Raw genomic sequence first — 144,179 nt, 5'->3', positions numbered from 1 at the left:
AGCGAATGCAGCGCCGGAGACTCAGGTTCGATCCTGACTACGGGTGCTGTACTGTAAGGAGTTTGTACGTTCTCCCCGTGACCTGCGTGGGTTTTCTCCGAGATCTTCGGTTTCCTCCCACACTCCAAACACGTACAGGTATGTAGGTTAATTGACTGGGTAAATGTAAAAATTGTCCCTGGGTGTAGGATAGTGTTAATGTGCGGGGATCGCTGGGCGGTGCGGACTTGGTGGGCCGAAAAGGCCTGTTTCCGCGCTGTATCTGAAATATGAAAATATGAAAAAATATGTATAGCGCATCGGTGTTTTCGGTCCAGTCCAATTTATTATTGAGGTAGACACCCAGATACTTATAAGAGTCCACCTTCCCGATGTCCATTCCCTGGATGTTCACCGGTGTCGGGGGGACCTGGCTGTGCCTGCGGAAATCTACCAGCATCTCCCTGGTTTTCCCCGCGTTGATCCGGAGGCGGTTCCGCTGGCACCAGTCCACAAACTCTTTGATCAGTTCTCTATACGCCTGTAAGGGTGGTGGTATGCCTGGAATAGTCAGTAGACAAGAAGCCTTCTTCGAAATGTGATGACTGCATCGTGATTAGTGTTGCAACAGTTTAGTTTAGTTTAGTTTAGTTTAGTTTAGTTTAGTTTAGTTTAGTTTAGTTTAGTTTAGTTTAGTTTAGGTTAGGTTTGATTAGGTTAGTGAAGTGATACAGCATAGAAACAGGCCCTTCGGCTACCAAGTCCACGCCGATCATCGATCACCCATTCACACTAGTTCTATGTTATCCCACTTTCTCATCAACACTCCCTACACACCAGGAACAAATTAACAGCGGGTAATTAACCTACAAAGCCGCACGTCTTTGGGAATTGGGAGGAAATCGGAGCATCTCGAGGAAGCCCACGAGCTCACAGGGAGAACTTGCAAACTCCACACAGACAGCACCCGAGGTGAGGGTCGAACCAGGGTCTTTGGCGTCGTGATGCACCGGCTCTACAAGCTGCGCCACTGTGCCTCATTTGTAGGTTCACTCGTATTATGTGCTTCTGTGAAAACCATTATGTTACAGCTTGCCTTGACGAATCTTGACTATGAATACAACTGCCATCTCGTCCAAAGCCAAACTTTCTCTCAGACATCCAACCTTATGAAAGAAAATGAATGCCCCAGCGTAGAATATAAATGAGTCTGACGTAATCATAGACACCTTTATTACATTCTTGAATAATAAAATTAGAAATAGACATTAAAACACGGTACGATTGACTACAAATGACTTTCCCTTTTCTAATCTCAGTGCGATCAGAGTGAAAACCACATGTGTTTGCTATTTGGAAGGTCCCTTCCTCCATATTTAGTTTCCCTTCTCCATTTTGAAGACCACTCATTCTATTTTGAAGGTCCCCTCCTCCATTTTGAAGGTTCCCTCCTCCATTTTGAAGGTTCCCTTCCACCATTTTGAAGGTTCCCTTCTCCATTTTGAAGACCACTCACTCCATTTTGAAGGTTCCCTCCTCCATTTTGAAGGTTCCCTCCTCCATTTTGAAGGTTCCCTTCCACCATTTTGAAGGTTCCCTCCTCCATTTTGAAGGTTCCCTTCCATCATTTTGAGGGTTCCCTCCTCCAATTTGAAAGGTCCCTTCCACCATTTAAAAACTTCCCTCATCCATTTTGAAGGTTCACTCCTCCATTTTGAAGGTTCCCTCCTCCATTTTGAAGGTTCCCTCCTCCATTTTGAAGGTCCTTTCCTCCATCATTTTGAAAGGTTCCCTCTACCATTTTGAAAGGTCCCTTCCATCATTTTGAATGTTCCCTCCTCCATTTTGAAGGTCCCTTCCATCATTTTGATAGGTTCCCTCCACCATTTTGAAGGTCCCTTCCATCATTTTGATGGTTCCCTCCTCCATTTTGAAAGGTCCCTTCCATCATTTTGAAAGGTTCCCTCCTCCATTTTGAAAGGTCCCTTCCATCATTTTGAGGGTTCCCTCCTCCAATTTGAAAGGTCCCCTCCTCCATTTTGAAGGTTCCCTCCACCATTTTGAAGGTTCCCTCCACCATTTTGAAGGTTCCCTCCTCCATTTTGAAAGGTCCCTTCCATCATTTTGAGGGTTCCCTCCTCCAATTTGAAAGGTCCTCTCCTCCATTTGAAGGTTCCCCTCCACCATTTTGAAGGTTCCCTCCACCATTTTGAAGGTTCCTCCTCCATTTTGAAGGTTCCCTTCCATCATTTTGAGGGTTCCCTCCTCCAATTTGAAAGGTCCCTTCCACCATTTTAAAAGTTCCCTGATCCATTTTGAAGGTTCACTCCTCCATTTTGAAGGTTCCCTCCTCCATTTTGAAGGTCCCTTCCATCATTTTGAAGGTTCCCTCCTCCATTTTGAAAGTTCCCTCCTCCATTTTGAAGGTTCCCTCCTCCATTTTGAAGGTTCCCTCCTCTATTTTGAAGGTCCCTTCCATCATTTTGAAAGGTTCCCTCCTCCATTTTGAAAGGTCCCTTCCATCATTTTGAGGGTTCCCTCCTCCAATTTGAAAGGTCCCCTCCTCCATTTTGAAGGTTCCCTCCTCCATTTTGAAGGTTCCCTCCTCCGTTTTGAAGGTTCCCTCCTCCATTTTGAAGGTTCCCTTCCACCATTTTGAAGGTTCCCTCCTCCATTTTGAAGGTCCCCATTGCCTTGAAAACCCCTTCCACCATTTTGAAAACCCCTTCCACCATTTTGAAAACCCCTTCCACCATTTTGAAGACCCCTTCCACCATTTTGAAGACCCTTTCCACCATTTTGAAGACCCCGTCCTACATTTTGAAGAACCCCCTCTCCATTTTGGATGGTGCCCACCCCCCCCCCCCCCCCCCTCCCCGGCCAGATGGTGATTTTAAAGGGTGGAGCATTTCTACCGTTCTCTGTCTGCACTACAGCCCCGGGGTGCAACCGCAAGAAAACACCTGCACAAGGCTATGATAAAATGCATACCACACACATTAATCTAACGCTAGTCTCGGAGATTAAGTAAAAGCGCACTTCAGTTTCAAGCTCCACCGTGAGATGTTGTTGATCATTCGCATGCTAGCTTCCCGTCGAAGCTGGAGAGGGCGATGGCGAATGCTTGGACAGCACACATGGGGTAGCTATAATCCATGGTGAAAGCATCATCGGCCACACGTCCAAACTGCATTACCATGTAGTCGGCTGCGAGAGACACGGACAGAAGGGGCTTATTTCATATCACTCGATGTTTAATCCGACCCCCGCCCTTTCCCCCCGGTTTAGCACCACACGGCACGGTGGCGCAGCGGTAAAGTTTCTCCCTCACCGCGCCGGGGACCCGGGTTCGATCCCGACTGCGGGTGCTGCCTGTACGTAGTTTGCACGTTCTCCCCGCAACCCGCGTGGGTTTTCTCCGAGATCTTCGGTTTCCTCCCACACTCCAAGGACGTACAGGTTTGTAGGTTCATTGGCTCGGTGTCCCCAGTGCAAGTTGTCCCCAGTGTGTGTGGGACTAGTGTTAGTGTGCGGGGATGGCTGGTCGGACTCGGTGGGGCCGAAGGGCCTGTTTCCGCACTGTATCTCTAAACTGAACTAAACTAAACTAAAGCAATCTCCTGGTTGCTAAACACTTTAACTTTCCTTCCCATTCCCACTCCCACACTGACCTTTCTGTCCTCAGTCTCCTCCACTGTCAATGGAGCCAAACGCAAATTGGAGGAGCAGCACCTCATATTTCACTTGGCACAGCTTACAACCCAGCGGTGTGAATGTTGTTATCTCTAACTTCAAGTAACCCTTGCTTTCCCTCTCTCTCCGTCCCTCTCCCACCCTAGTTCTCCAACTAGTTTTTCTGTCCTCCTGTTAAATTTTACTGAACCATTCCACATTTCCTCGAACATTGTCTGCTTTGATCTGTCCTTTCCACACCTTACATTATCTTTGAAACCCTTCCATATCTCGTTTCCCTCTCCCCCGACTCTCGGTCCGACGAAAGGTCTCGACCCGAAACGTCATCCATTCCTTCTCTCCAGAGATGCTGGCTGTCCCGCTGAGTCGCTCCGGCATTTTGTGTCTATCTTTGGTGTGTAAACCAGCATCTGCAGTTCCTTCCGACACCCTTCTACAACCCAGCTTACAACTCAGCGCTATGAAAGTTGCTCTCTCTCATTCCAACTAACTCCAGCATTCCCTCGCCCCGCTCTCTCCCCTCCCCCATCCTAGTCATCCTACCAGTTCCACTGTTCGCATCCTTGTATCCCTCTCGTTAGCACACCTTCCCCAGCCAACAATGAACCATGATGGACTCCACCCTTCCTGAGCTCATCTGTTGCCAGCCTTGATTTGGTCTGGCCCTTCCTTCGCCTCCGATTTCCTTCCACCCTCTGAACCTGTCCTATCCATGTACCTGCCTAAATTTTACCTGCCTCAACTGCCTCCTCTGGCAGTTCTTTCCATATGCCCACCAGCCCCTGGGTGTAAAAAAAAATTACTCATCAGGTTCCTATTAAATCTTTCCCCCCTCACCTTAAACCCATGTCCTCTGGTTCTCGATTCCCCTACTCTGGGCAAGGGACTCTGTGCGTCTACCCGGTCTATTCCTCTCATGACTTCTACATTTCTGCAGCTAAGGATTATCAATGCAGTCAACTGATTTTGGAATGAAGGCTATTGTGATAGTTGCCATCGCAGAATTGTGGTGAACATTAATCTGCTGGTGCCTCTTTGGGAAGGAAATGTGCCGTTTCTACCTGGGTTGGCTGTGCATGATATAAGACTCGCAGATGGCTGCTAACTGCAGACCGGAACATCTTGGGAAACTATTCCCATCTAGCCTAATGAATGCCAGCTTTGTCATGGAGAACCATTCAATAACAATGAGATAAACAACTGTTTGAATGGCCCCGTGACTTTGTAAAATCTGTGCTGTTCAAGATTCAAGTGTTTTCAGACTCTAGACTTTCACTTTAGAGATACAGCTCGGAAACAGGCCCTTCGGCCCACCTCGTCCGTGCCGACTAGCCATCACTCCGTACATACTAACCATATTTTACACACACCAGGGACATTTTACAATTTTACCAAAGTCAATTAACCTACAAGCCTGTACGTGGGAGGAAACTGGAGCACCCAGAGAAAGCCCACGTGGTCGCAGGGCGGATTATAAGCTCCGTACAGACAGCACCCGTAGTCAGGATCGAACCTGGGGCTTTGGTGCTGTATGGCAGCAACTCTACCGCTGTGCCACTGTGTTGCCCGTAACAGTGTGAACTTGCTAACAACCATCATTAGACACAAAAAGCCGGCGTAACTCATCGGGTCAGGCAGCATCTCTGAAGAAAAGGAATAGGTGATGCTTCGGGTCGAGATCCTTCTGAGTCCGAAACGTCACCTATTCATTTTCTCCAGAGATGCTGCCTGACTCGCTGAGTTACTCCAGCGTTTTGTGTCCATCTTTGGTTTAAACCAGCATCTGCAGTTCCTTCCCGCACTTCCTAAACAACCATTAGTTCCTGACTGATCCATGTATGGGGAGAATCTAAACCCGTGTGGAGAACACAGGACTTTGGATCATCTGACTAATTTCTGAAATTAAAAAAGAGTGAAAGGGAAGTGGATGGAAGTGGGATGGGTCAGCGTGGTACGTTAGCACTGGAGAGTGATGGGATGGGTCAGCGTGGTACGTTAGCACTGTAGAGTGATGGGATGGGTCAACGTGACACGTTAGCACTGTAGAGTGATGTGAGATAGGATGGTACATGATACGTTAGCACTGGAGAGTGATGGGATGGGTCAGCGTGGTACGTTAGCACTGGAGAGTGATGGGATGGGTCAACGCGACACGTTAGCACTGGAGAGTGATGGGATGGGTCAACGTGATACGCTAGCACTGTAGAGTAATGTGAGATAGATGGGTCAACGTGGTACGTTAGCACTGTAGAGTGATGTGAGGTAGGATGGTCTCAAAATGCAAAAGGAGTTCAGTTAAAATGTTGGTGGTAGTGAAAATGGCCATGACGCTGCATAGTTGAGATAAGAAGTTCATTCTTGTCCCATTCTTAAGGTCCTGGCTTGGACTTTGTGTTTTCACACGTGCTGTTGGCTCTTAAACTGTCCTTTAAAATGCCTCAGCAAGCGTCTTGGTTACAATAAATCACGGCAGGTTTACGGCGGCACGGTGGCGTAGCGGTAGAGTTGCTGCCTTGCAGCACTTGCTGCATTCGGGCTCAGAGACCCGGGTACGATCCCGACTACGGGTGCTGTCCCTATGGAGTTTGTATCTTCTCCCCGTGACCGCATGGATTTTCTCTGAGATCCTCCGTTTCCTCCCGCACTCCAAAGATGTACAGGTTTGTAGGTTAATTGACTTGGTATGAGTGTAAATTGTCCCTGACATGTGTAGGATAGCGTTAATGTGCGGGGATTGCTGGTTGGCGTGGACTCGGTAGGCCGGAGAGCCTGTCTTCATGCTGTATCTCTAAACTAAACTAAACGAAACAAAACCACTTCAACCGCACCATCACCGTCTTAAGGGCAACTTTATTTATTTATTGTTTGATGGAAAGATACAGCATGGGAGCACCAAGTCCACACCAACCATCGATCATGCGATGGAGTGGTATAGTGTCACAGCAGTAGAGTTGCTGCCCTACAGTGCCAAAAACCCTAATTCGATCCCGACTACGGGTGCTGTCTGCATGGGGCTTGTACGTTCTCCCTGTGACCACGTGGGTTTGCTCCAGGTGCTCCGGTTTCCTCCCACACTCCAAAGGTGTACAAGGGAAAGGTTTAATAGGAACCCGAGGGGCAACTCTTTCACCCAAAGGATGCTGGATGTATGGAACAAGCTGACGGAGGAGGTAGTGAGGCAGGTACCATAGCAACATTTAAAAGACAATTGGACAGGTACATGTGTAGAAAAGGTTTCGAGGGATATGGGCCAAATGCGGGCAGGAGGGACAAATGTAGATGGGATGTCTTGGTCAGCATGGGGAAGTTGGGCTGAAGGGCCTGTTTCCATGCTGTATGAGTCTAAGACTGATTGCTTTCCAATCCATCCGAATCTCTCCATAATCTAGGGACTTCTGGAAGGTAAAATCCACCAACTCTTTAGCTGCTTTTCATAACCTCATAAGCATGTACTTAATCCCATTATTCTATCCAATGCTTCGTTTGAGGTATTAATTATTAAACGTAAGACAGTTTCAAAACTGGCTAAAGTAGATCGGGAAATTAGGCCCGAAGGCATGATATAAGGCAAGAAATAGCACATGGCACTTTAAAGAAAGGCTTCTTACTTTTCAACAAATATGCAATTAAAATGAAAAATAAAGGCTGCCACAGCCAACCAACAAAACATTTGTAACAAGACATTACACTGAAAGAAGAGGATTATAAGGTTGTGAAGGAAAGTGATCCTGAGGATTGCATGAATGTTCGAAACCAGCTAGAGGTGACTGAAGGGATGGGAGACTTGGAGGGCCGAAAAGGCCTGTTTCCGGCTGTATATATATATGATATGATGATATATATATATGATAAAACTAACAAGAAATACAGAAAGCACAAGTGAAGTGGGGACACAAGTGAAGTGGAGACACAATTTACACACAAATTCCTGGCAGAGGAAGGAACTGCAGATGTTGGTTTACACCAAAGGTATAAGGCCAAAGATGTTTTTTCCCTTCCCCACCTGATTATCCTGCTAGTTCCACTGTTCACATCCATATATCCCTCTGTTATCACCTCTTCCACAGCCAACAATGGACCATACAAACTCCATACAAAAAAATGCCACTATCGCAATGCCCCTCTCACTTCCCCCCCTCTAAGCTATTCTCTCCGACACACCCTGACTGCTCCTGCCATCTACCCAGACCATGGGTATTTACAATGGCGACAAACACACGGGCATGGCTTTGGGGTGTGGGAGGGGACCTGAGCACCTGGGGAAACCCAAGCAGTTGAAGGGTGGATGAGCAAACGTCACACATTCAGCACCAGAGGTCAGGATCAAACCCAAATGACTGAAGCTGGGCAGCAAATGGACCACCTGATGTTGCACTGTGGGCATGTCAGTGTGGGCAGAGAATTCATTAGCAGACGGAAGACAGCTAGAGATAAAAAGACACTTTTTAAACTTGGCAAGCAGTAATTGCCTGTGAACTTCATGTCTAGTTCCAGACAGTCACAATCCATATTAATGAATAGGATGAAGGATCTCAGTATATTGCATCCAAAGTTGTTCATGACACAGAGACAGTTTAGGACGCTAAGTTGTAGGGAGAATGTAAGATTAGCAAAGGATGTGGAAAGGTTAAACAGGTTGAGAAAGGTTAACCTGAAGTGTATTCAAGGCTGAATAGGATAGCATTTATTATAAAGGGATTGAGGGTTTGTGTTTAGGGCAGGGCAGTGGAAATAAGGTCAGCCGTGATCACCGGAGGAGGAGCCAGAAATGTACCTGGAGAGGGGAGATGGTTTACAGGGACTGATCCATGGATTAAGGGGAAGGACTTGGGGATTGGTGCATGGAGATAACACGCTGGGATGTGTGGAATGGTACATGGAGATGGGAGAGAGGAGGTGGGAGTGGTACATGGAGGCGAGGAGGGAATGTCTGGGGCAGTACAGGAAGATGAGGAAAGAGACAGGGGGAATGGTACACGGAGATGGGAAATGGTGGGGAATTACGCACGGAGATGGAAAGGGGATCTGGGAATGGTACTTGGAGAAGGGGAAAGGCTCATGGGAAGTTGCACATGCAGACAGGAATGGGATGCGGACAATTCCACCCAGAGATTGGGAAGAGGTTGCAGGCAATAGACAATAGACAATAGGTGCAGGAGGAGGCCATTTGGCCCTTTGAGCCAGCACCGCCATTCAATGGGATCATGGCTGATCATTCTCAATCAGTACCCCGTTCCTGCCTTCTCCCCATACCCCCTGACTCCGCTATCCTTAAGAGCTCTATCTAGCTCTCTCTTGAATGCATTCAGAGAATTGACCTCCACTGCCTTCTGAGGCAGAGAATTCCACAGATTTACAACTCTCTGACTGAAAAAGTTTTTCCTCATCTCAGTTCTAAATGGCCTACCCCTTATTCTTAAACTGTGGCCCCTTGTTCTGGACTCCCCCAACATTGGGAACATGTTTCCTGCCTCTAATGTGTCCAACCCCTTAATAATCTTATACGTCTCGATAAGATCTCCTCTCATCCTTCTAAATTCCAGTGTATACAAACCTAGTCGCTCCAGTCTTTCAACATATGACAGTCCCGCCATTCCGGGAATTAACCTAGTAAACCTACGCTGCACGCCCTCAATAGCAAGAATATCCTTCCAATGATACTTGGAGAAAGGGGAGGAGGAAGGCTATCTGGAGATGGTGGAAGTCTTGTAGATAATGGTGCTTGAAAATTGAGGAGGGAATTGGGGATTGTTCAAGGAGATGGAAAAAAAAGGACAAATTCAAACAAAGAGGGGAAAATACTGAAACCTTTGCAAGCGAGGCATTAGATTCACAAGTGCTCTCGATTGACAAAGGTCGAATGAATTCCAGCACTCAGTGTAATCTCCACAAAGCAAGGGATGCAACCCACCATCATTCTCGTGAACGATCTGGAAGTTCTTCACTGAGGCATGAGTGACTCTCCCGTGGAAGTTCAGCACGTAGGACTGCGTGTCATCATTCCACACCGGCGTCTTGTTGTGCAATTCGATTAAGTTCTCCGTGTTGTTGTTTTGCCATCTCACGAGCAGCCCGTCTTTGTCCTGAGGGGAAGCCCACATTTGTCCAGTCAGTGGAGGTCACGGTCACGTCTGCCTCTCCTCTACAATCTGGGCAGGACTGCATGGGACGTGAACCTTCTGCTGAGGCCCAGAGCTAGATGTGCTAGTAGGGCACGGTGGGAGAGTCGCTGCTTCGCAGCGCCAGAGGCCCGGATTTGATCCTGACTACGGGTGCTGTCTGTGCGGAGTTTGCATGTTCATCCCGTGACCTGCGTGGGTTTTTTTTCCGGGTTCTCTGGCTTCCTCCCACATTCCAAAGACATAGAGGGTTGCAGGTTAATTGGCTTGGTAAAAATTGTAAATTGTCCCTAGTGTGTGTAGGGTAGTGTTAGCATATGGGGATCGCTGGTTGGCACGGACTCGGTGGGCCGAAGGGCCTGTTTCTACCCTACATCTCTAAAGTCAAAGTCTACAGCCTAAAAACACTCTTGAATCTTGAACAGCACAGATTTTAAAAAGTCATCGGGCCATTAAAATAGTTGTACAGCTGAATCCCTGACAAAGCATTTATTCGGCTGGAAACTATTCAGTTTCTCTAAACTAAACTAAAATTAACGCTGTTTCAACCTCCAAGAACTTTCACTTCCATGTTAATAATTCCGTGTTAATAGTAATAATACATTAACAGTAACGTTAACTTAACATGTCAATAGTAATAACACTTCCATGTTAATAGTTTCTTCCATCACAACTCCCTTGGCGTGGTGGTAGAAGAAACTATTAACATCGATATCGATGGAGGATGGGGCAGCTTTAATGCACTGGTACACCTAGCTCTGGGCCTCAGCAGCAGGTTCCTTTAGTGTGGTTGTAGAGCGGGATGTGCTCTGGGACTGGGCAAAGTTCACTCCCTTAGCGTGGCGGTATCGACTCTGCCCGTGTGCGGGACATTGGTGGGAGGCGTTCACTTAGTCTAGAGATACAGCGCGGAAACTGGCCCTTCGGCCCACCACATCCACGCCGACCAGCGATCCCCACACACATAATACTATCCCACACGCTCCAGAGAGAAGTTACAATTTTACCAAGCCAATCAGTCTGCAAAAACCTGTACGTCTTTGGAGCGTGGGAGGAAACCGGAGCACCCGGAGGAAACCCACGCGGGTCTCTGGGAGAACGTAGAAACTCGGTACAGACAGCACCCGTAGTCAGGATCGAACCGGGTTCTCCGGCGCTGTAAGGTGGCAACTCTACCGCTGCGCCACCGTCCCACTTGCGTGTGAAGGGGATGATGCTCTGAATGGGCCAGGGTTGGGGTGGGGGAGAAATAACTAACTCTATTATGTCAAGGTTATGGGGATGGGTTAGGTCGGTTAATCAAGTCAGGGTGGGGTCACTAGCGATGGGGTAATTTACACCAGGGGGTGGGGAGAGGTCTTTACTCTGGGGTGGTTAAGGGAGTCCACACTGAGGGTGGGAGCCATTTACTGTGGGACTGTGGGATGGGGAGAGGTAGTGAGGGGTGGGGCATGGGTTACTCTGTGGCTAGGGTGGGTTACTGTGGATATTGGGCTGGGTCATTCACCCTGAGGTTACAGGGTGTTACTGTGTGGAGGTTAAGTGCTTAGTGTCGGTGGGCCGGTGTCCAGCAACACCTTAGATCAAAAGTAAATGAAAATGAAAAGGAAAATCTGCAAATGCTGGAAATCTACACCAAATACTGTGCAGAAAATGCTGGAAACACTCAACGGGACGGTGGCACAGCGGTAGAGTTGCTGCCTCTCAGCGCCAGAGACCCGGGTTCAATCCTGACTACGTGTGCTGTCTGGATGGAGTTTGTACGTTCTCCCCGTGACCTGCGTGGGTTTTCTCCAGGTGCTCCAGCTTCCTCCCACACTCCAAAGACGTCCAGGTTTGTAGGCTAATTGGCTTGGTATGAATGTAAATTGTCCCCAGTGTGTGTCGGATAGTGTTAGTGTAGGCCGGATCCACAGTGTGTGTCGGATAGTGTTAGTGTACGGGGTGATCACTTGTCGGCGTGGAAACGGTGGGCCGAAGAACTTGTTTCCGCGCTGTATCTCGAAACTAAACTATTCTATAAATGTATTCAAGAGAGAGTTAGATGTAACTCTTAGCATTAAAGGAATCAGGGGATATTGGGAGAAAACATGGACAGGGTACTGATTTGGGATGATCAGGCATGATCATATTGAATGGCGGTGCTGGCTTGAAGGGCCGAATGGCCTACTCCTGCACCTATTTTCTATGTTTCTGTGTTAAACTAAACTAAACTAAACTAAAGGACAGGCAGCGCCTGTAGAGAGAGAGAGAAACGGAGTTAAAGATTCAGGTCAAAGATCCTTGGTCTGTTCTGACCTTCTAGGAGTTGGCAGCATTTCCTGCCTTTGTTATCTCTCAGCGCAGTGTCGAACTGTGGGATGGAGGGGACCATTATGCCGGCGGACATTTTAAAAGCTTCGATCTGACTCACATTACGCGGACGGAAGGGGATGCGTTGCTGCTTCTCGTCCATCGCTGGGATAATCACCGACATCCTCCTGGGGCCTTTGAAACCAAGCACGTTGGTCCCCTGTAAAGAATTGACGTTTAACCACGTTACACGGTGCAGAAGATCGGGATGGAGCAGCTTCTCAATTAGGCCATTCGGCCCATCAAGTCTACTCCGCCATTCAATCATGGCTGATCTATCTCTCCCTCCTAACCCCATTCTCCTGCCTTCTCCCCATAACCCTTGACACCCGTACTAATCAAGAATCCATCTATCTCTGCCTTAAAAATATCCATTGACTTGGCCTCCACAACCTCCTGTGGCAATGAATTCCACGGATTCATTACCCTCTGACGAAAAAGATTCCTCCTCATCTCCTTCCTAAAGTAACGTCCTTTAATTCTGATCCTTTTCTCCAGAGAATAGTTTAGCCTGTCCCACTGAGTCACTCCAGCTTTTTGTGTGTGTCTTATGTGTATTCCTAGACCCTAATTCCCTGTGAAGATACTGCCCTGGTTTGACTTTGCAAATGCAACACCTTACACTTATCTGAAGTAAAGTCCAGTTGCTCTTCCTCGGCCCACTTGGCCATCAGATCAAGACCCTGCTGCATCTCATTGCCTCTTGGTCTCACCACCTGGGTATTTAATCTTCTCGGGCGCGGTGAATGGAATTGAACCTTGGGCTGTAATTTGTGAACATCTCTACTTCTGACCTTACAGGAGTGTCACTGGAGTAGCAGAAGCCAGACGGACCTCAAATATACCCTACACCTTCTCCTGGACTATCCACATTGAAGCAACGGCGGAGAAAGCACACCAACGCCTTTACCTGCATAGAAGGCTTAGGAAGTTCAGCATCTCCCCCAACAAATGGCACCAACTTCTACAGGTGCGACGCAGAAAGCATTCTATCAGGATGCATCACAGCGTGGTTTGGGAACAGCTCCATCCAAGACCGCAAGAAATTGCAGCCAATTTGTGGACGCAGCCCAGACCATCACACAAACCAACCTCCCTTCCATTGACTCCATCTACATCTCACGCTGCCCCGGCAAGGCCAGCAGCATAATCAAGGATGAGTCACACCCTGGCCACTCTCTCTTCTCACCTCTCCCATCGGGCAAAAGGTATAGAAGTGCCTTTTCCCTACTTCATAAGGAAAGACCATGCCAGAATCAGACAGCACAAAGGGCAGGGGAGAGTGAGCGTGCTCAGGAGATAAGACCAGAAGATATAGGAGCAGAATTAGGCCATTCGGCCCATTGGGCCTGCTCAGCCATTCGATTGTGGCTGATCTATTTTTCCCTCTCAACCCCATTGTCCTGTCTTCTCCCCATTACATTTGAAGCCCTCACTAACCAGGAACCAATCAATCTCTGCCTTACAAATACCCAATGACTTGGCCTCCACCGCCTTCTAGTGTGGGATAGTGTTGGTGTGTGGGGATCGTTGGTCGGCGCGGACCCAGTGGGCCGAAGGGCCTGCTTCCGTACTGTATCTCTAAACTAAACTAAACCACTGGAAATGTCTCCTCCACATCCATTCTGTCCAGGCCTTTCATTATTCATCCCTCTGCGGATAAAGGAACTGCTTAGTATTGGTGCTAATGTTCGAGACACCTTGCATTTAGATCCCAATGACTTAATTTGGACATCTTCATGTACCGTAGCAATGGTTAAGCTTCAAAGAGTCTTGACTTGTTTGTGATTTTGGATGTCCTGCAATTATTAAGGGCTCAGAACAAGTGCAATTCCTTCCTTCTTTCCAACATGACGTAAGCTGATGATTCTCTGAGACGAGCTTGTTGCTTGGTCACAGATACTCACGTAAGTGATGGCAGAGAGCTCCTGCCGGATGGATCGATCGGCCCTTGCCCGCTCAGGATTGAGTCCGTTGTCGAACACTGTGAACTTGGTGCCCATCAGGTTTGACCTTGGAAAGCCAAATAGGACAAAATAAAGTTGATGAGGAGGAAGTAAAGACGCTGGTTTAAACTGAAGATAGACACAGAATGCTGGAGTAACTCAGCGGGACAGACATCATCTCTGGAGAGAAGGTAGAGGTGACGTTTCAGACGTCTGAAGAACGGTGTCGACCCGAAATGTCGCCTATTCCTTTTCTCCAGAGATGCTGCCTGACCCGCTGAGTAACTCCAGCTTTTTGTGTCGATCTAAAATAAAGTTGATGTTTTCAAGAGGGAAATAATCATTAACAGCATCAGCAAAAGACCACGGAAGGATAAGAGTCCCAGGCGGCAGGAAGGCGCAGCAGTAGAATCGCTGCCTTACAGCACCAGAGGCCCGGGTTCGATCCTGACCATGGGTGCTTGTCTGTATGGAATGTGTACGTTCTCCCAGTGACACCTCAGGATTTCTCCGGGTTCTCCGGTTTCCTCCCACACGCCGAAGATGTACAGGTTCGTCGGCGAATTAGCTTTGGTAAACATTGTAAGTTGCCCCTAGTGTGTGGGATAGTGCTAGTGTACAGGGTGATGACTGGTCAGTGCGGACTCGGTGGGCCGAAGGGCCTGTTTCCGCGCTGTATGTCTGAAGCTTGAGTGTTGGGAGAATGACCAATCTTTTCATAAAATACCACAACGTGCAACCTTCCACCTCATCGCAGCCAGTTGATAAATGACTGAATGACTGGAGCGGCTAGGCTTGTATAACCATATAACAATTACAGCACGGAAACAGGCCCGTTCGGCCCTACCAGTCCACGCCGACCACTTTCTCTGACCTAGTCTCATCTACCTGCTCTCAGACCATAACCCTCCAATCCCCTCCCATCCATATACCTATCCAATTTACTCTTAAATAATAAAATCGAGCCAGCCTCCACCACTTCCACCGGAAGCTCATTCCACACAGCCACCACCCTCTGAGTAAAGAAGTTACCCCTCATGTTACCCCTAAACTTTTGTCCCTTAATTCTGAAGCTATGTCCCCTTGTTGGAATCTTCCCCACTCTCAAAGGGAAAAGCCTACCCACGTCAACTCTGTCCGTCCCTCTTAAAAATTTTAAAACCTCTATCGTCCCCCTCAACCTTCTACGCTCCAAAGAATAAAGACCCAACCTGTTCAACCTCTCTCTGTAGCTTAAGTGCTGAAACCCAGGCAACATTCTAGTAAATCTCCTCTGTACCCTCTCCATTTTGTCGACATCCTTCCTATAATTTGGCGACCAGAACTGCACACCATACTCCAGATTCGGCCTCACCAATGCCCTGTACAATTTCAACATTACATCCCAACTTCTATATTCGATGCTCTGATTTATAAAGGCAAGCATACCAAACACCTTCTTCACCACCCTATCCACATGAGATTCCACCTTCAGGGAACAATGTACAGTTATTCCCAGATCACTCTGTTCCACTGCATTCCTCAATTCCCTACCATTTACCCTGTACGTCCTATTTTGATTTGTCCTACCAAAATGCAGCACCTCACACTTATCAACATTAAACTCCATCTGCCATCTTTCAGCCCACCCTTCCAAAAGGCCCAAGTCTCTCTGTAGACTTTGAAAATCTACTTCATTATTAACTACACCACCTATCTTAGTATCATCTGCATACTTACTAATCCAATTTGCCACACCATCATCCAGATCATTAATGTAAATGACAAACAACAGTGGACCCAACACAGATCCTTGGGGTACTCCACTAGACACTGGCCTCCAACCTGACATACAGTTGTCAACCGTTACCCTCTGGTATCTCCCATTCAGCCATCCTTGCAACGTTGTATACACTGGAATTTAGAAGGATGAGAGGGGATCTTATCGAAACATATAAGATTATTAAGGGGTTGGACACGTTAGAGGCAGGAAACATGTTCCCAATGTTGGGGGAGTCCAGAACCAGGGGACACAGTTTAAGAATAAGGGGTAGGCCATTTAGAACTGAGATGAGGAAAAACTTTTTCAGTCAGAGAGTTGTGAATCTGTGGAATTCTCTGCCTCAGAAGGCAGTGGAGGCCAATTCTCTGAATGCATTCAAGAGAGAGCTAGATAGAGCTCTTAAGGATAGCGGAGTCAGGGGGTATGGGGAGAAGGCAGGAACGGGGTACTGATTGAGAATGATCAGCCATGATCACATTGAATGGCGGTGCTGGTTCGAAGGGCCGAATGGCCTCCTCCTGCACCTATTGTCTATTGTCTATTGCCTATAAATTGACAGTTAATAAGAGAATCAAGGTGTATGTGGTTAATACAAGATGGTGAAGCTGGCATGAAATATCAACAATTAACTTGAATGGCAGAGAAGGCATGAGGAGCTGTAAAGCCAATTCCAAATTCTACTTCTTACAAGATCAAAATCATAAAATAAAATAATCCTTGCAAAGTTTTGAAGGAAAAAGTATAGAAAAGTAAAATTGGGATGTTTGATAATCAATACTGACTCAGTGGGCTCTGGGGCCTGTAATCCATGTCGTATCTCTCTCTGACTGAAAAGGTCTTTGGTAAAATGGCATTGTGTACATGTCATTGTCAGTAAATAATGTGTTGAATATTATAACTTCTTTTTAATTTTGTAATAATCAGGATCGATCCTGACTCCGGGTGCTTGTTGTCTGTATGGAGTTTCCACGTTGTCTCCGTGACCTGCGTGGGGTTTCTCCGAGATCTCCAGTTTCCTGTCACACCCCAAATGTGTACAGGTTTGTCGGTTAATTGGTTTGGTTTCAGTGTAAATGATCCCTTAATGTGTGTAGGATAGTGTAAGTGCGTGGGGATCGCTGGTTGGCACGGACTCGGTGGGCCGAAGGGCCTGATACCACCGCGCTGTACCTCACAACTAAACTAAATCCAACGGCCAGAGACATCTTCACCTGTGGGAGCTGTGTGAGGGTTTGCCTGTCAAGGATAGGCCGAGATGGTGAGTGGGAGTCATAGTCATAGAGTCATAGAGTGATACAGTGTGGAAACAGGCCCTTCGGCCCAACTTGCCCACACCGGCCAATATGTCCCAGCTACACTAGTCCCACCTGGTCAATATCCCTCCAAACCTGTCCTATCCATGTACCTGTCTAACTGTTTCTTAAACTTTGGGATAGTTCCTGCCTCAACTACCTCCTCTGGCGGCTTGATCCATACACCCACCACCTTTTGTGTAACAAGGTTACCTCTCGGATTCCTATTAAATCTTTTCCCCTTCACCTCCAACCTATGTCCTCTTGTCCTCGATTCCCCTACTCTGGGCACGAGACTCTGTGCATCTACCCGATCTATTCCTGTGGGATCGACAGACTGTACGAGGCACAACCTGAGTTTTCCGATGAAGTTCTCTCCCCCTCTGGACAGGTCCGTTGGATCTATGGAAATGAGGTAATTGGAAGTTTTGCACCTTTTCCTCTTTCTTCCAGCGAGCAAGAAAACCTGGGAGGAAAGAACAAGATTTAGCTGGAAGCAGGGATAAACCCGGGATTAGCCAATGACGTAAAGTCTGAATTTAAATCCCAATCTGTTCATCACGACGGTTTTATTTTCTGCTGTGGCTTTCAGTAGCATAGCATCCGGTGGTTGAGGGCAAGTATCATGTGAGCATTGATGCAGTGTGCAGAGACCGACTGATTGACTGCGAAGTCATTCCCTCCGTAACATGTGAGGAATAGAAACATGGAAAATTGGTGCAGGAGGGGGCCATTTGGCCCTTTGAGCCAGCGCCGCCATTCATTGTGATCATGGCTGATCGTCCACAATCAGTAACCCATGCCTGCCTTCTCCCCATACCCCTTGATTCCACTAGCCCCTAGAGCTCTATCTAACTCTCTTTTAAATTCATCCAGTGAATTTGCCTCCACTGCCCTCTGTTGCAGAGAATTCCACAAATTCACAACTCTCTGGGTGAAAAAGTTTCTTCTCACCTCAGTTTTAAATGGCCTCCCCTTTATTCTTAGACTGTGTCCTCTGGTTCCGGACTCCCCCAACATTGGGAACAATTTTCCTGCATCTAGCTTGTCTAGTCCTTTTATGATTTTGTACGTCTCTATAAGATCCCCTCTCATCCTTCTAAACTCCAGTGAATACAAGCCTTGTCTTTCCAATCTTTCCTCGTATAACAGTCCTTATGAGAAACCTGCCACTCTGATCAATAATGCCACAGATCCAACACACATTGTGCCCAACCTCACTGGCAACTACTTAACCATTTCAAGATGGATTATGAGATAGAATTGCCCGGGAGCCAGCTCCGTCCAAGACCGCAAGAGAACTGCGGACGTAGCCCAGACCATCACGCAAACCAACCTCCCTTCCAATAACTCCATCTACACCTCGCGTTGCCTCGGCAAGGCCAGCAGCATAATCAAGGACCAGTCGCACCCAGGACAGTCCCTCTTCTCCCCTCTCCCATCAGGCAAGAGGTACAGAAGTGTGAAAACGCACACCTCCAGATTCAGTTTCTTCCCAGCTGTTATCAGACAACTGAACCATCCTACCGACAACTCGAGAGCGGTCCTGAGCAACTATCTATTTCTTTGATCGGACTTTACTGGCTTTATATTGCACGGTGTTTTTTTTAACGTTATTCCCTTTATAATGTATCTGTACACTGTGGACGGCTCGGTTATAAAATAATCATGTACTGTCTTTCCGCTGACTGGTTAGCACGCAACAAAAGCTTTTCACTGTACCTCGGCACATGTAACAAATAAACTAAACGAATCTCATACTCAGGAATTTTGTGAAGTCGCAAGATTTCTGCTATTTTAGTTTCTTGGAGGTATGAGGATTATTGAACCTTCGCTGCAGAAGCTTAAGACTGTAACACATGGGAGCAGAATCAGCCCAACAGGTCTACTCCGCCATTCAATCATTGCTACGCTACTTTTCCCTCTCCTGCCTTCACCCCGTAACCTTTGACGCCCTTCTTAAACAAGAACGTATCAATCTCCGCATTAAAAATACCCAACGTCTTGGACTCCACCGCCGTTTGTGGCAATGAATTCCACAGATTCACCTCCCTCTGGCGAAAGAAATTCCTCCTCATCTCCTTTGTAAAGCTTTGTCCTTTTATTCTGAGGCAGTGCCCTCTGGTCCTAAATTCCCCCACTATTGGAAAGATCCTCTCCACGTCCACTCTATCCAGGCCTTTCGTTATCCGAAGCACACCTAGTACACTGTACACTGTGTACTAGGTGTTGAGTCGAGTTGAGTATAGGAGCAAAGGAGTTGAGTATAGGAGCAAAGAGGTCCTTCTGCAGTTGTACAGGGCCTTAGTGAGACCGCACCTGGAGTACTGTGTGCAGTTTTGGTCTCCAAATTTGAGGAAGGATATTCTTGCTATTGAGGGCGTGCAGCGTAGGTTTACTAGGTTAATTCCAGGAATGGCGGGACTGTCATATGTTGAAAGACTGGAGCGGCTAGGCTTGTATACACTGGAATTTAGAAGGATGAGAGGAGATCTTATCGAAACGTATAAGATTATTAAGGGGTTGGACACGTTAGAGGCAGGAAACATGTTCCCAATGTTGGCGGACTCCAGAACAAGGAGCCACAGTTTAAGAATAAGAACAGAGATGAGGAAAAACTTTTTCAGTCAGAGAGTTGTGAATCTGTGGAATTCTCTGCCTCAGAAGGCAGTGGAGGCCAATTCTCTGAATGCATTCAAGAGAGAGCTAGATAGAGCTCTTAAGGATAGCGGAGTCAGGGGGTATGGGGAGAAGGCAGGAACGGGGTACTAATTGAGAATGATCAGCCATGATCACATTGAATGGCGGTGCTGGCTCGAAGGGCCGAATGGCCTCCTCCTGCACCTATTGTCTATTGTCTGTTGTCTAGTGTCGACCAGCGTTCACTGAAGAAAGGTCTCGACCTGAAACATCACCCATTCCTTCTCTCCGGAGATGCTGCCTGTCCCGCTGAGTTACTCCAGCATTTTGTGTCTAATGTCAACCTGTGATCCCTGTACACTAGCACCATCTTGCAGATGAGGAACAATTTACAATTTTTACCAAAGCCAATTAACCTACAAACCTGCACATCCTTCCTGTGTAATCGATCATTGAAATATATTTTCTGTCGCACTGAAAACCCATGTTAGGTTTATTAAACGCTCATGCTCGGCTGTAAATTGAAACTGGCCTTTTCCCACTGACGGAATAAACGAGCCCACTGCCAAATGTCACCTCTTGGGATTGAAAGCAATTTCTTCAGCAGCTGAAGAAAAGTTGACACCGTGGAAAGCCGAGGTTAACGGCCCCTAAGGATGGTGAAGGGTCAGACAGAGAGAGAGATGAGGTAAAATGTGTGGCATAAGCACAAACCATTCCTCAGGGAACTGGTAGAAGGGTCTCGGCCCGAAACGTCGTCTATCCACGTTCTCCAGAGGTGTTGCCTGGCCCACTGAGTTACTCCAGCACTTTGCTTGTTTGTTCATAAGTCATAGGAGCAGAATTAGGCCATTCGGCCCAGTGAGTCTCTCTCAGCCATTCGATCGTGGCACAGACCATGGCTGGGCCTTTCCCTCCCAACCCCATTCTTCTGCCTTCACCCCAAAACCTCTGACACCCATACTAATCACCAACCTGTCAATCTCTGCTTTAAACATACCCACTGACTTGGCCTCCACAGCCGCCCGTGGCAATGAATTCCACAGATTCACCACCCTCTGGATCCTAATCTGTCTTCTTCAGGCCAGTGGTTTCTATCTCCAAGCCTTGGTCTCTGATGAACCGTTCCAAACGGTTAACTTCCACGCGCTGGCATCTTACACGTATGTGACCCGGCATCTTACCCCTATGCGCGCCTGCATCTTACACACGTATGTGCACCGGCATCTTACAAGCATGTGCACCAGCACCTCACGTGTATGTGCACCGGCACCTCACGTGTATGTGCACCGGCATCTCACATGTATGTGCACCGGCATCTCACTTGTATGTGCACCGGCATCTCACGTGTATGTGCACCGGCATCTCACGTGTATGTGCACCGGCATCTCACATGTATGTGCACTGGCATCTCACATGTATGTGCACCGGCATCTCGCATGTATGTGCACCGGCATCTCACATGTATTGCACCGGCATCTCACTTGTATGTGCACCGGCATCTTACAAGCATGTGCACCAGCACCTCACGTGTATGTGCACCGGCATCTCACATGTATGTGCACCGGCATCTCACTTGTATGTGCACCGGCATCTCACATGTATGTGCACCGGCATCTTACAAGCATGTGCACCAGCACCTCACGTGTATGTGCACCGGCATCTCACATGTATGTGCACCGGCATCTCACATGTATGTGCACCGGCATCTCACATGTATGTGCACCGGCATCTCACATGTATGTGCACCGACATCTCACATGTATGTGCACCGGCATCTTACGCTGGGCCGAACGGCCTAATTCTGCTGAGTGACTCCAGCATTTTGTGATAGCTACAAGTTATTGAGTAAAATGACTGTTAAATAGCTTCCTCCATCGTGGCTATTGTTCCGACCCAAAATATCACACCTACCTTCTTGTTCTCGTCGGTGTCCAAGTGCAGGTAGTAGGTGGGGTACAGACCTCGATCCATGCCTTTATTGTCCCTGGTGACTTTGCATTTGATGGTGGAGCCCTGGGCCGCTGGCTGTAACACAAACGTCTCCAGGTCATCGATTTCCAGGATGGGAGACTCTGCCCTGGTGGTGATGCTGCCCTGGGAACAGAAGACGAGTGTTGGGCAGTCAGGGAGCGGTCTCTGACCGCTGCAACTCCAGCCCAGTGCCCCCCACCGGGCCAAACGACCGCCAAGACCCCGCAAGCCAAACACATTTGGAACACAGAACACGGAACGGTACAATATGCAGGACGCAAACTGCAGACGCCGGTTTAAATCGAAGGTAGACACAAAACGCTGGAGTAACTCAGCGGGTCAGGCAGCATCTCGGGAGGGAAGGAATGGGGTCCGAAACGGAAGATCTCGGAGAAAACCCACGCAGGTCACGGGGAGAACGTACAAACTGCGTACAGACGGCGCCCGTAGTCGGGATCGAACCCGGGTCCACGGCGCGGTAAGGCGGCAACTCTACCGCTGCGCCACCGTGTCGACCATTACGTGCTTATTATGGTGTTTCCAGTGTACTGTGTACATATCTGTGGTGCTGCTGCAAGTAAGAAGTTCAGTGTTCCGTCTTGTTCCGTCTTGGGACATATCGCAATAAAACACTTTCTCTCTCTATCTCTCTCTCTCTCAATCTTTCTCTCTCTCTATCTCAATCCATGTCCTTTCTCAATGCCTGACTCCTTGTCAGTGGCTTCTGAATAATACCCGCTGGGTCTAGTCTGATGCAGCACCTGTTCTACTCCTTTAGTACATAAAGCATGGGGGTACGGGGAGAAGGCAGGAACGGGGTACTGATTGAGAATGATCAGCCATGATCACATTGAATGGCGGTGCTGGCTCGAAGGGCCGAATGGCCTCCTCCTGTACCTATTGTCTATTGTCTATAGTGCAGCTCAAGTATAAGCCCTCGGCCCACAAGGTCTGTGCCAAACATGGTGCCAAGAACAACTCCAGCATCTCCGGAGAAAAGGAATAGGTGACGTTTCGGGTCGAGACCCTTCATCAGACCCGACCCGACACGAAACGTCACCCATCGCTTCTCTCCAGAGATGCTGCCCGACCCGCTGTGTTACTCCAGCATTATGTGTCTATTTTCATTGTAAAAACCAGCATCTGCAGTTCCTTCCCACACATGATTTGGCAACAATCCCATTCCCACGCACAATCGACGGCCTGTTATCATTCCAGTGTTTAGGAAGTTAATGAATAAGATCACCAAGTCATTGACTGAACTGCAGAAAATATAAACTTACACCGGTTGACTTTTTCTTTGCAGACTTTCCCTTTCTGTTGCTGTTCCTTTGTGCAGTTTTACTTTCCTCATCTTCAGATTCTGTCGGATCAGAGTCGAGAGTCAAGAACGTTTACAGAACACTCACAAGAAATATAATCGTATCGTGGACGCAGCTTTGCAGAGATTCGTGGACAGCACACAGACCACCGCACGAACCAACCTCCCTTCCACTGACTCCATCCACACCTCACGCTGCCTCGGCAAGGCCAGCAGCAAAATCAAGGACAGATCGCACCCTGGCTCCTCTCTTTACTTCCCTCTCCCTTCAGAAGTGTGAAAACGCACCCTTCCCAGATTTAGGGACAGTTTCTTCCCCGACTATTATCAGGCAACTGAACCATCCTACCAATGACCAGAGGAACCCTCCAGAGCTACTATCTACCTCATCTGAGACCCTCAGTCTATTTCTGATTGGACTTTCCTGGACTTTATCTTACACTAAACATTATGCACGTTATTCCTTTTATCATGTATCCGTCCGTACCCAGTGGACCCTTCTTGGTCATCTGTAGCCAGCCCTGATTTGTTCTGGCCCTTTCCTACCTACAGTTCCCTCCCCCCAACTCCCCCTCCCACCCCCCCCCCCCCCCCCCCACCCCCTTCTACTTTCAGCCTGAAGAAGGGTTCCGACAGAGGGCATAAACTCAGAATAAAGGATGTACCTTTGGAAAGGAGATGAGGAGGAATTTATTTCGTCAGAGCGTGGTGAATCTGTGGAATCCATTGCCACATGCGGCTGTGGAGGCCGAGTCAATGAATATTCTTACGGCGGTGATTGACAGATGCATGATTTGTACATGTGGCAGGGGTTATGGAGAGAAGGCATGAGAATGGGGTTGAGTGGGAAAGATGGATCAGCTATGATTGAATGGCAGAGTAGACTTGATGGGCTGGATGGCCTAATTCTGCTCCTAGAACTTATGAACGTACAAACTCCGGACAGACAGCACCCGTAGTCAGGATCAAACCCGGGTCTCTGGCGCTGTAAGGCAGCAACTCTACCACTGTGCCACCACGCTGCCCTTGAATGCTTCAATGATACCCCATGCGTCTTGATTTCAACGCATGACACACAATTGGGCCTGGTACTTGTCCGGGCTGTGAGTATTGACTGCATCTAGTGGCAGGACAGTCTGACCTACTGTGGGAGGTCATGGAGAGGCAGTGCTGAGGGAGGGAGGGAGAGAGGGAGAGAGGGAGAGAGGGAGAGAGGGAGAGAGGGAGAGAGGGAGAGAGGGAGAGAGGGAGAGAGGGAGAGAGGGAGAGAGGGAGAGAGGGAGAGAGGGAGAGAGGGGAGGGAGGGAGGGAGGGAGGGAGGGAGGGAGGGAGGGAGGGAGGGGAGGGAGGGAGGGAGGGGAGGGAGGGAGGGAGGGAGGGAGGGAGGGAGGGAGGGAGGGAGGGAGGGAGGGAGGGAGGGAGGGAGGGAGGGAGGGAGGGAGGGAGGGAGGGAGGGAGGGAGGGAGGGAGGGAGGGAGGGAGGGAGGGAGGGAGGGAGGGAGGGAGGGAGGGAGGGAGGGAGGGAGGGAGGGAGGGAGGGAGGGAGGGAGGGAGGGAGGGAGGGAGGGAGGGAGGGAGGGAGAGAGGGAGGGAGGGAGGGAGGGAGGGAGGGAGGGAGGGAGGGAGGGAGGGAGGGAGGGAGGAAGGAAGAGCCTGGCGGAAGGCCAGTGATACTTTACTAAGCAAAGGGCAGGAGCGACTGAAGCAGGTGTCACCTTTCTTCTTGGCCTTTTTCTCCTTGTTCGCTGCACCTCCAGCCTGGAGCAGGTTGGTCGCTCGCTTCTTCTGTTTGGTTTTTGTGGCCTTTGGGTTGGGTTCTGGGTCCTCACTCTCATCCTGCTCCGACTGTACCCCTGGGCAGTGGAGCGGCGGAAAGTGCAGGCACAAAGAAAAGAAAGACGAACAGAGTGAATCAGAAGATGGAGGGAAGAAAATAACTCAAAGTGTATTGAGAAGCGTCGAGCAATACTGACTCGGGTGGCTGGCTGTCTGTCAACTCTCCTGATTTTCATTCCCGTTCAAATCCATTGGGAATTTACTGACCACCCATTGATAGAATGGCCCCTCGGCCCACTATCAACCTCAGTACTTTCTGCTCTCGGCACTTCCATCTACACTTCACGCTGCCTCAGCGAGGCCACCAGCATAATCAAGGACCAGTCTTACCCTCTCCTCCCCTCTCCCATCAGGCAAGATTTACAGAAGTGTGAAAACACACACCTCCAGATTCAGGGATAATATCTCCCATCTTATCACCAACTAGAGAGCGGTCCTGATCTACCATCCACCTCATTGAGACCCTCGGGCTATCTTGATAAGAAAATAACTGCAGATGCTGGTACAAATCGAAGGTATTTATTCACAAAATGCTGGACTAACTCAGCAGGTCAGGCAGCATCTCGGGAGAGAAGGAATGGGTGACGTTTCGGGTCGAGACCCTTCTTCAGTCTGAAGAAGGGTCTCGACCCGAAACGTCACCCATTCCTTCTCTCCCGAGATACTGCCTGACCTGCTGAGTTACTCCATCATTTTGTGAATAAATACCTCGGACTATCTTTGATCAGATTTAACAGGACTTTATCTTGCACTAAATATCACTCCCTTTATCCTGTATCTGTCCACTGATTGTAATAATGTATAGTCTTTCAGCTGGTTATACAGCATGCAACAAAAAAATATTTTCGCTGTACCTTGGTTCATGTGATAATAGAGTAAACTAAAGTAAACTAAACTGAGCACTTATTCTAGTGGAGAGTTACTAGTCCTGACATACACCAGTGTTTAGAGCAGCTGGCAATCGGGATAGAATTTATCAGTTTCCTTTGCTGTTGGGTCAAGGACCGTTGACTGAATTTAGCCCAAGGCTTCTGTTGCCAATGGTTTTAAATCTCAAGCCCTAAGGATCCTGAATCTCTTGAGAGAGAGAGAGCTAGATAGAGCTCTTAAGGATAGCGGAGTCAGGGGAGAAGGCAGGAACGGGGTACTGATAGAGAATGATCAGCCATGATCACATTGAATGGCGGTGCTGGCTCGAAGGGCCGAATGGCCTCCTCCTGCACCTATTGTCTATTGTCTATTGACAATGGAAGCAGTTTTTCAATGTCAGTGCTTGTCGACCAAACACCTCCCCATTCTCTGCGAATGCAAGACTGCCTGTCATACCCTAGTGAATGTAACGCCAGTTGATGCATTGGGAATACCAGACAGCAGAATAAAGATGAGGACAGATCAGAATACAGATGTGGGAATTTTGAGCAATAAACAAACTGTGCAGGAATACAGCAGGTCAGGTAGGAAAATAGACAGTCTGAAGCAAAGATACTAGAGGAACAAGATAGACCGCTCGACCCTAAGACCCGTAGTACGTCACGGCGCCATTTTAGTAGGCAGAAACTTGCAGAAACATTTTAAAAGAAAAATAACAAAAATCTGTGAATTGATAGATGAGATATATTCTGCATTTTAATGGTACCATCACACATACTTTTCCCCCAAAGCACTGATTACACTGCGAGAGGCATAGTGAACGCCGGGTTTGGCTACTAAAATGGCGGACGCTACGCTCCTTTGCGTACCACACTTCAGTATAGGCGATTTCAACGGAGTGGTCCATCTTGTTACTCTGGTATCTTTGGTCTGAAGAAAGGTCCCGACCCAAAACGTCATATGTTAATTTCCATCCTTGGGACTTGGGAGTGCTGGTGCGGGACTCCCACAAGGTTAATCCGCATGTCGAATCAGTAGTAAGGAAATCAAACTCAATGCCAGCATTTATTCCAAGAGGGCTTGTATACAAAAACAGGGATGTAATGCTGAGGCTCTACAAGGCGCTGGGAAAGCCGCATTTGGAATATTGTGAGCAAATTTGGGTACCATATCTGAGGATGTGCTGGCTCTTGGAGAGGGTCCAGAGGAGGTTTACAAGAACGATCCCAGGAATGAGTAGGTTAACCTATGATGAGCATTTGGCGGCACAGGGCCTGTACACGCTGGAGTTTAGAAGAATGGGGGGGGACCTTGTTGAAACATAGAGAATAGTGAAAGGCTTGGATAGAGTGGATGTGGAGAGGATGTTTCTAGGACTAGAGGTCATAGCCTCAGAATTAAAGGGTGTTCTTTTAGGAAGGAGATGAGGAGCAATTTATTTAGTCAAAGGGTGGTGAACCTGTGGAATTCTTTGCCACAGAAGGCTGTGGAGGCCAAGTCAGTGGATATTTTTAAGGCAGAGATAGATAGATTCTTGATTAGTACGGGTGTCAGAGGTTGATAGGGAGAAGTCAGGAGAATGGGGTTGGGAGGGAAAGTTAGCTGGCCTAATTCTACTCCTATCACTTATGACCAGATGACCTTATGACCAGATGACCTTATGACCAGATGACCTTATGACCAGATGACCTTATGACCAGATGACCTTATGACCAGATGACCTTATGACCAGATGACCTTATGACCAGATGACCTTATGACCAGATGACCTTATGACCAGATGACCTTATGACCAGATGACCTTATGACCAGCCACCACTGATATCCTCCAGCATTTGGGTTTTGAGCAGAATAAAAAATGGTTTAGTGCAAAATGAAAAACGGAGGAGGTGACGTGTCGGGTCGAGACCCTTCTTCAGACTGAGAGTGGATAGACGGGGGAACGAGGCTAACCTTTCTTTCTGCTTCTGGCCTTTATCTCACCCCCGGCCTGAAAGGTTAAGGTGGTATCCTTTCTGGGGGTTTTGCTGGATTTCCCTCTGGTCTTGGACTCGGGCTCATCCTTGTCTGGTTCTGAACGGCAGCCGGTGACGGATGCAGGCGGTGAAAGCGTGAAGAGAAAAAGTCAGTCAGACCGGGAGATGGGAACACCAGGAGATCAGCAACAGAAGCAGGTCTAGGCTACTCGTGACAACGCAAGGCCGAGAAAGGGAGGATACAGGAACCAGAGATTAGTGGAAATGGATTTGCGGATCAGAGCAATGGAGAGAAGGAAAGGGTAATCAGAAGATCCTCCCTGTCCATTAGAAGGAGGTTAACTTAGAGCACCAAAGGCAGGGATGAAGGCCCAAAAAAATATATAAATATAGAACGTCAAGAAGATGAATGACCTTATATGTGTAGGAAGGAACTGCAGAAGCTGGTTTAAACCGAAGAGAGACACAAAAAGCTGGAGTAACTCAGCGGGACAGGCAGCATCTCAAAGCATCTGAAGGGTCTCGACCCGAAACGTCACTATTCCTTTTCTCCAGACTTGCTGCCTGACCCACTGAGTTACTCCAGCATTTTGAGTCCTTCTTTGATCTTATGTGTTTATTTGAAATATCATGAAATCCCACTCTCAACCACTAGAGACATTGCGTCATGCATCATGGAAACAGGTCCTTTGCCCCAACTCGTCCATGCCAACCAAGATGCCCCATCTAAGCTAGTCCCATTTGCCTGTGGTTGGTCCATAACTCTCTAAACCTTCCCTATCCATGTCCCAGTACTTTTTAAATGCTGTTATAGGACCTGCTTCAACCTCCATATACTTGTTCCTTATACCCACCACCCTCCATTTCCCCCTCATACTAAATCTAGGACGCAGCGGTAGAGTTGCTGCCTTACCATGCTTCCAGCGCCAGAGACTACGGGTGCTGTCTGTACGGAGTTTGTACGTTCTCCCCGTGACCTGCGTGGACTTTCTCCGAGATCAGTGAATAGCGATCCCAGCACATTAACGCTATCCTACATATTAGGGTCAATTTACACTTATACCAAGCCAAATAACCTACAAACCCGTACGTCTTTGGAGTTTGGGAGGAAACCGAAGATCTCGGTGCACACCCACGTGGTCACGGGGAGAACGTACAAACTCCATACAGACAGCGCCCGTAGTCAGGATCGAACCCGGGTCTCTGGTGCCGTAAGGCAGCAACTCTACCGCTGCGCCACCGTGCCGCCCGGTCCTGAGATCTACGGTTGTGTTCTGCAGGTCCTCATCTCTATCAGAGAGGCTTTGGAGAAACAACCTACAATGTACCAGTTTTGTAGCAGGAAATGGAACCGGCTGAGGGTGGAATGAAGGATGTGAGCTCGATCACTGCCAACAGTGTGAAGCTTGGGGAACGTGACCTCCCTTTAATGAATAACCAATGTTCTTTCCTGAACTCAACTCATTCACCATGGGAGCTGCAAATCATTGATTCCCTTCAGATGATGGAGGGAGCGGCCTCCTTTCTCATGTTAAATTCCGAGCCTGATTACTACATGTTGCATCACAGCGTGGTTTGGGAACAGCTCCATCCAAGAATGGTGCATACATATACATAAATATATACAATATAATATATATGTGTGTATATATATATATTATATACATGCACACACTCAAGAGCATACAGGCAATCATAAAGACATATCGTGTACACACACACGTACACTCTCACACATGTGAAACATGATGACCTACACAGTAAACACAAGGAACTGCAGACCTATGTACAAACACGGGTGATCTCATACGCACACCAAAGCACACACACGCATGCACACACCAATGTACACACATACACACAGGTGCTCACACATGCACAAACGCACACCCACATGCACAGACACGCCAAGGTGCACACACGGATACACACACACTGGCACGCAGACACACACGTGTGCACAAAGACACACCCATATGCACAGACACCCATGTGCACACACACTCACACACATACACTCACAGGAACACACACCCCACATGCACAGGCACACCCAGGTGCACACACGGATACATACACCGACGTGCACACACACACACACACACACACACACACAGACTTTAAACGTGATACCGGTTGAATGCCTGACCTTTGTGTTTAGATTTTCTCTCTCTTGGCACTTTCTTTTTCGCACGATTTGTGGCAGTCACCTCTAATTCCTCTTCCTCCTTGTTCTCGGCATCCTCACCCCTAGACTCCTCTGTGATGAAGTTTCGTTAAATGAAAGAACATAAAATGAAGGCATTCTTTGCGCGAGAACGCAATGTCAGCGATATCCGGGCAAGGCAATTAGTTGGTGAGCAAGCAGGTGATGTGAGTGCCTGTGGGAGTAACATAGAGTGGAAGCAGCTCCACTCTTGCAACGCTACAGGTGGGGGATGGCTGTGTACAGACTGAGGTCCAACGTTGCAGGGGGATTTCATCAGCATTAAGCTGGGAGGTTCTGAGATCAGGAAGAACTTTTTCAGTCAGAGAGTGGTGAAGGTGTGGAATTCTCTGCCTCAGAAGGCAGTGGAGGCCAGTTCGTTGGATGCTTTCAAGAGAGAGCTGGATAGAGCTCTTAAGGATAGCGGAGTGAGGGTGTATGGGGAGAAGGCAGGAACGGGGTACTGATTGAGAGTGATCAGCCATGATCGCATTGAATGGCGGTGCTGGCTCGAAGGGCTGAATGGCCTACTCCTGCACCTATTGTCTATTGTCTATCATGCGAGGTGCTACATGAATGGATGCTTGCTTTTCCCCCTCAAAGCTTGCCATTTTGGGCCATGGTGGAGTTGCTGCCTTACAGCACCACAGACCCGGGTTCCATCCTGACTGCGGGAGCTGTCTGTGCGGAGTTTGTACCTTCTCCCCGTGACCCGCGTGGGTTTTTCTCCGGGATCTCCGACTTCCTCCCACACTCCACAGACGCGCAGGGCTTGTAGGTGAATTGGCTCGGTGTCATTGTAAATTGTCCCCCGTGTGTGTGGGACAGTGTAAGTGTGCGGGGGATCGGACTCGGTGGGGTTTGTCTCTGCGCTGCATCTCTGAACTAAACTTAGGTGCCTCACAAAATGCTGGAGTAACTCAGCGGGTCAGGCAGCATCTCTGGAGAGGTATGTTTGAAGAACCCGAAACGTCGGCCGTTCCTTCTCTCCAGAGATGCTGCCTGTCCCGCTGAGCGACTGCGGCACTTTGTGTCTATGCATGTTTCAACGTTGCTTTGCGTGGTGGGATGCGCTGGGCTGTGCTGGGCACCATCGCCGGGCTGGGTCCACGTACCTTGCTTTTTGCACGCTTTGCCAACAGTGAAATAGGATGCTGGATTCTCCTTCTTCTTCTTGGGGTCTTTGATGAACTTGGCGTAGGGGTCTTTCTCCGGCTCGGGGTCCTCGGCCTCCGACTTTGGCTTCTTCTTCCTCGGCTTCTTGTCCGTGACTTGTGAGAGAACGCGGACGAGTAAGGTGGGGTGGGGTGGGAGGCGAGGATGGGGGGGCGGGTGGGTGGGTGGGTGGGGGGAAGGGGGGGAGCAAACAATGCCACTGATGAGAGGTGTCCCGAGTAACACACAAGGCACTGTTTGGCAAGTTGGCAGCAGTTCCGATCTGGAGGTTTACGGAGAGAACTCCACCAAAACCTAAAGCAGTGCGTTATGAACGGCTGGTCTGCCACAACGTCCAAGAGCCCAAAAGGGGTGGAGTTGCTGCCTTACAGCACCAGGGGCCCCAGTGCCACCCCGACTACGGGGAGATTGTACCTTCTCCCCGTGACCCGTGTGGGTTTTCTCCGGGTTCTCCGGTTTCCTCCCACACTCCAAAGACGTGCAGGTTTGTAGGTAAATTGGCTTGGTATAATTGTAAATTGTCCCTAGTGTGTGCAGGATAGTGTAAGTGTGCGGGGATCGCTGGTCGGTGCGGACTCGTGGGAGGTGGGAGTGGGAGGGGGGGGGGGGGTGGGGGTGGGTGGGGGGGGGGAGGGGAGCGCCGCAAGAAGATAAGGCTACATGGAGAACTTTGGGATGATTGTCGGCGCCAGAAACGTAGCGATTCTTTGCCGAATGCCTCGGTGAAGTCTGTTGTGTGATTTTACCGGGCTGTATGCAAAGACAAAGAATCTCACTCTACCTAGGTACACGTGACAATAAAGTATCATTGACCCATTGAATTGAATAAGACCTCGGACCTGTATGTCCACACACAGGGCTACATCACAGACGTCCACACAAAGAGGACGTATACAATTATAAAAGGACTGGACAAGCTAGATGCAGGAAAAATGTTCCCAATGTTGGGGGAGTCCAGAACCAGGGGACACACACAGTCTTAGAATGAAGGGGAGGCCATTTAAAACTGAGATGAGAAGGAACTTTTTCACCCAGAGAGTTGTGAATTTGTGGAATTCTCTGCCACAGAGGGCAGTGGAGGCCAAATCACTGGATGGATTTAAGAGAGAGTTAGATAGAGCTCTGGGGGCCAGTGGAATAAAGGGATATGGGGAGAAGTTGGGCACAGGTTACTGATTGTGGATGATCAGCCATGATCACAATGAATGGCGGTGCTGGCTCGAAGGGCCGAATGGCCTCCTCCTGCACCTATTCTCTATGTTTCTATGTTTCTAAAGGCTCAAGGCTCAGTTGGACACATGAACTTGTTAGATACAGTTCTTAGGGCTGACGGAATCAAGGGATATGGGGAGAAAGCAGGAACCGGGTACTGATTTAGGATGATCAGCCATGATCATGTTGAATGGCAGTGCTGGCCCGAAGGGGCCGAATGGCCTACTCCCGCACCTGTTTTCTATGTTTCTAACTCTAACTCGGGCCTGCACTCTCCACATAAAGCCACAGGATAACTCCTCATAAAACGCCTTGAAAAACTTTCACTGAGGTCATCACGGATTCCCACCCTCACCGTCTCAGTGAGGTGGTCCACACCTTCTGGCCCAGGAGGTGCCACAGGATTGTAGTTGATTGTAGGGGGTGGCACGGTGGCACAGTGGTAGAGTTGCTGCCTCACAGCGCCAGAGACCCAGGTTCAATCCTGACTACAGGTCCTGTCTGTACCGAGTTTGCACTTTCTCCCCGTGACCGGTTTCCTCCTGCATTCCAAAGACGTACAGGTTTGTGGGTTAATTGGCTACTGTAAATTATCCCTCGTGTGTAGGATAGTGTTAGTGTACGGGGGATCTAGATAGAGCTCTTAAGGATAGCCTCCTCCTGCACCTATTGTCTATTGTCTATCGCTGGTCGGCGCCAACACTGTGGGCCGAAGGGGCCTGTTTCCAGGCTCTATCACAAAACTAAACTAAATAAAAAGACTCAATGGGCAGAATAACTAAACAAAACTAATCTAAAGAAGTCTGAAGCAGGGTCTCGACCCGAAGCTTTACCCATTCCTTTTCTCCAGAGATGCTGCCTGTCCCGCTGAGTTACTCCAGCTTTTTGTGTCTATCTTTAACCTAAACTAAAAATGGTTTGATAAAAAAAAGCCACCTTTAATAAAGGATTGCCTGAGATACTCAAAGCAGATTGAAGCTTCAGCAGGAGATGAACACAGAGATGACTTTAGTAAATTCTGCACACAAATTGATATTGCATGAACTACTTCCATTCAATGCTGACTCTTAACTACGTTGAGAACAAGTGTTGATAAAGAAGTGATGTGCTCTGTTCCATCAAATAGTTTGCTGATCATTCAACGTATTATCTTACTTTCTGTCAATTAAATTCACAATAACTTCAGGCATTGAAAATCTGAAATAAAAACAGTGACTGCTCGAAATACACTTTGGAAGTCTGGGAAATTGTCTCCATTAGAAGGTCATATGTGATAGGAGCAGAATTAGGCCATTCAGCCCATCAAGTCTACTCCGCCATTCAATCATGGCTGATCTATCTCTCCCTCCTAAACCCATTCTCCTGCTTTCTTCCCATAACCCCTGACACCCGTACTAGTCACGAATCTATCTCTGCGTTAAAAATATCCATTGACTGGGCCTCCACGGCCTTCTGGGGCAAAGAATTCCACAGATTCACCACCCTCTGACTAAAGAAATTCCTCCTCAATTCCTTCCTAAAGGAACGTCCTTTAATTCTGAGGCATTGGCCTGGAGAGTCCTGGACTCTCCCAAGATTGCAAACATCCTCTCTGCATCCATTCTATCCAAGCCTTTCACTAATCGGTACTTTACAATGAGGCCCTCCCCCCCTCCCACATTCTTCTAAACTCCAGCGAGTACAGGCCCAGTGCTGTCAAACGGTCATCGTTTGAAGCTGGAAGCTAGCTTCATCCTGGAAGCTAGTGACCAATGCGTCTTACTCTGGTTTACTGCCTTTGCTTCGACCAGTGGGGTTTGTTCATCCGTGCGTTTTGTCCTGGTCTTCTTTGGCTCCTTGTCCTCGGTGTTGGACTGAACCATCAGAGGCTCCTGCCGTTTCTTCTTCTGTTTCTGCTCCAGAAGCGCGCGCTGTGTGGACGAGAAGACAATCGTTAGCCGGAACAGACCCACGATACCGAGAGCAAGATCCATCCAGAATCAAATCAGACAAGGAGCCGAGGTGTATTTAAGACTGCCACAGATGAGTTTCTGGATTATGAGAAATTGTCATAGAACAGAGAACTGTACAGCACAGGGACGGGCCCTTTGACCCACAATGTTTGTGCCAAACATGATGCCAAGTTAAAGGTAGGCACAAAATGCTGGAGTAACTCAGCAAGTCAGGCAGCATCTCTGGAGAGAAGGAATGGGTGACGTTTCGGGTCGAGACCCTTCTTCAGACAGTAACTCTACCGCTGCGCCACCGTGCCAGCCTGTCGTTGTAGTTTACGCACCCAGCCAGCTTGCACTGGCTTGGTCAAGACTTCCAATTACATACTCAACTGAAGCCAGCTTTGTACTACGACGCTGACAGGGAGATCACGAGCCCGGCCCAGGACACCATGTAAGATCTGTCACTGGCCTTCAGCCCATCAGTCTGGGCTGGATTAAACATCAGATCCCAGGATGATATAAGGCCCAATCCTAGCCCAATGCTTCATCCAGTACCCAGAAGGAAGTTACAACATAGTTTAACATGTAATAAATGTATGAGACAATACTTACTCATCAGACAGCAGAAATGAGAGCAAGAAAGGAAATAGAGAAGAATTAGTTTAGTTTAGAGATATAGTATTGAAACAGGCCATTCGGCTCACCGAGTCTGCACCGACCAACGCTAACCTGCACTAGTTCTGTTATTCCACTTTCTCATCCTACAACACTAGGGACAATGTACAATTTTTCTCACTGAAGCCAATTAACCTACAAACCTAAACCTGTATGCCTTTGGAGTGTGGGAGGGAACCAGAACACCTGGTGAAAACCCACATGGTTACAGAGGTAACGGACGAACTCTGTACAGACAGCACTCGGGGTCTGGATGGAACCCGGGTCTCCGGCGCTGTAAGGCAGCAACTCTACCACTGCACCATTGTGCCACCCTGAGGTCCGGTGAAGGGTTGAAGTGCAACATCATGGTCCTTCTTCCACAGATCAGTGCAAGAGATTTGTTCACACACATGTTCACTTCGCAAGCCTAGAAGGACACAGAGACACTTCTCAAAGGTGGAATGGAATGGAATGGAATGGAATGGAAGCCTCCACGCTTTTCTTGCAATATATATGAACATGAACCTAAACTTCCAATCGAAGTAATCAGACAGATGGGAAGAAAGGAAAAGCAAGCGCTCTACAAGGACAACTGGGGTGATGACGGTGTTTAAATCAGAAGCTGTGGTGAGACACCAACTATGTCAACCAGCAACTGAGAGTTTTTTAAAGAGTTTTAGAGATACAGTGCGAAAACAGGCCATTCAGCCCACCAAGTCCGTGCCCACCTGCGATCTCCCGCACATTAGTGTAAGAAAATAACTGCAGATGCTGGTACAAATCGAAGGTATTTATTCACAAAATGATGGAGTAACTCAGCAGGTCAGGCAGCATCTCAGGAGAGAAGGAATGGGTGACGTTTCGGGTCGAGACCCTTCTTCAGACTGCACATTAGTTCTACCCTACACACGAGGGACCATTTTTCCAGAAGCCTATTAACCTACTACCCTACAAGCCTTTGGAACGTGTAGAGAAACTGGAGCACCAGGAGAAAACTCACGCAGTCACAGGGAGAACGTGCAAACTCTGTACAGATAGCACCCGTAGTCAGGATTGAACCCGGGTCTCTGGCGCTGTAAGGCAGCAACTCTACCGCTGCGCCACCATGCCACCCAGTGAAATGAAGATCGAGGTTTGGTATTACCTCAGGAATGGCCGCCATCTGATGTAAAAGTACAGGTGATGTGGAGAACTATATTCTGCATACTCTTCGCTCCACCTATTGTACTTGCGTTTGGCTTGATTGTGTTTATGTACAGTATTGCATGATTTGGTAGGTTAGCATGCTTTTCTTTGCACCTCAGTACGTGTGACAATAATAAACCTAAATCTGATCCTAAACTACAGTACCAGTAACAACCAACAACCTGATCAAAGCATATTGAGGACTTTGTGTGCTGGAGTGAACCATAGAGTCATGGAGTCACACGTCATGGAAACAGGCCCTTCGGCCCAACTCGTCCAAGATATCCCATCTAAACTAATCCAAGCTGATCAAGATACCCCATCTAAGCTAGCCCCATTTGCCTGCATTTGATGAGTGAGGTATATATATAGATTTTTGGAGAGGAAACATTTTGAGATTTTACGCTGAAATATCAGCAGTTTAAATCGAATGGATAATAACACTTTTATTTGGGATAGACCAAGTGGGCCCAAACCTCTCCTGCATTGGTGCAGCACCCTCTCCTCCCCCCCCCATCCCTTCTTCCCCTCCCCCTCCCCCCAACCCACAACCCCCTCCTTAACTGAATCTTCTCCCTCCCCTCTGTTTGGCTCTCCTTTAAGACCACTTAAAACTTGTCTCTCTGACTAAGTTTGTCAGCATTGGCCCAAACATCACCACATGGGTTTAATCCAAATTTTCATAATTCTCCTGCAATTCACTCATATTCTACTACGTTCAAAGACATCGGAGCAGAATTAGGCCATTCGGCCCATCGATTCTACGTTGCCATTCAATCATGGCTGATCTATCTTTCCCTCCCAACCCCATTCTCCTGCCTTCTCCCCTAACCACTGCTATCCATATTGATCAAGCACATGTCAATCTCTACTTTAAAAATACCCATTGACTTGGCCTCCACAACCCTGAATGGCAATGAATTCCACGGATTCACCACTCTCTAGCTGTAGAAATTCCTCCTCATTTCTTTTCTAAAGGTAGGTCCTTTTATGCTGAGGCTGTGCCCTCTGGTCCTGGACTCTCCCACTAGTGGAAACATCCTCTCCACATTCACTCTACCTAGGCCTTTCATTATTCGGTAAGTGTCAATGAGATCCCCTCTTATCTTTCTAAACTCCAGCGAGTGCAGGCCCAGATCCGTCTAATGTTCATCATATGTCAACCCAACCCTGGGATCATTCTCATAAACCTCCTCTGGACCCTCTCCAACATCAGCACATCCCTCCTCAGAGACGAGGCCCAAAAACGCTCGCAATACTGCAAATACGGTCTGCCCAGCGCCTTATAAAGACTCAGCATTTACATCCCTGCTTTCTTTTTCAAGTTCTCTTGAAATTAATTCCTATCGTTGCATTTGCCTTCCTTACTACCAATTCGACTTTAAATGATACCGTTTAATAGTAGCGTCGAATACAAGCCTTGCTTTGTTCATTTAATTCACTTTAAACCTGAGGTAACTGGATAAAGCCAATCACTTCAAAAATTCAAGGTCATTAGTAGTTTGAGGGTTAATAATTACCACAGACTAAGTCTCAATCCTCTTAGACGAGGAAAGATAAATCCTTCAGGCCCAATTCACAATATCATCGTTCTCAACTGTAGCTGCACACAATCAGAAACTGCTTTCCTTTTCCAAAAAATATTCGTGACAATTTCCCACAGTAACCCTTGCTTCCCCTCTCTCTCCGTCCCTCCCTCCACCCTAGTTCTCCGACTAGTTTCACTGTCCTCTTGATTCATTTTACTTTTAGTTTAGTTAAGTTTAGAGCTACAGCGCGGAAACAGGCCCTTCGGCCCACCGAGTCCGCACCGACCAGTGATCCACGCACATTAATAACTATCCGACTCTAGGAACAATTTACAATTTGGGGTGTTGGAGGAAACCAAAGTTCTGGGAGAAAACCCATGCAGGCCATGGTGAGAATGTACAAACTCCATACAGACTAGCACCCTTAGCCAGGTTCCAACCCGGCTCTCTGGCGCTATAAGGCAGCAACTCGACCGCTGCGCGCACCGTTACTGTTTATATGTATCATTGTCACCTTCCCCTCTGTCAACAATGAACCATTGTACATTTCCTTCATCATCGTCTGCTTTAATCTGTCCTTTTCACACCTTGCATGCTCTTTGTACCCTTCCATGTCTCAATAGACAATAGACAATAGGTGCAGGAGTAGGCCATTCGGCCCTTCGAGCCAGCACCGCCATTCAATGTGATCATGGCTGATCATTCTCAATCAATATCCCGTTCCTGCCTTCTCCCCATATCCCCTGACTCCGCTATCCTTAAGAGCTCTATCTAGCTCTCTCTTGAAAAGATTCAGAGAATTGGCCTTCTGAGGCAGAGAATTCCACAGATTTACAACTCTCTGACTGAAAATGTTTTTCCTCTTCTTTGTTCTAAATGCCCTACCCCTTATTCTTAAACTGTGGCCCCTTGGTCTGGACTCCCCCAACATTGGGAACATGTTTCCTACTTCTAACGTGTCCAACCCCTTAATAATCTTATACTTTTCGATAAGATCCCCTCTCATCATTCTAAATTCCAGTGTATACAAGCCTAGCCGCTCCAGTCTTTCAACATATGACAGTCCTGCCATTCCGGGAATTAACCTAGTAAACCTACGCTACACGCCCTCAATAGCAAGAATATCCTTCCTCAAATTTGGAGACCAAAACTGCACACAGTACTCCAGGTGCGGTCTCATTAGGGCCCTGTACAATTGCAGAAGGACCTCTTTGCTCCTATACTCAACTCCTCTTGTTATGAAGGCCAACATTCCATTGGCTTTCTTCACTGCCTGCTGTACCTGCATGCTTCCTTTCAGTGACTGATGCACTAGGACACCCAGATCTCGTTGTACGTCCCCTTTTCCTAATTTGACACCATTCAGATAATACTCTGCCTTCCTATTCTTACCACCAAAGTGGATAACCTCACACTTATCCACATTAAACTGCATCTGCCATGTATCCGCCCACTCACACAACCTGCAACCTCATAGCATCTTCCTCACAGTTCACACTACCACCCAGCTTTGTATCATCTGCAAATTTGCTAATGTTACTTTTAATCCCTTGTCTCAATGTCTCCCTCTCCCCAACTCTCAGTCTGAAGAAGGGTCTCGACCCGAAACGTCACCCATTCCTTTCTCTCCAGAGATGCTGCCTGTCCCGCCAAGTTACTCCAGCACTTTGTGTCTATCTTCCCCATAGACTCTGTTTGGTTTCCTCCATCACCGACCCTGACGCATTTTCTCACCTTCTCTCCAGACATCATTGGCGGCAGGCAAATCGATGGACAACCCTGCCAGGAGCAGGTCCCCCGTGGGCTCTGAGTGCGCCTCAGAAAAGCCGGTTCATTGCAAAGAGGAGACGATAAAATGGGACGTTAAATAAACATTCGGCAGCTAAGCGTGAGCAGCCAGCAGAGTCGGCTGAGGGAGATAATCAGCCTTGCTCACAGTAGCTGGGTCACCGGTCACTCCTCACGCAGGCCGCCACCAGCACGCAGCTGCTGATCAACAGTGAAACCGAGAGACGCGGCAGGTAAAGAGGATTAACTTGTGCATTAGTTACATGTGTGGATAGATCCCGCCCTCCCTCCCTGTCAGCTTAGCTCCTCATTACTGTGGCACCAAAATAATAAACCTGGCGTTTAGGAGTCCACCTCAAACGATGATAAAGGAAACAGGCCATTGTTGGCTGTGGGCTAGGTGAAAACGAGTTACAGACAATGAGACTCAGCAAGAGGACTTTGAAGTGAGTACAACGATTTGGGTGGGGGAGGGGCGGAGAGAGGGGGGATACAACGGTTATTTGAAGTCAGATAAATCAATAGTCAAGAGCGTTTTATTGTTATATGTCCCACGACACGTGCGCCTCAAGTCACGGCGCCCCTTCGCCATGCAAGCCCACGGGCTGCTCTGTACAACACCGGTTGACACTTCCAAGGCCACCTGGGTCAAGACGAGATGGAGAGACCAGTGGAAGTCAGCGGAACCATCTAGGCCACACCGCTACATCAGTGAACCCATGGGCGTCCCTGGCCAGGACCTGCCCTGAAAGCAGTGGATAACCCTCAATCGCCTGAGGACAGGCGTCGGTCGCTATGGAGTAGCGATGAAGAGGTGGGGTCTCGTGGACAGTGCCTTCTGCGAGTGTGGGGACCCAACACACAGACAGTGGAGCACATTGTCACCAGTTGCCCCAAATACCGGCCACCGAATGGTGAACGAGGTCTGATTGACCTGGACGATGACACGTTGGCCTAGCTCGCCTCAACGCAGCTGCAGGTCTAAAGGACATACGACAGAAGAAGAAGAAGAAGATATGTCCCAGATAGAACAATGAAATTCTTACTTGCAATATCCATAATGCTGGGTTGTAAGCTCCCCAAGCCAAATGTCTATGTGATAGTTTAACAACTTATTGAAGCACTGAGATACCTGTTGCTCCAGTCTCCTCTTAGGACTCCCCGCTTCATTCACAAGAACCCTACAAGGAAGAACAAATACCATCAGCGGACACCCTTTACCTCAAAGGCTACAAGACACAGCGTGGGTGCGAGCAAGAACCTCACCCCACAGAGTGTGTGGCAGATGAGAGACGCTCTCTCTGTAATGGGAAGATGCAGAATCTATCAGAAAGATCACAAGGGCATCATGAAAGGAATCGATCAGGTGGATGCACGGTCTCTTGCCCAGAGTCGGGGAATCGAGGACCAGAGGACATAGGTTTAAGGTGAAGGGGAAAAGATTTAATAGAAATCTGAGGGGTAACTTTTTTCACACAAAGGGTGGTGGGTGTATGGAACGAGCTGCCAGAGGAGATAGTTGTGGCGGGGACTATCCCAACGTTTAAGAAACAGTTAGACAGGTACATGGATAGGACAGGTTTGGAGGGATATAGGCCATACGCGGGCAGGTGGGACTAGTGTAGTCGGGACCCTTTTTCAGACTTTCTCCAGATTCTCCATAGATGCTACATGCTGAACAGGGTTTGAATGTATGAAAGAAATAATTGGATGCCGGAGTAGCGCAGCGGGTCAGGCAGCATATCAGGAGAACTTGGATAGGCGACGTTTTGGGTCGGGACAATCTCTATCAGAGAATGATAGACCCTTGATAGATAGATGATCAGCCATGATCACAGTGAATGGCGGTGCTGGCTCGAAGAGCCGAATGGCCTACTCCTGCACCTATTGTCTATTGTGTCGGAAAAAGAGTCCACACCCAAAACTTCGCCTATCCATGTTCTCCAGAGATGCTGACTGACTTTAGACTTTTAGACTTTAGAGATTCATCACGGAAACAGGCCCTTTGGCCCACCGAGTCCGCGCCAACCTTATACACTAATCTACACACACTAGGGACGATTTTACAACTTACCAAAGTCAATCAACCTACAAACCGGTATGTCTTTGGAGTATGGGAAGAAACCAGAACACCTGGAGAAAACCCACAGGAACACAGGGAGAAAGTACAAACTCCTTACAGACAACACTTTTAGTCAGGAATGAATGCGGCTCTTTGACGCTGTAGACAATAGACAACAGACAATAGACGATAGGTGCAGGAGTAGGCCATTCGGCCCTTCGAGCCAGCACCGCCATTCAATGTGATCATGGCTGATCATTCTCAATCAGTACCCCGTTCCTGCCTTCTACCCATACCCCCTGACTCCGCTATCCTTAAGAGCTCTATCTAGCTCTCTCTTGAATGCAGTCAGAGAATTGGCCTCCACTGCCTTCTGAGGCAGAGAATTCCACAGATTCACAACTCTCTGACTGAAAAAGTTTTTCCTCATCTCCGTGCTAAATGGCCTACCCCTTATTCTTAAACTGTGGCCCCTTGTTTTGGACTCCCCCAACATTGGGAACATGTTTCCTGCCTCTAACGTGTCCAACCCCTTAATAATCTTATACGTTTCGATAAGATCCCCTCTCATCCTTCTAAACATAGACAGTAAGTACAGTAAGACAGTAGGACAGTAACTCTACCGTTGCCGCCACCGACCTGCTGACCTACTCCAGCTGTTCATGTCCTTTTTTTTTGTAAACCAGCATCTGCAGTTCCTTTTGTCTCCGTCTCTGGCTATCAAATAGGTGCCCTTCTTCAGACTCTCATCCCAACCCAAAACATCGCCTATTTATGTCCTGGAAGAGATACTGCCTGACCCACTGAGTTACTCCAACACTCTGTGTCTGGGTTTGAATGTACATTATCTTCCAGTAATTAATAAGTGGATCTATTAGTTACAGTTAATCAGCTAGTATTTACATAAGTGACCGACAGTCGTACCCCGGCCACTCCCTCTTCTCCCCTCTTCCATCGGGCAAAAGGTATAGAAGTGTGAAAACGCACACCTCCAGATTCAGGGCCAGTTGCTTCCCAGCTGTTATCAGGCAACTGAACCATCCTACCAACAATTACAGAGCAGTCCTGAACTACTATCTACCTCATTTGGTGACCCTCAGACTATCTTTGATTGGACTTCACTGGCTTTACCTTGCACTAATCGTTATTCTCTCATCCTGTATCCACACACAGTTAATGGCTCGATTGCAATCATGTATTGTCTTTCCGCTGGCTGGTTAGCACGCAACAAAAGCTTTTCACTGTACCTCACTCGGTACACGTGACAATAAACTAAACTGAACGGAACAGTGCATACGTGACAATAAACCATTGAACCATTGCGATCAGAGAATCATAGACATTTACTGCACTGAAGATAATTCACACACATGACAATAACGTGACCATAAACTAAACTGAAAATCAGTGATCGTTAGATATTTAAACACAATTGATTGTTCATTTGTACGAGACGATACGATACAATAGAACTTCATTTATCCCAGGAGGGAAATTGGTCTGCCAATATTCATAAAACACAACTAGATAGAGCTCTTAAGGATAGTGGAGTCAGGGGGTACGGGGAGAAGGCAGGAACGGGGTACTGATTGAGAATGATCAGCCATGATCACATTGAATGGCGGTGCTGGCTCGAAGGGCCGAATGGCCTCCTCCTGCACCTATTGTCTATTGTCTATTGATCTGCAGAAGCTGACTTAAAACGAAGATAGACACAAAAAGCTGGAGTAACTCAGCGTGACAGGCAGCATCTCTGGAGAGGAGGAATGGGTGATGTTTCGAGTTGGGACCCTTCTTCAGACTGAATGGAAGGGAAGGTGGTTTGCGTGACGGTCTGGGCTGTGTCCACATCTCTGCAATGTCTTGCGGTCTTGGAAGGAGCTGCTTCCATACCAGGCCTCTGTCTCTGATTCTACATGCCAATTCATTGCATCCATCTTGAAGCAACTGTTTCACTGCTGGAATCCTCACTGACCTTTCAGTCCAGAAAATCTTCGACCGTTTCAAAAAGATTAGCCCCACATTTCTATTTTTGGGAACAATTTCCAGCCAGAAACTGGACAGATTGAGATGTGATCTTCTGGCAAACCCACTTTTCATTTGCTGCCAATTTGTTTGCACTTTACTAATGAAAGCTCATTAGTGATTATCAGTTGCTCTGTAAATCAGATTTCTCCATCTGCCTGTTGGTGTTGAGGTTTCCAGTCGAGTGGCACACAATTCTACCGGGATGCCTCTTCAATCCGACACACTGTATGAAGTCTGTGCCTCGGAACTGTGAGTCCTTGTTCACATCTTTCTGCAGTTTGCTTTAATTTAGAGATGCAGCGTGGAAACAGGCCCTTCGGCCCATCGAGTCCGCACTCGCCGCACCTAGCGATCCCCGCATTAGCACTATCCTACACACACTAGGGACAATTTATACTTATACCAAGCCAATTAAACTACAAACCTGCACGTCTTTGGAATGTGGGAGGAAACCGAAGATCTCAGGGAAAACCCACGTGGGTCACAGGGAGAACGTACAAACTCCGTACAGACGGCACCCGTAGTCGGGATCGAACCCGGGTGTAAGGCAGCAACTCTACCGCTGCGCCACCGAGTAATTGAGAATGCTAATCCGTGGCTGATGTGAACCTGTTCAAAGTCACCTGCTTGAGACATAAGATAAATGCAAGTGTTTGTGAATGGGGAGGAGGGAGGGGCCAAGGAGGAGTAGGGAGGGGCCAAGAAGGAGTAGGGAGGGGCCAAGGAGGAGTAGGGAGGGGCCAAGGAAGAGTAGGGAGGGGCCAAGGAGGAGTAGGGAGGCTCAAAGCTGGTGGACAGGAGCGAGGGACAGAGGGGGGAATCAGAATGGTGAAGCTACTCCTGCCTCCTGTCATCGGGAAGAAGATACAGGAAGGAGCCTGAAAACTGTAACTGTTCAGGAGCAGCTTCTTCCCTACAACCACCAGGCTATTAAACGCTACAACAGCACGGTGGCGCAACGGTAGAGTTGGTGCTGTCTGTACGGAGTTTGCACGTTCTCCCAGTGACCACGTGGGCTTTCTCTGGCTGCTCCGGGTTCCTCCCACGTTCCAAAGACATACAGGTTTGTAGGTTAATTGGCTTTGGTAAAGATTGTAAATTGTAAATTGTCCCTAGTGTGGTTGGTAGTGCTAGTGTGCAGGGATCGCTGGTCGGCACGGACTCAGTGGGCCGAAGGGCCTGTTTCTGCGCTGTATGTCTCAAACTAAACTAAATGAAACTAATTATTGTTTGCTTATGGATATATATATATATATATACTAGACCAAGTGGACCCGTTGGGCCCATTCCTCGTAGAGGGGGGACAGGGAAGGGGAGAGGGTGTGAGTGAGTGAGTGAGTGAGTGAGCCCTGGACCTAAAGCCTCTCCTGTATTGTAGCACCCTCAACAGGATGCTCAATCCCCCTTCATCCCCAATCAATCCCCCTTATCCCCCCCTCCTCCCCACACTGACTCACTCCACCCCCCCTACCCACCCCCACTTGCCCCTCCCCTGCCTCCACCCCCTCCCCCACTTGCCCCTCCCCTGCCCCCACCCCCACTTGCCCCTCCCCCACTTGCCCCTCCCCTGCCCCCACCCCCCACTTGCCCCTCCCCCACTTGCCCCTCCCCTGCCCCCACCCCCACTTGCCCCTCCCCCACTTGCCCCTCCCCTGCCCCCACCCCCACTTGCCCCTCCCCCACTTGCCCCTCCCCTGCCCCCACCCCCCACTTGCCCCTCCCCCACTTGCCCCTCCCCTGCTCCCACCCCCCACTTGCCCCTCCCCTGCTCCCACCCCCCACTTGCCCCTCCCCACTTGCCCCTCCCTTACCTCCACTCCCTCCAGCCCTGCCTCCACTGTGTGTGCCTTCTTGTTGCCTTCCCCTCAGCTGACAACGATCGATTCTACATTTTCCTTGAACGTCGCCCTCTTTGATCTCTCGTTTTCACACCTTACACTTACATATCTCTCGTTTCCCTCTCCCACGTCTGGAGTAGGTTCTCGACCCGGAACGCCGCCCATTCCTTCTCTCTCAGAGACGCTGCCTGACCCGCTGAGTTACTCCAGCGTTTTGTGTCTATCTTCGGTGTAGACCAGCATCTGCAGTTCCTTCCTGTGCCATTGGTATGAACATTGATTTCTACAACTTGCATGTCATTCCTCTCCTCCACTCTTTCCCTCATTCCTGCGAACTCCCCATCCTCAGTGTGCACCCATCTCTCCCACTATCCCAGCCCAATGGGGGGGGGGGGGGGGGGGGGGGGGGGGGGAGGGGGGAATAGTTGAAGTTTCGGGCCCTTCTTCAGAATCGGCCCAAACTCGGTATTCTGAGTTTCACTGTACCTTAATTGGTGCCCGTGACAATAAACAGATCTTTGAACCTTTGAAAAGGTCACCCATTGTTTTATCTCCATAGATGCTGCCTGACCTGCTGAGTTACTCCAGCAATTTGTGTCTATTCTGGTATAAACCAGCATCTTGCAGTTCCTTTCTACACATTCTGGAGAAATCACCTTCATCAAGCGATGAAGATTAGTCATAGAGTCATTGACGAACACAAGCGTAGAAACAGGCCCTTCAGCCCATCGAGCCCACACTCACCATCAACCACCCATTTTACATTATCCCAATGTTATCCCCATTTTTTCTATTCTCCTAGATTCTCGTAAATTCCTCTCTAACTCGGAGCAGCATGCAAACATAGTTCACAAAGAGTAAATGTATTATTTTCCAAAAAGGTTCATTCTTGTGACCCATTGCCTGGCAAGTGGCCATTTAGATCTGACGGCTTAATTTCTACTTCGTAACTCTTGAAAGTGAGTCACTCCATTGTTCCAAGAATCAGAGACATAAGCCAGATTTTCTTGAACTCTACCTCTGCCCAGAGTTCAGGAAAATTGCTTTTGGCACATTGGCCCAGGTCAGTCAGAGTATTGGGCATAGAAGTCGGGAGGTTATGTCACAGTTGTACAAGTTAGTGGTGAGGCCGCATGTGGAGTATTGCATTCAGTTTGGGTCACCCTCTGCAAGGAAAGATGTTACTAAGCTGGAAAGAGTACAGAGAAGATATACGAGGATGTTGCCAAGACTGGAGGCCCTGAGCTCTAGGAAGAGGTTGAGCAGGCTAGGACTTTATTCCTTGGAGTGCAAGAGAATGATTGAGGGTGTCTAAGATTATAGGAGGAAATTATCAGCCAAAAATGATCAGCCATGATCACATTGAATGGTGGTGCTGGCTCGAAGGGGCAAATGGCCTACTCCTGCACCTATTGTCTATTGTCTATTGTCTATCAGGTAAATGCCCAGAGTAGGGGAATCATGAACCAGACAATAAACAATAGACAATAGGTGCAGGAGGAGGCCATTCGGCCCTTCGAGCCAGCACCACCATTCAATGTGATCATGGCTGATCATTTTTGGCTGATATTTTCCTCCTATGATCCATTCAATGTGATCATGGCTGATCATTCTCAATCAGTACCCCGTTCCTGCCTTCTCCCCATACCCCCTGACTCCGCTATCCTTAGATGCACAGAGTCTCGTGCCCAGAGTAGGGGAATCGAGGACAAGAGGACATAGGTTGAAGGTGAAGGGGAAAAGATTTAATAGGAATCCGAGAGGTAACCTTGTTACACAAAAGGTGGTGGGTGTATGGATCAAGCTGCCAGAGGAGGTAGTTGAGGCAGGAACTATCCCAAAGTTTAAGAAACAGTTAGACAGGTACATGGATAGGACAGGTTTGGAGAGATATTGACCAGGTGGGACTAGTGTAGCTGGGACATGTTGGCCGGTGTGGGCAAGTTGGGCCGAAGGGCCTGTTTCCACACTGTATCACTATGACTCTATGACTATGACTCCCACTCACCATCTCGGCCTATCCTTGACAGGCAAACCCTCACACAGCTCCCACAGGTGAAGATGTCTCTGGCCGTTGGATTTAGTTTAGTTGAGAGGTACAGCGCGGTGGTATCAGGCCCTTCGGCCCACCGAGTCCGTGCCAACCAGCGATCCCCACGCACTTACACTATCTTACACACATTAAGGGATCATTTACACTGAAACCAAACCAATTAACCGACAAACCTGTACACATTTGGGGTGTGACAGGAAACTGGAGATCTCGGAGAAACCCCACGCAGGTCACGGAGACAACGTGGAAACTCCATACAGACAACAAGCACCCGGAGTCAGGATCGATCCTGATTATTACAAAATAAAAAAGAAGTTATAATATTCAACACATTATTTACTGACAATGACATGTACACAATGCCATTTTACCAAAGACCTTTTCAGTCAGAGAGAGATACGACATGGATTACAGGCCCCAGAGCCCACTGAGTCGGTATTGATTATCAAACATCCCAATTTTACTTTTCTATACTTTTTCCTTCAAAACTTTGCAAGGATTATTTTATTTTATGATTTTGATCTTGTAAGAAGTAGAATTTGGAATTGGCTTTACAGCTCCTCATGCCTTCTCTGCCATTCAAGTTCATTGTTGATATTTCATGCCAGCTTCACCATCTTGTATTAACCACATACACCTTGATTCTCTTATTAACTGTCAATTTATAGGCAATAGACAATAGACAATAGACAATAGGTGCAGGAGGAGGCCATTCGGCCCTTCGAACCAGCACCTTCATTCAATGTGATCATGGCTGATCATTCTCAATCAGTACCCCGTTCCTGCCTTCTCCCCATACCCCCTGACTGCTATCCTTAAGAGCTCTATCTAGCTCTCTCTTGAATGCATTCAGAGAATTGGCCTCCACTGCCTTCTGAGGCAGAGAATTCCACAGATTCACAACTCTCTGACTGAAAAAGTTTTTCCTCATCTCAGTTCTAAATGGCCTACCCCTTATTCTTAAACTGTGGCCCCTTGTTCTGGTATATATGTTTTAGGGGGGGGGGGGGGAGGAGATTTAATAGGAACCTGAGGGGCAAATTTATTACACAAAAGGTGGTAGGTATCTGGAACAAGCTGCCAGAGGAAGTAGTTGAGGCAGGTACTATATCAACGTTTAAAAAACATTTGGACAGGTGCATGGAGAGGATAGATTTAGATTGATATGGGCTGAATGCAGGCAGGTGTGCCAAGTATAGTTGGGACATGTTGGTCAGTGTGGGCAAGTTGGGTCGTAGGCCCAGTTTCCACGCTGTATGACTCTGACTCTATAATGGGACATGATACAGAGGGGAGGTGAGGAGATGGCAATAGTAGTTACAATTAGGAAAGCAATGACAGGAAGGATGATGAAAGCTAATCTGGTCATAAATCTCAAAAGGGAATTCCAAAGGAACAGATTTTCAGGGCCACGGGGAAAAACCAGGAGAAAGGAACGAGCTGCACCGATCATGATTGTTTAGTTCAGTTTAGAGATACAGTGCGGAAACAGGCCCTTCGGCCCACCGTGCCCGCACTGACCAGCAATCACTGCACACTAACACTATCCTACACACACTAGGGGCAATTTACAATTATACCGAAGCCAATTAATCTACAAACCTGTACGTCTTTGGAGTGTGGGTGGAAACCAGAGAACCCGGAGAAAACCCACGCGGTCACGGGGAGAACGTACAAACTCCTTAAAGTCAGCACCCGTAGTTAGGATCGAACCTGGGTCTCTACCGTTGCGCCACCTACTGGAGGGTCAGTCAGGATGATGTTTGGTGCTGTCTGATTTTGGGATTCTCCTTCAAATTGAAAGCATTTGCAGGAACTTGAAATCTTTGCTTTTCATCCCAAGGGATTTCTTTCATCCAAAGCCAGTTTTTTGAAGTCCACAAAGAACAAGGGATGTCAGCAGGTTTTTATGCCTTGATATCGATATTCTTCTTGCAGACTGAGCTTTGCACCTGACCACGAGGCTCTCAGCTTTCTTCATTTTATGTAAGACAAAATTATAACATCTGTCCGACCGAAAATGTTGGTATTTCAAACGAGGACTGCTGCAGACACCAGGGCAACTTCACTTAATCTGAGAGAGGACCACGCGGCAGGCAAGCTAAAGGTCGGAGGGGAAAAGAAAGCTTCAGCCTGACTTTAACAGTGCACAGAAAAAACCAAATCTCCCTTTGGCACAACTGGTGCTTTTTTGATCTTGGTCGGTTGGGCAGGTGGGCTGAGGAATGGTTGATGGAATTTAACACAGAGAAATGTGAGGTGTTGCATTTTGGGTGGCATGGTGACGCAGCAGGAGAATAGCTGCCTTACAACAGACAATAGACCATAGGTGCAGGAGTAGGCCATTCGGCCCTTCGAGCCAGCACCACCATTCAATGTGATCATGGCTGATCATTCTCATATCATATCATATCATATCATATATATACAGCGCGGAAACAGGCCTTTTCGGCCCACCAAGTCCGCGCCGCCCAGCGATCCCCGCACACTAACACTATTAACACTATCCTACACACACTAGGGACAATTTTTACATTTACCCAGCCAATTAACCTACATACCTGTACGTCTTTGGAGTGTGGGAGGAAACCGAAGATCTCGGAGAAAACCCACGCAGGTCACGGGGAGAACGTACAAACTCCTTACAGTACAGCACCCGTAGTCAGGATCGAACCTGAGTCTCCGGCGCTGCATTCGCTGTAAGGCAGCAACTCTACCGCTGCGCTACCGTGCCGCCCTATCAGTACCCCGTTCCTGCCTTCTCCCCATACCCCCTGACTCCGCTATCCTTAAGAGCTCTATCTAGCTCTCTCTTCAATGCATTCAGAGAATTGGCCTCCACTGCCTTCTGAGGCAGAGAATTCCACAGATTTACAACTCTCTGACTGAAAACGTTTTTCCTCGTCTCCGTTCTAAATGGCCTGCCCCTTATTCTTAAACTGTGGCCCCTCACAGTGCTTGCAGCGCCGGAGACCCGGGACTACGGGAGCTTGCCTGTACGGAGTTTGTACGTTCTCCCCGTAACCTGCGTGGGTTTTTACCGAGATCTTCGGTTTCCTCCCACACTCCAAAGACGTACAGGTTTGTAGGTTAATTGGCTTGGTATAAGTGTAAATTGTCCCCAGTGTGTGTAGGATGGTGTTAATGTGCGGGGATTGCTGGTCGATGCGTTCTCGGTGTGCCTAAGTCGCTGTTCCTCTTCATATTTCTGTTTCCTAGACCTCAATTACTCTTGCTTCATCCTTCTCACTAAAATTTTTGTTGCACCTCTGTTGCTCTTTAGGGGCGCAGTGGTAGAGTTGCTGCCTTACAGCGCCAGAGACCCGTTCTGACTACGGGTGCTGTCTCTATGTAGTTTGCACGTTCTCACTGCAACCACATAGGTTTTCTCCGGGTGCTCCAGTTTCCTCCTACACTCCAAAGACATACAGGTTTGTAGGTTAATTGGCTTTGATAAAGTTTGGTAAATTGTGTAGGATTGTGTAGGAAAAGTGTGTAGGATAGTGCTAGTGTACAGGGATTTGATGCTCGGCATGGGTTAGGTGGGCCGAAGGGCCTGTTTCCACGCTGTATTTCTCTAAAGTCTAAAATCTAAAGACACAGCCTGGAAACCGGGTCTACTGCCCACCGTGTCTGCATGGATCAACAATCACTGATACACTCATTTTATGTAAGAAAATAACTGCAGATGCTGGTACAAATCGAAGGTATTTATTTCACAAAATGCTGGAGTAACTCAGCAGGTCAGGCAGCATCTCAGGAGAGAAGGAATGGGTGACGTTTCGGGTCGAGACCCTTCTTCAGACTGATGTCAGGGGGGCGGGACAAAGGAAGGATATAGGTGGAGACAGGAAGATAGAGGGAGAACTGGGAAGGGGGAGGGGAAGAGAGGGACAGATGAACTATCTAAAGTTGGAGAAGTCGATGTTCATACTGCTGGGCTGCAAGCTGCCCAAGCGAAATATGAGGTGCTGTTCCTCCAATTTCCGGTGGGCCTCACTATGGCACTGGAGGAGGCCCGTGACAGAAAGGTCAGACTGGGAGTGGGAGGGGGAGTTGAAGTGCTCAGCCACCAGGAGATCAGGTTGGTTAAGGCGGACTGAGCGAAGGTTTTGAGCGAAACGATCGCCGAGCCTGCGTTTGGTTTCGCCGATGTAAAGAAGTTGACATCTAGAGCAGCGGATACAATAGATGAAGTTGGAGGAGGTGCAGGTGAACCTCTGTCTCACCTGGAAACACTGTTTGGGTCTCATTTTATGTTATCTTAGTTTCACATCCTACACACTAGAGGGAATTCACTGAAGCCACTTAACCTACAAACCTCCAAATCTTTGTAATGTGAGAGGAAACTGGAGAAAACCAACACAGGTCACAGGGAGAACGTGCAAACTCCGTACAGACAGCATCCCGTAGTCAGGATCAAACCTAGGTCTCTGGCGCTGTAAGGCAGCAACTCTATCGCTGCGCCACCATTCCCCACCAGTTCAGTTATCTCGTTGTTTATTCCTTCTTTACCCTTTATCCCCATCTTTTCCTCTTTCATTCTCTCTGCTGCTCTCTCTCACTCCCTATGTACTGCTGTGTTGCATCACACGAATGCAAATTCTCTAACACCTTGCTGAATCTATGAAATACACAGTCCGATTCCTGGCCTATCGTTGTTTTAATAAGATACCCTTGATCACTTGATTCATTTTATCATATATTAAAGGAGTACACCAAGTACTTGATAGATACTGATCATAGACTAGTGGTTATATCAGTTGGTTCCTTGTAGCTCCGCAAATGGGCTCCATTTATCACAGGGTAAAAATCCACACAGTCTACTTAAGGTTAGATTCTTTCTCTAAATTAACAGCTTTCCGTATTAAGTGATTTCATTTCCCTTTTGACAATAGACAATAGACAATAGGTGCAGGAGTAGGCCATTCGGCCCTTCGAGCCAGCACCACCATTCAATGTGATCATGGCTGATCATTCTCAATCAGTACCCCGTTCCTGCCTTCTCCCCGTACCCCCTGAGAGCTCTATCTAGCTCTCTCTTGAATGCATTCAGAGAATTGGCCTCCACTGCCTTCTGAGGCAGAGAATTCCACAGATTCACAACTCTCTGACTGAAAAAGTTTTTCCTCATCTCAGTTCTAAATGGCCTACCCCTTATTCTTAAACTGTGGCCCCTTGTTCTGGACTCCCCCAACATTGGGAACATGTTTCCTGCTTCTAACGTGTCCAACCCCTTAATAATCTTATATGTTTCAATAAGATCCCCTCTCATCCTTCTAAATTCCAGTGTATACAAGCCTAGTCGCTCCAGTCTTTCAACATACGACAGTCCCGCCATTCCAGTCCCACCATTCGCTACCATTTCAAGACTAGTTAGAGCCTTATCCTTGAAGCTTGGCTAGAATACCACGAGACATGTCTACCTTTCAATGTTGCTTATATTAATTGGTGCTTTGTTACCATCTGTATGTGGAGTCCTTCATCCCTTGCTTATACTTTCCTTGATTCTCATAAACAGTAAGGTCGGCATGTGGCACAGTGATAGAGTGCCTCCCACACTCCAAAGACATACAGGTTTGTAGGTTAATTGGCTTCGATAAATTGTCCGTAGTGTGTGTAGGATAGTGCTAGTGTACGGGGATCGCTGGTCGACGCAGACTCGGTGGGCCGAAGGGCCTGTTTCCGCACGCGGTATCTCTAACCTAAACTAAACTGTATACATACAGTAATTCCCACATTTCAAAGACGTAGTTTGTAGGTTCGTTGGCTTTGGTAAAGATTGTATCATGTATAGTCTTTCCGCTGACTAGATAACACATCACAAAAAGCTTTTCAAAGTACCTCGCTACATGTGATAATAAATTTAACTAAACTAAACTACCCAGTGAGTTTTGTTTTAGAATTTTGCTTCTTGAGGGTTTTCAAATTTTCTTTTTTTTTCCAAATTGTGGGAATGTTGGGAATTTGGAGTCCACATTTTGACATTGGATGGAAGTGTAAACGATGGAATATTTCCATTAATTTCAGTGGGAATGGGAATCAGGAGAGATTGTAACTGTGGCTGAGTCTTTATTGCACAATTGACACCATATGGCCCCAAATGCAATTTCTCCTGTTAAATTTCTTCTCTGGCAATCCTGCAGCTTTTCTTCTCATTCACTATTAGTGCGAGTGAGCCTCTTCCTTGCACACTTGACTTTGTGAAGTAAAACCACTTTTCCCATTCGTTTTCTGTCTGGTTTTGAATCGCCAGTGAAAGGCCTGGATAGTGAATGTGGAGAGGATGTTTCCATAGACCCCGAATTACAGGACGTTCCTTTGGGAAGGAGATGACGGGGAATTTCTTTCGTCAGAGTGTGTTGAACCTGTGGAATTCATTGCCACAGAAGGCTGTGGAGACCGTCAATGGCTATTTTTAAGGCGGAGATTGACAGATTCTTGATTGGTACATCAACAACAAAGTATTGTTTATTTTAATAAATATTTCACACGGTATAAATCAAAGGATGTCATTTGGACTGCGCTGGCGATTACTTAAGTAACAAACTTATTCGTGGGCTCTCCAGATGGTGAGTGGCTTTGGAAAAGGGCCAAGGAGCACTGCTTGAGTAATTGCCAGCTTAAAGAACCACAGGGATGGTATCTAGCGGAAGTGGACCATCCCTCGTAGTGTGGAGCAGGAAGGGCACTTGCCTTGCAACTTCAGATGTTTGGAAAATAAGAAAGAGGAAAGGAGAGAGTGAATAGAGAGGAAAAGTAAGAAAGACAGAGTGAGAGAGAGATAGAGGGAAGTAGAGAAAGGAGGAAGGGGAGAGACACTCAGGATACAAGTGACAATAATAAACCTAATAATAAACCTGAACCTAAATCTAAATTGGTGGCATGGTGGCGCTGCGGTAGAGTTGCTGCTTTACAGCGCCAGAGACCCAGGTTCGATCCTGACTACGGGCGCTGTCTGTACGGAGTTTGTACGTTCTCCCCGGGACCTGCATGGGATTTCTCCGGTTGCTCCGGTTTCCTCCCATATTTCAAAGACGTGCAGGTTTGTAGGCAAATTGGCTTGGTATCATTGTAAATTGTCCCTAATGTGCGTAGGATAGTGTAAGTGTGTGGGGATCGATGGTCGGCGCGGACTCGGTGGGCTGAATGGCCTGTTTCCGCGCTGTATCTCGAAACTAAACTAAACTAAACCTAAAGAAGGGAAGATAGAGGGGACGAGTGGTGTGTGAGATAGACAGACAAAGGGAGAGAGAAAATTTGGGAAACAGACAGAGAGACAAGAGAGAGAAAGGGAGAATGAAATAAATACTTGCATTTCTATTAAATCTTTCAATCCTGAGAACATTTGACATTCAGTGAAAAAGTGCAGTCATTATTGCAATGCAGGAAACAAAATAACCAATTAATGCACTGTAAATTTTAGTTTAGTTTAGAGATACAGCACAGAAGCAGGCTCTTCGGCCCATCGAGTCCAGGCCGACCACGATCCCCGCACATTAACACTACCTGACACACAGTAGGGGCAATTTACAATTATACCAAGCCAATTAGCCTACAATTCTGCAAATCTTTGGAGTGTGGGAGGAAACCAGAGCAACAGGAGAAAACCCACGCGGGTCACAGGGAGAACGTACAAACTCCATACAGGCAGCACCCGTGGTCAGGATCGAACCTGAGCTTCTAGCACAGTTGTAAAGCAGCAACTCTACCACTGCACCGCTACAAAGTCTCTACAAATCACAATAAAACACTAAAACATGAACCAAATAATCTGTTTCTAATTACGTTAATTGAGCAATGAGCATTGTATATATTTTACATATACTGGACAATACTCCTCTTTGAAATAGAATCTTTTACTTCTGCACTTGATACGTTGTGGCTGAAGTGTAATTCTAGAATTTACACTTATGTTCCCAGAAAAATATTTAACCTTACAGCCTTGTGGCTTCGTGGTGATAACTGAGCCAGCAGTTGTTGGATACCACTAGTAACCCGGCCAGTCTTTTCCATTAATGGGCCTCCTCAGTGAAATTTACAGCCGCTCCAGATAGTGTTGAATGCAAAACGACACCCGTCTAAAACGGCACCAGGGACCCGGGTACCATCCTGACTACGGGTGCTGTCTGTACGGAGTTTGGACGTTCTCCCTGTGACCTGTGTGGGTTTTCTTCGGGAGCTCTCGTTTCCTCCTACACTCCAAAGATGCACAGGTCTGTAGTTTAATTGGCTTTGGTAAAAGATTGTAAATTGTCCCTCGTGTGTGTGTGTGTGTGTGTGTGTGTGTGTGTGTGTGTGTGTGTGTGTGTGTGTGTGTATGTGTGTGTGTGTGTGTGTGTGTGTGTGTGTGTGTGTGTGTGTGTGTGCAGGATAGTGTCAGTGTGTGGGGATCGCTGGTCGGCACGGACTCAGTGGCCCAAAGGGTCTGGTCTCGCGCTGTATCTCTGAACTAAACTAAACTGTATTTTACATCCGCCATGACTAACCTACCTTCCGTTTTCTGGAAGGTTGTAGCTTGTATTTGCAGTACATCCTCCTGCGCATTCTCCCTTGCAAAGATATCTGTGCAGGAGAACGTTTAGGCAGAACTGCTCCCTGTGCTGGCACATGTTTCTGCCAGCCTTTGGTTAAAGAGGATTTTTTCTTGAATTGCTTATTAGATTACTGGTGATTAATTGTATATAGTAGCAACACCTATATTTTGTCTCGTTTAGTTCAGAGATACATTCAGCACGAAACAGGCCCTTCATGGCCACCCTGACCAGTGATCCCCGCACACTGACACTATCCCACCCACACCGGGGACCATTTACAATTTTGCCAAGCCACTTAGCCGACAGACACGTACATCTTCGGAGTGTGGAGGAATCCGGAGCTCCCAGAGAAAACCCACGCAGGTCATGGGGAGAACGTGCAAACTCCATACAGACAGCATCCGTAGTCAGGATCGGACCTGCAAGGCAGCAACTCTACCGCTGCACCACCGCTCCACCACGTTCTGTGAGCATGTGTGTGAAGGGCTTAACAGTTAGCGTATGCAAGATTCTACCTCTCAGGTCCAGCGAAAGACTGCTGTGCTGTGGACCTATGGGCTTCCATTTCCCAAGATGACAATCAAGGTCTGTTTAGGATCTCATTTAGAGTCACAGAGTCATGCGGCGTGGAAAAAGGTCCTTCTAGCCCCATTTGCCCAAGTCCCACCTGCCTGCCTTTGGCCCACATCCCTCTAAACCTAGGTGTGTAGGAAAAAAAACCTGTGGATGCTGGTTTAAATCAAATGTAGACACAAAATGCTGGAGTAACTCAGCGGGCCAGGCAGCATCTCGGGAGAGCAGGAATGGGTGACGTTTCGGGTCGAGACCCTTCTTCAGACTGATGTCAGGGGAGGGGGCGAGACAAAGATAGGATGTAGTCGGAGACAGGAAGAATGATGGGAGAACTGTGAAGGGGAAGGGGATAGAGAGGGAAAGCAGGGACTACCTGAAGTTAGAGAAGTCAATGTTCATACCGCTGGGGTGCAAGCTGCCCAAGCGAAATATGAGGTGCTGTTCCTCCAATTTGCGCTGGGCCTCACTCTGACAATGGAGGAGGCCCAGGACAGAAAGGTCAGATTGGGAGTGGGAGGGGGAGTTGAAGTGCTGAGCCACCGGGAGATCAGGTTGGTTAAGTCGGACTGAGTGGAGGTGTTCAATGAAATGATCGCTGAGCCTGCGTTTGGTCTCGTCAATGTAGGGAAGTTGACCTCTGGAACAGCGGATACAGTAGATGAGGGTGGAGGAGAGGCAGGTGAATCTCTGCCTCACCTGGAAAGACTGTTTGGGTCCTTGGATGGAGTCGAGGGGGGAGGTAAAGGGACAGGTGTTGCATCTCCTGCGGTTGCAGGGGAAAGTACCTGGGGAGAGGGTGGTTCAAACCTATCCTTTCCATGTACCAACGTTTCTTAAATGTTGTGATAGTACCTGCCTCAACTACCTCCTCCGACAGCACACTCCATACACTCACCACCCATTGTGCAAAACAGTTACCCCTCAGGTTCTTATTAAATCATTCCCCAAACACCTTCAACCTCTGTCTTCTGGTTATGGATTCCTTTCCTCTGGACAGAAGACTCTAAACACCTCCGCCATCTGCCCCCTCATGATTTTATACACCTCTATAAGATCACCCGTCATCCTCCTGCACTCCAAGGAACAAAGCCCCAGCCTGCACAACCTCTCTCCCTGTAGCTCAGGCCCTCGAGTCCTGGCAACATCCTGGTAAATCTTCTCAGAACCCTTTCAAGCTTGAAAACATCTCTCCTATAACAGACGCGAGGAATTGCAGACTCAATGTGCTCCTGCCCTGAAACGTCACCTCTCCATGTTCTCCAGAGATGCTGTTTGAGTTCCTCCAGCACCTTGTGTCTTTTTCTAACTTTTTCCTGGGGTTCACAGGAGACAAAAAGCAGGGTCTTGCCTCTGATCTCTTCAGTCTTCCAACAAGAAAGTTAAACGATCTATTCCTCTCATGATTTTGCACTCCTGTATAAGATCCCCCTTCATCCTCCTGCGCTCCAAGGAATAGAGTCCTGGTCTGTTCAACCTCTCCCTATAGTTCAGGCCCTTTCTGCTTCCTGACCTTCTGAGCTACCTGAGTGACTGGACCTCTCCAGGAATGTGCGTGATTTAGAGTAAGTCCTTGGCATATCGATCTACCTCACTGAGATAGCCTTTGTAGATAATCCCGACCTCATGCTTCGCCAACTCATGGCTTCACCCACCCAAGATTCACTCAAGGATCTCGACCGGAAACTTCACCCATTCCTTCTCTCCAGAGATGCTGCCTGTCCCGCTGAGTTACTCCAGCATTTTGTGTCTACCTTCGATTTAAACCAGCATCTGCAGTTCTTTCCTACACACTCTTAAAGATCTTGAAAGATAAAGAAAGTAAAAGAAGTGGAAGTGATCATGTGTATGAAAGCGAATGCAGTCAGTGCTGAAGTTGATAAACACCAAATCGTTTAATAACCTGCTGTTCACTATCATGACCAGCAGATGGTGCTTCACACATGTACGATCCCAACAATACAATAGACAGACACTAAATGCTGGAGTAACTCAGCGGGACAGGCAGCATCTCTGGAGAGAGAAGGAATGGGTGATGTTTCGAGCCGAGACTCTTCTTCAGACTGAGTGTCAGGGGAGAGGGAGACATAGAGATATGGAAGGGAAAGGTGTGAAAACGCTAATCAAAGGGGACGCGTGGCTGACCAAGGAAAATGTAGAATGGTTCATTGTTAGCTGAGGGGGGAATGTGTCAACAGGGCGTACGATCAGTAAAATGTAACCAGGAGGACAGTGAAGCTAGTCGTAGAACTAGGACAGGGGCAGGGACGGAGAGAGAGGGAGAGAAAGTAAGGGTTACTTGAAGTTAGAGAAATCAATAGACAATAGACAATAGGTGCAGGAGTAGGCCATTCGGCCCTTCGAGCCAGCACCACCATTCAATGTGATCATGGCTGATCATTCTCAATCAGTACCCCGTTCCTGCTTTCTCCCCATACCCCCTGACTCCGCTATCCTTAAGAGCGCTATCTACCTGTCTCTTGAATGCATTCAGAGAATTGGCCTCCACTGCCCTCTGAGGCAGAGAATTCCACAGATTTACAACTCTCTGACCAAAAAAGTTTTTCCTCATCTCCGTTCTAAATGGCCTACCCCTTATTCTTAAACTGTGGCCCCTGGTTCTGGACTCCCCCAACATTGGGAACATGTTTCCTGCCTCTAACATGTCCAACCCCTTAATAATCATATGTTTCGATAAGATCCCCTCTCATCCTTCTAAATTCCAGTGTATACAAGCCTAGTCGCTCCAGTCTTTCAACATATGACAGTCCCACCATTCTGGGAATTAACCTAGTAAACCTACGCTGCACGCCCTTAATAACAAGAATATCCTTCCTCAAATTTGGAGACCAAAACTGCACACAGTACTCCAGGTGCGGTCTCACTAGGGCCCTGTACAACTGCAGAAGGACCTCTTTGCTCCTATACTCAACTCCTTTTGTTATGAAGGCCAACATTCCATTGGCTTTCTTCACTGCCTGCTGTACCTGCATGCTTCCTTTCAGTGACTGATGCACTAGGACACCCAGATCTCGTTGTACGTCCCCTTTTCCTAACTTGACATCATTCAGATAATAATCTGCCTTCCTATTCTTACCACCAAAGTGGATAACCTCACACTTATCCACATTAAACTGCATCTGCCATGCATCCGCCCACTCACACAACCTGTCCAAGTCACCCTGCAACCTCATAGCATTTTCCTCACAGTTCACACTGCCACCCAGCTTTGTATCATCTGCAAATGGCCTGTTTCCATGCTGTATGACTTCATGACTCTATCATGCTTAGTACAGACATTTGGGCCGAAGGGACTATTCCTGCGATGTATTGTTCTATGTCTTATGTTCTATGATCTAAAGGCTGGAAGAAATGACACAGACTTTTTCTGTAAATTGCTGGAGTAACTCAGTGGGTCAGGCAGCATCTCTGGAGGAAAGGAACAGGTGACATTTCAGGTCGAGACCCTTCTTCAGACTGAAAGAGTCAGGAGAGAGGGAACCGAGAGGTATGAGTAGGTTAAGAACAAACACAATGACCAAGGAAAGGTGGAGCCCACAATGACCCATTGCTGGCTGTGGATGAGATGACGATGAAGGAATATACGGATGCAAACAGTGGAAGTAGCAGGATGACTAGGGTGAGGGAAGGGCGGAGGGAGAGGGAATGCAAGAGTTACTTGTAATTTGAGAATCGTCATTGTCCAAGGTCTCCACCGAGCCGGACGAGGATCATTCAGCAGACTATCGCAAGCACTGTGTTTTCTTGGCTCCGAGAGCTGCATATCTCCCACTGGGGTCGGGAGGTTGTACGGACTGAGCCCCACAGCTGGGGTTTGAGCTAGTCATCTCAGCCAGTGACCCAAGGCCATTGAATGGAATCTTCGTGATTAACCAAGGCTGTCTGCAAGCTTGTGCTGTGTGGGGGGAAGTCAAGGATCCCATGACACTCTTCAAAGAAGTACAAGGAGTACTCCTGGTATCCCGGCCAACATTCTTCAATCAAAAACCAGCAAACGCATGCCGTCTCATCCCTCATCCCCCTAGCATCTTTTTAGATTTTTTTGCACGCAAAATGCGTGGCACTTTTAATATTTTCCATCTTCCATTTTCCAGATGTCAACATAGTTCGAAACTGGGGTGATGGCTTCGTGCAACTGAAAGCCTTTCTCAACCATGTTGACTGAAGGTTTATGCGGCCTTGCCTGAAGAAGGTTTTCAGAGATCGTTGCCAAAGGTTCATTTGTGTTCATGGACAATCCAATTGCCCCATGGTATTTATAAGAAAATAACTGCAGATGCTGGTACAAATCGATTTATTCACAAAATGCTGGAGTAACTCAGCAGGTCAGGCAGCATCTCGGGAGAGAAGGAATGGGTGAAGTTTCGGGTCGAGACCCTTCTTCAGACCCTTCGTTGCCCATTCCTTCTCTCCCGAGATGCTGCCTGACCTGCTGAGTTACTCCAGCATTTTGTGAATAAATGCCCCATGGTATTTAATGGATAGGAAGCCTTTAGAGGGATACGGGCCAAACTATCTTCAATCGGACTTTATAGAACCATATCGTGTACTATATGTTATTCTCTTCAGCATGTATCTGTACACTGTGGACGGCTCAATTGTAATCATGTATTGTCTTTCTGCTGACTGGATAGCCTGCAACAAAAAAGCTTTTCACTGTACCTCGCTCGGTACATGTGGCAATAAAGTAAACTATACTAACTATACTGTACTATAGTACACTATACTATAGTTTGGTTTAGTTTAGTTTAGTTTAATTTAATTTAGTTTCGAAATACACCGCAAAAACAGGCCTATCGGCCCACCGAGTCCACGCCAACCAGCGACCCCTGCATATTAACCCTATCCTACACACACTAGAGACAAGTTACAATTTTACCAAGTCAATTAGCCTACAAACTTGTACGCCTTTGGAGTGTGGGAGGATACCGGAGCTCTCAGAGAAAACTCGCGCGGGTCAGGGGGAGAACGTACAAACTCTGTACAGAGTGCACCCGTAATCAGGATCAAACCCAGGTCTCTGGCGCTGTAAGGCAGCAACTCTACTGCTGCGCCACCGTGCCGCCCTGTACCTGAAGAGTATTTTGAGTGTGCCATTCTATACAATACTCTACTATATTATACTATAATATATTATACTATACTATACTATATAATTCTATACTATACTAAACGTGGTCAGGTGGGACTAGTGTAGATGGGGCATCTTGGTCAGCAAGGGCATGTTATGGTGAAGGGTCTGTTTCCATGTTGTATGGCTCTCTGACACTATGATTTTTTTAGAGATACAGCGCGGAAACAGGCCCTTCGACCCACCGGATCGGGGCCGCCCAGCGATCCCCGCACATTAACACTATCCTACACCCACTAGGGACAATTTTTACATTTGCCCAGCCAATTAACCTACATACCTGTACGTCTTTGGAGCGTGGGAGGAAACCGAAGATCTCGGAGAAAACCCACGCAGGTCACGGGGAGAACGTACAAACTCCGTACAGACGGCGCCCGTAGTCAGGATCGAACCTGAGTCTCCGGCGCTGCATTCGCTGTAAGGCAGCAACTCTACCGCTGCGCCACCGTGCCGCCCTGCTTAATGATGAGCTTAAGTGTGCTGAATTTGTTTTTAAAAGGAATTCTAATCACAATGGGGTTTGACCATTTCTCGTTCAGCTGGTAAACTCTGCTGCATTGTTGCTGAGTCCATGTAACAGCCGTTAAGTGAAGCAGTGTGAAGTGAGTGTACTGATTGTGTTGCAAATCCTTTCTACTAATGGTTTAGCGGAATAGTAAAATTCACAATTTGCTGCAAATTCGCAAAATGACTCGATGCACTCAGCGATACATTCCCCACAACACTTTGAGGAATCAGGCACTTTGGCCCACCTTTTCCACACCGACCAGCGATCCCCGCACATTAGCACTAGCCTACAATGTTGCATTTACACCCAGCCAATTAACCTGCAAACCTGTACGTCTTTGGAGTGTGGGAGGAAACCGAAGATCTCGGAGAAAACTCACGCAGGTCACAGGAAGAACGTACAAACTCCGTACAGACAAGCACCCATAGTCAGGATCGAACCCGGGTCCCTGGCGCTGTAAGGCAGCAACTCTACCGCTGCGCCGCCAAGCCGCCATTTTAGGTTTCGGTTTAGGTGTAGTGCCGCCCACTTTTGTTGTGAGCATTCCTTACCACATTTGACACTGCAGCACAAATGCAGCTTTGCTTTTGGCCGCATTTGGAATATTGCATGCAGCGCTGGTCGCCCAGTTACAGGAAGGATGTGGAGGCTTTGGAAAGGGCGCAGAGGAGGTGTGCCGGAATGCTGCTTGCATTAAGAGGCATGAACTACAGGGAGAGTTTGGAAAGACTGGGAGTTTATTTCTCTGGAATGCCGGATGTTGAGGGGGTTGGGGGGGGTGATCTGATAGAAGTGGGCGGCACGGTAGCGCAGCGGTAGAGTTGCTGCTTTACAGCGAATGCAGCACCGGAGACTCAGGTTCGATCCTGACTACGGGTGCTGCACTGTAAGGAGTTTGTACGTTCTCCCCGTGACCTGCGTGGGTTTTCTCCGAGATCTTCGGTTTCCTCCCACACTCCAAAGGCGTACAGGTATGTAGGTTAATTGGCTGGGTAAATGTAAAAAATGTCCTTAGTGGATGTAGGATAGTGTTAATGTATGGGGATCACTGGGCGGCACGGACTTGGAGGGCCGAAAAGGCCGAAAAGGCCTGTTTCCGGCTGTATATATATGATATGATATGATATGATATGATAAGTTTATAAAATTATAAGAGGCACTGATAGGATAGGCAGTTAGAACTTTAGTCCCAGGGTGGAAAATTCAAACACCAGAAAGCATACTTTTTTTAAGGTGAGAGGGGAAAAAGTTTACCATTTACAGAAGCCATTTAACCTACAAACCTGCACGTCTTTGAAGAGTGGGAGGAAACCGGAGCACCCGGGGAAAGCTCACTCCGTCAGGAGGAGAACGTACAAACTCCGTGCAGACAGCGCTCGTGGTCGGGATCGAAGTGGATCTCCGGCGGTATAAGGCAGCAACTCTACTGTTGCGCCACCGTGCCGCTCTTCACGTGACAGTAATAAACTAAACTCAAGCCAGACATAGTGGGGCCTGTTCCTGTGTTATTCTGTTCTATATTCCATAAATTAAGATGGGATTTTGGCGCACAGTAAGTAGAGGTTAGAGGGTCACCTGAGTGGAGACCTGCAGTCCCGGTGGCAAACTGGAGAAGTAGCCTATTATAGTTTGCAAACATTAATGACCGGAGTTTCTCCTGCAGACACAGACGTGAACAACAATGAGTGTGTTGAAGATAGAGTTTGCAGAAAACTGCCACTGACTCAGCAATGTCTGAAATGTCACTAAATCCCAAATGTGAAACATTTTGAGTAGGCTGTTGCTGAATAAAGGATGTTATTGTAAAACACAAAAGGTCAGCACACTGTCCTGGCACACAGTGGGTTTAAAAGCAACGGAGAATAATGGGCTTAAAGCCCCTTTGTGGTTGCCATGACGATTGAATTTGGCCCGTCTCCAAATGATTCTTAGTTTTAAACTGCTTCTGATTTCACGCAGGGGAAAGGATTGATTCTCGAATTGCACCGAGTTAGCTGAAGTTAAATCAATGTGTTTTGAGCTGGCTGGATAGAAAACGGGGATTTAGTTTTGGAGATACAGTGCGGAAACAGGTCCTTCGGCCCATCGAGTCTGTGCCGACCAGCGATCCACGTGCATAAGCCTACACACAAGCCTACACACACCAGGGACAATTTAAACTTATACCAAGTATGCAAACTCAAGCCAATTAACCTACAAACCTGTATGTCTTTGGAGTGTGGGAGGAAACCGAAGATCTCGGAGAAAACCCACGCAGGTCACGGGGAGAACGTACAAACTCCGTACAGACGGCGCCCGTAGTCAGGATCGAACCTGAGTCTCCGCCGCTGCATTCGCTGTAAGGCAGCAACTCTACCGCTGTGCCACCTTGCCCCCCCCTTCAAAAAAGGGAGCCGAAGTCTGAACTACCGTGTCTTTGTGGTCGGCTGTGGGAGGCACTGCCCTCTCCCCTCCCCACCCCTCCCCTCCCCTCCCCTCCCCTCCCCTCCCCTCCCCTCCCCTCCCCTCCCCTCCCCTCCCCTCCCCTCCCCTCCCCTCCCCTCCCCTCCCCACCCCTCGCTCCAGGGAACAAAGGTGGGCGGTGGGCAGGGGGCGAGGAGAGGGACGTGGTGTGCAAGGAAGGCGATGGCTAGAGGCCCTGCAGCAGCCTGGGGCTCGCCTGGAACTGGGACATGGACTTTGAAAATGGCGCCAAAACATGGCGGCTCCTGCATGCGGGCTCTGTGGACTATTTCTGTATACTTGCTGATCGAGTAGGGCAATACTCTACCAGACTGTATGAAAAAGGAATTTCACCGTGTTAACACTTTGCACATGCGGCAGTAAAGATACCACAGGACCATTGGATTGTATCCCCACACACTAACACTACCCTGCACACACTAGGGACAATTTTACATTTATACCAAAGCCAATTAACCTACAAACCTGGACGTCTTTGGAGTGTGGGAGGAAACCGAAGATCTCGGAGAAAACACACGCGGTCACGGGGAGAACGTACAAACTCCGTACAGAGAGTACCCGTGGTCGGGATCGAACCCGTGCCTCTGGCAATGTAAGGCAGCCACTCTACCACTGCGCCAACGTGCCGCCCACACCGTGATTCAGAGGAGAGGGTATAATGGTGGGTAATTTCTGCTGTAGCCTTCCTGCTACTTGTTCAGCTGTGTGATTAATGCTACCCCATGTGAAGGCCCCACCTTGAGAAGTAACTACATGCTGTGATTCAAGACCAACAGACTCTCTGCCATTGCACTGTGGTTGTGTATCAGGAATTCAGACATGCAACTAACATAACATCAATAAATTATTATTTATAGGAAACATATTTTTAAAAGTAAGATATTCCAAGATTGTTCAGCGGAGCGTTATCTGACAAAACTTAACATCAAATCAAAAAATTAAGTAACCGGTAAACCAAATCCTTGGTCTGGGAAGTTAGACACAAAATGGTGGAGCAACCAATGGGTCAGGCAGCGCCATCCATCCATTTTCTCCTGAGCTGCTTGACCCGCTGAGTTACTCCAGCATTTTTTTGCAAGAAGATTTCAAGATTTCAAGATCAATTTATTGTCACATGTACCAGTTAAGGTACAGTGAAATTTGAGTTACCTTAACAGCCGTACTAAGTGAAAAGCAACAAGGCACAGAGCCACATAAAATAACATTTAACATGAACATCCACCACAGCGGATTCCACATTCCTCACTGTGATGGAAGGTAATAAAGTTCGATCAACTTCCTCTTTGTTCACCCGCGGTCGGGGCTGTTGGACCGTCCGCGGTCGCCGCTGCCGACTGTCCGAGGCCCTCGCGTCGGGATGATCGAGACTCCGGCGTCGGGACGGTTGAAAGACTCTCCGAGGCACGGTGCTCCCGAGTCGGCCTCTTCTTACCAGAGACGATGTTAAAGTCCACAGGCCCCGCGGCCGGAGCTCTACGCAGTCGATCCTCGGTAAATGATCGCAAGGTCCACAACATTAAAGTCCTCGCCGTGCCCGCGGCATGAAGCGCTGGGCCGGTCTCCAGGAAAGGCCGCCAACTCCTCGACGTTAGGCCGCAGTGGGGACGGAGAAACGACACGGAGAAAAATGATCTCCGTCGAGGTAAGAGATTGTAAAAAAAGTCTCCCCCAATTCCACCCCCCCAAATCCCCCCCACCCCCCACATAAAACAAACCAAGAAACACCAAAACATACTTTAACACATACTTAAAATAACAAAAACAGTAGAAGGGACAGACAGACTGTTGGCGAAGCAGTCAGCTGGTGATGCCACCCAAAGAAGGAACTGCAGGCACTGGTTTACACCGAAGATAGACACAAAATGCTGAGGTACCTCAGTGGGTCAGGCAGCATCTCTGGAAAAAAAAGAATAGTTGATGTTTCCGGGTCGAAACCCTTCTTCAGGCACGAAACGTCACCTATTCCTTTTCTCCAGAGGTGCTGCCTGACCTGCTGAGCTATTTTCAGCAATTTGCGTCTATCTCGGGGGTAAGCCAGCATCTGCAGTTCCTTTTATTCACAAAATGCTGGAGTAACTCAGCAGGTCAGGCAGCATCTCGGGAGAGAAGGAATGGGTGACGTTTCGGGTCGAGACCCTTCTGCAGTTCCTTCCCACACTCCTTGGTCAGGGAGATAGCTTTTGAAATATATGTGCTACATGTAACGTCAGTCCACAGCAAATAATCATTCCTCCAATGTTGTGTGGTATGTTGCAATAATTTTGTAGTTATTTTGGATAGTGGTATTATTAGATCTATTTGGTTTATCATTACTTTGCGATATATGGACCAACATTGTTATAAAAAAAAACTCCACCGTGGAAGTCGTTAATGTGTTAAGCGGTTTAGATAAAACTAGTTTGCTACAGTGTTTTGTCAGGTCGGCACGGTGGCGCAACGGTAGAGTTGCTGCCTTACAGCGAATGCCATGCCCGAGACCCAGGTTCGATCCTGACTACGGGCGCCGTCTGTACGGAGTTTGTACGTTCCCCGCGTGACCTGCGTGGGTTTTCTCCGAGATCTTCGGTTTCCTCCCACACTCCAAAGACGTACAGGTATGTAGGTTAATTGACTGGGTAAATGTTAAAATTGTCCCTAGTGTGTGTAGGATAGTATTAATGTGCGGGGATCGCTGGGCGGCGCGGACTCGGTGGGCCGAAGGGCTTGTTTCCGCGGTGTATCTCTAAATCTAAAAAAAAAAATGTCACTGGACGGACTTTTCCCATGACAATCATATGTGTAAAAGACGGACATTTTAACTCACCTTCCCCCTCACACACTGACCTTCCTGTCCTGGGCCTCCTCCATTGTCAGGGTGAGGCCAAACGCAAATTGGAGGAATAGCACCTCATAATTCGCATGGGCAGCTTACAACCCAGCGGTATAAATGTTGAATTCTCTAATTTCCCCGCGTAATCTTGCATCCCTTCTATCTCCATTCCTCCCCCACCATAGTCGTTCTAGTTTCACTGTTTCTCTGTTGGTATCCCTTGGACTATCACCTTCCCCACAGCCAACAATGGACCATTGTGGGTGCCACGTTTTCTTGATCATCGTTGCTTTTTGCGTATCTTTCATTCATTTGTCCTGTGTGCCTCCTATAATCTCTCGTTTCCTTCGCCCCTGACTCGCAGTCTGAAGAAGGGTCTCGACCTGAAACGTCACCCATTCCTTCTCTCCCGAGATGCTGCCTGACCCGCTGAGTGACTCCAGCATTTTGTGTCTATCTTCGACATTTATATACATAGGGGATGAAGGATACTTCTTTGGGTCAGAATGGGAAGAAATTCCAAGACCAAAACTGAGAAGACTTATGAGAATCCTGTTGTCAGGATTGTGGAAGAGCAGAGGGGATGTGAGAGCATTCAATGGCACAGCGGTAGAGTTGCTGCCTTACAGCGAATGCAGCGCCAGACATCCGGGTTCCATCCCGACTATGGGTGCTGTCTGTACGGAGTTTGTACGTTCTCCCCGTGACCTGCGTGGGATTTCTCCGAGATCTTTGGTTTCCTCCCACACTCCAAAGACATACAGCTTTGTAGGTTAATTGGCTTGGTAAATGTAAAAATTGTCCCGAGTGGGTATAGGATGGTGTTAATGTGCGGGGATCGCTGGTCGGCGCAGACACGGTGGGCCGAGAGGGCCTGTTTCTGCGCTGTATCTCTACACTCTAAACTAAACTATTACTCGTTTTTCTCTTGAGAACTGTGTGTCACCTGAACCACAGGAGTGGAGTTTCCTCAAGCTAAGAAGAGTCTCGACCTAACACATTACCTACCATTTAGTCTAGTTTAGAGATACTGCGTAGAAACAAGCCCTTTGGCTTACCGAGTCCACGCCGACCAACGATTACCCCGTAGACTAGTTCTATCCTACACACTAGGGACAATTTACTGAAGCCAATTAACTTACAAACCTGCATGCCTTTGGATAGTGGGAGGAAACTGGAGCACCCGGAGAAAACCCTCGCAGTTACAGGGGCAATGTACAAACTCCGTACAGACAGAGTCAGGATCGAACCCGGGTCTCTGGCGCTGACAGGCAGCAACTCTACCGATGCGCTACTGCACCGCCCCCAACTGTCCCCCAAACATGCAGCCTGGCCCGCTAAGTTACTCCAGCACTTTGTGTGGGTTATTTTGATAACCAGCAACTACAGTGGGGGGAAGCTTACAACCCAGCGGTGTGATTGATTTCTCCAACTTCAAGTAATACTTGCTCTCCGTCCCTCCCCCACCAAATTCCTTGTGCTATCTTCAAAGTCCTCCTGTTGAGTCGCGTTGTTTGTAACTCGTTTTCACCCAGCCCACAGTTAACAATGGCCTGTTTCCTTTATTGTCGTTACTTTTTTGCATTTCTTTCATTCATTTGCTCTATATCTCTCTATATCACCGTCTATATTTCTCGTTTCCCTTTCCCCTGACTCTCAGTCTGAAGAAGGGCCCCAACCCAAAACATCACCTGTTCGTTTTCTCCAGAGATGCTGCCTGTCCCGCTGAGTTGCTCCAGCTTTTTGTGTCTATCTTCGGTGTAAACCAGCATCTGCGGTTCCTTCCCGCACACCTACAGATCCTGGTGAGTTCTATTTCTTTAGTTTAGGCCGAGAGATGTCAAGGGCGATGGAAGACTCTCACTTGCTGTGTCCGCAAACAGCAGAAAGTGACTGGATGCTGTACGATGGCTGGAATGGTGTAAGATGTTTATCCCTGTTACTGATTGTGCAATGAAACAATTTTCTTGATTGTTGGATCAGAAACAGGTTATTATAAATCACAACCTCACACCATTCTCGCACATGTTAAAGGGTGTATTTTGTGACCAACTACTAGTTAGTTTGGCACCAAGTGGTGAGCGTAGCACTTTGCTTGAAAGTTGCAGTAAAAAAAATCAGGCTGGCAATGTACCGCATCCTACCACAACCAGAGAGCAGTCCTGAACTACTATCTACCTCCTTGGTGACCCTCGGACTATCCTTGATCGGGCTTTACTGGCTTTACCTTGCACTAAACGTTATTCCCTTATCATGTACCCATACACTGCAAATGGCTCGATTGTAATCAGGTATTGTCTTTCTGCTGGCTGGATAGCACGCAGCAAAAGCTTTTCACCGGAGACCCAGGTTCGATCCCGACTACGGGTGCTGCCTGTATGGAGTTTGCACGTTCTCCCCGTGACCTGCGTGGGTTTTCTCCAAGATCTTCGGTTTCCTCCCACACTCCAAAGACGTGCAGGTTTGTAGGTTAATTGGCTTGGTATAATTGTAAATAGTCCCGAGTGGGTGTAGGGTGGTGTTAATGCACAGGGATCGCTGGTCCGTGCGGACTCGGTGGGCTGAAGGGCCTGTTTCCACGCTGTATCTTTAAACTAAACTAAAAGAAACACCGAAAAATGAAACAGTTGGCTGTTACGAATGCATGATAAGTAACCAGGGCCAGGGAGGATGTTTAAATACTTTCTTAACAGAGTAATGATTGCCAGCAGATAAATATAATATTGTAGGCTTGAAGGACTGTTTGATTAGAGATTGATTATTTATGAGATCTAGGCCAGCAGAGGGAATGGCTACTGTTTCTGATGAATCGATGCTTTAAAAATAGTGTATACAGATGTGTAAAGAGCCTGAAAAAGGGTTGCAACCCAAAACGTCACCTATTCTTTTTCTCCAGAGATGCTGCCTGACCCGTTGAGTTACTCCAGCATTTTGTGTCTATCTGCTGTGTAAAGATGTATATGTATTCCTGATTAGTGAAGAGAATGGGGTTGACAGGGGAGATTCAGACATGAGCGAATGGCGGAGGAGACTTGATGGGCCGAATGGCCTAATTCTGCTCCTATGCCTTATGGTCATGTGGTCTTATGGTCTTGTGGTCTTGTGGTCTTGTGATCTTGTGATCGTGTGGTCTTATGGTCTTATGGTCTTGTGGTCTTGTGGTCTTGTGATCGTGTGGTCTTATGGTCTTGTGGTCTTATGGTCTTGTGGTCTTGTGGTCTTGTGGTCTTGTGGTCTTGTGGTCTTGTGGTCTTATGGTCTTGTGGTCTTGTGGTCTTGTGGTCTTGTGGTCTTATGGTCTTATGGTCTTGTGGTCTTGTGGTCTTGTGGTCTTGTGGTCTTATGGTCTTGTGGTCTTGTGGTCTTGTGGTAGTGTGGTCTTATGGTCTTGTGGTCTTATGGTCTTATGGTCTTGTGGTCTTGTGGTCTTATGGTCTTATGGTCTTATGGTCTTATGGTCTTATGGTCTTATGGTCATGTGGTCTTGTGGTCTTGTGGTCTTATGGTCTTATGGACTTGTGGTCTTGTGGTCTTGTGGTCTTGTGGTCTTGTGGTCTTGTGGTCTTATAGTCTTATGGTCTTGTGGTCTTGTGGTCTTGTGGTCTTGTGGTCTTGTGGTCTTATGGTCTTATGGTCTTATGGTCTTATGGTCTTATGGTCATGTGGTCTTGTGGTCTTGTGGTCTTATGGTCTTGTGGTCTTGTGGTCTTATGGTCTTATGGTCTTGTGGTTTATCCACTTCCAAAGCTTGGCTAGAAATATTAAGAGCAGGAGTGGAACATCAGTGAGATGATGATAATGAACCAAAGTCGGGGCAGTGAAGGAGATGCAGGGCTCTGTGGATGTTTGAGGGAGTGCACCATTTCTTGTGGTATGTCATAGAAAATTGGAGCAGGTGTAGGCCATTCGGCCCTTCGAGCCAGTACCGCCATTCAATACGAATCATGGCAGATCATCCAAAATCAGTACCCCGTTCCTGCTTTCTCCCCACATCCCTTGATTCCGTTAGCCCTTAGAGCTCTATCTAACTCTCTCTTGAAAACATCCAGTGATTTGGCCTCCACTGCCTTCTGTGGCAGAGAATTCTAGTTGTCATCCATCTTTTAGTTTTAATTTAGAGATACAGTGCTGTTTCATCCCGCCATCTGATCAAGTCCCTCCTCTGTCCGAGCGAGACGCAGGGGAAACCGTGAAGGAAATAGTTAGTGTGCTGTTTTTCAGTTGTGGAGCAGTTTCCACAAAGTACTTACAGGTGAAGTGCCCATGAGCACAGTGATTACAAACTGTATGGAATCACTATTGCTAAGCCCTTCCATTAAGAACCAAAGGGTTGCGGGGAGTGGTTGTGAGGTTGAAGGTATACAAAGTAAGGTTTTGTTTCCGCTCAGGTGAGTTTTAATTTAGTTTAGAGATACAGCTTGGAAACAGGCCCTTCGGCCCACCGAGTCCAACAAACGCACATAAACCGGTTCTATCCCACACACTGCGGACAATTTACAGAGGCCAATTAACCTACAAACCTGCACATCTTTGGAATGTGGGAGGAAACCGGAGCACCCGGAGAAAACCCACGTGGTCACAAGGAGAACGTGCAAACTCCTCACAGGGAGAACGTGCAAACTACAATTTTTTGGGGAGGCGGGGGGGCAGGGGGGGGGAGAGATGGGACGGAGATGAAGATGTGCATGCATCTGACTGCAGAAAAGGTGTCTTGGATACAGAGCTTTAGACAACCAACAGAGTGAGACAGAATCTGGCCACTCAGTCCATGATCCAGGAGGCTGAAGGGGCTACCAGACAAGGTGAGAGGAAGAGTGTCTAACATGCGTGATTCAGACGGGATGTAAAAAGATGTGCTGTTTAGTTTAGTTTAGTTTTAAAGAAACAGGCCCTTCGGCACACCTAGTCCCCGCCGACCAGCGATCCCTGCACAAGAACGCTATCCCACACACACTGGGGACCAATTTGGCATTTATACCAAGCCAATTGGCCTTTACGTCTTTGGAGTGCGGGAGGAAACCGAAGATCTCGGAGAAAAACCCACGAGCTGGGATGCCTCTGAAATGTCCAACCAATCCACAGACCTTGCCTCAGTTTCCCCAGCCCCATGAATGATTTTCTTTTCAAACAAGAGTCCAATTCCAGTTGGAAAATCATTATCGACTATGCTTTCCCTCCCCCCGCCCACCATTCTTTCATGTCAGGTCGTAACTCATTGCACCAACCCCCTCTCCCCCCCCCCCCCCCAACCCCCCCCCCCCCCCCCCCCCCACACTGTTCTCATTCAGTCCAAGCATGGTATTTACTCTGACACAGGAAGAGACCATGAATGTTGACAAAGTCCACAACAGCAATATAATAAATGCTCTGTTCCACAACCATTAATCATCCTCTCCTTGATCAAGGTGTCAGGACACAATGTTCTCGATGTTACTTGAGAATGATAAATGGTAAAAAACAAGGATACTATTTTTTTTAAAACTGCAGCCAATTAGAATATTTTGTAGAATAGTTGCCTGGTCTTCTCATGCAATTTGCGTTCTGCTGATCAGATATTCGAAAATGTATTCAAGCATGATTTTATACAGGCTGTTACAAAATAGCCTTGGTGCACTGATTTAGAACAGCTGCTACTAACATTCATGAATTCAGCAAGGCCAGAATCCTAAATGATAGACATAGAAACTAGAGAAATAGCTCAAAGGGACAAAGGAATTGCCAATTCCTTTTTTAGGAGGATTAGATTTGGAAAAACGTCCTGATGGTGGCATGTTTTGATGGTGTCAGGGGTTATGGGGAGAAGGCAGGAGAATGGGGTTGAGAGGGAAAGATAGATCAGCCATGATTGAATGGCAGAGGAGACTTGATGGGCCGAATGGCCTAATTCTGCTCCGAGAACTCATGAACTTATGAACTTTAAAAAAAGTTTTCTTGCTGTATAAACGAGGCAATAGGGTAAACTCTCGTTTTTACGGACCTCTTTATAACGGATTTCGGTTATAGCGGATTGAGCTATCGGCCTTCACTGCTGAAGAAGGGTCTCGGCCTGAAACGTCACCCATTCCTTCTCTCCAGAGATGCTGCCTGTCCCGCTGAGTTACCCCAGCGTTTTGTGTCTATCTTCACTGCCAGGCCAGGCTGCCGAGCCACACCCGGCCCGGGCCAGCTCCCCGGCAGCTTCCAGCCCGCACCTGCCTCCACTCCACCCTTCCTCTCTTCCTCCACTCCACCCGCCCGCAGGCCACGACCAATGACCCTGCCAATTTCCCCTCCCTCCACCCCAGTCACCAGCAGGCCCGGGCCATCAACCCACCTGGACTCCAGGCCCAGCTCCAGACCCAGAGTCCGAAGAAGGGTCTCGACCCAGAACGTCACCTATCCATGTTCTCCAGAGATACTGCCTGAGTTACTCCAGCACTTTGTGTGTTCGTTTTGTGCATTAGCCAGCAACATCAGTCGTTTCTTTCCACTAATTCTCCAATGATAATCCCTAACTTGGTGATAGTGGACAATCGGCAATAACAGACCCCCCCCCCCCCACCACCCCCCACCCCCCCCCCCCCCCCCCACCCCCACCGTGGTCCATTATAACAAGGGTTTGCTGCAATATTCCAGTATGACTCTGACTCTGTGACTTCCTTGCAAGATGCCCAATGCATGGCCAATTGATGTTTGACTGTAACCTTGGAGTTTCATTGTAATAAAAAGGAACTGGCGATGCTGGTTTATATCAAAGACAGATACAAAAAGCTGGAGGAATTCAATGGCTCAGGCAGAATCTCTGGAGAAAATGGATATGTGATTTTTTGCGCAGGAAAAAACTGCAGATGCTGGTTAAAATCGAAGGTAGACACAAAATGTTGGAGGAACTCAGTGGGTCAGGCAGAATCTCTGGACAAAATGGATAGGTGATTTTTTGGGTTGGGACCCTTCTTCAGACTGATTGTAGTAGGGGGAGCAGGAAAGAACCTGGAAGGGAAAAGATGCCGGGCAAACCATGGCCGGCAACAGATGACTTCAGTCGACGAGATTCATTAGAAGGCAGATTGTTGGACAGAAGCCAAATATAGAAGTAGAGTGTGAGCCCAAGAGGGATATATGTGGCGCAGTGGGAGAGTTACTGCCTTATAGCGCCTGAGACCCAGGTTCGATCCTGACTGTGGGCACTGTCTGCACAGAGTTTGTACGTTCTCCCCGTGACCTGTGTGCGTTTTCTCCGAGATCTTCGGTTTCCTCCCACACTCCAAAGACGTGCAGGTTTGTAGGTTAATTGGTTTCTGTAAATTGCCCCTAGTGTGTAGAGGGTAGAACTAGTGTACGGTGTACGGGAAACGCTGGGCGGCGCGGACTCGGTGGGCCGAGGACCCTGTTTCCACGCTGTAACTCGAAACTTTAGTTGCATTAAAGGACTTTTAGTGGGGGATGGAATGGGGGGAGAAACTGGTGCAAGATCAGCCAGGGTTCAGGGGAAGTGGACAGTGTGGGGGGGGGGAGGGAGTATTGTGGGGGGGGGGGGGGGGAGGGGAGGGGGAAACAGGGGTGTTTGAAAAGGTTACCTAAAATTGGAGAATTCAACGTTCATACCGTTAGGTTGTAAACTAGACAAGCAGTATTTTTAATTGTAACCTTAGTGTTTAACAGTACGCTGCAGCAATTTTCATACCTGCACCTTCCCAATCTTGTTTTCCTCACAGATAGCAGACCAGATACCCTACCAACGGCAGAGGATTTGTTTAGCACCCTCACAGGCGGCCACGTCTTCACAAAAATGGACTTGACAAATGCCTACTTGCAGCTGGGTGTAGATGACGAATCTAAATCCAAGCTAACTATTACAATAGACAATAGACAATAGACAATAGACAATAGGTGCAGGAGTAGGCCATTCAGCCCTTCGAGCCAGCACCCCCATTCAATGCGATCATGGCTGATCACTCTCAATCAGTACCCCGTTCCTGCCTTCTCCCCATACCCCCTCACTCCGCTATCCTTAAGAGCTCTATCCAGCTCTCTCTTGAAAGCATCCAACGAACTGGCCTCCACTGCCATCTGAGGCAGAGAATTCCACACCTTCACCACTCTCTGACTGAAAAAGTTCTTCCTCATCTCCGTTCTAAATGGCCTACCCCTTATTCTTAAACTGTGGCCCCTTGTTCTGGACTCCCCCAACATTGGGAACATGTTTCCTGCCTCTAATGTGTCCAATCCCCTAATTATCTTATATGTTTCAATAAGATCCCCCCTCATCCTTCTAAATTCCAGTGTATACAAGCCCAATCGCTCCAGCCTTTCAACTTACGACAGTCCCGCCATTCCGGGATTGTTTCAGTTCAATAGGCTCCCATTTGGTATATCATCAGCCCCAGGGATTTTTCAAGGGGTAATGACACAAATTCTAGAGGGAATTGAAGGTGTGGTGTATCATTTGGATGACATCCTCATCTCAGCCCCTGACAGGCAGACACATGCTGAAAGGTTGGAAGTGGTACTCAAACGACTTGAAACACACAGTGTAAGAGTAAAGGCACAGAAGTGTGAGTTCTTTCAGAACTCGGTAGAGTACTTGGGTCATAAGATAGACAAGGATGGTCTACACCCCACCAAGGGTAAGGTTGATGCGATCAAAAATACGCCCACTCCCAGAAACATATCTGAGCTCAAGATGTCACAGTGTCGAGACCCTTCTTCAGACTAGTTAGGGATAAGGGAAACAAGAGATATAGATGGTGATGTGGAGAGGTACAGAACAATGAATGAAAGTTATGCAAAAAGATAATGACGATAAAGGAAACGGGCCATTGTTAGCTGTTTGTAGGGTGAAAATGAGAAGCTAGTGTGACTTGGGTGGGGGAGGGATAGAGAGAGGGGGGGAATGTCGGGGCTACCTGAAGTGAGAGAAATCAATATTCATTCATACCACTGGGCTGTGAGCTGCCCAAGCGAAATATGAGATGCTGTTCCTCCAATTTGCGTTTAGCCTCACTCTGACAATGGAGGAGACCGAGGACAGAAAGGTCAGTGTGGGAATGGGAAGGAGAATTAAAGTGTCCAGCAACCGGGAGATCAGGTTGGTTCATGTGGGTTGAGGGAAGGTGTTCCGTGAAACCATCGCCCAGTCTGCGTTTGGTCTTGCTGATGTATAACAGTCCACATCTTGTCCAGCGGATACAGTAGATAAGGTTGGAGGAGGTGCAAGTGAACCTCTGCCTAACCTGAACGGACTGCTGGGGTCCCAGGACAGTCGAGGGAGGAGGTATAGGGACAGGTGTTGCATTTCCTGCGGTTGCAGGGGAAGGTACATGGGGTGATTTGGGTGGGAAGGGATGAGTTGACCAGGGAGTTGCAGAGGGAACAGTCTCTGCGGAAGGCGGAAAGGGGTGGAGATGGGAAAATATGGCTCGTGGTTGGGTCCTGTTGGAGGTTGCGGAAATTTCAGAGGATTGTGTTATATGCGACGGCTGATGGGGTGGAAGGTCCGGACTAGGGGGCTCTGTCTCTGTTGTGATTGGGGGGGTGGGGAGCAAGGGCGGATCTGCGGGGTACCAAGGAGACACGAGTGAGCCTCATCTATGATGGGAGAAGGGAACCACCGTTTCCTAAAGAATGAGGAGATCTCAGATGTTCTAGTATGGAACACCTCATCGTGGGCGCAGATGCGGCGTAGACGGAGGAATTGGGAGTAAGGGATGGAGTTTTTTCAGGAAGTAGGGTGGGAGGAAGTGTAGTCGAGATAGTTGTGGGAGTCAGTGGGTTTGTGGTAGACGTCAGTCAATAGTCTATTCCCTGTGATGGAGACCATGAGATCAAGAAGGTGTCGGAGATGGTCCAAGTAAATTTGAGTGCAGGATGAAAATTGGTGGGGAAGTTGATGAAGTCCATGAGTTCTGCATTGCTTTTAGTTTAGTTGAGAGGTTTAGTCTAGAGATACAGTGCGGAAACAGGCCCATTCGGCCCATCGAGTCTGCGCCGACCAGCGATCCCCGCACACTTACACGATTCTACACGCACTAAGGACAGTTTACAAATTTACTGAAGCCAATCAGTCTAGAAGCTTGCGCCTCTTCGGAATGTGGGAGAAAACCGGAGATCCTGGAGAAAACCCACGCGGGTCACGGGGAGAACGTACAAACTCCGTACAGACAGCGCCCGTGGTCAGGATCGAACCCGGGTCTCTGGCGCTGTAAGGCAGCAACTCTGCCGCTGTGCCACTTGCTGTTGTAGCTGGAGTTTGCACGTTGCAGTTTTAACCGAATACAACTGCTGCCCTGTGCTGAGACCAGTGGCATATTTTGAAGTAAGTCTCCACATGAGTCACAACATCAACATCACATGATGTGAGCGCTCGTTTAGTTTTTGCTTGTCCACTCACAATGTTTTGTAGCCGCTGTTGTCTCCTAGCAACTGTTACAGATTATGCTTGTAATCTGGCCAGTAAACATACTTCCAGCCAGCCAACAGAGGCACTGCTGAAATGTTAATCCACCGTGACAAAGAGCAGGGGGTACACATCTTAGCAACCGTTTAGTTTTCCCTGTGATACAGGATGCCTTCACTGCATCTGTTCCCTGTTGATTTACTGATATGAATGGCACCCTCTGAGCACTAAACTAAAATCCATTTTCACTTCTTTTCTTGACCTTTCTTTAAAAATTGCTAAATTGTAGTTCGGACGCGTCATGGCACAGCGGTAGATTTGCTGCCTTACAGCGCCAAAGACCCGGGTTCATAAGTTCAAGGAGCAGTATAAGGCCATTTGGCCCATCAAGTCTACTCCGCCATCCAATCATAGTCTGACCTATCCTTCTCTCTCAACCCCGTTCGATCCTGACCGGAGTTTGCACGTTCTCTTATCTTATCGAAACGTATAAGATGGGGATCTTATCAAAACGTATAAAGATTATTAAGGGGTTGGACACTTTAGAGGTAGGAAACATGTTCCCAATGTTGGGGGAGTCCGGAACCAGGGGCCACAGTTTAAGAATAAGGGGTAGGCCATTTAGAACGGAGATGAGGAAAAACCTTTTTCAGTCAGAGGGTTGTGAATCTGTGGAATTCTCTGCCTCAGAAGGCAGTGGAGGCCAATTCTCTGAATGCATTCAAGAGAGAGCTAGATAGAGCTCTTCAGGATAGCGGAGTCAGGTGGGTATGGGGAGAAGGCAGGAACGGGGTACTGATTGAGAATGATCAGCCATGATCACATTGAATGGCAGTGCTGGCTCGAAGGGCCGAATGGCCTCCTCCTGCACCTATTGTCTATTGTCTATTGCCTATTGTCTCTCAGTGAACGCTTGGGTTTTCTCCGGGTGCTCCGGTTCCCTCCCACTTCCCAAAGACGTGCGGGTCTGCAGATTAATTGGCTTCTGCAAATTGTTCTTAGTGTACAGGATGGAACTAGTGTACGGGGTGTTCGCTGGTCGGCACAGGCCCATTGGACCGAAAGGCCTGTTTCCATGCTGCATCTCTAAACTAAACTAAACTAAACTAAACTAAACTCATTGGCTTCTGTAAATTGCCCCTAGTATGTAGGATGGAACTAGTGCACAGGTGATCATTGGTTGGCATGGGCTCGATGGGCCGAAGGGCCTGTTTGCACTCTGTATCTCAAAACTAAACTCTAAACTGGCGGGAAGTGAGGTAGAGACGAGGTCGGAGAAAAAGAAGTGAGAGAAAGATCCGGAAGGATATTGGAATTGGAGTGCTGTTGCAGTTTTTGATCTTTGATCTCTGAAATGAAGGATTATAAGTTGTTTGCTGCTGCACAGTGTAGCAGAGTATAGAGTCATGGAGTCATGGAGCACGGAAACGGGCCCTTTGGCCCAACTTCCCCGTGCCGACCAAGGAGCCAATCTACACCAGTCCCACATTCCAAAGCCATACATGTTTGTAGGTTGTTTGGCATCTGTGAATTGTAACTTGTCCATAGTGTGTGTAGGATAGTGCTAGTGTACGGCATGGGCTCGGTGGGCTGAAGGGCCTGTCTCCACGCTGTATCTCTAAAGCGTAAAGTCAAAAGAATATGATCCATATCCCTCTATTCCCTGCACTTCCATGTGGCCATCTATTAAAGCCTATTAAACGCAATATTGGATAATTTGGTTACACTTTCATAGGTGACTAACTAGATCATATCATTATTCCCAGAGTCTACTCTGCAATCACAATAGAAAGCAAACAATTCACATGCAGGGGAACCTTGCAGGAGCATTAGCTGATGGAAGAATTTTCCGATACTGCTCTGGACAGCTTTCAGTACACAAACAAGGATTTTATTAAGAAACCCACACAGTGCTCAAGCAAAGACTTAAATGCAATAGATCCTCAGAGATTACTTCTTGGATTCCCGTTGGCCCTGCCTGTTACAAATACAGCTGAAAGGACACACTGAAACCACTACAAGGGCACTGTGAGGAAGGGCAGCCATTGCAATTTACGAGGGTGTTGGCAGGACTCGAGGACTTGAGGTATAGGGAGAGGTTGAGCAGGCTAGGACTCTATTCCTTGGAGCACAGGAGGATGAGGGGTGACCTTTATAGAGGTGTGTAAAATCATGAGGGGAATAGATAGCGTAGGTACACGGAATCCTTTCCCCAGGGTAGGGGAATCAACAACCAGCGGACGTAGGCTTAAGATGGGAGGAGAAAGATTTAATAGAAACCAGAGGGGCAACTTTTTTCACACAAAGGGTGGTGGGTGTATGGAACGGGCTGCCTGAGGTGGTGGTTGGGGCAGGTACTACCACAATATTTAAAAGACATTTGGATAGGTACATGGATAGGAAAGGTTCAAGAAGGATATGGGCCAAACACAGGCAGGTGAGACTAGCGTCGATGGGGCATGTTGGTCAGCATGGGCAAGTTGGGCCGAAGGGCCTGTTTCCATGCTAAGATCCTTTACACTACTAAACACTGTGGTACTGGGTCCATTTGGGGGGGGGGGGGGGGGGGGCTTCAGACAATACCGTCGGAAGGAGGGGGGGGGGGGGGTGGGTAGTGATGAAACAACTAGTTAGTCTATAAAGAAGAGTTTTTGAGAAGCCTTATGGAATGGGCGTCACCAGTAAAATGCTATCACCTGAATCAGAAGGTTACTCCTTTTCTCTGGGGAGGCTTGACTTGAGACTGAACTCTTTGCAGGGTCACGGCACCATAACAACGAGTGGGAATCGAGAACCAGAGGACATAGGTTTAAGGTGAGGGGCGAAAGATTTCATAGGAACCTGAGGGGTAACTTTTTCACCCAAAGGGTGGTGGGTGTATCGAACGAACTGCCGGAGGAGGTAGTCGAGGCAGGGACTGTTGCAATGTTTAGGAAACATTTAGATGGGTACATGGATAAGACAGGTTTCGAGGGATACGAGCCAAACACGGGCAGGTGGGACTAGTGTAGATGGGACATGTTGGTCGGTGTGGGCAAGTGGGGCCCAGGCGCCTGTATCCACGCTGTAAGACTCTCTGACTCTATCAGAACGTAATCTTTTGGCTGTCTGAGTGCTTCATTCAAGGGCTAAGATCAGAGGCCAGAGGAGGAGGATTAAACAATTATTTGTGCTCGATTCTGGAATGCTCAGAATTGGGAAAAATATTTTCACTCCAGATTATAAAGATCTCCCGTGGCTTCCTGGGAAGTCTGTGGCTAACAGCTCACATTGCAGAGTTCTCCAACGACAATAGTCCTTGTGTTCCTTTCACTTGGCAGTAAGTAGCTCCTTGCACTCTTAAAAATGGTGAACTTCGCAGGGCAGTGTAGCTGGGGTGCGATTTTGCGGCCTGCCTGGGCGCCAACTCTTTCACCCTTCCTTCACAGACGCACACACTTTTCCCCTTCATACTGCCTCCCTCGGTTTTTTTTCTTCTGGTGAATCTTCTTCCACCTCCTTAAATACAACGCGTTCTTTCTCCCTGGAAGACTTGCCATTTCGTCCCTGCAAAATGAACACGGAGGGCGTGGGTCAGCAGTCGCTATTTGGACTTCGCCCCGCCCTGCCTCGGGCAAGGCCGCCACCACAATCTAGGATGAGTCCCACCCCGGTCACTCCCTCTTCTCCCCCACTCCCATCAGGCAAGAGGGAGCAAAGTTTGAAAGAAACCTACCTCCAGATTCAGGGACAGTTTCTTCCCATCTGTTATCAGGCAACTGAATGGCCCTCTCATCAGCTAGAGTGCGGTCCTGACCTCCCATCTATCTCATTGGAGACCATTAAACTATCTTGAATCAGACTTTATCGGACTTCAGTGTTGTACCCTTTATCCTATATCTTTGCACCGTGGACGGCCTGATTGTATTCATGTCTAGTGATTGTATTCATGTCTAGTGATTGTATTCATGTCTAATGATTGTATTCATGTCTAGTGAATGTATTCATGTCTAGTGATTGTATTCGTGTCTAGTGATTGTATTCGTGTCTAGTGATTGTATTCGTGTCTAGTGATTGTATTCGTGTCTAGTGATTGTATTCGTGTCTAGTTATTGTATTCGTGTCTAGTGATTTATTCCTGTCTAGTGATTGTATTCGTGTCTAGTGATTGTATTCATGTCTAGTGATTGTATTCATGTCTAGTGATTGTATTCATGTCTAGTGATTGTATTCATGTCTAGTGATTGTATTCATGTCTTGTGATTGTATTCATGTCTAGTGATTGTATTCATGTCTAGTGATTGTATTCATGTCGTGATTGTATTCATGTCTAGTGATTGTATTTGTGTCTAGTGATTGTATTCCTGTCTAGTGATTGTATTCATGTCTAGTGATTGTATTCATGTCTAGTGATTGTATTCATGTCTAGTGACTGTATTCATGTCTAGTGATTGTATTCATGTCTAGTGATTGTATTCGTGTCTAGTGATTGTATTCATGTCTAGTGATTGTATTCGTGTCTAGTGATTGTATTCGTGTCTAGTGATTGTATTCGTGTCTAGTGATTTATTCATGTCTAGTGATTGTATTCATGTCTAGTGATTGTATTCATGTCTAGTCTTTTCTTTGACTGGGTGCCACACAAACAAAAGCTTTTCACTACCTCGGTCCACATGACAATGATAAATTAAACTAAACAAAACTAATGACGTACTTCTGTAAGTTAGGGCACTGTATTTGCAGGAATGAGATATGGTCAGATATTTAGTGGTATTTTTTGTAGATATCATTAAATAGCTTTGTAAGTCCTCAATTTCTAATTGAGGGGAAATAGGAATGTGAAGGCAAGGAACTGCAGATGCTGGTTTATACTGAAGATAGACACAAAGTGCTGGAGCAACTCAGCGGAACAGGCAGCATCTCTGGATGGAAGGAATGGGTGACGTTTCCCCTCTGAAGAGGGGTCTCGGCCCGAAACGTCACCCATTCCTTCTATGCAGAGATGCTGCATGTCCCGCTGAGTTACTCCAGCATTTTGTGTCTTTGTTCGAGGGAAAATAGGAGGTGGTTTAAGTTTTCCTCTCATTGTATGGCACTCCCATTGTGCTCCATGGAATTGTGCTGCCAGACTGTATGTTCAAACTGCAGAGAAGGTTTTACCAGAAGGCTGCCTGGATTAGAGGGTTTCAGCTACAGGGAGAAGTTGGGTAGACTTAGATTGTTTCCTTTGGAATGTCAGAGGTTGAGGGAAGACTTGATAGAAGTATATAACATTATGAGAGCCGTAGGTAGGGTCGACAGTCAGAACCTTATTGCCATGGTGTAAATGTGCAACACTAGAGGACAGAGCTGCAAGGTGAGAGGGGGAAGGTTTATTGGGGCAGGGCAGGGCAAGTATTTTACACAGAGTGTAGTGGGGGCCTGGAGCGCACTGTCAGGGGAGGTGGTGGAGCCAAATACAATAGCTTTCAGATAGGCATGTGGAAGTGTGGGGAACAGAGGCATATGGATCATGTACAGGCAGATGAGATCAGTTTAAACATCATGTTTGGCACAAACTAATTCTTGATTAGTACAGGTGTCAGAGGTTGTGGGGAGAAGGCAGGAAAATGGGGGGTTAGGAGGGAGAGATGGATCAGCCATGATTGAATGGTGGAGTAGGCTTGCTGGGCCGAATGGCCTAATTCCACTCCTATTCCTCATGACCTTATAAACATTGTGGCCCGTTCCTGTGCTGCACTGTTCTACGTTCTATGTTCTAAGTCTCTGGAGTTGAGGCATAATGGTGCAGCAGTTAGTACAGATGCCTCACAGCTCCAGTGGCCAAATGTGAACCCGACCTTGGGTGCTATCTTTGTGGAGTTTGCACGTTACTTCCTGTGGACCCCCGCAGCCCAAACACATAACTCTGTTTCACCGAAGGCCCACTAAAACAATGGTTGCCATAAATTACCTTTGGTTTGCATTGGTTGAAGGGGAATCAGTAGAATGGCGTGTGAGGGAGAAGAGGTTATAAGGAGGGTAACTGGGGGAGTGATGGAGTGACTCTTAGAGTGAGCATGGGTCCGAAGGACAAAATGGCCTCTACTATGCCATAACCAGAAAGAATTGGGGCAAGACCTTTACGCAGAGAGTGGTGGCGGCCTGGAACCAACGCCGCCAGAGGAGGTAGTGGAAGCTGATACGATAGTGTTGCGTAAGAGGCTTTTGGATAGGCACGTGGAAGTGCAGAGAACAGAGGAGTATGCTTCATGTATGGAGCTTCATGTATATATGCATCGAACATTCTGGATGCATATCCTTCCTCCAGTTCCCCCCCCCCCCCCCCCCCCGCCCCTCCCCTCCCCTCCCCCCCACCACCTCTACTTCAGTCTAAAGAGGGGTTCCAACGATGGGGTTTCTATGGAAATGCTGCCTGACCCGCTGTGATACTCCAGCACTTTGTCTCTATCTTCGGTTTAAACCAGCATCTGCAGTTTCTTCCTATGCATCATGTGCAGGCAGATGTGATCAGTTTCACTGGGCTTCAGGTTCAGCACAAACATTGTGGGCCGACTGTGCTGTGGGACCGTTCCCGTACTGCACCCTTCCATGCTCTGTGCTCTAATGCAATTATCGAAGCCTTGGCTGACTCGTGGAAGAATAACCATGACAATTTGGCCACATTTGTAATAAAGGAGTCGACAAGAACACGGTGATCAGCACGAGGGTGACGCAGCGGCGTAGCGGCGCAGCGGCGTAGCGGTACAGTTGCTGCCTTACAGCGCCAGAGATCCGGCTTCGATCTTGACTACGGGTGTTGTCTGTACGGAGCTTATATATTCTCCCCGTGACCGTGTGGGCTTTTTCTGGGTGCCCAATTTTTCTCCCACGTTCTAAAGAGCTGCAGGTATATAGGTTATATTGTCGCTTGTGTGTTGGATAGAACTAGTGTACGAGTGATTATGGACTCGGTTGGCTGAAGAGCCCGTTTCCACAATGTATAACCCGTCGAACTGTCTTTAATCGGACTTTACTGGACTTTATCTTGCCCTAAACGTTACACCCTTTATCCTGTATCTGTACACTGTGGATGGCTAGATTGCAATCATGTACAGTCTTTTTGCTGATTGGATAGCACGTAACAACAAAAGACAATAGAATAGACAATAGGTGCAGGAGGAGGCCATTTGGCCCTTCGAGCCAGCACCGCCATTCATTGTGATCATGGCTGATCATTCTCAATCAGTACCCCGTTCCTGCCTTCTCCCCATACCCCCTGACTCCGCTATCCTTAAGAACTCTATCTAGCTCTCTCTTGAATGCATTCAGAGAATTGGCCTCCACTGCCTTCTGAGGCAGAGAATTCCACAGATTCACAACTCTCTGACTGAAAAAGTTTTTCCTCATCTCCGTTCTAAATGGCCTACCCCTTATTTTTAACAAGCCTTTCACTGTACCTCAGTACACGTGACAGTAATAAACTAAACTAAGCTTAGGGTGAGGGATGACTTGTTCACACTTATTCTTTGGAGCGTAGAAGGTTGAGGGGGGACTTGATAGAGGTTTTTAAAATTTTAAGAGGGACGGATAGAGTTGACGTGTGTAGGCTTTTCCCTTTGAGAGTGGGGAAGATTCCAACAAGGGGACATAACTTCAGAATTAAGGGACAAAAGTTTAGGGGTAACATGAGGGGTAACTTCTTTATTCAGAGGGTGGTGGCTGTGTGGAATGAGCTTCCGGTGGAAGTGGTGGAGGCAGGCTCGATTTTATTATTTAAGAGTAAATTGGATAGGTATATGGATGGGAGGAGATTGGAGGGTTATAGTCTGAGAGCAGGTAGATGAGACTAAGTCAGAGAAAGTGGTCGGCGTGGACTGGTAGGGCCGAACGGGCCTGTTTCCGTGCTGTAATTGTTATATGGTTATATGGTTATAGTGGTGGGTGCTTGGAACCAGCTGTTTGACAGCACTGGGCCTGTACTCGCTGGAGTTTAGAAGGTTGAGGGGGGACCTAATTGAAACTCACAGAATAATGAAAGGTATAGATAGAGTGGATGTGGAAAGGATGTTTCCACTGGTGGGAGAGTCCAGGACCAGAGGTCACAGCCTCAGAATTAAAGGGCGCTCTTTTCGAAAGGAGGTGAGGAGGAACTTCTTTAGTCAGAGGGTAGTTAATCTGTGGAACTCTTTGCCACAGAGGGCTGTGGAGGCCAAGTCAGTGGATATTTTTAAGGCAGAGAAAGACAAATTATTGATTAGAACGGGTGTCAAGGGTTATGGGGAGAAGGCAGGAAAATGGGACTGGGCGGCAGTGGTCAGCCACGATTGAATGGTGGAGTAGATGGACCGAATGGCCTAATTCTACTCCTGTAACTTGTGATCTTGTGAGCTGCCGGAGGAGGTAGTTGAGGCAGAGTTTATGAAACATTTAGACAGGTACATGGACAGGACATGTTTGGGGGGAATATGGGCCAAACGCAGGCAGGAGGGACTAGTGTAGATGGGACATGGTGGCAAGTGTGGGCAAGTTAGGCCAAAGGGCCTGTTTCCACACAGCATGACTCCATGACTCTATGATCTAAACTAAACTAAAGTAAACTAAACTAAACACTGCATTCATCTGAAATTAGAGGCTTAACTGCACTTCAAAAGCAGCTAATTAACTGTAAAGTGCTTTAAGATGTCTTGAAGAAGTGAAAGGTAATGTACAACTCCATGTCCTTGTTTTTCGTTGCCCATTTCTCCTGTCCCCCATTTCACACACCTTTAAGTCCCTGTCTGCAAACTTTTGGAACATATTCGCATAAATCTTCTTGTTCTTCTCATGATGTTCCTTCATTCTCTTCTGGCACACGATGAGCTGAGTCTTTGCAGCCTTGTTTTTGGGGTTGACCTGAAGCACCCTCTGGAAGTCTGCCTTTGCCAGATCAAACTCGTTAACGCAGAGCCTGGCCTCTCCGCGTCTGTACAGCGCCTTCTCATTCACTCTGTCAATCTCCAGCGCCTGGATGGGCATGGATGGGAAAGAAGGTTGAGTTTTAAACCCTGCCGAATCATTTGCAGTACAGGTCCATCACCGATTTTCCGGCACCTCCTTTAATCCGGGACAAAGTTTTACGAGAGTGCACTTGAAATCCCTCCCGGAACCCCCCCCCCCCCACCCCACCCCCCTCCCTCCCCCCCCCCCCCGAATCTGTGGAATTCGCTGCCGCAGACGGCGGTGGCGGCCAAGTCGGTGGACATTTTTAAGGTGGAGATTGGCAGATTCTTGTTTACTGCGGGAGTCAGGGGTTAGGGGGGCGAAGGCAGGAGAATGGGGTTGTGAGGGAAAGATAGACCAGCCATGATCGAATAACAGAGTAGACTTGAGGTCTTGAAGAAGGGTCTCGGCCTGAAACATCACCCATTCCTTCACTCCGGAGATTCTGCCTGACCCGCTGAGTTACTCCAGCATTTTGTGTCGACCTTAGACTTGAGGTCCAAATGGCCTTATTCTGCACCACCGTGCTGCCCCGTATGGCTTAAGTATGCCAATAATCTCGCTGAACTGCGTGCAAAAAAAGAATCTCACTGTGCCTTGGTACACGTGGTAATAAAGCAACCGTTGAAGTATCTCACCAAGCATTTATTTGAGGCAACAACTCCATTGTTGAAGTCCCTCCCCTAAAAGGTGCTCACCTTGTCACAGCTCTCCACGGCCTTCAGGTACTCGTTCAGCTTGAGGTAGCACATCGCCACGTTCAAATTTGCCGCCAGGACCAGGGCCTTGGCACTCTGACTATCCTCTTCTGTCCGGCAGTATTCCTGGTGCAACCACGCCACGATCTTCTTGTACTGGATCTGAGCCTGCTTATACTTGCCACGCTGATCGTGAGGGAAGAAAAAAAAAATCCAGGGATAAGGGCACGTTTAGAATCGGGTTAATTAACTTACATCAGCACCTAAACCCTGGCACAGAAAATGACTCAGAAGGAGTTTTTTTTGTAGAATTTTATAATTTCCAAAACAGTCTCATTTGGTTCAGTTTGGTTGAGTTTAGTTCAGATTAGTTTATTGTCACATGTACTGTGGTACAGTGCAAAGCTTTAAAGCAAAAAAGGTTTAAAGCGAAACTGCATGCAAACAGTCCCTTCGGCCCACCGAGTCCGCGCCAACCGTGTGACCCCGTACAACAACGCTATTCCGCACACTGGCGACAATTTACAATTTCCAGAAGCCAATTAACCTACAAACCCTGTACGTCTTTGGAGTGTGGGAGGATCCGGAGCACCCGGAGGAAACCCACATGGGTCACACGGAGAACATACATACTCTGTATAGACAGCGCCCGTGGTCAGGATTGAACCTCTGTCTCTGCCGCTGTAAGGCGGCAACTCTACCGCCGTGCCACTGTGCTGCCCCTCCCAGTGCACCTTTCAGTAGATCACATGGTTTTAGTTGAGATGGTCTTTAGAATATGATGTGTGGCCATTGCTATTACGTGGGACTGTCTTGATGGAGTGGAGTGGAGTGTCTTTGTCTCCCAATACATTAATAGACACAAACGTTTCACTCTGACTTTCCATTCACAGAGGGCAGCCTCATATACACTCAGTCAACGAGATTACAAACTTTCATAAATTCATGTTCATAACTTGAAGCATAATTAGGCCATTCGGCCCATCGAGTCCGCCATTCAATCATGGCTGATCTATCTTAGCCTCTCAAACCCATTCTCCTGCCTTCTCCCAATAACCTTTAACACCCTTGTTAATCGAGAACCTGTCAATCTCCACCTTAAAAATATCCATTGACTTGGCCTCCACAGCCTTCTGTGGCAATGAATTTCACAGATTCACCTCCCTTGTGTGCAGTATATTTAAACCACTAATTAGACCCACCAAAAATAGACACGAAATGCTGGAGTTACTCAGCGGGTCAGGCAGCATCTGTGGAGAAAAGGAACAGCTGACGTTTCCGGCCAAGACCTTTTCTGACAGACCTATTGTTTCTGCCTGCTCCTGCCCCACTGAAATTATTTCCATGTACATTAGACAATAGACAATAATCAATAGGTGCAGGAGGAGGCCATTTGGCCCTTCGAGCCAGCACCGCCATTCAATGTGATCATGGTTGATCATTCTCAATCAGTACCCCGTTCCTGCCTTCTCCCCATACCCCCTGACTCCGCTATCCTTAAGAGCTCTATCTAGCTCTCTCTTGAATGCATTCAGAGAATTGGCCTCCACTGCCTTCTGAGGCAGAGAATTCCACAGATTCACAACTCTCTGACTGAAAAGGTTTTTCCTCATCTCAATTCTAAATGGCCTACCCCTTATTCTTAAACTGTGGCCCCTTGTTCTGGACTCCCCCAACATTGGGAACATGTTTCCTGCCTCTAACGTGTCCAAACCCTTAATAATCTTATACGTTTTGATAAGATCCCCTTTCATCCTTCTAAATTCCAGTGTATACAAGCCTAGTCGCTCCAGTCTTTCAACATATGACAGTCCCGCCATTCCGGGAATTAACCTAGTGAACCTACGCTGCACTCCCTCATTGACTCCATCCTATCCCCCCTGGTCCAATCCCTCCCGACCTTTGTCCAGGACACCTCACACGCCCTTCTTCTTTTTAATGGCTTCCGTTTTCCAGGCCCCCTTTTCCTCACTGTTACCAGGGCTCCCAGTCTGAGGATAGGCCTTGACCTTCACCAGATTCCTTTCCTCCAGAGATGTCGTGGTTCTGTGGAGTTCATTGTACCTCATTGGCAGTGGAGGCTAAAATATTGGATATTTTTCAAGCGGGGCTTTGGTAGGTTCTTGATTAGTAACTAATTAAATGGGGCCTCCACTCAGAGAAATAGAATTACTTTCAAACTCGGATTGATCTCTCTGGAACGTTGGAGGTTGCGGGGAGACCTGATTAGTTAGTTAGTTTCGTTTATTGTCATGTGCACCGAGGTTCAGTGAAAAGCTTTTTTGTTGCGTGCTATCCAGTCATCGGAAAGATTATACATGATTACAATCAAGCCGTCCACAGTGTACAGATACAGGATGAGGGGGAGTAATGTTTAGTGCATCCTAAAGTCCAGCAAAGTCCAATTAAAGACAGTCCAAGGATCTCCAAAGAGGTGGACGGTAAGTCAGGACCGCTCTCTAGTTGATGATAGGATGGTTCAGTTGCCTAATAACAGCGGAGAAGGAACAGTCCCTGAATCTGGAGGTGTGCGTTTTCACACTTCTGTACCTCTTGCTGATGGGAGAGGGGAGAAGAGGGAGTGGCCAGGGTGTGAGACTCGTCCTTGAATGGGCTGGTGGCCTTGCCGAGGAAGTATATAAGTTTATGAGAGGAAAGAATGGGTCGACAATCAGAACCTTTTCTCCCCTGGGTGGAAAAGTAGTTTTAAGGTGAGAGGGGCCAAAGTTTAAAGGAGATGTGGTGGGCAAGACCCTTACAGAGGGAGTAAGTAGTGGGTGCCTGGAACCCACTGACAGAGGTGGTGGTGGTGGAGGAGGCATGTTGGATAGTGGCATCTCCAAAGATGTACAGGTTTGGAGGCTAATCGGCTTGGTAGAAATGTAACTTGTCCCTAGTGTGTGTAGGAGGGTGTAAGTGTGCAGGGAATGCTGGTCAGCCCGGACTCGGTGGGCCGAAGGGTCTGTTTTCGCGCGGTATCTGTAAACTAAACTAAACTAAACTAAAATTAAGATGCAGGACGTGCAAGGAATGGACGGCTATGGATCACATGCAGGCGGAAGAGATGTTGAACTTGGCATTGAGTTTGTCATGGACACTGTGGGCCATGTGGCATGTTCCTATACTGTACTGCTATATGTTCTTTGAAGTCAGCGCATTACCAATGACGGATGGTGTTTCGGTAGAGGTGGACCTTAGAGCAGAAATACCTTAAAGTATGACGTTCCCTTCTCCTTGACAATAGCAGCTTGCTCCAACTTCTCACGAGTGTCCATTTCCCAGGACTCTTTTGCCTGTGTGGTAAAATGCAGCAGTCCAGTCCGTACATTGTTAAAACAAACACGCTGGTGTGAGCACGCCCGCTCCCAGTCTGCACCAGGGCGGCGCGGTGGCACAGCGGCAGAACTACTGCCTTACAGCGCCAGAGACCCGGGTTCGATCCTGACCACGGGCGCTGTCTGTACAGAGTTTGTACATTCTCCTCGTGACCTGCGTGGGTTTTCTCCGAGATCTTCGGTCCCCCCCCACCCTCCCAACACTCCAAAGATGGGCAGGTTTGTAGGTTAATCGGCCTGGTATAAAATGTAAAGTTGTCCCTAGTGTGCGTAGGATAGTGTTAGTGTGCGGGTGGTCAGTGCACACACGGTGGGCCGAAGGGCCTGTATCGGCACTGTATCTCTAAACTAAACTAAACCAGGTTAACTCACAATAAGCAAGTCCGCTCCAGTTCTACCAACGACCCATTTCCCCCACCTCCATCATTGGCAGAAGCACGGCAGTCTACGAGAAAGATGACACCAGCCAGAAGCCAGGGTCTGTGACAGCGTTCGGCTTGCAGTAGGGGTCCTGTTATGCTAGAGAGGCCATCAGATCCGTACAAATCACAAGATGCACAACAGAATCTCCTTGCAAAACTAGTGTACCGCAGTAATAGAAACGAAGTGCAGATGCTGCTTCATAACCAAAGATACACACAACATGCTGGAGTAACTCAGCGGGTCAGGCAGCATCTGTGGAGAACATGGATAAGTGACTGGGTCTGAAAGAAGAGTCCCGACCTGAAACTTCATCGATTCCTTCTCTCCAGAGATGCTGCCTGACCCGCTGAGTTTCTCCAGTACTTTATGTCTATCTTTAGTGTACAGCAGCGCTGGGTTGTAGTGACACCTATATTGGCGATTTTGGAATCTAGGTGTCCACAAGGCCAATATTTATCATCCATCCTCACTGCCCTTCAGAAGGTGAACTGCTCCAGTCCAGTCTCCGTTTAAGTGCAAGGGTGCTACACTTTGCTGCTCGCTATGTTACTTTAAGGGGGGTTTTAAGAGTCGACCACATGAAGTGGGTCTGGGGTCAGACGCAGGTCAGATTAAGAATTTTAGTTTAGTTTAGAGATACAGCGCGGAAACAGGCCCTTTCGGCCCACCGGGTCCGCGCCGACCAGCGATCCCCGCACATTAACACTATCCTATACCCACCAGGGACATTTTTTACATTTACCAAGCCAATTAACCTACAAACAATAGACAATAGGTGCAGGAGTAGGCCGTTCGGCCCTTCGAGCCAGCACTGCCATTCAATGTGATCATGGCAGATCATTCTCAATCAGTGCCCCGTTCCTGCCTTCTCCCCATGTCCCCTGACTCCGCTATCCTTAAGAGCTCTATCTAGCTCTCTCTTGAATGCATTCAGACAATTGGCCTTCACTGCCTTCTGAGGCAGAGAATTCCACAGATTTACAACTCTCTGACTGAAAAAGTTTTTCCTCATCTCCGTTCTAAATGGCCTACCCCTTATTCTTACACCGTGGCCCCTGGTTCTGGACTCCCCCAATGCTTCCTGCCTCTAACGTGTCCAACCCCTTAATAATCTTATATGTTTCGATAAGATCCCCTCTCATCCTTCTTACACTGCTGCCTGCACACCCTGCACATAACCCCTGCACACTTACACTCTCCTACACACACTAGGGACAAGTTACATTTCTACCAAACCTGTACGTCTTTGGAGTGTGGGAGGAAACCAAAGATTTCAGAGAAAACCCATGCAGGTCATGGGGAGAACGTACAAACTCTGCACAGACAGCACCCGTAGTTGGGATCGAACCTGGGTCTCCGGCGCTGCATTCGCTGTAAGGCAGCAACTCTACCGCTGCGCCACCGTGCCGCCCTAAGTAAAGGTGGCACGTTTCCTTTCCTAAGCCAATAAAGGAGATCCAGCAGACCTTGGCGGACCGGGCCTCAGTGCTCATTCAGTAGCTCTACCATGTGAACCACTCAAGTTTCTGCCTGCTCTAGTTTGCGATGAGCTATCTGCCTTCTCCTCTCACCTTTTCGAAGTTCTTCAGCAGGACCTCGTAGTCCAACTCCGCATTGGGTGGGATGTTGAAGCCCGGTTTTCCGACATCTCCAAACCCATATCTGCAACAAACAATTTAAGCCACTTTTATTTTATTTTAATATGTAAGAAATACAGCAACGCTATAAACTTAGAAACAAAGAATTGCAGATGCTGGATTATACACAAAGATCGACACAAAGTGCAGGAGTAACTCTCTGGAGTAACGAGCAGCACGGTGGCACAGTGGTAGAGTTGCTGCCTTACAGCACCAGAGACCCAGGTTCGATCCTAACTATGGGTGCTGTCTGTCCGGAGATTGTACATTCTCCCTGTGGCCACGTGGGTTTTCCCCGGATGCTCCGGTTTTGTCCCACACTCCAAAGACGTACAGATCTGTAGTTTAATTGGCTTTGATAAAGATTGTAAGTTGTCAATAGACAATAGACAATAGGTGCAGGAGTAGGCCATTCGGCCCTTCGAGCCAGCACCACCATTCAATGTGATAATGGCTGATCATTCTCAATCAGTACCCCGTTCCTGCCTTCTCCCCATACCCCCTGATTCCGCTATCCTTAAGAGCTCTATCTAGTTCTCCCTTGATTAAGAGCTCTATCTAGTTCTCTCTAGTTAGTTCTCTAGTTCTCTAGTTCGCTCTATCTAGTTCTCTCTAGTTACCCCTACTGTGTAGGAATGTGCGAGTGTACGAGGTGATCGCAGGTCGGCGCGGACTCATTGGGCCAAAGAGCCTGATCTGCACTGTATTTCTAAAGTCAAACTCAGTGGGCCAGGCAGCATCTCTGGAGAAAAAGGATGGGTGATGTTTTGAGTTGGGACCATTCTTCAGACAACTGAAAGTATGGAATTGGGAGGGGGGGGGGGGGAGGGGGTTGAAGAGCTGGTGGCGAGAAAATACGAGGACTAATCAAGACCCGCCACAATTGACCACAGGCAGGGAAGTGTCCTGGCAGGCCCATTGTTGGCCCATTGTTGGCCCAATGTTGGCCCATTGTTGGCCCATTGTTGTGATCTCAGGAGGGATACAAAGAAGAGAACAGTGAAACCGGTTAAACAACTTGGGTGGAGGGAGGGGGCAGGGGAGGGGAGGGGAGTGCAGGTAGGAATTACTTAAAATTAGATCATTCAACGTTCATATCGCTGGGGTGTAAGCTGCCCAGGTGAAATATGAGGTGCTGTTCCTCCAACTTGCGTGTGGCCTCCCTCTGGCAAAGGAGGAGGCCCAGGACAGAAAGGTCAGTGTGGGAATGGGGAAGGGGAGTTGAAAGGGGTTGTCAACCGACCGGGAGATCGCATCGGCCTCGACGGACCGAGCGTAGCGGTGTTGAGCGAAGCCTTTGTCAACTTCTTCCCATCTGCTCGTGACGAGTCCCACACTCCGGCCCAATCCTTCACGATGTTGTTGGACACCGTGGACACTGCTCTTCCGCTGTTGCAGGGCACGGATCGGAGCGTGTAAATAGTTGGGTCGCAGATGAAAGGTTTGCAAGGTCCAGTGTGTGTACAGAATGCTGAGTCCTCTCTCCGTCAATCCCCCAAAGTAAATGCCGTCCCAAGTATGACAAATAATCCCTTGCAGCTGGCAATATTTGCACTCTGTGCCCAGTTACCTGACAGGAAGCGATGAAAGAAAAGCTGAACCACATGCCCGAGTGAGAACTTTTTTGTTGCTGTTTAACTGCCTGAAGCAGAATGATTGAGGAGGGGAAGGGGGGGGGGGGGGGAGGGGGGTGGAGGGGAAGGGGGGGAGGGGTCCAACGACCAAGGCTTCTCCTGGGGTCCAGTTGCAAGTCTGACCACGATAAGGGAAGGGGGTGGGAAGGCTGTGAGAGTGGTGGTGGGGTCGGGGAGGGTGGGGGAGATGGTTATGTCGAGGGTGGTGCAAGGGAAAGAAGCAAAAATTAGGTGGTGAGCAATAATTATGCTCATTCATATTTACGATTGAATATCATGGTTGGGGGTTGAATGTATATATTCAAAACAGCCAAAAAAACAACAAACAATACAAAATGTCACCACAGCTTAAACATCTCAAGATTGTACCTCCAGCAGGGTTTAGACGCGGCATGGCGGTAAATTTGCTGCCTTACAGAGCCAGAGTCCCGGGTTCGATCCTGACTACAGCCTCTGGCAACACCAAGTTTGTTCGTTCTCCCCGTGACCGTGTGGGTTTTCTCCGGGTGCTGTTGTCTGTTCCCACATTCCAAAGTCGTACAAGTCCATAGGCTAATTGGCTTCAGTACAATTGTAAATTGTCGCTGGTGAGTGTAGGATAGTGTTAATGTGCGGGGATCGCTGGTCGGTGCGGACTCGGTGGGCCGAAGGGCCTGTTTCCACTCTGTGTCGCTTAAACTAAACTAAAAAACTAAATTCCAAAGATGTGCAGGTTTGTAGGTTAATTGGGTTCTGTAAAACCATCCCTATATGTGTAGAACAGAACTAGTGTATGGTACGGACTCAGTGGGCCGAAGGGCCTGTTGCCACGCTGTGTCGCTAAACTAAACTAAACTAAACCAGACTGAAAGTAGAGGGGTTTAGAGGGGAATGTAGAGAGGAAAGTAGAAAGTAGAGCGAACACATCTACATGCAGTCTGAAGGAGGGTCCCGACACGAAACATCACCCATCCTTTTTCTCCAGAGATACTCCAGCACTCTGTGTCTATCTTTGGTGTAAAGCAGCACTTGCATTTCCTTTCTACACATCAGGCCTGCTTTCCACACTTACTTTGGCTTCAGGTGAAGAATGCAATGCTCTCCCTTCTGCATTTTCTCCAAACCTTTGTCGACACCGATGGGAATATCGTGATCTTCCCCTTCTCCGACAACCATCCGAACCTCACGCCAGTCGAACAGTGTGCCATTGCTCCGGCCTTCCACATACACTGCAGGTAGTCAAAGAAAAGATCACTGCAGCAACCTTCCAAACATTCCTCCTTGCCGCCTCTCCACAGGAATCCCAGTCATTTCCACCAACGCCGATGGTCTTTCTTTTAAATCCACTCACATGTTGTGCATTGGTCAGGGCTCAATGGTTTCTTTATGATCACATGCATCGAGGTACAGTGAAATAACAGCTCATCAAGACGATCACCGTACATAATTGTAAACATACATTGGTACCAGCTTTAAATTCTTGGGGTGTCACGGTGGCGCAGCAGTAGAGCTGCTGCCTTGCAGCATCAGAGACCCGGGTTCGATCCCGACTACGGGTGCTGTCTGTACGGAGTTCTCCCCGTGACCGCGTGGGTTTTCCCCGGGTGCTCCGGTTTCCTCCCAATCTCCAAAGTCGTGGGTTAATTGGCTTTGGTAAAGATTGCAAATTGTCTCTGGCGTGTAGGATAGCACCAGTGTGCGGGGATCGCTGGTCGGCGTGGACTCTTGTGCGCCAAAGCAAGGGCCTGTTTCCGCGCTGTATCTCGAAACTAAATTAAAACTATAAGCACAATCCCCCCCAAGGTAGTACTGAATGTGCTGAAGAGCCCACAGAGTCGATATGCAAGAGGCGCCATTTTGGTTGCATTTTACAGTCCCAGCTGCAGCCGGCCATGAAGGCCCATTGCCGTTGCCGTTGCCGTTGCCGTTGCCGCCACCGCCTCCATTCCGGTCGTCCCGCCAACTGTCGTCCCTCTCCTCACACGGCCCTCGTCAGCCCTCGTTATATCTTCAGAGATATGTCCTGATATGGTGGCGCAGCAGTAGAGTTGTTGCCTTACAGCGTTTGCATCGCCAGAGACCCGGGTTCGATCCCGACTACGGGTGCTGTCTGCACGGAGTTTGTACGTTCTCCCCGTGACCACGTGGGTTTTCACCGAGATCTTCGGTTCCCTCCCACACTCCAAAGACCTACAGGTATGTGGGTAAATTGGCTTGATATAAGTGTAAATTGTCCCTAGTGTGTGTAGGATAGTGTTAGTGTGCTGGGATCGCTGGTCGGTGCGGACTCGGTGGGCCGAAGAGCCTGTTTCCGCGCTGTATCTCTAAACTAAAAAAAAAGATATGTACGCCCAGGAACTTGAAGTTAGTTACTCTCTCCACCACCGATCCATTGATGAAGGCAGGTTTGTGGATGCCCAGCCTACTCTTTGCTCTCTTTGCTGCGTACATAGAGATACTGTGTGCTTGAGGTTCTCAATACCACATCCAATGCTCCTTCTGTACAGTGATCGTGTCCCAGGGATTCTCAGACGTCAGTGAGCATCAGTACACACACTTGGATGCTGCCAATGTCACATTCACACGCATGTAAAACAACATTCACGTCCACTTCGTGTATGTGACTCCTGAACCATGTCACGCAACTTGCTGTGACTGCTGTTGTAGCTTCTCTTCCGTTAGCACTTTGCAATAACAATCTTTAATCTTGGAATATCTCCAGAACCCGCCCATTCTGGGCTCAGACGGAGTCTACAAGTCTGGTTTACAGGCTACTAAGACCACGGCAAGTCTAAGTGTGAGCTGAATACACCGATCAGCCAAAACATTATGACCACCTGCCCAATATGCCGTTGGTCAAATGTAAGCCAGAGTGAGCTGAAGCAGATCCAAATGTGTACCGTGATTCCCTGCACTTTGCCTTGAATGTGACAGTAATTACCATCTACAATCAAGATGGAACGAGGAAATCCCATTGAGAAACGGAATCTCAGACTGCAGGGATGCAGGATTTTGGGAAATGGAGTTGGAATGTTAGTACTGTCAGCAGCAGAATGAAAGGATTTCTATAGCACCCTATGCTGCCTTAGAAGTCCAATGGCCTGGATAGAGTGGATGTAGAGAGGATGTTTCCACTAGTGGGAGAGTCTAGGACTAGAGGTCATAGCTGCGGAATTAAAGGACGTTCTTTTAGGAAGGTGATGAGGAGGAGTTTCTTTAGTCAGAGGGTGGTGAATCTATGGAATTCTTTGCCACAGAAGGCTGTGGAGGCCAAGTCAGTGGATATTTTTAAGGCAGAGGTTTTATAGATTCTTGATTGGTACGGGTGTCAGGGGTTATGGGGAGAAGGCAGGAGAATGGGGTTAGGAGGGAGAGACAGATCAGCCATGATTGAATGGCGGAGTAGACTTGATGGGCCGAATGGCCTAATTCTGCTCCTGTCACTTATGATCTTATGATTCCTGTTAACGAGGCGTCACTATTATGATATTGAAATAGCAGCATCCAAACTGTGGAGAGCTGGGCCCAGCAACTACAAGAGGTGGCACAGTGATGCAGCAGGTAAGGCTGCTGCCTCACAGCGCCGGCAGGTCAACTTCCATCCTGACCCGCGGTGCTGTCTGTGTGGAGTTTGCACGTTCCTCTGTTTCATTCCACAGCCCCCAAAGATGTGCGGCTTTGTCGGTTCATTGGCCTCTGCAAATTGCCCCTAGTGAGCAGGGAGTGGATGAGAAAATGGGATAACATGCAACCAGTGTGAACGGGTGACCAATGGTCGGTTTGGACTCAAGTGGACCGAAGGGCCTCTTTCTGAGCAGTATCTCTAAAGTAAACTCAACTGAAACACAATGGAACACATTGGCTAGCAAATGCTCTTGTCTCATGCAGAGTTGACGTGTGCCACACAATAAACTTCACTTGAAAGGTGATCAATAACAAGGATCAAATCCTTACTGTGTGGGGCAGTTTTCCTCCCAGCTCCTCTGTGATGTTTGTTAATGCTGTGTACATGTAGAAGGATGTCTGGACACGCAGCATGTAAACTGGCTGTGGGCAATGCTGAGGGTGTGGCCATTCAAGAAGAAACACGTCTTCTTAAAGACCATGCGGTCTGCTTCGTTGAAACATGTAGGGGTTGTGCCCGAATACCTAGTGTCTGGCGGCACGGTGGTGCAGCAGGTAAAGCTGCTGCTGCCCGACATCGTCAGAGACCCAGCTTCAAATTCTGCCTACGGGTGCTGTCTGTATGCAGTTTGTACGTTCTCCCCGTGACCGCGTGGGTTTTCTCCAGGTGCTCCGGTTTCCTCCCACACTCCAAAGATGTACAGGTTTGTAGGTTAATTGGCTTCGGTAAAGTCTACTCCGCCATTCAATCATGGCTGATCTATCTCTCCCTCCTAACCCCATTCTCCTGCCTTCTCCCCATGACCCTTGACACCCGTACTAAACAATAGTCAAAGAGTCATCCAGCGTGGAAACATTCCCTTGGCCCAACTTGCCCATCCCAACCAACATGCCCATCTACTCTAGTCCCACCTGCTTGCGTTTGGCCCATATCCGTCCAAACCTATCCTATCCATGTACCTGTCCAAATGTCTTTTAAATATTGTGATAGTACTTGCCTCAACTACCTCCTCTAGCAGCTCGTTCCATATAATATCACGTTCTGTGTAAAGACATTGAACCTCATGTTCCTATTAAATCTTCCAGCAGCTCGTTCCATATACTTACCACCCTCTGTGTAAAAAAGTTGTCCCTTAGGCTCTCCTGAGGTCACCAGTTAAACTTTAATATGGCGTTAAAATTAATTCTCCTGCTGGTTTAAGAGCAACTGGAAGTTCCTTCTGTAAAGAACAGTGGGTCACAAGCATGTTGTAGTAAAAGAGCCTGAGACACAAGGCTTCAGACAGGGGTGGCACAGCTAGCTGAGCTGCTGCCTCACGGCGCCAGAGACCCCGGTTCGATCCTGACCTCGGGTGCTGTCTGCGTGGAGTTTGCACGCAATCCCTGTGACTGCATGGGTTTCCCCCGGGCGCTATGCTTTCCTCCCACGCTCCCAAAGATGTGCAGCTTTGCAGGTAAAGTGTAAAGTGCCCCTAATGTGTAGGGAGTGGATATGAAAGCGAGATAACATAGAACTCATGTGATTCATGGTCAGTATGGGCTTGGTGGGCCGAAGGGCCTGTTTCCATGTTGTACTGTAATCAAACTGAAACAATAAACAACGCAGATGGCCTCTATTATTTGTGAGCATTTGGGAACGCAGATGAAAATATGCCAAGTCCGGCACTTTAATTGTCAAGGCAAAGAAGGCCGTGGACTAAATTCAAGTGAATTGGACTAGTTTAGATAAGTACTGATGCTAGACAGTGTTAGAGTTGCTGTCTTACAGCACCAGAGACCCGGGTTTGATCCTGAGTGCGGGTGCTGTCTGTATGGAGTTTGTACATTCTCCCCGTGACCAGGTGGGTTTTCTCCGGGTGCTCCAATTTCTTCCCACATCCCAAGGACGTGCAGGTTTGTAGGTTAATTTACGATAGACTTTAGAGATACAGCGCGGAAGCAAGCACTTCGGCCCACAGAGTCCACGCCAACCAGCGTTCACCCTATGCATTAACACTATCCTTCACCCTAGAAAGCCAATTTACCGAAGCCAATTAGCCTACAAACCTGTGCGTCTTTGGAGAGTGGGAGGAAACCGGAGCACCCGGAGAAAACCCACGCGGTCACGGGGAGAACGCACAAACTCCATACAGGGCAGCACCCGTAGTCAGGATCAAACCCATGTCTCTGGCGTTGTAAAGCAGTGACTCTACTGCTGCTCCACTGTGACTCTGGACAAAATGCCCTTAGCGTGTTGGCAGGAACAGCTTCTTCCCAACAACCATCAAAACACTACGAACTCCAACTAAACTCCGAACAATGAAGTGCCTGGGCTGCCCGAGGGACTTTGAGCTTTGTTTTGCTTTTGTATTATGTTGAGTTATTTTGTTCCAGTTTGTTTATTATATGATCTATTCGGTAATGTGCTTGCAAGCCTGTTGTGCTGCTTCTGCAAGTGAAAATGTCATTGTTATGATTTACACTCGTACGACTCCCTTAACTCTTGAGTGGACGAGAGTGTGGCATAACACAGAACTAGACGAACAGCTAATTTGAAGAACAGTCTAAAGAAGGGTCTCGACCCGAAACGTCGCCTATTCTTTTTCTCCAGAGATGCTGCCTGACCCGCTGAGTTACTCCAGCATTTTGTGTCTATGAACAGGTGATCTAATGGCACGGCGGTGCAGCATTAGAGTTGCTGCCTTATCGAGCCCGAGGCCCGGGTTTGATCCTGACTGCGGGTTTTGTCTGTACGGAGTTTGTACGCTCTCCCAGTGACCACGTGGGTTGTCCCCGGGTGCTGCTGTTTCCTTCCACTTTCCAAAGACGTGCAGGTTTGTAGGTTAATTGGCTGCTGTAAATCATTCCTAGCGCGTAGGATGGAACTAGTGTGCAGGTGATGGTAGGTCGACGTGGACTCGGTAGGGCTGAAGGGCCTGTGTCCTTGCTCTACCTCTGAACTAAACATTTGTTGAAAGCTTGAAGATAGGAGAATGGAGAAATTAGTACATTGAATGTATCTCACCTAAACTGTTAAAAAAAAATACACAGAGATGTATTTAGTAAAGAAGAAATTAGAACACAGCTTTTATTTTTACGTGTTTTCTTATCCCCATCTTAGCAAGTTTGTTTAAGTTTTGCCTGGAGGTACACATGCTGGCCAGAACATACTGTACTGAGGAGGATTGGCAAGGAATCTGGAATAAGGAGCATAAACAGAACATTCTGTACATTCTGACTTAAATCACCCACTGCTGTGGAGTAGGCAAAAAAAAAAATATCCTTCAAAGAAACAACTGAAGTCCTGTATTAACTTCCATTGTTTATATCCCTAAATCTTAATTCTAAAGCAAACCATCGATCATTCACGGAGCCACAGATTTACGATGCAGAAGTGTAATTAAAACAGGGGGATGGTGCCTCCCTCATGGTCAGAACGTCTCAGCCAGACTTTTACCCGGCCAAACGTGTAACTGAACATGGAAGTGGATAGACACACAGTGCTGGAGTAACTCAGCAGTTCAGGCAGCATCGCTGGAGAAAGAGGATTTAGATTTAGATTTATAGACAATAGACAATAGACAATAGACAATAGGTGCAGGAGTAGGCCATTCAGCCCTTCGAGCCAGCACCGCCATTCAATGCGATCATGGCTGATCACTCTCAATCAGTACCCCGTTCCTGCCTTCTCCCCATACCCCCTCACTCCGCTATCCTTAAGAGCTCTATCCAGCTCTCTCTTGAAAGCATCCAACGAACTGGCCTCCACTGCCTTCTGAGGCAGAGAATTCCACACCTTCACCACTCTCTGACTGTCTACTCTATCTATGTCTCTCATAGCTTTATATCTATCTATATACTAAAACTCTCGTTTGTTTGTTTGTTTGTTTGTTTGTTTGTTCCTGAACTACAGCCAAAACGGTACACGATAGCGCGACAATTTTAGGCCCACCTTACTCACCGTCGTCCCTTTGGTGCTAATGGAAGAAGTTTAATTGAAATCGGTGTTATATATTCTCATTTTAAAGTTTAAATCTAACTCCTAGGGAGGGAGGAGGGGGAGGGAGGGTGGAAGGGAGGGGGGGGAAGGGGAGGGGGAGGAGGGAGGGAGGGAGTAGGGTGGGAGGGGTGAGAGGGGAGGGGGGAGTGATGGGGGAGAGGGTAGGGAGGAGGGAGGGAGAGAGGGAGGGGGAGAGGGAGGGGGGTTAGGGGGGAAGGGGAGGCAGGGGAGTAGGGGAGGAAATGATGCTACACCAATGCAGGATAGGTTTCGGTCCAATGGATCCACTTGGTCTAGTATATCACTAGAACTCTCATCTTGTATGTTTGTATATTTGTCTGTAAGTATATTTGTACCCAGTAGTATAAGAAAATAACTGCAGATGCTGGTACAAATCGATTTATTCACAAAATGCTGGAGTAACTCAGCAGGTCAGGCAGCATCTCGGGAGAGAAGGAGTGGGTGACGTTTCGGGTCGAGACCCTTCTTCAGACTGATGTCGGGGGTGGGACAAAGGAAGGATATAGGTGGAGACAGGAAGATAGAGGGAGATCTGGGAAGGAGGAGGGGAAGGGAGGGACAGAGGAGCTATCTAAAGTTGGAGAAGTCGACGTTCATACCACCGGGCCGCAAACTGCCCAGGCGAAATATGAGGTGCTGCTCCTCCAATTTCCGGCGGGCCTCACTATGGCACTGGAGGAGGCCCATGACAGAGAGGTCAGACTGGGAATGGGAGGGGGAGTTAAAGTGCTGGGCCACCGGGAGATCAGTTGCGTTAATGCGGACCGAGCGCAGGTGTTGAGCAAAGCGATCGCCGAGCCTGTGCTTGGTTTCGCCGATATAAATAAGTTGACATCTAGAGCAGCGGAGGAGGTGCAGGTGAACCTCTGTCTCACCTGGAAAGACAGTTTGGGTCCTTTGATGGAGTTGAGGGGGGAGGTAAAGGGACAGGTGTTGCATCTCGTGCGGTTGCAAGGGAAAGTGCCCGGGGTTAGGGTGGTTTGGGTAGGAAGGGACGAGTGGACCAGGGAGTTACGGAGGGAACGGTCTCTGCGGAACGCAGAGAGGGGAGGGGATGGGAAGATATGGCCAGTGGTGGGGTCCTGTTGTAGGTGACGGAAATGTTGGTGGATGATATGTTGGATCCGCTGGCTGGTGGGGTGGAAGGTGAGAACGAGGGGGATCCTGTCCTTGTTGCGAGTGGGGGGAGGGGGAGCAAGAGCGGAGCTGCGGGATGTAGAAGAGACCCTAGTGAGAGCCTCATCTATAATGGAGGAGGGGAAGCCCCGTTTTCTGAAAAACGAGGACATCTCGGAAGCCCTAGTCTGAAACACCTCATCCCGGGCGCAGATGCGGCGTAGATGGAGGAATTGGGAGTAGGGGATAGACTTTTTGCAGGGGACCGGGTGGGAAGAAGTGTAGTCCAGATAGCTGTGCGAGTCGGTGGGCTTGTAGTAAATGTCCGTCACTAGTTTTACTCCTGTGATGGAGATGGTGAGGTCCAGAAACGGGAGGGACAATAGACAATAGACAATAGGTGCAGGAGTAGGCCATTCAGCCCTTCGAGCCAGCACCGCCATTCAATGCGATCATGGCTGATCACTATCAATCAGTACCCCGTTCCTGCCTTCTCCCCATACCCCCTCACTCCGCTATCCTTAAGAGCTCTATCCAGCTCTCTCTTGAAAGCATCCAACGAACTGGCCTCCACTGCCTTCTGAGGCAGAGAATTCCACACCTTCACCACCCTCTGACTGAAAAAGTTCTTCCTCATCTCCGTTCTAAATGGCCTACCCCTTATTCTCAAACTGTGGCCCCTTGTTCTGGACTCCCCCAACATTGGGAACATGTTATCTGCCTCTAATGTGTCCAATCCCCTAATTATCTTATATGTTTCAATAAGATCCCCCCTCATCCTTCTAAATTCCAGTGTATACAAGCCCAATCGCTCCAGCCTTTCAACATACGACAGTCCCGCCATTCCGGGAATTAATCTAGTGAACCTACGCTGCACGCCCTCCATAGCAAGAATATCCTTCCTCAAATTTGGAGACCAAAACTGCACACAGTACTCCAGGTGCGGTCTCACCAGGGCCCGGTACAACTGTAGAAGGACCTCTTTGCTCCTATACTCAACTCCTCTTGTTACGAAGGCCAACATTCCATTGGCTTTCTTCACTGCCTGCTGAACCTGCATGCTTCCTTTCATTGACTGATGCACTAGGACACCCAGAGATGTCAGAGATAGTCCAGGTATATTTAAGGGCAGGATGGAAATTGGAGGTGAAGTGTATGAAGTCAGTGAGTTCTGCATGGGTGCAAGAGGTAGCACCAATGCAGTCGTCGATGTAGCGGAGGTATAGTTCCGGGATGGGGCCAGTGTACGTCTGGAACAGGGATTGTTCGACGTACCCGACAAAGAGGCAGGCGTAGCTAGAGCCCATGCGAGTGCCCATAGCTACGCCTCTGGTTTGGAGGAAGTGGGAGGAGTCAAAGGAGAAGTTGTTGAGGGTAAGAACCAGCTCTGCTCGGCGGAGGAGAGTGTTGGTCGATGGGGATTGGCTGGTTCTACGGTCGAGGAAGAAACGGAGGGCTTCGAGACCATCCTTGTGGGGGATGGAAGTGTAGAGTGACTGGACATCCATGGTGAAGATGAGGGAGTGGGGGCCTGGGAACCGGAAGTTATCCAGGAGATGGAGAGCATGTGAGGTGTCTTGGACGTAGGTGGGGAGGGATTTAACCAGGGGGGATAGGATGGAGTCGAGGTAGGTAGAGATAAGTTCGGTGGGGCATGAGCAGGCAGAGACAATGGGTCTGCCGGGACAGTTGTGTCAGCCAAAACGGTACACGATAGCGCAACAATTTTAGGCCCGCCTTACTTACCATTGGCCTGCGGTTCAAATGGTTGTTATATTTTAAAAGTTATTCACTTTTTAAACTTTAATAAATCCCTTTTCCACTCGCCCTGCCCGTCAGCCGCGCATGCGCAGTAATACCTCCGTGTTCGACGTCACGATGGGAACCTAACGTGTCCGCGCCTACGCAGTTGGGGCCCGTTGAGCTAATACTTACGTGTTCATCTTGCGTCACAACGGGAAGATGGCCACCGGATCTGCGCGTGCGCAGTTGAGGGAGAGCTGCCATTTTGAGATGGCCATTTTGAGATGGCCATTTGATTGCAGCGTGTCCACGGGCCGTCAGTGGGGGAGGGTTGCCTCAGAGGTTTGCACCCAACGGAGGAGAGTTGCCGCAGGAGAGGTTTGGACCCAATGGGCCCACGCCCGTCTAGTACTTCTATTAAATCTTCCTCCAACCTCCAGCATTCCAGAGAAAACAATCCAAGTCTATCCAACCTCTCCCTGTCGTTGAAACCCTCTAATCCAGGCACCATTCCAGTAAACCGCCTCGACACCCTCTGCAATGCCTCCACATCTCTCCTGTGATGGAACGACATGCAATATGAGCCCTTTTAGAATGGTATCCGGTTTTCATTATGTTTATTAACTTCTCTGTGTTTGATTCGTTGGTGTAAACTGTTCAGTATCAAAGGAAGAGGAAGGACATCAGTTTGTACTCGCTGGAATTTAGAAGATTGAGGGGGGATCTTCATCATCATACCATCATCATCATATATATACAGCCGGAAACAGGCATTTTCGGCCCACCAAGTCCGTGCCGCCCAACGATCCCCGTACATTAACACTATCCTACACCCACTAGGGACAATGTATTTTTTTTTTTACATTTACCCAGCCAATTAACCTACATACCTTATAGAAACTTACAAAATTTTTAAGGGGTTGGACAGGCTAGATGCAGGAAGATTGTTCCTGATGTTGGGGAAGTCCAGAACAAGGGGTCACAGTTTAAGGATAAGGGGGAAGTCTTTTAGGACCGAGATGAGAAAGTTTTTCTTCACACAGAGAGTGGTGAATCTGTGGAATTCTCTGCCACAGAAGGTAGTTGAGGCCAGTTCATTGGCTATATTTAAGAGGGAGTTAGATGTGGCCCTTGTGGCTAAAGGGATCAGGGGGTATGGAGAGAAGGCAGGTACGGGATACTGAGTTGAATGATCAGCCATGATCATATTGAATGGCGGTGCAGGCTCGAAGGGCCGAATGGCCTACTCCTGCACCTATTTTCTATGTTTCTATGTTTCTATGACATGTAGAAACAAGTCTGAAGAAGGCTCTTCACCCGAAACATCACCTGTCTATGTTCTCGAGAGATGCTGCCTGACCCGCTGTCACGGGTGGGCGGCACGGTGGCGCAGCGGTAGAGCTGCTGCCTTACTGCGCTTGCAGCGCCAGAGACCCGGGTTCGATTCCGACTTCGAGTGTTGTCTGTACGGTGTTTGTATGTTCTCCCCGTGACCACGTGGGTTTAAGTCCGAGATCTTCGGCTTCCTCCCACACACCAAAGACATGCAGGTATCCAGGTTAATTAGTTTGGGTTTGTATACTTGGTGTACGTGTAATCTGTCCCTAGTGTGTGTGTAGGATAGTGTTCATGTGCGGGGATCGCTGGTTGGCACACACTCAATGGGAGGATCACACCCTGCAGGAAAGAGCTGCCGAGCCGGCCCCATGCTCCTTGGACCGGGTGGACCACCGGGCTGGGTGGGGGAATCCGCCATGCCGGTCCCTGCCCGTCCCCCGAAGACCAGAGCCCCTGACGACAGAGTTGAGGACCTGTCCCTGTGGATGGAGCCGGCGGTGAAGAGCGAGGCCGGTACGAGAGGAGAGGGGACCCAGCGACGGGGGAAACGCCATGAGGAGGGGGGGCTAGAACAAGGGAGGACCCGGCATGTAACTTTGTAACTTTGTCGCTGCCCTTTATGTGGCGACTCTTTGCATACCTTGGTGTGCAAAACAAAGAATATCACCGTGACTTGTCATATGTGACAATAAATTATTCAGAAAGTTTAGTGATACAGAGCGTAAACAGGCCATTCGACCCTCTGAGTCCGTGCCAACCAGCAATGCCCACACATTAACCCATCCTACACACACGAGGGACAATTTACACTTATACCAAGTATACAAACCCAAGCCAATTAACCTACAAACCTGTACGTCATTGTAGTGTGGGAGAAAAACCGAAGATCTCGGAGAAAACCCACGCGGGTCACGGGGAGAAGGTACAAACTCCGTACAGACGGCGCCCGTAGTCGGGATCGAACCCGGGTCTCTGGCTCTGCAAGCGCTGTAAGGCAGCAACTCTACCGCTGCGCCACCGTGCCGCCTTTCAAAAAGAGGGAACAGGGTCTGGCCTACCTTGCCCCCCCCCGGGAACAAAGGTGGGCGGCGGGGGGGCGAGGAGAAGGACGTGGTGTGCAAGGAAGGCGATGGTTGGAGGCCCTGCAGCAGCCTGGGGCTCGCCTGGAACTGGGACGTGGACTTTGAAAATGGCGCCAGAACATGGCGGCTCCTGCATGCGGGCTCAGTGGACTATTTCTGCACACTTGCTGATCGGGTGTGTGGCAATATTCTAAGGGACTGTGTGTATGAGACCAAATTTCACTGTGTTAGCACATATTGCACATGTGACAATAAAAGCACCACAGAACCATTGGATTGTTAGCACTCAGCATGATGGTTTGTACCTTACCTTCCACTGTAGCTCCTTCGTTAGGGGTGGAGTACCCTTGCCCTTTCTTTTTAATCCTACGGATGATCCCCCCATCCTCACAGTCCGTTAAATCCTCCCCCTTGAAGTCTATTAGTTCAATCTGGAAGAAAGAGAAATCTCCATTAAAGTTGAAACAAAGCAAGATTTGACAGCGACTTCTTCAGACGTTAGACTTCAGAGGTACAGCGCGGAAATAGGCCCTTCGGCCCACTGAGTCCGTGCTGACCAGCGATCACCCCGTAAACTAGCACTACCCTACACACTAAGGACAATTTACAATGTTACTGAAGGTAATTAACCTGCAAACCTGTACGTCTTTGGAGTGTGGGAGGAAACTGGAGAACAAGCAGAAAACCCACGCAGTGATAAACTCCATACAGACTGCACCCATGGTCAGGATCGAACCTGGGTCTCTGGCGCTGTCAGGCAGCAGCTCTACCACTGCGCCACCGTGTCACTTTCAATCAGCTGTGAGCATTTCTCTCATCTTGATACCTGCGCTTAAAGACAAGATTCCAGATTCAGGTGCAGTTTGTTTTCCAGCTGTTATCAGGCAAATGAACCATCCTGTCTCCAGCTAGAGAGAGGTCCTGACCACACCCCCACCCCCCCCCACCCTCATTGGAGACCTTCGAACTGGATAGCACGCAACAAAATGCTTTTCACTGTACCTCAGTACACATGACAATAACAAACTAAACTAATCTAGAAAGTAAAAGATGGTAGACACAAAATGCTGGCGTAACTCAGCGGGACAGGCAGCATCTCTGGGCAGAAGGAATGGGTGACATGTTCACAAATTCACAAGTTATAGGAGTAGAGTTAGGCCATTCGGCCCATCGAGTCTGCTCCGCCATTCAATCATGGCTGATATCTCTGGCTCCTAATCCCATTTTCCTGCCTTCTCCCCATAACCCTTGACGCCCGTTCTAATCAAGAATTTGTCTACGTCTGCCTTACGTTTCGGGTCGAGAGCCTTCTTCAGACTGGCAGTCAGGGGAGAGGTAGGCACAGAGATAAGGAAGTGTAAAGTGTGAAAACGAGACATCAAAGAGGAGGCTATCAAGGAAAATGTAGAATAGACGATTGTTAGCTCAGAGAAGGTAACAAAGAATAGATAGACAGGATTCCAAAGCACTAATTGAGAGATAAACATTTTTTCTGAGTACATAGAATAAATAAAGGCCAGTGGTTCCTTCAACCCTTTAGACTTTAAACTTCAGACTAGAGATACAGCATGGAAACAGGCTCTTTGGCCAACCGAGTCCACGCCGACCTGCAATCTCCCCGTACACTAGCACTATCCTACACACTATGGACAATTTACAATTTACAGAAGCCAATTAACCTACAAACCTCTACGTCTCTGGAGTGTGGGAGGAAACCAGACCACCCGGAGAAAACCCACACAGTCACAGGGAGAACGTACAAACACTGTACAGACAGGACCCGTGGTCAGGATCGAACCCAGGTCTTTGGCGCTGTTAGGCAGCAACTCTATCGCTGCGCCACCATGTGGCCTCTCATGGTATCGGGATCACAGGTTCGTTGTTCATTGTTTCAAGGAGTGACCAAAATAACACGATGTTAAGTTTTTTAAATTAATTATAATGTTAAAGTATTATGTATTTTGTGTCCTCTCCAGTTTATTGTGTCTTGTTTAGTGTATGTTTATTGGCTGTTTTTCAGGACCATTGAGAGCAAGGTGGACCATTGAAGGAGAGACGGACCATCAAGAGCGAGGTGGGCCATTGAGAGAGAGGTGAACCATTGCGAGCAAGGTGGATCACCTGAGGGAGAGGTGGATGATCGAGGGAGAGGTGGACCATCGAGGTGGGCCATCAAGAGAGAGGTGACCATCGAGAGAGATGTGGACCATCGAGAGAGATGTCGACCATTGAGAGAGAGGTGAACCATCGAGGTGAGGGAGAGGTCAGACTAAAGATGGACCATCGAGGGGGGCCATCAAGAGAGAGGTGACCATCGAGAGAGATGTGGACCATTGAGAGAGAGGTGAACCATTGAGAGCAAGGTGGATCATTGAGGGAGAGGTGGACCATCGAGGGAGAGCTGGACGGTCGAAGCAGAGGGGGACCATGGAGGATCGAGGCGGACCACCGATAGAGCAAGGTGGACCGTCGGGAGTGTTGAGAGCGAGGTGTACCATCGAGAGCATAGGGGGACCCGCTCCGCACAGAACGAAGGGGTGACATGGCAGGGGCCGCCGGGAACAAAGGGGGACCCAGCGGGAGGGTGGGAGGGGGGTGAGACTGAAGCCACATGCGGTGGCGGGCAGACGATGGGACTGTTCAGTGAACGTTTGTAACATTTGTATGGTGATGCCAGTAGCATGGCGACACTTGTGTACTGCCTTGGTGAGGTTGTATTGGGTTGTATACAGAACAAAGCATTTCATTCTACCTCGGTACGTGACAATAAAGTGTCATTGAATCACTGGTGGACTGAAGCTGATCCTAGATGATGCTCAATTAAGGACGAATGCAAGGACAGTGTAGTATTTTAATTTAGTTTAGCTGAGTTGTGAGGTACAGCGCGGAAACAGGCCCTTCGGCCCACCGGGTCCGCACATTAATACTATCCTACACACACACTCGGGACAATTTTACTTTTAATACTATCCTACACACACTCGGGACAATTTTACTTTTATACCAATGCCAATTAACCTACAAACCTGTACGTCTTTGGAGTGTGGGAGGAAACCGAAGATCTTGGAGAAAACCCACGCAAATCCGCACCGCATCTCGAACGTAAAGACTAAAGTCACCCGGAGAAAACCTATGCAGTCATGGGGAGAACGTACAAACTCTGTAGACACCACCCATAGTCATGATCGAACCCGGGTCTCTGGCGCTGTAAGGCAGCAACTCGACTGCTGCGCCATCGTGCAAACAATTTTTTTTTCATATTTGATTTAATCTTTCTGGTAATACTTGCTTATTTGCTTTTTTCAATAGTCTTACAACAATTGGGCAGCGACCTTCAACGATTTGAGCTGAGTTCCAAAGGATTAATCTCAATAGATTTGATTGCAAAACTTTTGGGCGAATGAAGGTTTTTGGACCACGCTGCAGATTTGGTCGGTTGGCCACGGTGAAAATATTTCCACTGTGGGTGTAGACACAACTAACGTCATAAGAACTGGTTATTAATAATGTCAATAACTCGCGCTGAACTTCTTTACCCTGAAGTGTGATTGGAATTTGGAACATGCTGCTACGAAAACAGTTTGTTGAGAGGAACGTGGATGTTTACAAGGGAAAATTATTTGAGTCAGTGATGGGATGAAATCAAGGGTGCATTCCAGATTTCATAAATTCATAAACGATAGGAGTAGAATTGGGCCATTCAAACCATCCAGTCTACTCTACCATTCAATCATGGCTGATCTATCTTTCCCTCTCAACCCCATTCTCCTGCCTTGAATGAATGAATGAATGAATGAATGAATGAATACTTTATTGTCACACGTGTGTACGTCATAGAACTAGTGTAGGGGTTGGTCAGCTGGGACCCAGTAGGCTGAACATCTGCACACGAGGGGCAATTTATAGAGGCCTATTAACCTACAAACCCGCATGTTTTTGGTATGTGGGATGAATCCGGAGCGCCCAGAGAAAATCCACACGGTCACAGCGAGAGCGTGCAAACTCCGTACAGACAGCACCTGTTGTCTGGATTGAACCCGGGTCTCTGGCGCAGTAAGGCAGCAACTCTACCACTGCGCCACCGGGGGCAATGAATTCCACAGATTCGCCACCCTCTGACTAAAGAGATTCCTTCTCATCTCCTTTCTAAAGGTGCATCCTTTTATCTCTGAGGCCGTGCCTGCTGGTCCTAGACTCTCCCACTAGTGGGAACATCCACTCCACATCCACTCAATCCAGGCCTTTCAAATGTATTCATTTTTGGGAAGGGTGCACATCTTCAATATTAAGAGGCAAACATGGATACCAATCCTTGCAGCAGCCTGGGGCTTACCTGGATGGTAGTATATCGAGAACTTGGACCAGACTTTGGAATTTTGTAAATTGCCCCCAAAAAATGGTGATTCTTGCATGTGTGAGCTGTGCAAAAGGAATTTCATGAGTTCGTAAGTTCTCGGAGCAGAATTAGGCCATTCGGCCCATCAAGTCTACTCCGCCATTCAATCATGGCTGATCAATCTTTCCCTCTCAACCCCATTCTCCTACCTTCTCCCCATAATCACGGGGAGAACGTGCAAACTCCACGTTGGCAGCACCCAAGGTCAGCATGGAATCCAGGTCTCTGCCATTGCTCTTTAAGAAATAGTTAGACAGGTACAAGGATAGGACAGGTTTAGAGGGATATGGACCAAAACGTGGGCAGGTGGGACTAGTGTAGATGGCACATGTTGGCCGATGTGGGCAAGTCGGGCCAAAGGGCCTGTTCCCACACTGTATCACTCCATGACTGAATGGAGTAATGCTGAGGCTCTATAAGCCGCTGGTGAGGCCGCATTTGGAGTATTGCGAGCAATTTTGGGCAACATTTCCGAGGAAGATTGTGCTGGCCCTAAAGAGGTTTACGAGAATGATCCCAGGAATGAGTGGGTTAACATGATGAGCGTTTGTCGGCTCTGGGCCTGCACTCACTGGAGTTTAGAAGAATGAGGGGGGGACCTCATTGAAATGTACAGAATAGTGAAAGGCTTGGATAGAGTGGATGTGGAGAGGATGTTTCCACTGGAGGGAGAGTCCAGGACTAGAAGTCATAGCCTCAGAATTAAAGGACGATCCTTTATGAAGGAGATGAGGAGATATTTCTTTAGTCAGAAGGTGGGTGAATCTGTGGAATTCGTTGTCACGGAAGCCAAGTCAATGGATATTTTTTAAGGCCGAGAAAGGTAGATTCTTATATATAAGAAAATAACTGCAGATGCTGGTACAAATCGATTTATTCACAAAATGCTGGAGTAACTCAGCAGGTCAGGCAGCATCTCGGGAGAGAAGGAATGGGTGACGTTTCGGGTCGAGACCCTTCTTCAGACTGAAGAATTGTTGATTAGTACAGGTGTCAAGGGTTATGGAGAGAATGTAGGAGAATGGGATAGGGGGGGGGGGAGGGGGGGGGGGATAGATAAGCCATGATTGAATAGCGGAGTGGACTTGATGGGCCGAATGGCCTAATCCTGTTCCTATCACTTATGACCTCTATTTAGATTTGGGCATTATTGCTCAGATGTAACAAAATGGCAAAGTTCCAGCAAGGAGGCGTATCCAATGATCGCGGCCAGAGGTTGCTGTGAGAGTGAAGCCTGATGATTCAGGAGTGCAGCAAGCTGGATGACTTATTTTTTCTTATGATCAGTGTGGGCGTGCATGTCAGTGCTGAAGAACGGAATGTGTTCTGAAACAGCATTGGGCTAAAATGTCAGACGTCAAAACAAGCCAAGTATACAGTGTCCCCAGCGATGTGGACATGTCCAATCCCCAGACGTTAAGCCAACACTTTCCAAGCTCAGAGACACCAATGTTTAACAAAGAGAAAAGCTGAGCAGATCAAATGTACTTACAGTAAATACTGGTACAAGACATGGAAAAAAAATCAAAGTTTCCAAGAAAGTGTTGACTTCCTGGTCTCAGATATTAGATAGAAATCTATGGCTAATGGATATAATAACATACATTGGAGGCTTGTTGATCTTTTAAATCGTGAGATAAGGAATCGGAAGAAATAAAACAAGATTAATTTGGTCCAGGTTAATCTTGGTCCAGGTTAAAAGGCTGAATTCCTCAATAAATTACCTTTAATAGAATCATGGAAATATTTTGTTTTCCTCTTATTAGGCAAGATTTTTCACAGGGCTGGTTTAAACCGAAGATAGACACACAATGCTGGAGTAACTCAACGGGACGGGCAGCATCTCTGGAGAGAAGGAATGGGTGACGTTTCGGGTCGAGCCTGAAGAAGGGTCTCGACCCGAAACGTCACCCATTCCTTCTCTCCATAGATGCTACCCGTCACGCTGAGTTACTCCAACATTTTGTGGCTAGCCCTATCTTGTCAGAGTGACTCCAACCATTAGCTGAACATCAAAATTGGAGACCCTCGGACTATCTTTGATCAGAGTTCACTGGATTTTATCTCGCGCTAAACGTTCTCCACGTTATTCCCCATTATCATGCATCTGTACATTCTAATGGCTCGATTGTAATCATGGATTGCCTTTTTGCTGACAGGTTAACACGCAACAAAGGCTTTGTACTGTACCTCGGTACGCCTGACAATAAACAAAACAAAACAAAACAAAACAAAACTAAAATAAAGATAAAACTTCAGATGTTGGACATGTAAAATAAAAACAGGATATGCTGCGATTTCCTGACAGCCAGTGTGGTTTAGAGAAACAGGGTTAACATATCAGAACCAACATATTCTGTCTCCCATCAGCTTTTCCTCTCATCCTAATTCTCCCTGATTCTCCCTCTTTCGCTCCCCCTTTCTCTCTCTGCCTTCCTTCATTATAGAGTCGCACAGCACAGAAACGGGCCCTTCCGCCCAAGTTGCCCCGTGCCAACCAAGGTGCCCCATCCAAACTAATCCCAGTGGGGGACTGGGAAGTGAAGGGGAAAAAAAAGTGGGGTCGGGATGGAGGGCTTTGCTAATTCTCCGGTTTTAGATAACCAACCTTGAGGCAGAGATAGAGAGATTTTTGATTACTACGGGTGTCAGGGGTTATGGGGAGAAGGCAGGAGAATGGGGTTGGGAGGGGGAGATAGATAGATCAGCCATGATTGAATGGTGGAGTAGGTTTGAGGGACCGAATGGCCTAATTCTTCTATCACTTATGATAACCTGCAAACAACCCCCCCACCTTTTCCTCCCCCTTCTTTTCTCCCCCTCTCTCTAACCCCAACTGAATACGCACCCAGTTCTCTCTTGCCCCTTCCCCTTGGCTCCTTCCACCTATACTGTAAGTGTAGGAAGGAACTGCAGATGCTGGTTTATACCCAAGATAGACACAAAGTGCTGAAGGCACAGAGGGTCAGGCACCATCTCTGGAGAAAAAGGATGGGTGACGTTTTGGGTCGGAACCCTTCTTCAGACACGCCCACCTATATTCCTTCCTCGTGCCTCTTCTAATCTTATCTCCTTATCTCAAATTTTTGGTCTTATGATCTCTGGGTCTTGCCCAACCATCTGCCAATGATTCCCCCCCCCCCCCCCCAACTTGTACCCAGCTTTGTCCTGTCACCAACTCTCTTGCACCTGTCTCCCCCACCACCACAATCAGATTGAAAAAGGTTCCCGACCAAAATCGTTGCTTATCCATGTCCTCCTGAGATGCTGCCAGACCTCTGCTGAGTTACTCCAGCACTATGTGGATTTCAGAGGAATATATGTTAGTATCGAGTAACAGAGGGGAGGCACAGCTGTGGTAGAGCTGCTGCCCTAGAGCACCAGAGACCCTGGATCGATCCTGACTACGGGTGCTGCCTGCACTGAGTTTGTACGTTCTGCTCGTGGCCGCGTGGATATCTCTGTATATCCACTTCATCCAAAATGATCTCTTGGCGCTTGTGATGGCCGTACAGACAGCATCCGTGGTCAGGATCGAACCCGGGTCTCTGACGCTGTAAGGCAGCAACTCTACCACTGTGCCACTGTGCCACCTTGTAAGGTGTTACAGCAAGCTCGTATCAATCCTGAAGTACAAGTTCAAGAACAAGCTCGGTTAGTTTAGTTTAGCTTAGAGATACAGCATGTAAACAGGCCCTCTGGCCCACCAAGTCCGTGCCGACCAGTGATCCCCACACACTAACACTATCCCACACACCAGGGACAATTTACAATTTTACCAAAGCCAATCAGCCTACAAATCTGTACATCTTTGGCGTGAGGGAGGAAACCGGAGATTCCTAGAGAAAACCCACGCAGGTCACGCACAAACTCCGTACAGACAGCGCCCGTAGTCAGGATCGAACCCGGGTCTCTGGCGTTGTAAGGCAGCAACTCTACCACTGCGCCACCATGCTGCCTTGTAAGGTATTGTAGCAAGCTCATATCCATCCTGAGATGTAAGTTCAAGAACAAGGCAGACCTACCTCAAAGAGTAACACTGAGTTTGAAGGGACTTCAGGCGGGCTTCCAGCAGCTCCATAGGCATAGTTTGGTTGACAAATCAACTGGCAGATCTCCCCTTTCTTCATCGAAGCCACACCCAGATCCCATGCTTTTAACACCTGGCCTGTAGAAAGAAATGTATATTTCTGTATGCACTGTTTTTAAGTATATAATTTCAAAAGCACGTTTAGTTTTGTTTAGTTTAGTTTAGCTTAGAGATACATGGATAGGACAGGTTAGGAAGGATATGGACCAAGCGCAGGCTGGTGGGACTAGTGTAGCTGGGACCTGTTGGGCCGAAGGGCCTGTTAGAATAGAATAGAATAGAATAGAATAGAATAGAATAAATGTATGAGCCAAATATGTAGACATTCAAGGAATTTGCCTTGGTGCCTTGCTCGCAAGCAACAACACGACATACAGTTTCCACACTGTATCACTCTATGATGCTATGACTCTATCCCTCTGAGAGATACAATGTGTAAACAGGCCCTTCGGCCCACCAAGTCCGTGCCGACCAGCGATCCCCGCACACTAACACTATCCGACCCACTGGGGACAGTTTACAATTTTACCGAAGCCAATTAGCCTGCAAACCTGTACATCTTTGGAGTGTGGGAGGAAACCGGAGATTCCCGGAGCAAATCCATGCGGTCACAGAGAGAGCGTACAAACCTCCGTACAGACAGCGCCCTTAGTCAGGGTCAAACCTGGGTCCCTGGCGCTGTGAGGCAGCAACTCTACCGCTGCGCCACCGTGCCGCCCACAAGTTGGTGTCCATGTTGGGATTCTCCTGGGCCTTGTGCTCAGGACAGACCTGGCAAATTTTCCACATTACAGGAGAGACTGATTATAAGTGCAGTGAGTGGTGGGCTGCATATCATCTGCTGTCCAGTACTGCAGCCAGGACGTTGTCAGGCCCCATTGATCACAGTGTATTCATTTTTTCCCCCAATTATATCAAATGAAGCAAAACAAATTGAATGAAAATCGCCTTTTATGATGTTGGTGACCTCAGGATGTTACATGATTACAGCATTTCAAACTGGGGCTTGGAGTTAATTATGTTTAAACAGTGAGCATTTGTTTTCAATTCAACAGCGGTGAATGGGGAGCATGCGGTCTGAATTTAAAGTGTTTCAGATGCCACGATGTTGTTGAACACAGCTCCCAAGTCTGAACTTCCACCAACTTCGTTCTCTTTCATCACAGAGCGTTTTCTTTCTGAAACACAGTCAGATGTTTGAGGAGGCGACTTTGCTCTCGTTACTTGTGGCGCCGCGGTAGAGTTGCGGCCTTGCAGCGCCGGAGACCCGGGTTCGATACTGACTGCGGGCGCTGTCTGTACGGAGTTTGTACGTTCTCCCCGGGACCTGCGAGGGTTTCCTCCGAGACCTTCGGATTCCTCCCACACTCCAAAGGCGTACATGTTCGTTAGGTTAATTGGCTCGGTATAAATTTAAATCAATGTAAATCGTTCCTAGTATGTGTAGGATGGTGTTAATGTGCGGGGATCGCTGGTCGGTGCGGACTCGGTGGACTGCATGGCTCTGTGCCTCTAAATTAAACTAAAGTAAACTGGATAAAACATTGATCGATTGATGCTGAGAAAATGTTGGAACTCAAGTAGTAAACATAGAACAGTACATCACAGGAACAGGCCTCTTGGCCCACAATGTCTGTGCTGAACATGATGCCAAATTAAATTAACCTCCTCTGCCATATTCCTCCACCCTCTGCATATCCAAGTGGTTATTTAAAAGCTTCTTAAACACAACTATTGTGTCTGCCTCTACCACTACCTGTGGCAGCACATTCCAAACACCCACCAGTCTTTGTATTTGCCCGCTCATCTCCTTTAAATTTGCCCTCTCTCACCTTAAACCTGTGCCCTATAATATTTGACATTTCCACCCTGGGATAAAGTTTCTGACTGTCTACCGTATCTATGCCTCCCATAATGTTACGGACTTCTACCAGGTCTCTCCTCAGCCTCCGACAGCCCACAGTCTCTTCATAGAACTCCCTCGGACTGTGAAGGTACCGGGCAGTGTTTCACACACATTCACTGCCCATCCCACTTACTGTCAGCTTTGTTCCATCAAATGCATTCTTTTCCCCCCTGGATAGTCAAATCATAAAGTTGATCGTGTTGACTTTGCCCTTCATTTCCCAATCGTGTCCTTTATTAGATGAGGTGAGCAAATTGGTCTCTCCATTTGAGCCACCATTTCTCTTTTGACATCCTGTGCTTAGTTTAATTTACTGTAGAGGTTCAGCATGGAAACAAGGCCTTTGACCCACCGAGTTCCCACTGAGTTCCCACCAGCCAAGAATCGCCTATTCAACTATCCACTCAGGGTGGCAGGGTGGCGCAATGGTAGAGTTGCTGCCTTACAGCGCCAGGGACCCGGGTTCGATCCTGACTACGGGTGCTGTCTGTACGAAGTTTGCACGTTCTCCCTGTGACTGCTTGGGTTTTCTCCAGGTGCTCCGGTTTCCTCCCACACTCCAAAGACGTGCAGGTTTTTAGGCCAATTGGCTTCAGTAAAATAGTAAATTGCCCCTCGTGTGTGCGGGGATAGTGTTAGTGTGCGGGGGTCGCTGGTCGACGCGGACCCAGTGGGCCGAAGGGCCAGGTTCCGCACTGCATTTCTAAACTAAATTGAACTAGTTCTATGTTGAACCACTTTCTCAATCACTCCCAACACATTAAGGACAATTTACGGAGGAAACCAGAGCACTCAGAGGAAACCCGCGCGGTCACAGGGAGAACGTGCAAACTCCAAACAGACGGCAGCTGAGGTCCAAGTCGAACCGTTGCACATTGGGTGCTCGATCCTAACAAGATGGAATGGAACATAGAGGCCTCTAGGGGTCAGTGTACAAAGCGACACAGTGGTGCAGCTGTTAGCTCTGCAGGTTCAGAGTCGCTGGTTCAATCCTGACCTTGAATGTTTTATGTGCAGAGCTTACATGTTCTCCTTGTAATGCTGTGGGTTTCTCACACATTGTAAAGGCATGTTGGCAGATTAATTGGCTATCGTAAATTGTTGCTATTGAAAGTAAATGCGAAGAATCAAAAGGGGAGTTGGAGGTCAGGGTGGGTGGGGATCAATGACATCGTCTTTCGAGGAACCTTCTGGCCTCCACCCAGAGTGGAAAATGTAGAGTCAAGGAGTCACAGAGTCATACAGCGTGGAGACAGGCCCTCCGGCCCAACTCCACAGGCAGGAAGAAGGGTGATAATATCTACGGTTAGGGAACTTGACATTGAGTCTGAAGGACTGCAACATGCACAGGTAGAAGATGAAGTGAAACACTGCACGGATTGGAAATGAGACAGAGATGGGGTTAGAGGGTGGGGCAGGGAAATTGGCAGCTCTGCGTGGAATGGCGATGGGGAGAGAGATGGGATTAGAGGGAGAGCAAATCGCTGAATATGAAAATCCACAAGTGCTCTCGTGTAAACACAAGCACAACATACAGAGAGTAGAGTCAACGAGAGTCAACATACAGAGAGTAGAGTCAACGAGAGTCATCATACAGAAGGTAGAGTCAACCAGACATAGAATCATAGAGTGTGGAAACAGGCCCTTCGGCCCAACTTTCCCACACTGACCAACATCTCCCATCTATACTAGTCCCACCTGCCTGCATTTGGCCCGTATCCCTCCAAACCTATCCTATCCGTGTACCTGTCCAATTGCTTCTTAAACGTTGCGATTGTCCCTGCCTCAACAGCCTTCTCTGGCAGCTCGTTCCATACGCCCACCGCCCTTTGCGTGAAGAAGTTACCCCTCAGGTTCTTTCCCCCTTCACCTTAAACCGACGTCCTCTGGTTCTCGATTTCCCCCACGCTGTGCGTCCACCCGATCTATTCCGAAGGTCTCGGGAGATTTAATGTAAGAGTTTGATATTACCAAGGAACTGACGAGAGAGAAAACTCCTTCCAGTGCCTGGGGTAATCAGCAATCACAGGGTTAAGAAGATTGCCCAAAGGATATCGGCAATTAGAACTTTTTCCTGCAACAAATACCCTTGATCTGGAATGGCTGATGGGCTCTAGGAATCGAATTCAGTTGCAGCATCCAAAAGGGAAATACTGAAACAGAACTCTTTGTAGGATTGTACGGAAGGAACAGAGCAAATGGTCTGCCATGGGCGTTATAGGTCAAATGGTCTTTTGTGCTCAATGACGCACAAAAGAAAAACTAGATGTTGGGATCATGACCGCCAAAGAAACTAGATGGTGAGTTAGTGGCCGCCCAAGGAGTCAAGTTACCCTAGGACTCCAGCTATCAGAAGCTTGGCCGGGCAATGCACTTCCACACAGGAACACGTCTGTCAGCAAGTAAATCCTTTGGAGAGTATCGCATTTCTTGTTGCCATTCCTCTGCACTCACATTGACGACTTATCAGTGACTGTGCTGGAAGAGAATCAAATCCCTGAACTCCATTCAATATGCGGTAGAATGTACTGAATCATTGATGTCAACTCCCTCAAGTAAATTTCGAATGTCCCTTCCAATGTTCACCCTCTTTTTCCATGCTCACCCCTAGTTTGGTTTAGTTTAGTTTAGTTTAGTTTAGCATAGTTTAGCTTATTATCATGCATGCCAAGGTACGGTGAAGAGGATTTTTGTTGCGTGCTATCCAGTCCGCGGGAAGATTACATGATTACAATCGAGCCGTCCACAGTGTGCGGATCCAGGATAGAGGGAATAATATGGAGTGCAAGATAAAGTCCAGTAAAGTCCGATTAATGATAGTCCAAGGGTCTCCAGAGAGGTAGATGGTAGATCAGGACCACTCTCCAGTTGGTGATAGGATGGTTTATGTTGCCTGATAACAGCTGGGATGAAACTGTCCCTGAATCTGGAGGTGTGTGTTTTCAAACTTCTGAACCTTTTGCCTGATGGGAGAGGGGAGAAGATGGAGTGACCAGGGCAAGACTGGTCCTTGATTATGCTGGTATCCATACTTGTTCTGATGGCTCTTTGAGTACCTCCCACATTTTGGACACTGAGGTATCGTTAAGTAGCAGCTTCTAATGCACTTTATTTTGCTGGAATATTAGTGCTTACGTTTGACTTAGTGGGTTGTAGTGCATCACTAAGAGTGTGATGGGCCACAGCCCAAATGATCTATTTGCAGATACCACTGACATACGTTCCTCTTCACAGTCATCATTATTTCCTTTTCCAATGCTGTAATCCTACCCTGCTTTTGTTTTTAAATTCCACTCATTTAAAAACTCTGCCAAATGGGAAAGTGGAGCTGCATTTGTGTCATTCGTTACGCCCTGTTTCAGTGACAGCTATGATAACATTTGTCCATATATCCGTTTCTACCTTCATCTGCTTTATTAGAGTCATAGAGTCATACAGCGTGGACCCACGCCCTTCGGCCCAACTTGCCCACACCAACCAAATGTCCCATCTACACTAGTCCCACCTGCCTGCGCTTGGCCCATATCCCTCTAAACCTATCCTATCTAAACGTTTCTTAAACATTGCAACAGTACCTGCCTCAACTACCTCCTCCAGCAGCTCGTTCCATACACCCACCACCCTTTGTGCAAAAAAATTACCCCTCGGATTCCGATTAAATCTTTCTCCCCTCACCTTAAACCTACGTCCTCTGGATCTCAATTTTCCCTCGTCTGGGCAAGAGACTCTGTCCGTTTACCTAATCTACTTCTCTCTTTTGTATGCCTCTACAAGATCATCCCTCATCCTCCTGCACTACAAGGCCTGCTCAACCTCTCCCTGTAGCCCAGCCCCCCCCGAGTCCTGGCAACATCCTTGTAAATTTCCTCTGCACCCCTTCCAGCTGCACAACATCTTTCCTGTAACATGATGCCCAAAACTGAATTGAGTACTCTAAATGTAGACTCACTAACTGACGTTCCATGTACAGAGTTATGTCTTTCAGTTCCTTCTAACTCCTTTGAAGTCTATTTTCTAGTCTTTGCTCCTTCTGCCTTCCAAACTCTTGCCTGCCCCAAATTTCCAGTTTCGATTAATTTTCCTTGTAAATCAATGTTCCGATTGTCATGACCTACAGAACCCCTTTTGAACCTTGCCCGAGAACAACTGAAGAACAAATAAGTGGAAGAGCAATAATGAGGAGCAATGGAGGTTAGCCCAAGCAAGTGTGAGATGTTGCACTTTAGGAGGTCAAATGTAAGGGGAGTAATATTACTGATGGCAAAACCCTTAACAGCATTAATGTGCAAAAGGATCTTGGGGTCTAGGTCCATATCTCTCTGTATGTGGCAACATGATGAGACAGAGTGGTAAAGAGGGCATCTGGTATGCTCACCTTCATTGATAGTGCATTGACTATGAGAGTCAGGAACTCATTATGTCTTTGGTTAGGCCACCATTGGAATATTGCATTCAGTTCCAGTCGCCCTGTTCCAGGGATGCTGCCTGGCCCGTTGAGGTATTTTATGTCTTCATTCATTTGAAGGTATTTTCTACTCATTCAAAACTGGTGTGAGTACAAAGTGCTGGTGGTGTTCAGTGCAAATGACGTGCCACATCAGATGCAGTCAAGAGGCAGATAGGGAGGAGAGTTGAACGTAGTCAGTGTCCATGAGGAATCTGATGTACTGATTTTGTGGGTCACACCAGTGATAGATCCTTGAGATTTACCGTTGGAAGTTGTGTAAGATCAGGGGGGAGATCATTTTTGCTGATTCCACTGCTGTGATTCGACTGTACTGCATTTCCCAGGGTTACAGGATGAATGTAAACACAAGGAACACTGCAGATGCTGAAATCTTGATCAAAACACAAAGTGCTGGAGGAACCCATTGAGTCTGGCAGTCGGGGAAGAGTGGGCAGTCTGAAGAAGGATCAGTCTGAAAGGTCACCTGTTGTCTATTCCCTCCCCAGATGCTGCCTGACGTGCTGGGTTCCTCCAGCGCTGTGTTTGATGCTGTGAAGTTGGGCGGACACAATCTTTGCATCAGACTGTTAACTTCAAAAATTAAATAATGCTTGCACTCTTGAATCTACGTTTTGCTTTTTCCCGCAGGGACTGATTTGCGAAATCACTTACCTTTCCCCAGATCAAAAACAAATTGCTCATTTCTGTCTTTACTGGAATCAAATTTTCTTCCGTCTGGCAGGGTGCCGGTATAATGGACAAAGACTTTGTCACCGATCATGGGAGTCTCTCCATCAGTTCCTGCCTTCTCGACAATCTAGGAAGACAATGGAAAACATGACTCAATGGAAATCTAAAGATGTGGCAAAAAGAGTAACAAAGACCCTGTGCAAAATGGTTACTCAACAGCAAAGCTTTATCCATTTTCTTTCACAGAAGGTGGCCATTTGGCCCACAGAGTCTATGTTGGCCCTGAAAACATTCTCATCGTTTCCATTCCCCCCACATATTTCCATCCAACACAAGCTCTCTCAAATGCTCATCAACTCTTCACACAGATGGTAGTGGGTGAAGGGAATGAGCTTTAGTTTACTTTTGTTTTTTAGTTTAGAGATACAGAGCAGAAACAGGCCCTTCGGCCCATCGGGTCCATGCCGACCAGTGATCCTGCACATTAACACTATCCTACACCCACTAGGGACAACTTTTTTAATAGTTTTTTTACATTTAGCAAGCCCATTAACCTACAGACCTGTATGGTTTTGGAGTGTGGGAGGAAACCGAAGATCTTGGAGAAAACCCACGCAGGTCACGGGGAGAACGTACAAACTCCGTACAGACAGCACCCGTAGGCGGGATCGAACCCGGGTCTCCGGCGCTGCATTCGCTGTAAGGCAGCAACTCTGCCGCTGCGCTACCGTGAGCTGCCAGAAGAGGTACATCACACATCCCCACTACACATCCTCAAGGAACATAGGTACCTCACCTCATCACCAGTCAATTCACTTAGTACCCATCTTCTGTGTAACCTTCCCTGTCTTACTGCCCCTACCCAGTATACCACTGGATGTAGTGGCAAAACTATTGCCTGTGGAGGAGATTGCAGGTTGACCTTCATCAGCCCTGAGCCATTTTTGGACTGGGCTGATTGCCAGGCCTACATCCTCACAGATTCCCACCCATGCACAGACCAGTGCTGGCACAATTCTTGTAACTTGTAACTTTGGGATGGAACGGTGGCACAGGGGTAGATCTGCTGCCTTACAGCGCCAGAGACCCGTGTTCGATCCAGACTACGGATGCTGCCTGTACGGAGTTTGTACCTTCTCCCTGTGACCATGTGGGTTTTCTCCGGGTGCTCCGATTTACTCCCACGTTCCAAAGAATTGCAGGGTTGATTGTAGGTGAATTGGTTTTGGTTGTAAGTTGTCCCAAGTGTGTAGGTTGGTGCTAGTGTACGGGGATCGCTGGTCAGTGCAGACTCGGTGGGTCAATGGGCCTGTTTCCGCGCTGTACCTCTAAACTAAACAAAATTAAACTAAACTAGCGTGGTTGGTTGGCATGGAGTCGGTGGGCCGAAAGGCCGGTTTCAATGTTGCATTTCTAAACTAAACAAAGTCAATGAAGGACAGCATCGCGCGGTGAACCTCCATCATCAGGGACCAAAATTCGCACTCTCGACTGAAAGATACGGCTGTGCGGGTGGCTTGTCAATGGGCTGCTCTCCAAATTGGCTCAGATCCTGGATGACATTGAGAAGCCATTGGAGTCGTCCCGCAACCCGTCATCCCTCTCCTGCAGCCGACCTTAGGGGGCGGAGAAGATACCACCACCCACCCCCATCAGATTTAGTTCAGTTTAGTTCAGATACAACGCGGCCAACCATGTCCGCGCCGACCAGCGATTCCAACACATTATCCTACTCGCACTAGGGACGATTTACACTTCTGCCAAGCCAATCGACCTACAAACCTGCACGCCTTTGGAGAGTGGGAGGAAACCGGAGATCCCGGAGAAAACCCACGTGATCACGGGGTACAGAGAGCACCCGTACATACTCCGTACAGACAGCACCCGTAGTCGGGATCGAACCCGGGTCTCCGGCGCTGCAAGCGTGGCCAGGCAGCAACTCTACCGCTGCGCCACCTTCTTTATCCTTACACATAATGACAAGTTCGTTTTCAAATAAGATAAGAAAGCTGGCAAACATAGACGTAACTTAGAGCCTGATTTGCAAATGTACATTCTGTCCTTGCTTTTATAATTCCCTATGACCACATTCATAAATGAATCTGCCTCTGTAATGGTATCCTCTACTCTCCCTCTGGTGGTAAGCACCACAAAGCCTTCATTGATTAAAGGGTTTACTTTAGTCTTAAGACAGAATTAACTAAGAGTCCCCATTTGGTATGCAGAGAATGGGATTTATGTTGGAGGACTGATATAAAGTTCAATAGATCTTTACAGATATGCAAATGGAGAGGTACCAATCTGTGTGATCTCTTCCTGCATAAATGGGGACTGTCAAGCATTTCAATGAGGTCTTGTCTCAAGTAAAAAGTACAGCACGTAGCTTATCTCATTCGCAATGCTGGCATAAACTTAGAGACTTCCTCTGTCTCCCTTAATATCTTGCCCCCTCATCTGAATCCTTGCATACCTGCGACTTAAGACTTGATACTTGAGAATCTTGTTTTGACTGTGGAGAGGGCTGTGACTGAACAAAGTAGTTCTGAATGATTCATTGTTGGCCGAGGGGAACATTTCCATAGCATCGTCTGCTTTGACCTGTCGTTTTCACACCTTGCCCTTCCATATGTCTCGACACCCTCTCCCCTAACTCTCAGTCGGAAGAAGGGTCTCGGCCCGAAACGTCACCCATTCCTTCTCTCTCTACTACGCTAGCTAGTAGAGTAGTAGCTCTACTACTAGCTCCGGAGTACTAGCTACTCCAGCCAGTAACTGCCTGGCCCGCTGAGTTACTCCAGCACTTTTGTGTCCATCTTCGGTGTAAACCAGCATCTGCAGTTCCTTCCTGCACAGCTCTGACTGAAGGCAGACTCCGCCTGTTTCAGCAGCTTTACCCTCGATCCCGGGGAAGTTACACGACCTTCCGAGCTGCGTGCCATAACGGTCAGCCAAATGGAGATTGTGCTCCCGTCCTTCGGCAGCCCACAACGCACACTGACAAGGACAACACTGACCTTGCAAACTCTAAACAAAACCTCCCTGTGTGAGGAGAACATGCTGTGGTGTAGTACTGCCCAGAAAATCAAGAACCATGCTTCACCGTGCTATCAGTGCAGAGACACCTTCAGTTTAGTTTATAGATACAGCGCGGAAACAGGCCCTTCGGCTCACCGAGTCCACTCCGGCCAGCAATCCTCGCACATTAACACTATCCTACACACACTAGGGACACACACTAGGTAACCTGTAGGACTTTGGAGTGTGCGAGGAAACCGAAGATCTCGGAGAAAACCCACGCGGTCGCAGGGAGAATGTACAAATTCAGTACAGACAGCGCCCGTAGTCGGGATCAAACCCAGTTCTCCGGCGCTGCAAGATCTGTAAGGCGGCAACTCTACCGCTGCACCACAGTGCCACCAGCTATGAGGAGCAGAGGAGGTAGAATACATGTAATTTCACTCTTATCTGCTTAGGACCAGATATGGATTTTCACCTGAGGACAAGTGGCTTTAATGTAGAGAGACAGCGTGGAAACAGGACCTTCCTCTGCCAACAATGGACCATTGTGGGCTCCACCGTTCCTTGATCATCGTTGCTGGCTTTGATTTGTCCTTTTGCATATTCATTGTCCTTTCATTCATTTTTTCTCAGTACCTTTTCATATCTCTCGTTTCCCTCCCCCCTGACCCTCAGTGTGAAGAAGGTGTCTCTACCCTTGATTTGTACAGGTGTAAAGGGGTTATGGGGAGAAGGCGGGAAAATGGGGTTAGGAAGAAGAGATAGATCGGCCATGATTGAATGGCAGAGTAGACTTGATGGGCCGAATGGCCTAATTCTACTCCTATCACTTATGACCTAATGACCCGAAACGTCACCTATTCCTTTTCTCCAGCGACGCGGCCCGACCCGCTGAGTTACTCCAGCTTTTTGTGTCTATCTTCGGCATAAACTAGCATCTGCAGTTCCTTCCTACACATGGAGCCCTCTTTGTTGGCTGTTCCACAAAATGAACGTAGGCGGTAGGTTAGAACCTCACTCCTTCCGCTAGTGAGTGCAATGCTGCCAAGAATTTGTCCTCAGTTGACACCTTGTCATGGGACTGGATGATGCGTGTGGTGTGGGAAGTTCAGGCGACACCGAGAGGGATGCCCTTCATACGAATTAGAATACAAATCTCCTTAACCCTGCCTCTGCCATTTAAAGAGGTGAATAAGTACAGGAGGAAGCCTTTGATTATACCCCAAACATCTGCCCATTAAAAGGTTGGCAATTTGTTGCATTAGCTTTGTGTAACGATACAGCACGGAAACAGGCCCTTCGGCCCACCGAGTCCATGCCAACCCGCCATCCCCGCACGCTATCCTACACTCTCGGGACAATTTACAATTTTGCCAAGCCATTTAGCCTACAACCTGCACGTCAAGGAATAGGTGATGTTTTCGGGTGGGAACCCTTCTTACATGACTGTTGTGAGTGAGGCTCACACACCTTGCCTTTGGATAATGACTTCAGTAACATACTTTCTTCATTATCACAAAAGTAGCTTTCCAAAAAATGCCAGGTAAAATAGCACTGATTTTTTGTTGTTGTTACATTTACGATTATAAGCATTTGTCGATCTGTTGAGAGGTTCACAAATAGTTAGAACAATCAGAACAATCTGCAGCTGAACATGTTCCACAAACAACACAGGGAGAAATATGTTTTTACATTCACGAAGTCCCCACAAACCCCCATATCTGTAGATACTTCACTCCCTTGGGTAAAAGGCGTGACGGTGGTGTTCCTTGAAGACTTCCTTTTGGAGATTTGGAGTTGAGAGATAGAACGCTTTGGCCCACCGAGTCCACGCCAACCATCGATCGCCGGTTCACCCTAGTTCTATGTCCCACACACCAGAGGCAGTTTACAGAAGCCAACTAATTTACAAACCTGAAGGTAGACACAAAATGCTGGTGTAACTCAGAAGGTCAGGTAGCATCTCTGGAGAAAAGGAATGGGTGACGTTTTGAGTCGAAACCCTTCTTCAGACTCCGAAGCAGGGCTCCAACCCGAAACGTCACCTGTTCCTTTTCTCCAGAGTAGCTAGCTGCCTGACCTGCTGAGTTCCTCCAGCATTTTGTGTCTATCTTCGGTATAAACTAGCTTCCGCAGTTTCTTCCTACACGTTTAATCTACATAAATACACACCTTTAAAATGTGGGAGGAAACCGGAGCACCCGGAAACAAACCCATGTAGTCACAGGGAGAACGTACAAACTCTGTGCATACAGCTTACAACCCAGCGGTATGAATATTGCTTTCTCTGATTTCAAGTAACCCTTGCATTCCCTCTCTCTCCCTCCCTCCCCTGTACTGGTCGTCCAGCTAGTTTCACTGTTCGTATCCCTTAGTTATCACCTCTTCCACAGCCAACCAAGGACTACCTGTCCTTGGTCATCGGTGCCGGCTCTGATTTGTTCTGAACCTTTTCATACCTCTAGTTTCCCTCCCCCCTGACTCTCAGAAGAAGGGTCTCGATCCGAAAAATTACCTTTTCCTTTTCTCCAGAGATGCTGCCTGACCCGCCGAGCTACTTTGTGTCTATCTTAAGTCTTTCAAATGGTGTTATAGCATTTAACAGCTTTAACTACTACCATTCCTTCTCTCCTGAGACGCTGCCTGACCCGCTGAGTTACTCCAGCATTTGGTGTCTACCTTCGATTTAAACCAGCATCTGCAGGTTTTTTTCCCTGCTTAACTACCACCATCTTCCGTTTGCAAGTATTTCTTCACAAGAAAAGGCAACCGGGGAGATCTATGCTCCCAAAAGTCAAGCATTGCTAATGGCCATTCCCAATAGAAACTGCCGGAGTACAGATGTACTCTGAGTAGATAACAAGTATAAACAGGAAATGGACAGTGCAGTGTATAGACAGGAAACCACAACGTACTCTGTGTACTGGAGGAGTTGGCACTGAGATAACACTGCAGGTGGTTCTCAATGCAATATTGCATAACATACCAGTCTTATTCTATTCTAACCAACTGATTCATAGAGTCCTAGATTCACCCTTCGGCCCAACTTGCCCACGCCGACCAACCTGCCCAATGTACATTAGTCCCACTTGCCAGCGTTTGGCCCATATTCCTCTAAACCTGTCGCCCTGCTGCTGTTTGTATGACGTGTTATTACCTCCCCCACAGCCAACAATGGACCATTGTGGGCTCCACCTTTCCTTGACCATCGCTGCTGGCTTTGATCTGTCCTTTTGCCTACTTTTCATTCATTTGTTCTACGTTACTTTTCATATCTCCCGGTTCCCCCTCCCTAACTTGTGCCCTCTCTCCCGGCAACTTATTCTGTGCACCCCCACCACCCTTTGTGTGAAAACGTTACCCCTCAGATTCCTATTATATCTTGCCCCCCTCACCTTAAACCTATGCCCTCTGGATCACAACTGGTTCACACTGGTATTTATTTGTAATCGTCCTCACTCCAGTTATCTCTCCCAGTTCGTGCTAATATCCTTCTGTACCCACACATATCTGTCAAGCCACCTCTTAAATGCACACACACCATCCGTTTCAACAGTTCCACATATTCTATGTGAAGAAATCCCCCTTAAGTTCCCTTTATATTTATCCTCTCTCTCTGTTGAACACATGAAAACTTTGATGTGAAATCATTCTCTACATCTACCATACAGTATGAGTGCCCTTCATCTATATACTAAAACTCTCGTTTATTTGTTTGTTTGTTCCTGAACAACAGTCAAAACGGTGCACGATAGCGCGACAATTTTATGCCCACCTTACTCACCGTCGACCCTTTGGTGCTAATGGAAGAAGTTTCATTGAAATCGGTGTCATAGTTTTAAAGTTATTCACGTTTTAATGTTTAAATCTATCTCCTCGGGAGGGAGGGGGGAGGGAGGATAAGGGAGGATGAGGGGGATGGAGTTGGGGGGAGGGGAGAGGAGTGGGAGGGAGGGGGAGGGGAGGAGAGGAGGGAGGGAGGGAGGGGGGGGGGAGAGGGGTGAGGAGGGGACGGGAGGGGGGTAAGAGGGGAGGAGGGGGGACGAGGGGTGAAGAAGCAAGGAGAGGGTGCTGCACTAATGCAGGAGAGGTTTGGGCCTTGGTCTAGTAGCTCTTAAAAACCCCTAGTGAAAATGTCCAAGTCTGCTTAATCCTTCCCAACATTGGTAGAATTCTTCTCTATATCTTTTCTGTACTTGTTTCTGTGTCTCAGTATACTGTTTGTGATATGGAGACCACAAAGAACATAATGGCCTCAGTGTTATCTAATCAGGATTATGTATTTATTTAACATTAACTCTCTGCTGTAGTAACAACCCCCCCCCTTCCCCCTCTCTCGTTCCTAGGTCTCCCCCCCCCCCCCCACCACCACCTTGGTACACACTCATTCCTCACACTATCTCACCCTCCTCCCTCCCCCTCCACCCACCCCCCTTTCCCCTTCCACATATATCCTTCCCTCCGGCTTTACATTTCACCCATCCTTCCTTACCTGGTACCCTTTTGTCTCTGTTTCGTCTCTAGCCTTTGTCCACCCATCTGACAATCACAACCCCCCCTCACCTATATCCACCTATCACTTGTCCTGCCCCACCCCCCTCTTTTCCATCTTTCTCTCCATCCCCCCCCACCCCCCACCCCCCTCCTCCCAACTAGCAAACTGATGCATTATAATAGTTTTGTTTCGTTTTGAGACACAGCGTGGAAACAGGCCCTTCGGCCCACCGAGTCCATGCCAACCAGCGATCTCCGCACACCTACACTATCCTACGCACACCATTGACAATTTACAATTATACCAAGCCAATTAACCTATAAACCTGTACGACGCTGAAGTGCGGAAGGAAACCGAAGATCCCGGAGAAAACCCAATCAGGTCACGGGGAGAACGTACAAACTCCGCACAGAAAAGCACCCACAGTCAGTATGGAACCCAGGTCTCTGATGCTGTAATGCAGCAACTCTACCTCTGCACCACTGTGCCAACCACTAACACTGAGAATGATCCTCTGTCCTCTGTATCTTCTCCTTTGCTCTATCTATTGTACTTGAGTATAGTATTACAGACCTCCCAACATTTGATTTTACAAATTCAGAATTTTGATGTCCAAAATTCAGAATTTTACATCAAAGTTCATAATATGGCGCGTAATGCAACTTTTCAGCTAAAAAAAAGTACGCACGCCAAATGCGCGTACGCGTTGCGAGTGAAAAACGACTATTATTTCCAACAGTCTGTCGTTCTTGGGCTGCATGTACAATGTCAGGCCGATCATGAGTATATTCTGGTATTTATAGAAAGGCTATTGAACAGAAATACTTTCTACAACAAAGAAAAAATAGTTTTGTTTTGTTTTTTCTATTTTGGTTTTTCCGTACACATCCCAATTCTCTTGGTATTGAATAAAAGAATAATGGTCATAAAATGTATGACTAAGTTATGAAGAGTTTCATTTAAAAAACTGCACATACCTAATTTAATTGAAGACATACTTGCTCCAGTGGTCTTCAGCAGCAAATCACAATGATCCATGTCCCCCCCCCAACCCTACTCCCCCCCCACCCTACTCCCCCCCACCCTACTCGCCTCCCCCCACCCCACCCTCCCCACCCTACTCCCCTCCCCCCACCCCACCCTCCCACCCCCCCTACTTTCCCCCCACCCCTCCTCTCCTCCCCCCTTTCCCCCCAAATCCACCCCCTCAACCCTCCTCCCCCACTCCCCTCCCACCCCCACTCTCCCCCTCCCACCCCCACTCTCCCCCTCCCTTCCTCCACCCCCCCGACCCCCACTCCCTCCTCCCACTCCACTGCCCCACTCCCCCGTACCCCAACCCCCTCCCCCCAATCCCCTCTCAACATCAACGGGCTTCAAGCTCTGCAACGAGGCGAGGCCAGGAGCGAGGCCGGGCAAGCGGCGAGGCGAGGTGAGGCCGGGCCAGCGGCAAAGTGATGCGAGTACAGCGACGAGGCGAGGCGAGTACAGCGGCGAGGCGAGACCAGAGGCGAGGCGAGACCAGCGGTGAGGCGAGACCAGTGCCGAGGCGAGGCGAGTACAGCGGCCAGGCCAGGCCAACGGCGAGGCGAGACCAGCAGCGACGCGAGGCGAGTACAGCGGTGAGGCGAGACCAGAGGCGAGGTGAGGCTGGGCCAGCGGCGAGGCGAGGCGAGACCAACGGCGAGGTGATACCAGCAACGACGCGAGGCGAGACCAAAGGCGAGGCAAGTACAGTGGCGAGTCGAGGCGAGTACAGCGGTGAGACCAGGCCGGGCCAGCGGCGAGGTGAATACAGTGGCGAGGCGAGACCAGCGGCGAGGCGAGGCCGGGCCAGCGGCGGGGTGAGGCGAGGTGACCGGCGGGGCGGGGTGAGGTGAGGCAAGCGGCGGGGCGGGGCGGGGCGGGGCGAAGTGAGGCGAGGTGACCGGCTTGGCGGGGCGAGGTGAGGCGAGCGGCGAGGCATGCGTTTTGCGAAAAGATGTGAGGCGAAATCAGAATGGCAGAAATTAAATAAGAAAGCAGAAATTTTCCACCAAATTGGGAAGGGTTGGGAGGTCTGGTATTATCTGAACTGTTTGGATAGCGCGCAATCAAAACAAATGTTTTTCACTCTACCTCTGTACACATGACAATATAAACCTAAACTTACTACAATCCGTCTGAAGAAGGGTCCCGGCCAGAAATGTCACTGATCCATTCCTTCCGTAGATGCTACCTGATCTGCTGAGTTACTCCAGCACTTTTATTTTTTTAGTCAAGATTCCAGCATCTGCAGTTCATTGTGGCCCTGTTCTTGTTTACCTTCTTTACAACTTTGTCATTGTTTAGTTTGATTTAGTTTACAGGCACTGCGTGGAAACAGGCCCTTTGGCCTGGCCAGCGATCTCTGCACACTAACACTATCCAACACACACTGGGGACAATTTTTACCTTTTACACCAAGCCAATTAACCTACAAACCTGTACGTCTTTGGAGTGTGGGAGGAAACCGAAGATCTCGGAGAAAACCCACTCAGGTCACAAGGAGAATGTACAAACTAGGTACAGACAGCACCTGTAATCAGGATTAAACCAGGGTCTCTGGCACTGTAAGGCATCAGTTCCATCGTTCTACCGCTACGCCACCGTGCCGTCCTGTGTGTAGTATGTTGCTACTATTAACAGTATCTGTACATCTCCGTCTCATTGCTTTTTGCCAATTTAGTTTCCACATTCCAAAGTACCCTCCCATTTCTCCAATTGAACAATATCCTTTCAAACAATTATTCAGTGGATGTCAGGTTCAATGGAAACGTTGGCAAATTCACGCAGTCCATGAAATCCACAATCAACATCCACAAAACAAGGCAATACCTGTCCAACACAGGCCTAATCTTTAATTAACTCCAGCAATAAAACCTCGGGAACAAAAGTCCAAAAAGAGATGGGATTAACTATTAAGGAAATGCATTGTGATCTCTTGCACCAATTACAATGGCATCATGAACCGATGAAGCAGAAAGAAGAAGCCCTACAAGCCACCAAATTTTAGTTTACCTACAATGCACATAAGAAGATTGGATGCTGGTTTATACCAGACTGTTTTAGTTTAGTTTAGTTTAGAGATACATTGTGGAAACAGGCCCTTCGGCACGCCGAGTCAATAGACAATAGACAATAGGTGCAGGAGTAGGCCATTCGGCCCTTCGAGCCAGCACCACCATTCAATGTGATCATGGCTGATCATTCTCAATCAGTACCCCGTTCCTGCCTTCTCCCCATACCCCCTGACTCCACTATCCTTAAGAGTTCTATCTAGCTCTCGCTTGAAAGCACTCAGAGAATTCCACAGATTTACAACTCTCTGACTGAAAAAGTTTTTCCTCATCTCCGTTCTAAATGGCCTACCCCTTATTCTTAAACTGTGGCCCCTGGTTCTGGACTCCCCCAACATTGGGAACATGTTTCCTGCCTCTGACGTGTCCAACCCCTTAATAATCTTATATGTTTCGATAAGATCCCCTCTCATCCTTCTAAATTCCAGTGTATAAAAGCCTAGTCGTTCCAGTCTTTCAACATACGACAGTCCCGCCATTCCGGGAATTAACCTAGTAAACCTACGCTGCACACCCTCAATAGCAAGAATATCCTTCCTCAAATTTGGAGACCAAAACTGCACACAGTACTCCAGGTGCGGTCTCACCAGGGCCCTGTACAACTGCAGAAGGACCTCTTTGCTCCTATACTCAACTCCTCTTGCTATGAAGGCCAACATTCCATTGGCTTTCTTCACTGCCTGCTGTACCTGCATGCTTCCTTTCAGTGGCTGATGCACTAGGACACCCAGATCTCGTTGTATGTCCCCTTTTCCTAACTTGACACCATTTAGATAATAATCTGCCTTCCTATTCTTACCACCAAAGTGGATAACCTCACACTTATCCACATTAAACTGCATCTGCCATGCATCCGTCCATTCACACAACCTGTCCAAGTCACCCTGCAACCTCATAGCATCTGCATCACAGTTCACACTGCCACCCAGCTTTGTGTCATCTGCAAATTTGCTAATGTTACTTTTAATCCCTTCATCCAAGTCATTAATGTATATTGTAAATAGCTGCGGTCCCAGCACCGAGCCTTGCGGTACCCCACTAGTCACTGCTTGCCATTCTGAAAGGGACCCATTTATCCCCACTCTTTGCTTTCTGTCTGCCAACCAATTTTCTATCCATGTCAGTACCCTACCTCCAACTGAGTCCATGCCGACCAACAGTTCAGTTCAGTGCAGTTTAGTTTATTGTCACGTGTACCGAGGTACAGTGAGAAGCTTTTGTTGAGTGCTATCCAGTCGGCATAAAGACAATAGATGATTACAATTGAGCCATTTACAGTGCATAGAAATATGATAAGGGAATAATGTTTAGTGCGAGGTGCAGCCAGCAAAGTCTGATCTGGGTAGACACAAAATGCTAGAGTAACTCAGCGGTTCAGGCGGCATCTCAGGAGAGAAGGAATGTGTGACGTTTCGGGTCAAGACCCTCCTTCAGACTGAAGACAGAGTCTGAAGAAGGGTCTCGACCCGAAACGTCACCCATTCCTTCTCTCCTGAGATGCTGCCTGGCCCGCTGAGTTACTCCAGCATTTTGTGTCCACCTTCGATTTAAACCAGCATCTGCAGTTTTATTTTCCTACAAAGTCTGATCTAGGATAGTCCGAGGGTCACCAAAAAGGTAGTTGGTAGTTCAGCACTGCTCTCTTGTTGTGGTAGGATGATTCAATTGCCTAATAACAGCTGGGAAGAAACTGCCACTGCCGAAGGGCCTGTTTCCGCGCTGCATCTTTAACATAAACTAAAAGGTAGGAGAATTGTTGCCTCATAGAACCTTTGTTGCCAAGGATCAATTTCATTCAATGATACTTCAATGATATTTTGTCGTCACGTGTCCCTAGGTATTGTGAAATTCTTTGTTTTTTATACAATTGGGGAGAATCGTACGGCAGACCTCAACGAGGCAGTGCACAAAGAGTCACTACGTTTCTGGCACCGGCAAAGTTACAAAAAGTTCATCAAATAGTCTTATCTTCTTCTCGTAGTGGTGAACCAGGTCTGCCGCCGTACCTGGACACAGGTGGCCCCACATCGGGTCCCCCTTCAATCTTGGCGACCTTCTGCCGGATCTCCCTATCGGTCTCTGCTGCTCCCCCCCCCCCTCCCCCTCGCTGGGTCCCCCCATCGTTCTCACCAGCCCAGCCCCCCCTCGTTGGGTCCCTCCCATCGTTCTCACTAGCCCAGCCCCCCCTCGCTGGGTCCCCCCCATCGTTCTCACCAGCCCAGCCCCCCCTCGTTGGGTCCCCCCCCATCGTTCTCATCAGCCCAGCCCCCCCTCTTTGGGTCCCCCCCATCGTTCTCACCAGCCCAGCCCCCCCTCGTTGGGTCCCCCCCATCGTTCTCAGCAGCCCCCCCCCCCCTCGCTGGGTCCCCCCATCGTTCTCAGTAGCCCCCACCCCCGAATACCCCCCATCGTTCTCAGCAGCCCCCCCCCCTCCCTGCTGGGTCCCCCCATCGTTCTCACCAGCCCAGCCCCCCCTCGCTGGGGTCCCCCCATCGTTCTCACCAGCCCCCCCCCCCCGAATCCCCCCCATCGTTCTCAGCAGCCCCACACGAGGTTGCTCATGGCGGCCCTCCTCGTTCCCGAGTCCGCTTTCACTCTCGGCTTGTAACCTCTGCTGCGGACCATCATAGAGTTTGCATATTCTCATTAGGTCCACTCTAAATGCTCTGGTTTACTCCCAGATCCCAACGAGATGTTGGTCAGTAGGTTAATTAGCCACTAAACTATCCCAGGTGTGTAGGTGAATGCTAGACTCTGAATGTGTGGGGGAGGGGGGAAATTTGAAGGAATCGTGGCAAAATAAATTGGGATCAGTGTAAATGGATGGTTACCTTGGACATGGTTTAGTTTAGTTTAGTTTAGTGCACATACATGTACCGAGGTACAGTGAAAAACCTTTTGGTTGCCTGCCATCCAGTCAATGAAAAGACGACACATTAATACAAATGAAGGCATCCAGAGTGCACAGATACAGGGTAAAGATGGAAGGGTCTCTGTCTGTGCTGGAGACAATATCCAAACAATCCACAATCTGAGGAAATATTAGTAACTTGCTTTTAAAATGTTAATTGTACGATAACAACAAGACATATTCCACAATGAAACTGTGGTATTAACTGGAGAGGAACCCAATAATCTACACATACCCACACTGGAAGTACAGAACATTACAGCCACTAATTGTGACCTAACAACAATTCTGAAAAATTACCGAAGATAGACACAAAGTGCTGGAGTAACTCAACCAGAATCCTGTCTCAATACGTGTTCCAACCCAAAACGTCACCCATCCTTTTTTCTCCAGAGATGCTGCCGGACCCACTGAGTTACTCCAGCACTTTGTGTCTACCGTTGGTATAAACCAGCGTCTGCAGTTCCTTCCTACATATTCTGAAACATTAATTCAGTCTCCTTGCTGGTAGCTCTCCCATCTCCAAACTGGTCGTTCATGTTCTACACCACAGGTGTAAGTATAAACTGATAATATTGAGGATCAGCAACACTGTCAGGAAGTGTGCATTAAATGGACAAGTTCAATAGAAATAGACTATTTCCTGTCCATATTATATTCTAATATATGGACTATATTCAATATATATATATGGACTATATATATTTCAGATATATACTGGGGATATCAGTATAATCCCCAATTATACTGATTGGAGATTGTGCCTAGGTATGGCAATACTTTACTGAACTGCATGCAAAAATAGAATGTCACTGTATGTCTGTCCATGTGATAATAAAGAACCATTGGCCATTGAAATGAACACAGTTTCAACGCGGTGCAGGAGACACAAGGAACTGCTGATGCTGCAAACTCGTCACTGTAGGAAGATTTCGAACCAAAACGTCATTTGCCCATTCCATCCACACAGGGTGCCTGACCTGTGGAATTCCTCCAACACTTTGTGAAGTCCATATACCTTTGTCCGAACTAACAGAGAAGACGGTGAGAAAAGAGGATCTGATCTTTATGGAAGTACTGTTTATGTGCAATTGGATGACAATGTGCCCGCAAGTGTCAGCAGTTCAATATTCCAAACACGTTCCCAAGACCTGCAGGATTGTAGGTTAGTTAGCTTCTGTAAATTGTTCCTAGTGAGTACAGGAAATCATTGGTCGGTGCGGACTTGGTAGGCCAAGGAGCCTGTCCTGCGCTTTATCACTAAACTAAAAATACTTCAGTTTAGTTTAGTTTAGAGATATAGTGTGGAAACAGGCCCTTCGGCCAACCGAGTCCGCACCGACCAACAATCCTACACACCAGGGACAATTTACAATTTTACCGAAGCCAATTAACCTACAAACCAGTACGTCTTTGGAGTGTGGGAGGAAACTGGAGCACTCAGGAAAAACCTATGTGGTCCACGGCGAGAACGTACAAACTTCGTACAGACGGCATCCATCATCAAGATCGAATCCAGGTCTCTGGAGCTGTAAGGCAGCAACTCTACCACTGCGCCACCGTGCCACTAAAAATGAATATTTGGATCTTGTTACCTGTAAAACGCTTTGGGTCCTTCTGAATTTGTGTGAGATAGGTGAACCTACTTTCAACTGTTAACCTGCTAAGAGTCAGGAGAAAGTAGCCAGCCATGGACACAAAGTGCTGGGGTAACTCAACGGGTCACGCAGCATCGCTGGAGAAGGAATGGGTGACGTTTCGGGTCGAGACCCTTCTTCAGACCTCATCCAGTCTGAAGAAGGGTCTCGACGCAAAACGTCACCCATTCCTTCTCTCCGGAGATGCTGCCTGTCCCGCTGAGTTACTCCAGCATTCTGTGTCTATCTTTGATTTAAACCAGCATCTGCAGTTCCTTCATACACAATTCAAACTACTTGTTTTTATCACTCTTTCGCATCCACTCGCCACACATCTGGGCCTCAGTGATGTCAATTATGAATGAAACTAAAATCCCCCAGTAACTGGAAATACATACAAAGTACTGGAATAACTCAGCGGGTCAGGCAGCATCTCTCGAGAAAAAGAATATGTGACATTTTGGGTTGTGATCCTCCTTCAGACTGAAAGTAAGGGATGGGGGGGGGGGGGGGGGGGGGGAGGTGAGAGAGAGGGGAGTGGGGGGGGGGGGGGAGAGAGAGGAGAGTGGGGGGGGGGGAGAGAGAGGGGAGTGAGGGCGGGGGGAGGGCGGGTGAGGTGCTGCAGGCAAGAAAAGACCAGGACCAAACAGGGCCAGCCATAAATAACCTCAGACAGGGCCTGGTAGGTCCATTGTTGACTAGGCAAGGTTTGATCTCAAGAGAAACAACGTGGAGAAATGTGGAACATGTAAAACAACACGGCAGGAGGAAGGGGGGGCAAAGAGGGAGGGAACAACCCTAGCGACTGAAAACTGTGACCACCCGTTTCAAGAACAGCTTCTTCCCAACAACCATCAGGCTCTTGAACACAACAAACTAACCTCAAAGATAGATACAAATAGCTGGAGTCACTCAGTGGATCAGGCAGCATCCCTGGAGATAAGGAATAGGTGATGTTTCAGGTCAAGACCCTTCTTCGGAGTAATTCTCAGGTCTAAAGAAGGGTATTTTCTCTAGAGATGCTGCCTGAACCGCTGAGTTACTCTGGCATTTTGTGTCTATCTATGGTGTAAACTAGCATCTGCAGTTCCTTCTTACACTAACCTCAACTATGAACTAATCTTTGGCTGCACTATTAATGGGATTACTAATTTGTGGATCTTTTTGTGGTTTATTGTATATTGTCTGTGTATGAACAGGCCGGTTATGCTTCTGCAAGTAAGAACATTGCTCCCATGTCGGTACATATGAGAATTAAACACTCTTGACCCTTGCTATTGACCCACTTGGTTGGAGAATATCAACAAGCACACCCTTTTACAGACACTAAATGCTGGAGTAACTCAGCGGGACAGGCAGCATCTCTGGAGAGAAGGAAGGGGTGACATTTTGGGTCAAGACCCTTCCTCAGTCTGAAGAGGATACATAAATAAGGAAGTGTAGGGTGTGAAAACAGGACAAAGGGAATGGAGATCAAGGAAAGTGTAGAATAGATCATTGTTAGCTGGGAGAAGGTAACAACAAAGCAGAGATGGAGACAGTAAGACTGGTCGGAGAACTGGGAAGGGGGGAGGGGATGGAGAGTGAAGGAAAGCAAGGGTTACTTGATGTTAGAGGAGTCAATGTTCATACCGCTGGGGTGTAAGCTGCCCAAGCGAAATGTGAGGTGCTGTTCCTCCAATTTGCGATGGGCCTCACTCTGACAATGGAGGAGGCCCAGGACAGAAAGGTCAGCGTGGGAATGGGAGTGGGGGGTGGGGTTAAAGTATTTAGCAACCGGGAGATCAGGTAGGTTTAGGCGGACTGAGCGGAGGTGTTCAGCGAAACGATCGCTTGGTCTCGGCGAGCAAACACACCCTTTTGGCTCGTTGACTCCTCCTGACCCTTGAGGTTGACTATTCCCCTTCAAGCTGCAACCCTCTGCGTTTAACCCTGTGTGGGGAAGCTGTGACTTGGAGGGAGGTTTGTGACTGGACTGGAGGTTTGGGGGGGGGGGGTGATGGGAGGGGGTGACGGGAGGGGGGAGTGGGGCAGGTACAGCTCAGCCTGAGTCCGTCCCCCCCCCCCCCCACTCTCTGATTTTAAAGAGTGGTGTTTTATTGACATGTGTGTCCCAGATAGAAGGATGACATTCTGACTTGCAGCAGGACAAGTGAATATGTAAACACTGCTGCTTGCAAGCACAATTAAGTCCTGCAGTAAAGATTTTAAAGTCAACTTTTTTGTACCCAATTAGTAGAATCGGGGCATAAATATCAGTTGTCAGAGTGAAGAGAGACACAAATAGCTGGAGTAACTCAGAGGGTCAGGCAGCATCTCTGGAGAGAAGGAATGGGCGGCGTTTCGGGTCGAGACCCTTCTTCAGACTGTGTTACTCCAGCATTTCGTGTCTCTCTCCGGTTTAAACCAGCATCTGCAATTCCTTCCTACACAGTTGTCAGAGTGACTTGATTTGCACCGGCTGTGGCGTGTTTGTTTGGGAGGGCGAGGTGGCCGAGCCTCAGCTGCCCGCGTTACTGATGATATGTTTTGATCGCAAGCTGCTGCGATCCCTGAGTGGAAACGCTGCTCCTGCTCCTAAATGTGAAAGAGCAGCACCCCTCACAGCAGCGGCAGCCGAAGCTGACATTAAAGCCACCAAACCATATCTACAACGCTGCAGAGAGTACCCTCACAGTGGAAGTTCCTGACTATGGATCGCACAGGTCCAACTGAAAGCGCCTCGCACATTGAATGAAAACAACATCCCTAAATAACATTGGGGAATTCTGCACTTTACAGTTCGACCTGCCGACTCGTGTAAGTTTAGTCAACTTGTTAGCTACATGTAATGTAAACGTGTGGCCGATTGTAATCTTAAATACAGAAGGTGACACAACAAAAACACGCAAGAATGCATAAATACATTCCCAATGTACCCGAAGCATTTTTCATTTCACTACACATTTATGTGTATGTGACAAATAATTGACTATTGAGCATGTAGGATAACAAACGGGCTGAGCGAGAGAGAGGGGGGTGTGGGGGGGGAGGGGAGGGGGGGGATAGAAGGACAGTTGTTTGAGAGAAGTATAAGAAAATAACTGCAGATGCTGGTACAAATCGATTTATTCACAAAATGCTGGAGTAACTCAGCAGGTCAGGCAGCATCTCGGGAGAGAAGGAATGGGTGACGTTGGTCTCGACCCGAAACGTCACCCATTCCTTCTCTCCCGAGATGCTGCCTGACCTGCTGAGTTACTCCAGCACTTTGTGTTTGAGAGAAGTATCTCGGGTGGTCAATATCTCGGAGCTGCATGTGGAGAGTTCGCGTCCTTTAACACTGGTCGCGTTGTAGGTGAAGGTTGAGCTCGTTGTGTTTGCGTGGTGTTGCCGTTTAAACGGGAGCCAGAAACACGACCCTCAAACAAGGGCAGGAAAGGGTGCTTGGTTCAATGATAGTGGCGAACACTACTGAATATGACTCGAATGAATGGATAGACGCAGAGAATGTCTGAAGAGTTTTTGCACTGTTGTCTTGTTATGTATATATCTTGTTATATTATTATTATTATTATTATATTTTACATATATCTATATATCACAAGAACAGTGCAAAAACTCTACAGACAATCTCAGGGTCTACATTTAATATATCAGGGATATATATATATATCTGTTGGACCTGTGCGATCCATAGTCAGGAACTTCCACTGTGAGGGTACTCTTTGCAGCGTTGTAGATATGGTTTGGTGGCTTTAATGTATATGTATATATGTATATATGTATATATATATATATATATCTATATATAACAAGAACAGTGCAAAAACTCTACAGACAATCTCAGCGTCTACATTTAATATATCAGGGATGTATATATATATATATATAAAACAAGGGATACATTCATATAAATTCTGAATTAAGTTAATTTTTGGAAATTAAAAAAACTATGTATAGGCACGAACAATGTATGAAAATATATTTTTTGCAAGTTTTTGTTTTACATGTATTTTTATTTTGAATAAGGTTTACTTTTGGAAATAAAATACGTAGAGGCACTGACAATGAATGGTTTGAAAAGTCTTTTTTTTTGTTGCACAGTTTTAGATTTCGTACGTATTTTTATTCTGAATAAAGTTTACTTTTTGAAACGTCATTGAAGCGCAGTGCGTGTTCGTTACCTTAAGCACCCCTCTGTCCAAGTTGGGGGTCAGATCCTCGGGGCCCAGATCCTCCAGTTCAGCAATCCTGCCATCTTTCTCCGGCCGTTTCTGCTCCTGACCTGTGGTCATCTTGCAGCAGCGGTCGATTCCTGACGTTCTTCGACCATAAGACGCTGGTTGCTTTTTTCCCCCTCTCCGTCTCTGTCTCTGTCTCTGTCTCTGTCTCTGTCTCTCTCTCTCTCTCTCTCTCACTCTCAGCTCGCCGGTTTCCCTGATTCTCCCCTCGCCCTGCACGCCCTCGACTTTCCTTTAATACTCTCACAACTTCAGTCTCGCCGGCGGCTTTGGGCAGATGTGCAGGAGAGGATGGATGTCAATGTTCAATCTCCACTTCGCCTGGAGATCAAAACGCTCGCTTGCTGTTCTTTACCTCTCTCTATCTCTATCTCTCTCTCTCTGTCTGTCTCTGACTTCTCTTCCTGAATGTTGTTTCTCTCACAGTCCGCCCACCCTTTTTCTTCTTCCTCTATCTGCCCCCCCCCCCCCCTCCCCCCCCCCCTCTCCTCTCTCTCTCTCTTTCTCTCTTTCTCCTTTCGCTGCTCCCCGACAGATATGGAGGAGGTAATGGCCCAGTATTCCAAGCGCGCCTGAAAGCGGTCTATTCCTGCCACAGGTACCTAGTTCCGAGGAGCCCCAGGGCTTTTTGTACTAAGTGGGACCATCGGAATGTGACGCAGGAATGCCGGGGGTCAGAGCCATGGATCGGCGAATCCCCAAGGACGATCCCCGAGACAAGGAACGAGGGAAGGAGACGGGAGAGAGAAGAAGCCAGAGAAAGGTGGACCTGAGATGGATTGAGCACTTGGAGCACCCAGGGAATGGGAGCATCCAGGATGTAAGGGAAGGGACCAGGGGGTTCAATTGTCCATGTGTCTTTCACAAAGTACCAGTGGTGAAAACTGGGGTACACTTGGGAGGAAGAGACGAAAGAGGGGGAGGGGGGAGGAACCTGGAGTCATGTTGTGTAGGAAAATAACTGCAGATGCTGGTACAAATCGAAGGTATCACAAAATGCTGGAGTAACTCAGCGGGTCAGGCAGCATCTCTGGAGAGAAGGAATGGGTGACGTTTCGGGTGAAGACTCAAGTCATGTTCATCAGTTCTAGGAGCAGAATTAGGCCATTCGGCCCATCAAGTCTACCCCGCCATTCAATTATGGCTGATGTATCTTTCCCTCCTAACCCCATTCTCCTGCCTTCACCCCATAACCCCTGACACCCGTACTAATCAAGAATCTGTCAGTCTCCGCCTCAAAAATACCCAATGACTTGGCCTCCACAACCTTCTGGGGGCGATGAATTCCACAGATTCACCACCCTCTGACTAAAGGAATTCCTCCTTGTCTCCTTTCTAAAGGTACGTCCTTTTACTCAGAGGCTGTGCCGTCGGGAGAATAAAGAGGAAGAAAATAGGACTTTTTTTGCCTTCTATCTATCTTCTATTTGGCCAGTTCATTGGCTATATTTAAGAGGGAGTTAGATGTGGTCCTTGTGGCTAAAGGGATCAGGGGGTATGGAGAGGAGGTAGGTACAGGTTACTGAGCTGGATGATCAGCCATGATCATATTGAATGGCGGTGCAGGCTCGAAGGGCCGAATGGCCTACTCCTGCATCTATTTTCTATGTTTCTATGTTTTTATCACAGCGAGGAATATGGGGAATCCGCTGTGGTGGATGTTTATGTTAACTTGTATGTTAACATACAAGTGTCTTGTTGCTTTTTTTGCGCGTTTTTTTCGGAAGGCTGTACGGTAATTCGCATATCACTGTACCTTAATTGGTACATGTGACAATAAGAAACCTTTGAAACCTTTGAATGAGTGTGCGGGGTGATTGCTGGTCGGCGTGGACATCAGTGGGCCGAAGGGCTTGTTTCCACACTGTATCTCTAAA

The 144,179-nt window shown here is 48.0% G+C and overlaps 2 protein-coding genes across 3 annotated transcripts; both read right to left on the bottom strand.

Annotated features, from left to right (window-relative positions):
* Positions 1-2,887: 2,887 nt before the first annotated feature.
* LOC144605326 (tubby-related protein 3-like) lies at positions 2,888-39,624 on the bottom strand. The gene is made up of 13 exons (XM_078420452.1): positions 39,394-39,624; positions 34,117-34,246; positions 31,082-31,237; positions 29,910-30,020; positions 27,738-27,857; positions 24,794-24,931; positions 23,041-23,120; positions 21,698-21,880; positions 17,497-17,609; positions 14,051-14,156; positions 12,205-12,303; positions 9,584-9,755; positions 2,888-3,186 (listed from the first exon to the last, which is right to left on the bottom strand). Exons 1-13 carry the CDS (start codon positions 39,409-39,411, stop codon positions 3,053-3,055), a joined length of 1,560 nt encoding a protein of 519 aa, XP_078276578.1. The 5' UTR covers positions 39,412-39,624; the 3' UTR covers positions 2,888-3,052.
* Positions 39,625-80,432: 40,808 nt separating this feature from the next.
* Positions 80,433-142,760, bottom strand: LOC144605325 (peptidyl-prolyl cis-trans isomerase FKBP5-like). Of its 2 annotated transcripts, XM_078420450.1 has the most exons (10): positions 142,246-142,760; positions 122,903-123,047; positions 115,813-115,955; positions 107,702-107,822; positions 95,561-95,717; positions 92,810-92,900; positions 90,690-90,773; positions 87,481-87,666; positions 86,567-86,806; positions 80,433-81,388 (listed from the first exon to the last, which is right to left on the bottom strand). In XM_078420450.1, exons 1-10 carry the CDS (start codon positions 142,354-142,356, stop codon positions 81,290-81,292), a joined length of 1,377 nt encoding a protein of 458 aa, XP_078276576.1. In that variant the 5' UTR covers positions 142,357-142,760; the 3' UTR covers positions 80,433-81,289. The 2 variants fall into 2 exon arrangements, with proteins under 2 accessions (XP_078276576.1, XP_078276577.1); XM_078420451.1 differs by lacking the exon at positions 86,567-86,806.
* Between the last annotated feature and the right edge of the window lie 1,419 nt (positions 142,761-144,179).

This window comes from Rhinoraja longicauda, chromosome 24 (genome assembly GCF_053455715.1).
Source record: "Rhinoraja longicauda isolate Sanriku21f chromosome 24, sRhiLon1.1, whole genome shotgun sequence".
NCBI classification, from domain to species: Eukaryota; Metazoa; Chordata; class Chondrichthyes; order Rajiformes; family Arhynchobatidae; genus Rhinoraja; species Rhinoraja longicauda.
Note: the sequence above shows the minus strand (reverse complement) of the source record. Positions and strands in the feature narration are given on the sequence as shown.

Excerpts from the sequence above, each read along its gene's own strand:
- LOC144605326 (XM_078420452.1), bottom strand. Across the intron at positions 27,858-29,909 it reads GAGAAAATCTAAACACAAAG|AACCAGACAAGGATGAGCCC; the intron begins GTCAGGCATTCA and ends GCTGCCGTTCAG. Across the intron at positions 24,932-27,737 it reads GGCCAGAAGCAGAAAGAAAG|GGGTACAGTCGGAGCAGGAT; the intron begins GTTAGCCTCGTT and ends TCCACTGCCCAG.
- LOC144605325 (XM_078420450.1), bottom strand. The coding sequence starts at position 142,356 with ATGACCACAGGTCAGGAGCAGAAACGGCCGGAGAAAGATGGCAGGATT. Across the intron at positions 123,048-142,245 it reads TGGACAGAGGGGTGCTTAAG|ATTGTCGAGAAGGCAGGAAC; the intron begins GTAACGAACACG and ends TTGTCTTCCTAG. Across the intron at positions 81,389-86,566 it reads TTGCAGACAGGGACTTAAAG|GGACGAAATGGCAAGTCTTC; the intron begins GTGTGTGAAATG and ends TTCATTTTGCAG.